This window comes from Vidua chalybeata, chromosome 3 (assembly GCF_026979565.1).
Source record: "Vidua chalybeata isolate OUT-0048 chromosome 3, bVidCha1 merged haplotype, whole genome shotgun sequence".
Taxonomy (NCBI): domain Eukaryota; kingdom Metazoa; phylum Chordata; class Aves; order Passeriformes; family Viduidae; genus Vidua; species Vidua chalybeata.
Window position 1 is genome coordinate 24,850,762 of NC_071532.1, and position 126,259 is coordinate 24,977,020.

General features: G+C 38.2%; 1 protein-coding gene across 1 annotated transcript; it reads right to left on the bottom strand.

The window, feature by feature from the left end:
• Positions 1–8,035: 8,035 nt before the first annotated feature.
• On the bottom strand, positions 8,036–85,009 carry KCNK2 (potassium two pore domain channel subfamily K member 2). The gene is made up of 7 exons (XM_053939638.1): positions 84,709–85,009; positions 82,690–83,000; positions 69,101–69,218; positions 35,371–35,531; positions 32,771–32,957; positions 24,333–24,472; positions 8,036–10,207 (listed from the first exon to the last, which is right to left on the bottom strand). Coding segments are annotated over exons 1-7 (1,236 nt in total). The 5' UTR covers positions 84,710–85,009; the 3' UTR covers positions 8,036–9,889.
• Positions 85,010–126,259: the final 41,250 nt, after the last annotated feature.

Here is a 126,259-nt window from a genome sequence, read left to right on the forward strand (position 1 = left end):
CATTGTGTTCCTATTTTTTGCCCAATCCTTCAGTTCCTTTGGGAACCACCCTGTTTTACCCCATTCCAGGAGGAGACTGGGGGACAAAATTAGTCAAAGAAGTATAGAGATGAGACTGTAGCCTCATATTCTGCCCAGATGGAAAGACATCAATTTAAATAACTACTTCCAGTAAGAAGGCTCACCTGTTGCCTTTAGTGACAGCTTATTTGACATGAAAAACAGGACTCTGCCTCCTGGGCTTTTGATTCTTGGAGGCAATGCTCAAAGCAAGACTCTCCTTTTATATTTTCTCTGGTATATTTTTTTATTTCATGTACCTGCCAATGGACTCAGATTTTTCACCCCTGAAGCACTCCACCAATCTGGCTACCTCATGTATCAAAGCAGATTCATGTCCAGCATTTAACTGAAATTTGGCAGCATAGCTTTTAGTAAATTAATAATTGCTGTCATCTTCCATGAAAGGGAATATGGAGGTAACCATTTCTCCAGCCTAAAGCATGAATCCACAGACTAGTCCCCTTCATGCACTTTTCAGGAGTCTGTACTCAAAGGTTTGCCTATTCTGAAGAAAAATTAGGATATTTAACAAGTGCTGGTTTCCAGCCTAGCACTAGGAAGTTGCAGTGAACAAGCAGTTCTGCTCGGGGGAAAAGTCCAAACCCCAAGTGCTGGTTTTAATTTTACATGCCTGTCATAACGATGACTAGACAGATGTTTAGAGTGCTCTCAAATAAACCTTACAAACAAAATTTACATATTTATCTGTGATTCCCATACTTGTGACTACTATTTATTTATTACATAGGCACAAATCATTCCCAGTAAACTGCATTAGTTAAGAAAAATAGCATCATCCTAATTCCATGAACACACAGCAATTATTTTTAATCCTCATTCAAAAAGATTTTTCTATAAGCAACAATTTTCCTTTTTTTGGTCACTCTGCACTTCACTAGATGTCCAAGGTAATAAACAAATCAAGGAATCAATGGAATATGAGAAGTTCCTGGGAGTCTGCATGATGGGGATATTCAAGATGACTCATTTGCCTTGCCACAAGAGAGAAATGAGACACTTTAGTATCTAAGCCAGTGAAAAGATAACAGCTGTATGATCACATCATGAATCTGTATTTCTACAATATGAACCAGCCATGAATGAAGAACCTCTTTGGGCAGGACAGAGAATAGAGCAGAAAGCAAAGAGGTGACTCTTGTCTCCAAATCCCAGGACAAGAAAAGGATACAGAGGAATATGGAATATCTCAGCAAAATAGAAACAAAATGAGTGCTGGCATGCCAGCAGCCATAAAGGACTCTGTCTTTTTAGCACTGTAAAAGGGATTTCTTTTGAGATTGAAGAAAAGGGAATAAAATACTTGTAGAGAGTTTCTCCCAAGCACAAAGGGAAGAATGTGCTGGAACTCAGACCCTGATATCAGCTCAGTTGGTTAGACCATGCTGCTAATAGCACACACAGTAGTGGGGTCAATCCCCAGATGAACACCCACTTAGGAGATGGCCTTGATGATCCTTTGTGGGTCTCTTCCAACTCAGAATATTCTGTCATTCTATAATGTGCAACAATAAAAAGAAAACAAAAAAGCAAATCCAGAATGCTTTCCATGTTAGGTTTTTTGTTTGGTTGGTTGGTTTTGGTTTTGTTTTTTTTTTAAAGAGACATCCCAATGCAATTGTCACCTATGCTAAAGAAGTTAATCTTTCTGCTCCCTGAGTAAGCCTCAAACTGATATAGAGTACACAAACCTAACTCTCAAACTCCTTTCTGACTGCTCAACAACACAAAAAATGTAAGATAAAATGGGAAAAATGGAAAGATGGAAAAAGTCCATTATGGTGAGGGATATGGCTGGAAAATACTGAGGAAAGAATGAATTTGCTGAACTGTTGGACTGTTTTGCTTTGGGGTTTTGTTGTTCAGGGATTTTTGTAAGGAATTTTCAATTCTGGTTTTTATCATTACCTGTAAGATGTCAAAGGAATATAAAGTCAGGTGTAAAGGACCTGACTTCAGAGTACCCTGACTTTTCATGCCAATTTGTAATAATCCCTTACATCAGGTATAGTTCAAATACAGACAGACCATCAAAAGCCCCCAACATAACAACTGTCTCCAAAAACATTGCTATTTCTTTGAAATCATTTTTAGTTTCTTTATTTCTCAGTTAGTGGAGGTTTACAGACTGTTTCAGACCCAAGCTATATGTCTGCAGAGATGAGACAGCACTTCAATTGTCAAGGTATGTCTCTCACACAGCTCCCAAATAGCACAGGTGGAGAAAAGGATACTTGAGAACTTGATATCATCACCACAGCTGTCCCCATTGTTCAGGTTAGTATCCCCTGTCTCCCTCTTCTTCTAACTGGCTTCAAAAAAGGGTTTTTTTGCTGCTAAATTACCAAACTGACAGGCAGACAAGCTGGAAGAGGTAGGAAGGCAGTGTTATGCTTGCTGCATGCAATTCCAAGAGCTTCCTTGGGTACTGCAAGGCATGGCAGCCCCATGCTGATCTGCACACGATCGTGTCCTCTTCAAGCATCATGTCATGCCATGGTCTCCACAACAACATACCTTTTTTTCAAAATTTCTGGCATATTAATTGGGAAAACACTAGTCAGTTTCTTATTCCTTCTTAACCATTTCTCACACATGTTTTTCACAAATAGCCCTTTTTCACCTACACTGGAAAGTGTTTTTTAACTTCTAATAGGACCAAAATGTGCAAACCAGAGGCAAACAGCATATAAATTTGCTTCAATGAGTTACATTTAATATGCAAGATGCCCCATTAAAATGTATGAAGTCTTTTAACTCTAGCCCACAGACATAAACAGAAACAACAAGAAAAAAGAATGAAAGGAAAATATCCTGATTTATCTTTATAGCTAGTGGTGCATTTCTGCTTTTTCTGTGTAGGAAACTGTCTTTGGATTTGTAACAGAAAGGAAGAAAGGTTTATGGTGTGCTCTGTAGTTAAGGGCTTTACATGTTCTCCATTGTAATCCTTTACTCTTGGAGCAGGCAGCTCTGCTAAAGGACAGTAAGTATGGAGCAATGTGCAAATACAGCCCTTCTATCTGACAATAAAAGTTTCTTTTCTAAACCTGATTCTATGATCACCAACCAGCAACTTGAATTTGGAGGAATGTTTTAATTTCTAACTCTCAAGGAATGGTTTTCTTGTCATTTCTGCCTACACAAGCAGAAACCACTTTCAGTGTTAATGCTGTGCTACTCTTGCTCATTTAGAGACAAGCCAAGCTCAAAGGAGGCATGCAGCTGCAGGGATAAAACAAAACTGCAGCCTCTGCTCTGATCTTGGTAGAGCAAATAGGAATCCATTTTTCCAAAAACATTTCTCTACATAAAACAGTTTTAAGGACTTCATATTAGCCAAAGTGAAATTGGTCCAGCATTCAGTTGTGTCCTGCCTCTTTCCAAAGGACAAGAAGTTATTCCGACAACAGCCCAACCCATCTCTTCTTACTCCACCTGTGCTATATGAGCAAGAGAAAGTGAACGCCTGTGAAGCTACCCCACCACTACCAGCCAAGTGGCACTCAGGAAGGTACAGTGCCTCTACAGCTGGGGCACGTTCAGAGCTTGCAAAAGAGTAAGAGCACAATGATATAATGCAGGTTACACTCTTGACTCTCTCCTGACAGTCCCTGAGGACACTGAGAAATGAAAAGGTCTTTGTGTCTGTACCACCTCCACTTTATGAAGTACAATGGTACATGACATGTTACTCCCACTTCTCACAGCAGAGCCTAAATTTTAACCTTCTTTTTGCTACAAGCCACTGTGGTATTCTCTATTAAAAAAGCATTCAGACTTTGTGACTTATCAGTCTGCAGTTTAGAAGGGCCCAGCCTGCAACTCTTGGACTATTATTCTGTCCAAATGTGCAATGTGATGCCTTCAAATCTGTAAATTCCTTCTTTTCTGTTACAGAACAAGCAAGGTGACAAATGATCCTGAATGCCAATACATTACAGAGAAGGGCATCCTAACTACAGCTGGGATAGTTAAAACAAAACCTCTATCACATTTCATACCATATCTAGTGGGCTTTGCATGCTTGAGTACATGAATACTGTATACTGTAATTTTGCAGAAAAAGCAAAATCCACATGAAGCAGAAGCAGACCTGTCACTGTATAAAAGTCAAAATCAGCAGTACAGTGATGTATTCTCTCATGTTCCCATAAGAAAGTTTTCAACATATATGTTCACTTTTCTAGTCATTCAGCAAGGTTAGTCTCAGTATCCCCTGAGCCAAACAAGACTAAAATAGATCTTTCACAGCAAGTGTATTGCTTCAGCAAAACTTCTCAGAACACCCCGTTTAATTTGAAGGATCAAATTAATAATGAAAGGAAAAGAAATGGAGTTAACACTAAACTGCTGTTTAAGGAGTCATTTCAGGCTGTTGATTATCTTCTGAAGAATATTGTTATTTAGCTAAAGACAAATAGTACATTCCCATGAGGATCTCTATTATACATGTGTTATATGCCTTTCTCTGGAGGATGAAGATCTGGCTGCATATAATTAGTATTGAGAATTAGCTATTATTAACAATTGAATTAGCACAGTGAATCCTTCTAAAGGAGTTTCTCACTAAGTACATTTGTTTGCCAAAGTCAAACTAAAGATGTCTATATAAACACTCTTGTGACATTCCCAGAAAAATCAGTGCACCCGGAGAATTTAATGAATGCTGCTACTAATAATTGGTAACAGTGCGGGCAGAACAGAATACCTTCGTTTTAACCACTAAGAATTCTAATACCAGCAGCCCAGTCATAGTGTGTTGATCACAAACCCTAGAGAGGAGTTGCTTTCTTCATAATTATCTGTCTCCAGCAACTATGGTAGGAAAACCGCTAATATTCAGAAATAATTAAACCAGCAATCCATAAGATATTTTTTATTTCATCACCAGTGCTGATAGATTGTTATAATTCATAAAAAGTTGTGAAGTTTATTGATTTTTTAAGATACTGATTTAAAATTGAGCTATATTTTCAAATCATTGAGTTTACATGAAACTATAGTCATTATACCAAAGTGGGTTTTTTAGACAATTTAAGATGCAACAATGTCAATACCTATTAAAGGAACAAATATATCTGGTCCAGAACATAAAGCTGTATATGCTACTATATCAGTTGTTATGCATGAAGGGGACTTATTGTTCTACAATAAGTAATGTACTTGTTTACAAGCCTATTCAATATATTCCTCTGAAAGTTAATAAAACATGATAAACAATGGCCTAAAATTGAAAAACTCAAGTTTTCCAAGTGTAATAAAACTATAGCTATTGATTCTCACAAAAGCTTTTTACAATTGTAACAATAATTTGGCAAAGCAGAAAATGTTTGCTCAAATGAAAAAGCTGACATTTTTAATTTCCATGTAGCTCAACGGCTTGTTATTTCCAATAACAGCAAATTAGCATCTTGTCTACTTTTCCCAAAAGGGACACTTTATTCACTATAAGATTACGTTGTTCATTTAAATCTGCAGGGCAACAGAAACAAAAAAAAAAAATTAAGTGATGAAATAATTAACTCTGGAAGTCATTGAAAATGCATATTTCTCCATATGTATAAAATCCTTTCAAACAGTACTGCAGGGTAGGAAAGAAAAGTTAATTATCACATAACTGTATGACAGGAATTTATTAGAAGCATTACTGCTGTATTTTAACACTGTAGGTAGTTTCCCTGACAAGAAAATCTTCCCATGAATTAGTTAGAAATGTACATCCACTTTTGATGTGCATGTAGATTTGACTTTGATTTTGAAAGTAGTGCAGCCTCCTTTCTTCTTCTGTAGGGTGTGTTGTGTTTCTCTTTAGAGGTCATTGGTGTAGGAATAATGCTGGAGGAGCAAGAACTCCAAACAGATGTGCAGATCTCCCATCTGCCATCATGGTCTCACAGTGTGACCTAAGGAAGGTCTGTTTCAGGTCAAGGGTGGAAACTTTAGAGGTTTAGCTTTTCTGTGGGTTTCTGTTACCCTCAAGCTTTCCTTCTATGGAGTCAGGAAGAGGTAGAGAGAGAGAGACATGTCTGGGATGCTCACAGGATTCAGCAAGCTTCTGGGTTTGATCCTTCCATGCTTTTCACTATTCTGACAGTAGCACCTCAAGGCTCCCAAAATATTACAAAAAAGGGGAGAGGCAGCTTGGGGCTACCAAGCACATGGAGGGGATGCCAAAGATCTTGCCTGGTACTCAAGCAAGAATGGGGCATGGTACAAATTCTCTGTAACTTGGTCTCCCTGACTCTCATGCAGGGCTACCCAAAAATTGAAGGTTTCATCAACATAGACACTTTATCAGGTACAGTACACCAAAGAATACAAAGAAAAAAAAAACAAGACAAGATTACCACAGCCAACAGTAAACAATATAGACCACCTCTAGCTACCCCTTCAAGAGATTTCAAATTGTTTTTTTTAATGAAGTGTTTACTGTAATACTGAGAAATAAATTGTTCTGTTAGGTGCATGTGTCTTTATAGATTCTTGTATGCTACAATTTGTCTCTCATCCAGAAGGCATCTTTCCAATGCCTTTTTTTGTTTTTTTCAGTATAAAAGAAAACAGCCTGTTATGATTTTCACAGGCTTGCTTAAGTACCAAGCATATTAGCAGTCTGAAATGCATCCATGTATGGGTGAGAGAAAAGAAGGTACAAATGGATCCTAATTCATGCTTAGGTAGCTCCATGTTTGGAAGGGAAAATGAGCTATGCAAAATTTCCTGAGGCAAGAAAGATGGGGTTTTTTAATATAAAAGTATGCTCTTATAGGAATAAAGAGAAAAACCTTTGAGTTCATCAAGTATTATAAACTAACTGAGGCATCCTCAGACTTTGTGGTCTATCACTGTATGTGGAAAGGGAAGAAAAAAATTTCCAGTAACTTTAATGACACTGGACATGTTTGGATCATGATAACTCTACCTATCTATACCATCTGAACTGTGGCATCTTTTCTCCTTCAATTATTAAACTTCCAAATAAAGGATTATTTTTTATTTATTTATGCTTTGTTCCCTACAGGTAAATCTATTTTGATAAGGGAGGATAATTTAGATCTGTCACAAAAGTGAAAAAAGAAACATATATAAATTAACAGGGATTTTTTTTTTCCCAGAGATCATATTCAAAAGTCAAAGCAAATAAAAACTGAATGGGTTTAAGTATCCATACTTGTATCTCAAACATTGCCACAGGACCTCCAAAAAATATGCTCTTTTCAGCAGGTCCTGAGACTTTAAAATTAAAGAAACCACAAAGCCCAGCACTTCTGTAGGCTGGTAACAGGAAACAAGGCTTTAACCTAAGATACCTCAGGGAATCAAGGACAAACTTTGAACATTACCCGTCCCTTTATGAAACACCAGATCCAAAAGGCACTAAAACACTCCCCACACACATAAGATTGAAACAATACAAAAACCCCAGTCTTCCTCACTTACCACCAGGCTGGTGTGGGCTCTCATTCCCTTGGCCAAGACCTAATTAAAGAGGCTGATGTAAAATATTCACTGTAGAAAAAACTGCTGCAGTATGAAAGGTGCTGTCCTTAGAGGTGCTTGTTCACACACTCTGCAGAAAGGTACCAGCAACCACAGGAGTACCAGCAGCACAGAGGGGCAAGAGCCCCCTGCACCTCCCCCAGGGCAAGGATGGAGCAACTGCCAGCAGCTCTGTAGCATATGATGGAAGAAACGGAATCCTGATGAGTTTTTGAAACAAAATAGCAAGAAACACAATTTAAGGTATAGCAATCAAAGAGCATAGTTTTTAATATCAAGGAAAAAAAATAGTAATTTCTGTGCTGGGTAAGTCAAGCCTTTATTGCTAAACCAGCTTAAATTAAAGCAGGTGGCAAGCTTCTATACTCTGTAACCAGTGAAAGCATAAAAATCAATTTCACAAATTATTCCTTAGCATTCCAGTTGTAGCAAGCAGGAGATTCAGGAAAACTTATTTTAATTAAAAACTTTATTTTTCATTACAATTCACAGTTTATACATGGCAAGAAGGACCCTTGCCATGTGGACATTCAGAACACTGTGCTGGGGAGACAAGGGTCTTTGTTATAAGAGCATTGCTCGGTGCTGTGTAATGGAACTTTTAGTTTTAAAAGCGTAATCTTTGTAAATGTTAATTGACTGATATTTACACTGAATGTACATATTAACTTATATTTATTAGAAAACAAGCTAAGCATCCAAAAAACATGAACATTCATATCTTGCATGTTATCTAATGGTCAGAGATGCTGTAAGATTTGCCACTTGAATCATGCCCAATCAGCAAAGTCCCATTCTTTTTTATTTTACAGAGCCTAAATTTTTCTTTAAGGCCTGTTCTATTCATTTTATGTACAGCCAGGTTACAACAGACTAACATAAGGAAAAAAAATGCAAAATTATCCATTCCATCCTGCATTTCTTCTGAATCTCATGTATACCTATAAGCAAAACAAAAGGTACAAAATTAATGTGTTTTCTTAAAACCAATAAAGAAAACCCAAAGTCTGGTTTAGATCTGCTTCTTGTCAGCCTATCCTGTCTGAACAATCATCGGTATTCAGATTGTGCTATTTATCAACTCTTCTTCATGCCTGCATTGCTATTCAGAGCCATCTCTATTTGAAATGTAGAAAGTCACAGTGATACCAGTTTCAATTGCATTCCCATGTTAGCCACAGCTCTGGCACAGGCAGCCTACGTGACATTCAGGAAAGCACTCCACCAGGATTCCTGGGTAAAATATCATGTAGCCTCTGGGGTGACTTGGCTTAAAAAGGAAATTAAGAATCCTTTTCATACCAAATATCTGGCAGAAGGTTTATGTTTATTAAAAATAGCTGAATTCTTCTGCATTGTTTTTTTGGATGTGATTATTACAACACAGCAATTTAAAGCCTCCCCCTGCCTCTCATCAAAACAGTAATTTTTACTTGCTCTTGTCATCTACCAAATAATTTAGTGATAGATAAGCTGCAGATTTTTTTGGTACATCTGATGCAGAAAAAAACAACTGCTGAACACTGCTTGGAAAACTAAGACCTGAAAAGGGTCTGCAAATCGTACAAGTCAGCATGAACAAGTATCAGCTGGACCTGAGTAAAACAAAATGTTTCTGGGGGACAGGTTTGCAACTTTTGAAACTGCAGTGCCTTTAAATTTGGAGCTAACAACATCAATTGATGATTGTTGAGTTTTGGCATTCATTCATGCTGGTTGGTATCTTTACAACAGACACCTTTGAAACACCACCATTTCAAGAAGAAAGAAAGGCTTAAATGAAATACACTTCTCATGCAAAAAACCCAAACAAACAAAAGTTGTACAGGAACTGTAGAGGTTCTGGTTCTTCAAAAGATAAGGCACTGACCAAAATTTCTTAGGTAAAAGGCTGCATAAGAATTTCTTGCCATTTACAAATGTGTTGTAGTCCAGAAATGGTCCATTCCTAGGCTCAGTAAGGTAGACCCTGAAATTTTAAGGACTGATCCCTCAAAGCTACATTGTTACCATAAACAAGTGAGATTCATTCGTGAGGCCATATGGCACATTAGAAGTGAAAAACAGTCTGGGCAGATAAAGGCAGAAAACATTGCTTGTTCCAGCATCTTTCGGAAACAGCAGTGCCATTCATCTACGTGTCTCTGAAGAGATGCGATGGTAACTCGGGACTGTAGGTTTTCTGTGGTATTCATGCACACATATAAAATGCTGCTAGCACTGGTCATCGACAGGGTGGAAAAAAAAAAGGTGTATGGCTAGTTTAAGCCAAGAGCTTCCCAAAGGCTGGGATCCAAAGTCATGGCTACTTAATGTTCTCGATCACAGCTATCTCTTCTGCTGCACAGTGAGGCGTCAAACCATTCATGTAAATGCTGTCCGTCTTTGTCAGAGCTGGCAAGAGGTCCTTCTCGCTGGTCAGGTGGTTCACTGACAGTGTTCTCTTGCAGGGGGTCAGGTCTTGGTTGTGGTTGACAGCAAGTTCTGCAGAGAGCTTCCTTTTGATGGAGGTGGCCCGCTGGAACTTGTCGTAGATCTCCACGCTCAGGCGCCTTCGAGTCTCCTTGAACTCGGCGGTGACATTGGCTGTCCACTCTGCAGCGTGGGCTCTGAACTCCCCAACCTGCAGCAAAAATCAGGAATAAAAAGGAAGCATTATGGCACTAAGGACTTCAGACACTGTTTATCTTCAGGAGCATGGAGAGAGTGCAGGGCTGCCAAAGAGCTGCCGCTGCCACAGGCACAAATTTCTCATGCCAGACTCGCTCTTTTATTGGCAGTAGCTAAAGAAGAAATGTTGCACTACTAAGAGTTAACAACAATTCCAAAAACACAAAAATCTTTTCTGCTGATTTCTTTTTTTTATTGTTATCATAGGCAGTCAGCAATACAGGGAAGCTGCAGAGGCTTGACAGCTGCACAATACCCAGCTGGTCAGGGGATGCTGAAATCCCAACAATCCAGGCTGTGTTACGCATTGTTACTAGAGTGAGTGGTTATTTATGAGCACTTTCACTGTCTCTGGAAAGATCCTTGGGAGACTTGGCAAAGAATTTTGTAAATTTAGACAGAAAAGCTTTTTCAAAGGAAACCATCAGCTGTTTGCATCCTCATTCCTGTGCTTGCTCAAACATAGCACCAACATAGCAACAGTTAAAAGTCACCTCAGTGGTATGTCTGCTTCCCAGCCTCAATCCCAAATCATCCTTATTTTTCCTCAGATATGGCATAATGTATACTTAGCAGATCTAGTCTGAGGTAAACTGTGGCCTGTCATTTATTTGCTATTTATACTTTTGCACTTGTATTTCAGTCAAACCACTGTTATATTAAATAAGTTATGTAGGTAACTAAAGGAGGCACCTTTTGTTCATATTATCTCATTGTAACCCAAAAGGAAATCGATTGTTTCTCTCTAAATCTCTTCTCCCTCAACAGCTTAATATTGGGAAGGTACAGCACAGGGAATATAGACTACTCATAAATATAACTCCAAAGTGAAGCATTCCAGGAGAATTTAACCCACATAAATTAGCCTAATTGGTACTGTTCAGTCCAGAATTTCAATCACTGGCAAACAAACATTGACTTGGTAAGCAAAGAAATGAAAAAAGAATTTACAAAGAGAAATATAGGGGGCAAACCGTCAGAGAAAAAGCCACGAGCTAATTCATTCTTTGCAGTGCAGTAGAAAACGGGAATATAATGAAGGTAAAAATGAATCAGCTCATCCAGGAGTGACAGAGTTTCAGGAAAACTTTCCCCCCCTCCAGAAACAAAACAAGAAGATCTCTTTACCCAAGGGTCATTTTATTTTATTACATTTATCTCCATTTCAGTGAATTAAACAGATGACAAATGTGGACAAAGTTCTGTTTTCTAAAACAAGGGTAGTTATCGGCAATAAACAGAGGACTCACCTAGCTGAATGATTATTAGTATTTAATTTGCAGCTAGGATCAGACACATTAAACTTCAGATCTGAAAATAATAAAATCTGCTATGCTGAAATATCTCAGCTGCTCCAATAATTTACTTGTAGCAAACAAGTAATAAAAATACGATAAATAGTATCAGTACACACCCTGGGGCAGGTTTTTTCCTTTTCCTAAGCCTTACTAAAGGCAAGTTTCCCAGGTCCTGGAGAATGGTTCTGTCTAGGAGAGCAAAGAGCCAGTACACAGGTTTCTATTTTACTTTATATGTATATGTACCCCTCATCAGTTGTGTCAGCATTTAACAGACCAGGTATGTTGCCTGAGCATGTGGTCACATAAAAGGATTGTCTCAGCAACTTACTGAACTTACTGGAAGATACAACCACTTTGAACTGTCTCACCACAATACAATACTTCAATTCTTTTTTTTTTTTTTTTTTTTTTAGTTCTCATGTGATTTCATGTTTGTCCAGGAAAGAAAATGAACTGGCCCTCTAGGATAGGCTCAGACCTGTCTTGCACAAGGCAAACTGTTCTTGGGCATTCAAGTTTTTCAGGAGAATCTTAAAACTGTAGTTGTTGGGATATCTGATGTCTGAATTCTAATGAGATTTCTTTGGGGAAGCAAGTTTATGCAGCCAGCTGAAGAGCATCAATAAATGTGCCTTTGGAGATAGGCTCATTCCAATTAAGGTAGTGTGGAACACAATTCTACCTGCCCATACACCAAAGTTGTGATATTGATTTATATTAAAATCATAGGAGAAAAAATACAAATTGAAACATGCTGTTATTAATGCTATTGCCAAGTAGAATCAGGATGCATTAGTAGAAAAATAGAGGGAATTGGAACACATTACTAACCAGGAGTTCAGGGCTGTTTGAACTGTACGTGCCCCAAATCACCACTTTTGGCCCCTATTTTTCACGTGAACTGAAACGCATTCAAAAATGTTACCTCTTTGAAACAAAACTCTTAATTCCATAGCACTTACAGACTCAAGCAGGGTTGTAAGAAAAGGGTTATAAGAAAAGAAAAGTGACATTTTAACTACCAGTGCACATTAGTAACTTGTTTATATAATTTGATCCCTCCTTGATCCATAGGGACATATCTGTAACATGTTCAGGTTCTTTCTGTCCTTAGGTTATGACATTTGAACACACTGCATTACAGCTCCTCTTCATCTGGGTTCTGGCAACCAAAAACTGTCTCATGCAGAGCAACTGAAATGCCAGTTGCCTGTGCTGCTCAAAAGAGATTAAATTCTTGGCATACCTACCTACTGTAACAACAATTTACTTTTCTCCATATCTCTTGCTTCATTACAGCACAGCTTTGTAGACTCTGCAGCTGTCATAGTTGGGGGCAGTGTGACATGAGGACAAGGCCTCTTAGTCACAGAAATTATTGACAACTACATACTTAACATAAGGCTGAATGTCACAGAATATTTCAGAAGCAATAGGAAAAACATGTCACAGTGATAGCACCTGACTCAGCCATACAAGAAGCAGCACTAATTTGGTGATGCTTCTCACTTTAACCTTCAGGGAAAAGAAATGCTACTAGTAGCTACATGGTCCCTATCCCAGCTCCTGAATTGACTTCCTCCACATCAAAATCCAAATAAGACTGCAAGGTGTTAGACATATTTCACAAGGAGTATCAACATAGCTATGCTGAACATCAACAGCAAGTAACTGTATTATGTATTTAAGAAGCAGGAAGCAGCACCCTACTGCCTTATGATTTCAGGGAAGACAAGTCTCAATAACAAGTTCTCAAGAATTATGGTATATAGTAACACAACCAAGTATTCCACACAGCACACTTCACCATAAAATAAAAAAAAAAAAAAATAAAAAAAAAAAATAAAAAAAGAAGACACCAAAAACCCAAAACAGCCCCCAAAAACCAACACCCACAACTTTTCCAACAAATGAACAGCATTGACCCAATTCCTTGCCCAGCCCAGGTCACCTGGCCTCCAGCTACTACTGCCAGGGTATCCCATATGATCTGCACCATATCCAATAACCCTATGAGAGTGTCTCAAATACCACAGGCCATCTCCAGTAACACCTCCAAATGTCTCTGCCAATTTATGTGTCTACCTGTGGTGGAGATGTCACATTTACTCTTTCGGGGTATAATGAGAAACTGTCTCTGAACTATTTGTAGAGAGTGTTCTACTCATTCTTGTTAAAGTCACTATTGGGCTTTTTGGGTGGTTTTTGTAGTGAAAAACAAACAGACATCAATAAAGTACTGCATGAACTTCCTGATTGACCAAACAGTTCCCAGGCTGCCCACATACACAATCACCAATATAACTTCAAGACAGATATACTGAATTTGACAGAACTAGAAAAAAAAAATGTGGACATTAAACCACCATTCCTTCACCTACTCCTGCCAAAATCCATCTAAATGAATAATGTCCTAGAACTGGCTCTCAGTCAATATCTCTAGTAGGATCAAAAGTTCCTATGCAGTTTCATTGCTACTGTGTTTTAGCTTTCTGTCCAGCCGAGCTCCACACTTGGGTAAAGGCCAACAGCATAAACCAGAATGTAAGAATGTCCAAGGGGATGCCACTGTTGAAACTAAAAAACCATTTGAACATACTGAAGCACCTGCTTCATCCTTCAGTACTCTAATTCCTTATACTTGTCAAGAGTTTGAGAAGCTTTCTGGACACTCACAAAATTATCCAAATACTAATGCATGGAAAACTTCCCGCCATTCAGGAAGACCACTCATCCTATTAAGTATCTGGAAAGCAAAAGCCATGTAGCCACACACAAGTAATCTGTATTTTCAATTAAGCCACAGCTGTGCTGTAGCAGGAAAACAAACAATCAAAAGCATAATTAAGGACATCCTTGAATAGACCAAGACAAATGCACTTGCCTAACTTTACCTTAGTTTTGCTCCTCTGTTGCAGGGATATTCTTGAAAAACCCCAACATCACAGTAAAATCAGTCAATCTACTTCTGCTTACAGAGGGGGAAGAAATATATCCTGCTTGGATGAAGCTCAGATATATGACATGAAAGCTATGATATACTCAGGAGGAGGTATATCAGTGAGTAGAAAATAAGAAAAAAATAGCATTATATATATATGTCATACAAGAAAATGAAAACATATATTTCTAAGTAATGTGTGCAGCTTTTTCTGTCATAGCTGAGCATTATGTTGTTTCCCTTTGGCATACAGGACTCATATATTTTATGATGAGCATGTTAGTGCAAGGCAAAAAAAAATTAATTTAAAAAGCAAGTAGATGAGATGGAGGTATCCATTTGACTTCATTTTAGGGTGAAAAAAAAAAAGGTGCCCTTCCTTACAAATATTCTTAACGGTATTGATGTTGCCCTGTATATAATTTCTTGCATTTATCCCTAATGCATTCTCCACATTTTCATAGCTTCATTTTTCCTCTTCAGTGTACTTTATCCTGCTACTTAAAAATAACACATCTAATTAACCTCTCTGATATGCTACTCAGACTAAACTGAAAGTGCATTACATGTCAAATTATGCAGGCAGGAGAATACAGAACATAACATTTTGTCTTAGCTCTCAGGAATTCAGCCAGTGTTCACAGAAATTGTTCACAAAGTTCCTTTAAAAAGAAAAAAATGTAGGTACAGAGAGGGGTGATGGGTTTAACAACTCAGTTGCTAGGTGGGTTTATCCCTGAGTGCATCAGAGGGGTTTCCTACCTACCATCTCACTTTCCTGCAGTTCTGGGCAAGCATATGCTGCCTTTTCCCATGCAAGTTGCTGCTGGACAAAAATTTCTATTCACCACCTCAGTTTCTATAAGCTAGAGAAGACCAGAGTGCAGAAAAGGAAAAAGAGAAGCTTCACAAAAATTTTTAGTGAAACCTGTGCACTTGCGGCACATGAAGGGAACCTCATTTATAGTCCACCTAAAATTCCCAACCCAGTGATCTGGCTTTCAGTATTTCTACTATTATAGTGTTATTAGTACATACCCAAAATACCTGTGGACAGGTGTTTAGAGAAGAGTGTGCTCTACTTGCCTTTAAACGCAAACAGCCACAAAATGCAAGAAATTAATGAGATACCTATGCTGAGCTTTCCCAGATCCACCATGTTCTATGATGAACCACCATCTTCTGTGCCTTCATCCTGTCAGGACCTCAGCTCTGTAGCAGGGAACTCTCTTTCACCATCTCTTTAAGGTGCTAGACTTTGATTTCAAGATGAATGGCACACACGAAGCAGTAAGTGATGCCTTTTTTGGTTCCACTCACTGGTATACACATCCCACTGTTTTTCAGATAACAGAGGGGAAAAGACCCTCTTTTGTGAAATTGTCATCTTCTGGGGTAAGGCTTCGATTACATAGACAATTGTATTTTTGTAGCCATGGCAGTCAGAAATTTTTGTGAACAATGGTCTCCTGATAGAAACTGGGTTGTTGAGTCCTGTAATAAGCAATGATTGTGAGTTCATTCTGGTGAGCAATGATTGTTTGGTTTCACCCACATAACTTCCATGAACACATCTGATGCCTTGGATGAAGTAAACCACATTCTCCAATGGGAATGCAGAGAGCCCATGAATTTTGATTATTTTATTTGTGGAGGAACATTTATAGTGGCAGCTGTGGGAATATGTTTTCTGGAGATGTAACAGATGGCAGATGCAAGAAATGGCCTTTTCCTCTATCATGGTTTGATTCAACAAAATAAAAACAGCCTACAAAAAATCATGCCTACAAAACAGAAGCAGATATTCTAAGAGTCAACACGGTTATTTTGTTTTACCTTTTGTTTTTTCCATAAATATGAAGACTGCTATGCTAGGCATTTCCTCAGAACTGTTATTGAATATTGCCCATCAGATATGTCATTTTATAGATCTGCATGTGTGTAGTCTCAGTAGTGTAGACAGGTTATGGGCCTGATTATCTCACTCTCTGTTGTTCCACTTTATTATTAACTTCCAATGATAAAGATAAAAAAAAAAAAAAAGATGTTGAAATTTTCCTTTCAAAATCAGTTCTATTTAGTGGTTTCAGCTGCCTCAGAGAGCCATCCAACCCCTCTTTCATCCTGGTGAGAGTGAATGACATGCACCTGTATTAGCCACAAGAAACTACTTAGGTTTGCACAAAGCTCTACTGGCTGAGCCTAAGGTGATTCAGGGGAACAGTGTGTATCCTCTGCCTGTGCTGTACAGCCAACAACTTGGCTGCAGACAGGAATAGCAAACATTTTAAGAACTATACTAGTAGCATAATGAAACCCAAGCCACAGGCAGTTGAAAGACTGCCTAAACTTTCTCCCAGAGGAAAGAGACAACAACTGTTTCATAAACTCACTGGACCTTTTTTAGCTTATAAAGATATGCTAAAAAAGAACAAAATAAAAAAGGACTTTTAATTTTTACTTGGTAGTAAGGAATGATTATAGTGACTACTTGGTCAAGTCCCAGAAAGAACTGTTTATTTCTTAACTTTCTAGTGTCAATATCTGGAGTGATATTTGTGTGAAATATTAAAGCTCCACTTTGGCTGTTCAACACTAGTATTACAACTGCACCTATCCCTTGTGAAAGGCAGTATTCTATAGCGTTTTTGGTCCCTTTTATTTGCAATTGCAAAGCATTTTCCTCAATGTCAACACACCTCCTTGCAAGGGCATTCTACTGAACTTGCTTTGTCTGGGGACTCATCCTCAAGACAGCTATCAGATTCATACACTCAGCATTAGTAACATGTTCTGGAGTCTTTTCCTAAGAATATCCAAGCACTGAGATTATCCTAAAAAAAAAAAAGTAAGGTTTTCAGGAATGTTAATCATGTCAGTGATATTTAGCCTGGAATATTTTCAGCCCACAATAAAGTAAACCACAGATATATTTATTGCTGTAGCAAAGGATCAATTGCATCTTTTCTCCAAAAATTAAGATTTCTCAATGTAGACCATCATAATATACATTCTGGGAATCTTCATGGGTAATTAACTCCAAGAAATGCCATTGCTATAACTGATCTCTCTTTAATCAATTTCTCTTATTATGAAGTATAAGTCTCTTGCTCTAGTTTTATTTTTGAAAATTCAATAGCTCTTGCCTTCGCAATCTTGCTGCATGCAGCCTTCACTGGAGTAATCTTTCCCTGAACACTGTGGGAGAGCAGGGCCAGGCACAGGGGCTGGCATGAGAGACACTGACAAGCCCTGGGCCATGCTGCTCCTCATGGAAGTGTCCTTGGCAGCACATCTCTTGTAATCAGCACCCCAGCAGGACATGGTACTCAATATGCAGTAACAAAACAGCAGTCTCTAAATGCCTGGTATGCCCAGCTAAGAGGCATGATACATATATAAATATAACCACAGCAAAACTGTAGAGATGTTATCTGTATGTGTGCTGAATCTGAAGTGAAGCAAGCATCACATGTCCAAAGTACACAAAACTACAAGGAAAGATCTTAAAAAAGTGTCAAAAGCCATCAGCTGTTAGTTTTCCTGGAATTCTCAGAACAAGATGTTCTTTCCTATTCATTATTGCACACATTGCCACGGCAGACTTTTAAAAGACTGATCAATATAGAAACTCAGTACTACAGACTGTTGCTAGGGCAGATTCAAGAATATCACCAGGATAACCTAAACTCATAGAAAGGAAGAGAACAAATTGCATTTAGAACCAGGTCAGTCATTTCCATCTCCTCTTTACACCAAAACTACTCTTCATACATCCCTGAGACCTTGGGCTGCTCTAGAGAGACTGTACTCCCACCTTTTATTTTGGGTTTCTTTTGGTTGAATTTTTTGTCCTGTTGCTAGTCAAATTTGACTGGAGACATGCACTTGTTTTGACTGTAAAAATATTTTATATTTCTCCCCATCTCATAGAAATTACTAAAAACAATCACCTTTTCGAACATGGATGGATCTTCCCAAATAGACTTTTCTGCACATCTTGGATGTACTGGAAAAAAAAAACTCTTAATGCAAGACAGACTTCTCTTCAGATGCTTCCCTTGCCATTTCTGTAGCTCTCTGCATTCTTCCTGAAGTTTAGACCACAAATCTAGGGGCTGTTTTCCAGTAATATACCTTTTAACAACATCTGCAGCAGTAGCACCACTTTCCTACAGAAACTCAATGATTCCCTGCTTGCACATCTTAGAATTGTTACCCTTATTAATCACTGCCTTGCAAAATTAATTTGCATGCCACGGCTTTGACACTGTATTTGTCTCCCACAAATATTTCCAACTCCGTGCTTTCTAGGAACAGACTTCATCACATCAGCCTGACCAATTCAGTGAACTTGTGGATATAAAATTTGCAAAACTGATGCAGTTTTGTTTGGTTTTTTGGGTTTTGGTTGCTTAGGGTTTTAGGTTTTGGGTTTTTTGGCATTTGTTTTGGGGTATTTTGGTTTTTGCCTGTTTTTCTTTTATGTTTTGAATTGTTTGTCTGTTTTCTTTTGCCAGGAGGTGGGAGGGTTGGTTGGTTAGGGAGGGTAGATATAAGAAAGTTCCAAACAGTTGTTTTCTTCAACAGAAGCTGACCCATCTCACTTGAAACAATGAAAAATGGACCAGCAAGTGACTCTGATGACCAGGCTGAAGAGTTATTCTCTACCATCTTGATTTCTAAGTGAGCAGATTTTGTTTCTTGAAACAGGGAGAGCCATGTCAGGAGTTCATTGAACAACTGAACAACTTCTTCCTCCTCTTTGGTCATACACCCTCATTACACAGCCTCTGAAGACAATCTGTTTGCCTGGAGGGTGAAAACCCTTCAAAACTGTTTCTCACTCAGTCCACTAATTTTTCTCATTTTTTCATGCATACAAGCTGATATCTAGGGTCTCTCTTGGGGCTATGAGAAATGAGCTCAAGTTCTCTTTTTGCTGGGTCCTTTATGCTGGGTGAGCACCTTCAGCCTGAAGCTAATGAAAAGGCAACAAATAATATAGGGAGTTCAATAATCTCCACAGCATCATCATGACAAGTCTAATTCTGTTTTGACAGACTTGAGTGACAGCTCTGTCACTGGTGCCAAGAAGATCAAACTGAATGATGATTCAGATGAGTCAAATTTGTTGAATTTATTTATAAATATAAAATATAGCAGCTGCCTCTTGAATTTCCACAAGAAGTGAATGTTCTACTTCTCATGAAATTTTAGGCTTGGTCTTTAAAGCTGGGTGCATGTTGCTCAATTCAAAAACAGAGAGGCAGCATGAAAAAAATCAGTTGTCCAAACTGAGCTGATGTCTAACATAAGTCTGTCACCTGGACTCCTGATACACAGTGAAGAGAACAGGCTCCTTCAGGATCTATAGCCCAAATGCCTAAGAATGTTGGGTAGGCATTTTTTTGCTGAATATTCTGGAATTCAGAAGCTGCTACATACAGAATTAAAAGAAAAAAATATGACATGGAAACAATCCTGCTGAACATTTACCTTTCAAAGAGACTAAAATCAGAAGACTTTAAAAGTGCTCTGAGTAATCAGAGTGTAGAGAATAATGAAGAGGAGGGAGTTTAAGGCAAGCTAGTATAGCTGAGGCTGAACTTCAGAGACAGATCGCCTACTTAAGATTACAGCACACAACACGTTCCAGTGACTTTCTGACATTTCATCTATCTTACTGTATGAGCTGCTTCCAGATCTATCCTTCTAAAACTCCCACTTCTGTCTCTACTTGTCTTTCACTTCCCTCCCCATTTGATGCATTCAAAGTTCTCCAGAGTGTTTCAGGAGACAAAAGCCACCTGAGCAACTGACTGACATAATGGTTATCTGGATTTTAATATCAAAATACGGCAGTTCTTTGCATTAGTGTGTTTCTGATCAGATTTTTTTTTATCTCAGATCCACTTGCATATGCCAAACTTTCCTGGTAATATACTGAAAAGAATATAGATGTTTTATTTTGTTGAAACTGTGAAATGCATTATTACCTCAAAGTCTTATGCAAACTGCTTCTAATAACAACACCACTACATTAAAATATATGAATAGAACTACAGATTTTAGGTGGTACCCATTAACAGCATGGCTCCTCCCCGGAATGAGAAGGACTTCCCTTCACGCCCTAACTATGCTGATATTTATTGATACTTTTTACTTTATACTACAGGAAAAGACAAAAAAGAGATTATGTCTGCCTTCTAAAAGAGATATACCTCTGATGGTATATAGTCTTGGTTGTTGGGGGGAAGTAAAGAACAACTCTTGCAACCTCTCTGTCTCACTCTGGACTCAGGTAACATTCTCTAGATTTTGCTGCTTAGACTGCTGAAACCAGCACAATTGATCACTACTGAATGATCTGCTTCTGTATCTAAAGCATGTTGGACTTCTGTTTTCTTCATGGAAAGTAGGATACAAGTCCTGTACAAAACCTTGTTTATTTGTTGATACCCATAACAATCCCCATAATTTTCAGGAAGATTTTCAGCATCCTATTTCCTAGGATATATACTAAACTGCTTCAGTTTTCAGAGTGCATTGATCACAGTTCTGTAGATTTTTTCGTGGGCTCCCTATCTCAGTAGGTTTTAATATATAACATTGTTTCCCACTTCAAAGGCTGCTTTTAGGTATAAGGGGCTATTTCCCCAAGGACTGACAATGCTTCCCCAAGACAGTTTAAAAAATACACTCCATACTTGTAACTAGGTTTTTATATTGCACTCATGGATATTGAACTCTAGAGAAGTTCCTCTGCTATAATCTGCATCCACAGAACCTGGAACAGTCCACTATAAATTTAGATTTAACTGGAAAAAGACAAGAAATTCAGTCTCATCTGGCTTCTGCTGGCACAGAAGAGACTTGATAACTACATTTCCACTAAATTCCTTCAGCATCTTCACTCAGATTTTCCCCAAGAAGATAGCAAGAATCAGCTAAAAGCAGCGATTTTTATCATAAAATAAAACCTGTAGAAAAGTGAATATTTATAAAATTCTTATAGCCAATCTTATAACAAAATTCAATATATTTATATTACTTCCTACAAAGTTTCATCAGGCTAGAAGGCAGATTTTTTTTTGTATTTTCTAACTACCACACAAGGTATAGCTCATAATTAAATTCTCAAACTGGTCTCTGCCATCATTAAAACTATAGAATTTTAAACTGCTAAAGCATTTTATTCCTGCTATGAATTCTCACACATGCCTGAGCAATGGGTAAGAAGTAGGGAGGGAGATTTTTGACCATCAGAGATATGATTAATTGACCAAATGGCACCAATTATGTTATGTCTGTCTTTAATCTAACCTAACACACATGAAACTTGTATACAGCAAAATTCCCAATACCTGCTTCAGCCAAGAGAACTCTGATGTATCTGAAGAATGAAGTTTTCCTTGCTGTAGACAAAATGAATATGCTTGTTTAGGCTATAAAGGTGAGAAAGAATGAAAAGATGGACTAGGTTACACATTCCCAGTGCCTGAGAAAAAAAAAGCTCAGCACTGCACTGCATAACCTGGCAGAGAGTTTTCCCTGATAAAAATAGGAATGCTTTTGATGTGGTAGAGGTATTCTTGGGTTTCTTCAATTTATGTGTCTTTAAATCCTTTCCAGAGTTAGTCTATATTGAAATAGCTTCACAAAGAGCTACAAATGTCAAACATTCTTAATATATTATCATCATTATAAGATTAAAACCTCTGTGTTTTATATAGTCAACTATATAGTCAAGATGCTAAGATCTCTGGATAAGATGCTGTCTGGATAACAGAAAAGAATATGAGAAAACTGAGGTTAAAGATCAGATTAATTCTGGGAAGTAGTGTGAAGAACTGAAATGTGTCAACCATGTCTGAGAAAATACAGCAAAAACAAGCCTGGAGAATATTTTCGCATAGTCTGAAGTTTTAGTGCCTCAATCACATCATATTTTTTCCAAAACATCCAGACACAAGTAACTTAGGGAAACTAAAGACAATTTAGGAAATGCCCCAAGTTGAGAAGAGTTAGACACCAGGAGACTGCCCAGAGGAAGCACCACTCAGAATCATAAAATATCCTGAGTTGGAAGGGACTCACAAGGATAATTGAAATCCAACTCTTGGTCCTGTACAAAAATTCCAATGTGTGCCTGAGAGCATTATCCAAATGCTTTGTGAACTCTGGCAGGTTTAGTGCTGTGACTTCTTCCCTGAGGAGCCTGTGCCAGTCTTCTCCTACTTCTTCCTATTGCAGAGGGGAAAATGGGCCTGATTCTGAAGTTCAAAATAACCAAATACAAATACATGCAGGTTACTGGCATTTGAAGTGATGCACTGCTTTCCCTGCAGCCAGAGTAAGCCATGTAAGGCTGGCTGTTAAAGGCACCCTCAAGTGCTTTTCTAGAAAACAGAACTGGGATCCTGCCAGCTGTTGAACCTGCAAATGGAACACTCAGATGATACCTGCTGCTCCTATCTGTGGAGGCCACTAGTAAAGCTCATTGTGGAAAGGAAGTCATAAATACCCTTTCAAATTTACAGCACGTGGCAAAGGATGGCACTCTTGAACTGAAACTGTTTGAATAAATATTGTCCTCTGCATCAGGGCTAAGTGGTTATGAATTACCTGCTAAAAGTGCACTTAGAGCAGACCTGTCACAGTCCTGTCTCTAACCATGAGCACAGCAAGGGCAATGGAAAAGGGCTTCCCAACCCAACATTCCTTAAAATGTCAGCTTAATCCTGCCCAAGATTCCAGCTCCCACCCTCCTGGGGATGCCAGCAGCATCCCTGCTCCTGCTCAGAAGGTGGCGGGCACCCTGAGGGACTGCAGCCAGTGAAAGCACGTAGGGGTAAGCTACCCTTCAGAGCAAAGGCTTTGGGAACTTCAGGATTGCCAGGAATACATCTAGGCATTGATGCCATGCCCTACAGCTAGGAAAACTATTCAAAACAATGTAAGTAGCAGGCCACTGCACAGTAGCCAACATATTCATTCCATCAAAAACAAATTAGAGTTTTTATGTTTGAGTAGCATAAATCAACTGAAGCGTGCAAGAGAACTCAAGCTAAATTAGAGGGAAATAATATGTTACTTCAAACAAAATAAATTTCTCAGACTTCCAGTAAAACCTGAACTATGCACGCTACAATTGGAAATTTTATTTACCCTCAAACATTTTCAAAACCAGGACTTTTTCTTAAATGAGAAAACATAAAACTTTGTGTCATTCGGATAATAAATACAAGTGAAAGCAAGAGAAAACACGTGAAATTTACAAGTGAAAACATATTTCAATTGAAAGCAATATACTTGATTACAAGTACTGAATAATTATGTGGAAGATATTACAGTAAAATATACCCTGGGATAGTTAAACAATTCATTCCAATACCTTGCATGATATGAAAAGTTTATTTTCTTACCACTATAAAGTATGGTATTGCAAATATAACCACTTAAGTACTTTCTTTACATACCTGTATCACTTATAGAAACAAAACAATTATTTTTGCCTTAAAAATTAAGGCCTACATTTTACTACGTAGAACAGTAGTTTAGGATTTTTTTCCGCATAAATCAAGTGTAGCTATTCATATACACTTAATTTAATAATACATTTAATCTAATTTTCTATGCAGATGTGTGAAAATAAAACAATATGTTTGAACAGACTGCTACCAAGTTTCCTACAGTTTTTCCTGCAGCATTACAGTTCGCACAAAACAGCTTTGACCTATGTACCCTAAGAGCAAAAGCAGCTATAAGCTCACCTGGCTTCTATTCAAAGTTTTTAAAAAGGAATATTTCTTCCCTTTTCAAAATACTCTTACCTCTTCCTTTGTCTTTTTTGATATGACCCTTAGCCAGTCTCCAATCATGCTGAGGACAGCTGCAAAGTAAGCAAGGCCAACAAGGATCCAGAACCACACCACTGGCTTATAAAAATCTAGGTATTCAATATCTGATCCCCCTGAAAAACAAGACAGGAAAAATTAATTCACACTTAATATCTATAGGTGCAAAGATGTTTTTAAATTAATTTTCCTAGAAAAAAAATTAAGTTTCTTACACATTCTGTATTTTTACCTATGCAAAATATTTTTTTGAATTTGAACAAATTGTATAAATTAGTTCACTTTTAAAAGTAATGTCTGGAGTTGGCAAATTTTAGACAAAGATTGTTAAAAATTAATAGTAATTATTGAATGAACACAAACTGTTTCAACTTCTGATAGACTATCATTTAAGATAGAGGTCACTGAAGACAGCTTGAATGAAATGACTTGCCACCTGCTCCAAAAAATGATGCAGTACCAGAGTTTTAAGTATTGTTCCAAAGAATGCAATGTGTTCATATCCTGAGAAATCTGTTTTTGCAAGAAGCTTAAAACATCTCAATACTTATATAAAACCTTTAGCCTCAGTAAAGAAGTAGCACCTGCATTAATAAGTGCCCCTGGTGAGTAGGCAAACATTATCATCTCCATTGTGCAGAAGGAAACCAGAGTGCAAGGATTTGAGTTGAACTGATCATACCCTTGCCAAAAAAAAAAAAAAAAAAAAAAACGTGGATAAAAGAAGCCTGCTGAAAGCAAATTTTTGAAACCCATGGCCATAAGCACTAGTCACTTCTTTTCAGTGTTAAAGTATAAAAAAATATAAATTTCAGAGGTGCCAGTAATAGAGCTTTCAGGTATAATACACCTAATACAGGAACAGATGTCTTATTTCCACACAAAAATAAGTTATGTTCATCCAGAGCTCTTGACAACACCAAATTACTCACATTTCACATCTTGCCATGCAATAAAACAGAAGCCATAAACTTGTAATTCAGCTGTGTTACAAAAAATAAAACCAGACTTCTAGTTTGGGCTGCTGCAAGAAGTTTGATGTGTGTATCTGCCCATAATTGAAGAGACTCTACAGCAAAACCTTCTCGGGCACATTAAAGTAGCCTGTACAGGTACATAATACTTTGTTTTATGTATCTGCATCCTATACTGAAATAAATCAAAGGAAAATTGGCCCCAAAATATCAAGCACCTTGTTACAGTACTGAGATTGACTCTCATAGAGAATAATGTTTTTATTTAGCTTTATTATCAGTGAGATTGCATGCAAATAACAAAGAATTTTACTGATGGCTAGCTTTGTATGGAACTCCTCCCAGACAAATTTTATTTTCATGCCAACCACACCTTTTCATTAAAAAAAACAAAACAAAACAAAACAAAAAACATTGAGCTGCAATGGTTTGCTCAGCTATCCAAGCGATGAATCCACATTGTGAAAGTGGATATCCTTTGATGCCTTTGTAGTCCCAAGCAGAGGTAGAAGGCAGGTCTCTGTTTGGAACAGAAGACATTCAGCCACCAAAGGGGCTGTGTTTGTCACAGCACAAGACAAACAAAACACCAAATCATTTGTTAGCAACATCCATCTCATGTCAATCTAGTAAAATAGTATTTTAGGGATGATTCACCCAAAATTTGTTGTAATTCAAGAAATGGCTGATGACCTCTATGTCTTTGCTATAGTGATGGGCCACTCTTTGTGGTTCATCCCCTTCTTCAGGTATTCATAAAATGCACAAGGAAGTATCATAGAAAGCGTCCACATGGTTGGTTTTTAATTTTTGGCATATTATGTTTATAAACTGAAACTGGAACCTACCTCTACCAGTCTGCAGGAAGAACTTCCTTCACAGTTTATAATTATTTTATTTACAGCAAAGTTAATCACTGGGGCAGGAGTTGAACGTATTCATGTTCAACTAAGTTTTCTGTGCTGTCTGGCCAGGAGATGGCTCTATCTAACCATGCCCAAAGAAGCTCAGCTCTCCTGAAGCTAAAGGGACAACAGGTATCCAAAGAAATACTCTAGGATAAGACTTCAAAGCTAGAACCTTTATTAGTTGTTGAGCTTTTGAATTTCAAGGACTCCTTGGATCATTTTGCAATTTAATCAAATCTCAAGGGAGAGAGGGAGACACACCTGAGGATGTTTGTCCTGACATAACTCTCTCTTGTGATGCTCAAACTGCCATAATGAAATTACCTGGGAATGCCATTAAACAGGATTTCATAGAGAAATGTGATCACAACTGAACTGTACTGAATATAAACTACAAAAATTCATTAACGACCAAATTCACTTAAATGGGTATGAATGCATTTGGGTATGAGTATGCGCAGCTAAATGTACTTGTACTGAAGTATATGAGATAATCTAATGACTTTATGGGCAACATTGTAAAAAGCATATCAATATGAGACAGTGTCATGTTTCTTTTGCAAAGCAAATTGGATCATGCAGCCCTCTGGGAAGTAAAATGCTGAGAAGGCAGAAGATGAAGTTGGTTTCTTGTTTGGCAAACCCAGTTTTGTGAACTGAGGGACAAAGCTTTTCCCAGCTTTCTTCAGCCTCTACCCAAAATAGGTTAAAACCACAATGAAGAAGAAATCTAGCCGTCTCCCTGCCATAATCTGCTACCATGAGCAGCCACAGTTTATTGCCAAGATGTTTTCTGGTAAAATTTGATCTAAAGTTGCTTGAAGACTCTGAGAAATCAAAGTTTTCCCATCCATCATCATCACAGGCTATTGTATTGCTGCTGCCATCATTCTTACATCTGCCAAATAAATTTTATTTGGGATTTTCAACACTTTGGAAAACATAAGTTGTTGCATGGCCCAAACATATTAAGGTCAAGAACCGTTTCAGTGAAGAAAGGCATTAGTGAATATCTCAGGCATGCTTTAGGACAGATTCTGGTTCTCAGGCAAAAGATATGGCTTACAAATATATCTTTTTTACTTACTTATTTATGTAAAACAAGCCCTTTGAAAGTAAATAATTGTCTTCATTGTTGCCACTCTTTTTTCTCATTCTTTCTACAGTAACTGGCTCAAAATAGAAATATGTAATTATTTCTATAAAGTTGGTTGGCTTTGCATTTTTACTTCAAAATTAGAAGGAAAGAATAGAAAGTGCTGTCAACATTGAGTATCTTAATTCCATACCAGCAAAAATTTCTGGGTTATTCAAAAGTTGGCACTGCAAACAAGGAAATGTCTATAATTTTTCATCAGCAGTAAAAATTACTCTGGATATAGAAAAATTATATAATCCAGTTTTAATTGCAGAATAACAAGTAGCTGTCCACCATCCCTGTTGTGACAAACCTAACAAACACATTTAATCTAGAAATGCAATTCATCCCACTCCAAAGAAATATGGAGGATCAGCCCTGCAGCTTGAAAGCAATTACCTCTGAAGGACTGCAAAAAAAAAAAGGGGGGGACAGAGAAAGACTAGCTCATGTGGCAACGTGGAAATGCAGAATGCTGGGGCCAAGATAGTATTGCACTGTCAGAGATGGAATGTAAGTAGCCCAGAGAAGCTACTTGATGCCACTCAGTGGAAAATGGAAAGCTACTTCAGAAAACAAAGCACAGATCTAAAACAATCCTCACATGCTGTCCTGCACAGACATCAAGCAAGTCAGTGCTCCATCTTCAGCTTAAAGCACAGCTCACAGCAGAGAGCCCCTATTATGGACACTGAGTCCTGAGGGGGCAAAGAGCTCTTCCAAATATCATTAAAGGACTCAGAGTCTGTGGGGGGGCACAGAGCTCTCCTCCAGGATGCTGGACACACCTCTGTCTCAGCATGACAGCAATTTCTCTCTGCTGGTGCATGGTATCACACAGTGACAGCAGATCAACTGGGCTGCTATGACCACCAGTCAAGTGCCCCAGTTGGGTGACATTAAATGAGACTAAAATATCTCATTTCTCTACAAACTGGGTCTCAGGCCAAGCAAGACAGTGCAGAGCTAGGTATGTGTATCACAGTGAAGATATATCAGAGTTGATTACAGAATGAAATAGTGAAAAAGCATTAAGTTAAAAATCAGGGTTTAAACATGGAAAGTAAACCAACCCAAAAAAAAAAATTCCCACAAAAGTAACAAGAGTTAGAGTACATTTTTAAAGTAACACTTTCAGAATTCTGTGATCCAGTTTAGCAAAACAGTTGAGACAACCTTACATCATCATAATGCCCCACTGTGAAACAGACTACTGATATGCTATTTATATTATTGCCTTCTACTTCATTTAGTCAAGTTTTGGATGTGTCACCTTATTTAGGTTTGAAACCTGTTAGAGTAGTGCCATTAGAAATATTTGAATATACTTTCCAAACTGCACTGCAAGTTAAAGAATTTATCTGTACATGTGAACAATATATTTTCAATTAGACAGATACTTTCATGTGCCTCAGTGCTAGCCTTAGTACCCAGAAATATATTTCATTGTACTGAAATCATGACACATTCAACGTGAGATTTATTTTTCATAAGATATTAATAGTTTTGGTTGGGTTTTTGTCTGTCATGTTAAAGTCAATGTTTCCTCTTGAAAACAAGAAAAAGGATGTTTGACTATGTCCTGATATTCCTAAGGCTTTGCAGGCTGTAGCACAGTCTTCTTTTTTTGCAAAAAGCTACAATAATCTTTCTTCAAATTAAAAAAAAAAAATTCCCTCCCTCCAAAGAAAATTAAACCATTCCAAAAATTGGAAAAATCAAGTAATTTCATAAGACAGAGAAGCAGTTAATTTTTTTGGAATACTGTTCATATACTTTCTTGGATATGAATTACAAGGGCTTTTCAGCTTTTCCTTCCTTGCATCCACCAGGAGTGATCAGTCTATTATGTTTTCCTTAAGGCTTCTCTTGCTGATGGAAACCCTGGCTAAAATTTCCACAGGCTCCAAATAACACCTTAATCTCTGACTAACAAAGGGAACATTTTCTCACTCTCCTTTCTGCAAATAGAGTACATGGTCTGCAGGACAAAAAAGAAAGTTCTAAAAAAATCCTGGAGAACTAAAAGAATTTCTAATATGACAGCCTGCACTACATTCAATGATACCATTACATTCCTGAATCCCATGTTCAGCTATTGGCTCCCTTTTGGAATAGTATTGAGTAACACTGTTCTTTACCTCCTAAAGTTCTTCAGGGCTTCTTTACAGCTCTTACTTGCAGTGGCAGCAGAAAGCAGCAGGTTTTATGTTAGTGAAAAATGATGAGTATTTCAGAAATTTTTCCCTACACACCATCACATATGTTAACACAACCATGGGATTATGTGGGGCTTGTAAAATTACAGTTTTTTCTCTGAGATGGCAGTTCCCAGAAAAAAAGATCTGAAAGTTTTCAAATATATCGGGATTTGAGGGTTTTGAGGGAACTTTATGGGTCAAAACTGACACGCTTATTATCATGTGGGCCTCCGGAGTGCTAAAAGAATTACCAGTTTTACTTTTATTGCAAGAAGTACACTTTGATACAATTACAAATCAGAGCATCACTGCCCATTATTATGCTTTAAGTTTGAATATAATGCTAAGTGGAAGAAGGTAATTTTCACTGTAAGTATTATTTAAGGAAAGAAGTCAGAAAAATGAGTACATTAATGCCAGTGTGAGGAGTTTTTTCGAAATGTGCTGCATCTAGGCACCAAACAGACTGAAGCATCATTCTGTCTGCTGGTTTTTGCCTCACCATGGCAAACCAGAACCAAGACTAGCACACTCTAGAACCACAATATTCTATCATGACCACCTCTTTTACATTCTTATACAGAATTACAGGTCTTAACTCTTCATGTTTCTCCCTTGTTTGTGACACCCAGCTTTCCTAAACTGCAAGGAGAGTTCTCCAGACAAAGCCTACCACAAAAATGTCAGTGGCCCTTAGTGTCGGCTCTGTAGTTATGACTTACTTAAAAGAGAAACAAGCAATCAAAAAACTCATGAAGAAAAGGTCCTAATTTGTTGGGGTGCAAAAAATTCTGCATACTTCCTCAAAATTAATAAGGAAGCCTGGCTCTTAGGACAAATTCTATCAGCTCTATTGAGAATTGCAATGTCAGTTTCCTTCAAATAATTTTGTACCTACATACACACCAATGACTGAAAACTTCCACAATGCAAAGCTCAATCAATTAATACCTTACCTATTTTTCAAAATTTTTATTTAACCAGTCAATTATGTACTTCAAAGAAAACAAATGGACATTTTCGAAAAATCCTTCAAGTCACTGGCCAAAACGAGAGTATTTTAGTTCACCCAAAGATGATGATATTATCAACTTCATCCCTGTCAGAATATAGTCCCATGGGAATGTTAACCTCCCAGCTGTGATGGAGACAGCCATTTAACCCTGTTCTCTTGAGCATTGTCTCTGCAAGTACAAATCCCACTGCCCCTTTAAGTCAATAACATATTGCAGTTCAAATGCAAGTCTTATGCATGTTGCTCAAAGAAACTAGAAAACATCTCTGATGCTTTGAAATAATGGACGTACAGTAGGATTTTAAATTAAATAAGGAACATCTTTCAAGTGAAACATGAAAGGCCATCAGCTATAGAACAATATAATTCAAGGACATCCTGTAGAAAGAGAAAGTGTTTCCTGGTAGAATTAAAAAGCAGATGATGTAGGAAAAAAATCATGATATCAAATGGTCTACAAATAAAAAAGTCTATGGAAATTTATAATGGGAGTAATGATGAATGTACTCAGTGTTCTAGCTAGAGCCAAGTGGGCCATTTCACATAATGCTTTACAGTAAATATAACCAGGCCTTTATACACTATCATTTTTATTCCCTGTCATACCCTGCCACGTACCCTTCAGGAATGAAAGTCTAAAGCACCGAGATTCTTGACTTAGAAACAACATAATTTTTTTTTATTTTATGCTAGTTGTTATCTGACCAGAATCACAAATTCTGAAGACAAAATGAAAAAAAGGAAAAGAATACGGTAAAGAAAATGGAAAGGCAGAAGTTAAGACACATACAAAGATTTTTGGAAACATCACAAATAACTATGTAAAAGTCAAAAGAAATTTGATTTGCTATTTTACAGCTCAGCTCTACAATTTACAGGAATCTTTGGCAAGTTTGCAACTAAAATGAAGGCTGCCTGAGTAGCTTAGTATCTTCAACAACTAAATTTACCCCCATTTTACGCATATAATGTACAAATATGTCAAGCAGTTCTAACACTTTAGATATCCTTGTTGGACCTCACCAACCTGAAAAACTTCTGCCAGTGACAAGACCCTTTACTGCCATCAAGGCAAAACTTCAGACATATTTACAAGAGGAGTTACCCAACCTGAGAACCTCAGCTTGGCACACTTGGACTTACACAACAGCCATGGGCACACACAGGACACAGAAGGAGCCCAGAGCATGTGAGTGTCTACTAAAAACACTTCCCTCCAGCAGAGCCTCTCACTGAGATACACCGGCGCAAAAGGCCTTGTCAGCCACCTCTGCCTTGCACAGAGTTCAGAGGTGGGAGAGAGGCATTTCATCAGAGAGATGATGGTTTTGTACCAGCAGAAGCATCAGATCAGGCCAAGTCTCAGGTTTGGAGCACAAAGCTCTGAGTTCCTCATCCTCACCTCTATATATCATTGATTCAGATCAATGTGCTTTCTCAGCACAGACAGCATATACTTACTCAAATTAAGAAATGAACTAACACCCCTGATATCTTTTCAAGAAAAAAGTTGACACAGAGAACTGGCCCAGACTTTTTTTTTAGCTCAGTATATCAAAGTTATTTACAACTAATTCAGCCTAATGGAACCATAAAAATTGGACATGTTATCTACGGGTTGTGCTAAAACTTCTCCTGACATTGCAAAAAGCACATGGGCAAATGTGTACTGACAAAGAGTCACAGAATAGGATGCAGCAGATCCTACAGAATACAGACATTTCAATGGCAGAAAGAGAGCTCTGGAATATTTTGAAAGTAAAGGGATGCACACAAAACTTATATCACTTCATAGGGTGAGGCATTTTAAACAAGTCCAGCTGAAAAGATGTATTCAAAATAAAATCATCTATTAGTGTTTACACTTTGTCACTTGTAAGAAAAATAAAACAAGACCCTTACCTAAATGATAATCTACTTAATTTTTAATAGGATAAGAAGAGAAAAAAACAGTAGGCTCCATGGAGAAATGCTCCATGAATTTCACTGTCCCACCTCCTGTCTCTACACTGTCACATCAACCAAAATGAGGACAGCCCCATCACACAAATGATGAAAGATAAAACTGGGAGAAAGGCACCACAAGAGATACATCTGTCCCAAAATTAAGAAAAAAATGCAGAATAAATATCCCTGTGCAAAACATTATAAGACAAAGAGTTATGAAAAAAAGCTTACCTGCAACATAGTCACCAAATCCAATGGTAGTTAAAGTGATAACCACGAAGTAAATTGCATCTAATGTGTTCCAGCCTTCTATGTGCTTAAATATAACTGCAGGAAGAGCAACAAACAGCACGCAGCCAAACAGTATGAATATTATTGTTGAAATGATGCGAATCTTTGTCTGACTCACATTCCATTTCTGGAGAGGGAAGGGGAAAGAGAGGAAACCCATTGTTAATAAAACTGCACCAGTGCACATCAGCACCCATCACTCCCCAGTGTGCACTACACAGCTCTAGAGGACACTGCATTACAATTCTCAAACAAACAGGAAAATTCAAGCAGGATTTTATTCTGAAAAGGGTTTCAAAGCAAGCATGACTATCCTAGGAAACATTTGCCAGCAGTAAATGCAGAGCAGAGCTGGACTCTTTATGGGTGAGCAGGATGTATAGCATTCAGTAATACTAACAGCTGATGATGTAAAAGTTTTGAGGACTGTCTAGATATTCAAGTGAGTTACAAGTAGTGCATGCACCTGCAATTTCTCTTATTTTATACATCCACAAATAACCAACTAAATAAGGTGAATTTTAATCATGCAGTTCTCTGCAATCAAATAATCAGGTAAACCAAATCCTACAAAACAGAGCTGGAAGGGATGTAAGAGAGCCAAACCTGCCCAAGGACAAAACAAACCCACCTAAGCCACTGCAGATACATGACTGGCCAGGCAACATTTGGTCATGCTCTGGTCATCTGATAATTTTTCCTAATGCTTAATCTACATCTCAACTCCTTCTGTTTAAGTGTATTGTTTATGGTCTTAACCAAGACAAACACAGAAATTGTTAATTTTCTCTTTCCAGCAAACTTTCACAGGTGCTCTCTTTCATGTTACATGTTCTTTAAACCAAATAAATTTATTTCCTCCTCTTCCCCTTCCTATTTTTCTTGCAATCCCTTGGCACTAGCAGACTAGCCCATGTTTCATTAAGTTTGTACTCAAAAGTAGATATGAAAAAACAGCACAAAATGGAATGGAATGAGCCTTTCTTATGCTTTGCCTATTTTCCATGGCAGTATAACATTTAGCCATGTTAGCAGGTTAACTTCTAGAGTCCACAGAACATTTCCATAAAATTGCACCTAGACAGCTGTTTCCTGACATATAGCTGCATATTTTATTATTCCTTCATATATTACTTTGAATTTGTCCTGCTTAAATTTAATCCTATCTAGTCAGACTGCTTTTCAAAAAATTCAAGATCATTTTGATCCTCCAAGTTTTAATTGTCTCCCCAGCTTGAGACCATCTGCAGATCTAATGAACCATGTCATTTAGCTGTTGTGTATGCTATTAACATTTTTTCCTAAACTGCACTAAAGCTAGAACAGACCCCTGCAAAATTCCATTTTGCATGCCCAGCCAATTTGACATTTGCCATCCATCTAATGCATGTCGGTTCAACCTAAAAGAAGGGATTGTACAACAAATTTCCACAGAAAACGACTAAAAATGAAATCATGTTGTTCACAATAGATGTTTTCTTGTTTTTATGTTTCAGTGGGAACTGTGTTTACAGTCAGCATGACCAAGGTCATGCTTTTGTAACCCAAATCAGAGTAATAGCTCATGTTATGGCAACATAAAAATATCTGCTCCAGCCATCAGCATCTCCCAGTTCTTTAGGCAAGCTAATAAACAGAATTAGAGAGTGTTCCAGACTGTAGCATCTAGATCAGTGTTTTCACTCAGATATTGTCAAAAGAGGGGACGATACTGGTTTTTGTCTTGGGGTATTCTTCTTATAGTGATACATCCAGTATAAAAAAAAAGGAAAATTATTTCCTCTACAAGCAAAAGAGCGGCACAAATTGATCTCAGAACTTCTATACCTTTAAGAAAAAAAAATCAGCTATGAAAACCCAGAAATCATAATTATAAAATGTTCTTATGGAATGTTCTTGTCTTTTTCAGACAAATCTCAATGGAAATCTGTTATACACTAGTACGTTGTCTGGACATGAACTGATGCTTCAAAGCCAAAAATGCATGCCTTTTCTTAAAAAGCTTTCAAGCTTGTGTTTGCCTATTGCATAAGACTACTTAGCACAGGCCCAGTTTGCTTTGCATCAAAAACAAAGCCATGTCAGACCTTTTCTATAAAGAAAAGGTGTCCTGCATGCAAGGGTAAGGCTTGATGTGGAAAACCAGTCCTAACCCTTGCAGTGCTGATGCAAACAGCTAAGAAGTTGGTTACTAAGCATTCATTGCTTCAAAAATCTCAGTGAATATATTTCTTATCACAACCTATATAAAAACCTGTGAGGGTAAGTATCACAGCAAGCTCATGAGTAACAAGGACAGAGCAAAACCAAAATTCTTTGGGTCTTATTCCTCTTCCCAACCATAACCATGGTAGAGAATGTGTCTTCACCCAGTTCTTAGAGGTGTTCATTAGCAAGTTCAGACTGTGCCAAGTCCTTCCTACTGTTCCTGTACATCTGATTGCAACAATGAGCTATAGCTGCTTTTCAGGCTTGTCATTTCTCTTGTGAGATTCATAACAAGCAGCAAAAGAAACAAACGAGGCAGTCAGCATACTCACAACAAAGGTATCTTCTACTTTGGCAATTCCTTTTCCAAAGATTGTCCCTAGTTGATCTCCAACACCAGCCAACAGAAAACCAAACAGAGGAATTCCCAATAAGGCATAGATGATACAGAATATCTTTCCACCTTGTGTGCGTGGGGAGATGTTTCCAAAGCCTAAATTGCAAACAACTTGAGATGTTTAATAGGTTACACATAATACATTATAAGTTTTAAAAGAACTGCAGGAACAGAACAGTTAAAAACAGGCTAACCAGGTTAACCGTATGACACAGCAAACATTGTGAGAAATTAAATGAAAATGTAGGTCATACAACCCCCTTTGAGCTACTCTCTTATCATCGACTACGTGTAGTTAATAGCAATTGGTTGATCTATGCCTTAGCCTGCCAGTGTGTCACTGGGCATTTAACAGGCTGCAGCACCTGTAAACTACACAGGTGTAAACACAACACAGCACCTGTAAACGACACAATTTTCCTTCACATGGGCCAAATTTCAATGTGAAGCATTGAAAAAAACCAACCACTTGGATGAGCAAAACAGAGATTTCTACCATAAATGGGACTGCCTAGATTCTTCATTGTTAAAGGCTTTGGTTCCTTTGAACAAAGCTTAGAGATACAGTTCATGGCTCTGTCTATTTGAAAGTGGAAATCATTTTGTCTTCACAGACTTGTGTAAAAGAGCACCCCAAATTCCTCTGATGGCTCGATTGCTGCTCAGCACAATCCTCAGAACAGAGGAAGTGAAATACAAAGAGCACAGGGCCCAGCACCTGTCGAATGCCTTCAGTACATCTCCCAGGACGAGTATTTAATGATTTGGACAAGGTCACACACACAGAGATCTCTACAGACAAGTTTCATGAGCTTAACTCCTGAGTTTGAATTAAAACATTTTTCTCCTCCAAAGGATCAGTCATGTTTTGAGGGAGCAGTAGCAGTAACACCCCAGAATTTCTGACATTATTTCACTTTTTAGCAGAACAACATGCCCTTCAAAGGAGGCAAGAGGGAAAACTTGTCATAAAAAGGCTTATCTTTAGAAATTAGACAAAAGCTTCTTTTAACATTACCTTCTTGATAGAAAAATAACTTGCAAATAAAAAGCAAAGTGGTTTGGCATGTAGTTGAAAAATTTGTCTTAGTGTCTTAAATTTTTCATAAGAAAAACATCATATGCTCACAAATCTCCTAAAGAAAATCCATTTTTCTGGCAGCTCTCTGACAAATTTTATTTTTAAAGTAGCTTAACATTTTTTCACAACCTGACAAAATTCCTACAATATAGAGTGCAATTAATGAATGTCTTAGCTGTTTATCAGCATTTGTATTTAAACATTCTGAGCATGATGGTTTAACATGTAGATTTTCTTTATGAAACCTATTATCTTAATTTCTGGTTCTCCTCTCATGTAGGTAAGCTACACCAAAGCTCTGTTGCTAAAACTACTTTTCCTTTCAGAACACACAAGACAAAGCTGTCCCTTACTTAACTTGGAATGGATTGCTCAGAGAAGCTGTGGATGCCCCATCCCTGGAAATGTTAAAGGCCAGGTTGGATAGGCAATGTGATCTAGTGTAAAGTGTCCCTGTCCATGGCAGGGAAGTAAGAACTGGATGATCTTTAAGGTCCCTTCCAACACAGGCCATTCTATTATTCATTAAAATAAAAATAAATCACACTGGGAATATATTTTACTCCTAGATAATTCTCTCTGAAATCAGTTTTCAGATTGCACTTCTATGCACGTCTGTAAACAACAAATGCAATATTGATAGAATTCAGTCAGAGAAAACAAAGTTGATATTTAAATTTTCCCTAAATCTTGACTCACAAGCCTTGTCAAACAAAAAAAAAAAGAGGAACAAAATCACAGGAAATATCAATTACAGTTTGCAGATTCATTAAATTTTGTAAATGTTCCCTGCACTAATATATGAAAGAAAGCCTGACTCAGAAAACTGGGAAAAAGTCACAGCAACTTTACACCAACCCAAAATGCTTCCCTAAACCAGAGTCAGGGCTAAAGTTATAATTCAGGAAATTTCAGTTCCGCTGAGTTCGCTCTGTCCCTTTGTGCACCAAGGAGTAAAGTTTTAAAATAAAATTAGCACATCACCAATCAAAAAGGGACAAACAGATCCAAGCTACTCTGTTTTCATAAACATGCCTGTTTATGCATCAACAGAAGCTTGAATTGTTCCAGGTTATAATTCCTGGGAGGTCTTAATGCAATTCAGAATCAGGGGTCTGGATACACCAGATTTAGAAAACTCATGCTAGGGGATTTGGCAGTCACTTTTTATTTTCTTCTCTACAAAAGAAATGTCTCACAATGGTGACAAAACACCAGCCCAGTGGAGCACATGCCAAGCAGGCAGTTTTGCTTGGATGGCCCCATAAAACAAACAGGCACTCTGTGAGCATCCCAGAGCTCTTACAGAGGCTGTTGCTCTGCAGCAGGCTTCTCATCTGCTGCTAATTGGTATGAGGACACCAAGTTCACATTCAGCTCTGGGTGTTCTCCCTAAATCAGACTTATGTCTTCCTGGAAGGAAGGATGGTAGTTCACTTTTACACTCAAATTCTTGGTTTTCATCCTAAAAAAACTGTCAAATGCTTTCCTTCCATAAACACAGAAAAGGTATTGTGTGATAATTGTATGATTAAATCACACATTACTGGATAAAATAAGACTCCACCAGGTAGCAGTTTATTTCTGTCCAGATGCTCATTGAGCATAACACAGACCATGGGTAGGGTACATACTTTAGTGACCTGATCTACCAAGGGGTTTCCATCACACATTAATCACATTTCCTACTGTGTCGTGTTTTATAACAGTCTGCTGCTGTACACCACAGCCTACTTCGAGATTACACAAGTTGTCCTTAAATCCTACTCTCAGCTTCTCCAGTGAAAACCTAATCCATTATTTATACAACGGGAGAGAAAATGTATTTATATTTCATATGGTTGATGTAATTCCCAAGAGGTTTGTGTCAGAAAAGAATTCTTTCTTTCTTTAAATAATTATAAGAAAAAAAAAAAAAAGAATTCTGTTGTTAGGTAAAAACCTAAAAACCAAGGAAACCTTAATTTTGGGCACTGTGCTGGGAGAAGAGAACATGGTCATAGGAATTCCACTGCATATCCTTGTGTACCACAGAGCTTCTGCATGTGGAGAGCAGGAACATCTGCCCCAATGCAGTAGCTCCCTGGCATATTTTCATTTCAGAGTTCCCCTTTCCACTCAAGACGCAGCATAAAGTCTGGCTAGGACTGCCTTGCTCACAGAGAAACCTTGGGGAATCAGCCACATGGCAGCATGGTCTGCTGCCTTTTCCCTGCCTCAGAGCTCCTTGCTTGGATGGGATGGGGACAGGATGCGCACACTGCACCTGCACAGGCAGCCTCAGTGCCTTGCTTATTCGTCACATTTTCAGTCCAGTGCAGCTCAACCCTTCTCCTGTTTCTGAGGGGGAAATTCCTAGAAGTGGTCCATTCCTCACTTCTACCCAATATATTTGGGTTTGATTGTGGAAATTAACAAGTTACTTGATTTAAACATCTAAACACATTGGAAGCCTTCTCTCAAAGCTTTTGATGAATGCTATCTACTATGAACAGTACAGAGTACAAAATTCAACTTGCCAAATGGGATCTGTTTCATCCAAAATACTGTCAGTATCCTTTTCAGACTGTCCTTCCCTAATGAACCCTCCCCATTTCACTTTCATAACCAGGAGGATGATTTGCCTCTTAATGTCACCGAATTCCTTTCATGTTCTGCTAAATACTTAGTATGCTTTTAATGAACAAAGGACTTGTCTCTGACAAGCAGCTGTGGACAAGAAATGTAACCCTTCCAGTAACCCTTGAGTGAATTCTGATTCTTTGATTCTGTGTGAATTAAGAATAAAAGCCCATTGTAAGTTAGATTGTAACTAATTGCTCCACTCAAAAAAATAACATATTCCAGGGTTTCCACTCCAAACTCCTAGGAGTCTGAGATTAAGATCAGGTTCTAAGGGAATCTGTATCCCTTTGGTCAGCTATAGATGTGGAACCAGGGGTATGCAAAATAAGAAGGCTAAAAAAAACCCCAAAAACAACAAAAATATTTTATAGGATTCTTTACTTTCATATAGTCTTTTTTTTTACATATTTCTGGTAGAATGAAAACATTTGTAACTTTCCCATGAGAAGCAGTTTCGCTGTTAAGCAGATATGAGTAACTTTAATAACTATATATTACTAGATTATATTGCAAATACAAAAAAGCTTGAAATGCTATAAATTCTCATACAATTGACATGACACTTTTGTTTGGATTGTAAGCATCCTTGTATTCAAACCTTCTTAAAAAGGAAGATTGAAAACTAATTTTTTTTTTCTGTTTTAACTAGAGAGAGATTCTTTTGCTTTCTAGTTAACCAGTATATTCAGAAAACTCTTGTGGATACACATTTTCAAAGTGGAGTTAGAAATATAGAGACTCCAAATGAGCCTGTTTTTTACATAAAATTCCTAGACAAAGCAGGGCATCTACTGAAACTATCTACCTGCAATTAAGTATTTCTCATGTGAGAGATTATAGGTGCTTTTGAGAATTCTAAGACTAGATTTTACTTGCTAAATTGACTGGAAGAACGTGCTACCACCTATGATTCATTTATTTCAAGTACCTCAGATGGGATTAAAAGTTCTGGGGAAGTTCTGAAATATTTTCTTTCTATACAAAGAAATGTAAATTCAAATAAAAATAAATGCTTTCTCCATGTTTATGACAAACCTCAGATTAAACAAAGCATCATTCATGAGGTATCAAAAATAAATAAAGTTAGAATTATCCCAAGTTAATGCTGTATATTTGAGGTAGGAGAAACTCCTCTCAGCAGTAGGTTTGGATATGCTTGTTTGTATGGATATGTTTGGAAATTAAGAGGCAAATCATACTCCTGGTTATGAAAGTGAAGTGGGGAGGGTGCATTAGGGAAGGACAGTCTGATGCATTGATGGAACAGCTCAATACTGAGGGATAAATGATTTGGTGAACAGGCACATACTTAATTATACAAAATTGGATTGCAGAAAGTTGATACTGAGATTTCATAGAGTCAAAGAAAAGGCAGCACTCCTGGCTTCTGACTCCCAGGAGGCTGGAGTCACAGGAAGCAGCTGCCATGGCCTTGGCCTCAGCCACCAAACTCTGTGTGCCACTAACAGCGATGTTTCCATGGGTCCAGATCCACCCTGCTCAATTACAGTGATTGACCTTTTCAAAGGGCACATGTGGGTTTTGATACTGAATGTCAAATTGATTTTAAGAGATCAAAAGATGTTTTTTCCAGGCCCTGAGGAGGTATCTTGTAAAATCTTTATAAAAGGTACCTCATTGAATTTCTGGGAGGTAAAGTGCTTTTTTCCCTTTGGATCAGCACTTGGGCTCAGGAGATTAGTATTAAATACATCCCTGCCCAACAGTACCAAAGCAAAGATTACACACTTAATCACAGATGAATAAGATATTCCTTTTAGCATAAAAAATGGTCTAGACATAATCATTACACAAAAAGGGAATCTTTGTATCCATACCAACAATGGGGAAATCCCTGCATACACTGCAGAAATAGCAAGACTTCCATGTTTGTGCTCATTGTGTGGGAAAAAAAATCCACATTTTAACACTGATCCCTTTTCCTTTTCTTTTCTTGCCTCTTTCCTACATTTCCAGTTCAAAATGCTTGTGTATGCCTGTGTTACATGTTAGCATATTTATGAACACGTATTCCATGAGGTTTTATGGCTTTGGATAGTACAAGCATGAGGGCTTTTCCAGTTCTCCATGTGACTTTCCTCCCAGCATCACAAAGTAGGTAGAAAATTCCTATTCCCCTTTTTACAGGTAGGTAACTGAAGCACAGAAGGAAGGAAAGTCCAAAATTCTCTATATCATTTAGGTCCATAACTTACACCAAACCAGTGGCTGAGCACTATGCATTATACTGACACTTAATTAGTGAAAGTTTATCATCTGAAGCCCTCAAAGACCCTCAAGCTTGCTCAAGTTAGAGATACACAGATATAGATGTTGCCAATATCCAAAAATTCTGGACTCCCCTCCCCCTCCTGGCCAACATATGTGCATGCACATACATTCCTCAACATAAAGCAAGAGAATCTGAAGGTTGAACAGGTACAAGAATTACTTTAAAATATAAACCCCAAATGAATTGAACATAAATACTTTTGCTTTGAAAGTACAACATTTCTGTGCTATATATATACACATGAATTCTCTCACCCATGCACATACTATGTGTTACAGCCCTCACAAGCTTCTGCCTGTGGATCCCATCATGAGTATGCAGATGGTGCTCCTCCTTCAAGTCAATTCATCAATTGCATGTATAGAAAATAATTTAGCTTTTAAATTTAAGAAATTCCTGCATGAATCCTCCTGATGGAAGAGCCCTGTGCAGTAACAGAGATGAAGTTCTCTCTATTTGAGACCATGGTCTGCTAAGAAACCAAAAATCTTTGCTTTACAGAAGTTTGGCGTAATTTCTTCATAGAATTATTTAGGGTAGGGAAGACCTTTAAAGGCTGAGTCCAACCATTAACCTAACACTGCCAAGCCCACCATTAAACCATGTCCCTAGGTGCCACTTCTACACATCATTTATATGCCTCCGGGGGTGGTGACTCAACCACTTCACTCACCCACTCCAGCTTCTAGAAGCCAATTCTTACAGTTTTAGTCAGTGATTTGGGAACCATGTTGTCACAAATTGCTGCTGTTTATTGAGTGTTTGGTATTCTCTGGATCCCAAACTACAAGATTCTGATTTTTCGTGCTAGCCCATAATTCTGTGTCACAGAAGTGCAAATAGATTGTTTAGAGAGTTATGATGTTCTGTCTCAAAAATAAAATACATTAAAAATACTGATTTTTAATCTGTCTGAAAAAAAAGACGTTACCAAAACTTCTCTTATAACGAGGAATAATAACAAGGAAAGCCTAGACTGACGTTAATAAAGTGTGCAATATTCAAGAACTGACAAGACAGAGGTTGATCTCCTTTCAGTGGTTTCTTTTCATCTGTGTTCTGTGGGAGCACTAATCAAATCAATAAAACTTCTTGTAAAAGAACAGGCTATAAATATTCATAGAAAGTAAGTTTCCTTCAAGTCAAAGTGCTGTACTGGAGAGGTGAAGGAGTGTTCCAAGAAAGGTCTCTGTATGGATATGGCAGTATTCAATAGCTCACATTGAGTTGCTAAGGCAGTTTCTAAAGGAACTGGTTAATGATTGTTAAAATACTCGTAGAAGCTTAAACATCAAGTCAGATGGCTCTGCCTCCCAGCTCAGATTCTGCATTTCATTCAGCTGTCACTTGGCCCAGTAAAGAATATCCAGATCTCATTGGTAGTAGAACTTCTGTGCTTTTTTCAATTATTCCCTTTTTGTTGTTGTTGCTGTTATTGTTTGCATTAATTTTACCTCTAATTCTTATTCTAACATAATTGAATCAGATCCAAAAACCAGAAATTCCCACTTGCTTATTTCCTCTAAGTGAGATTGTTTCATGGGAATAAGATACCAGGCTAACACAGCTAGCAAAAACATGATGCACTTTAAAGTGAAAAGTTTATGTTCCATCAGTTCATGAAACTTTTACTAGCCACATATTCTTATCAAGTGTAAACACATATCAAATATGACAAAGCAACATTCATTCTCCAAAAAACTTCGTTAGCAATATACTGATGTGTAGATAAAATACATTGTTCCAGGTGATCCACAGAAAAACAAAAATGGTGAATTTTACATGTAGTGACAAAAACAACCTGATGCTACAACTTTAATAGAAATCTGAAATAACTTTTTTCTAGAGTTCAATGGCTTTCTTACAATCCTTTTGTTCCGTAAAAGCAATTGAAGAAACAAGTTTGCATTTTTGTTTACAAATAAATCAATTCTCAGTGAGTGCTGGGTAAAACAGGCTCTTGCTGGCCTCTCCATCCTAGGGGCAAGGCAATCCATATGCTTTCCTGCAGAACAGAAAACTACCCTGCCTGTACATGTTTCTGTCTTCCCTACAAAAAATAAAATGTGGTAGAAGTGCTCACAAATTGAGCTATGCCAGACTTAGAGCAACAAACTGTAAACACATCTTGGTGTCAGTGAAGTCACAGATTTAAAACAAGAACTGCAAATCCCACAATCCTGCACTCAGCAGACTTGGATCAGACCATGACAAGCTGATACAAGTGGTCAAAATGGCAGCAGGTACCCTGACCTGTTAGGTAAGCTACATCCTCTTTCTGGTTTTGAACTTTTTTTTCCACACACCCTGTTTCACTTCAAGAGGCCTTTCCCCAGGTCAGACCTCAAAAATGCAATTATTTTGCCTCATCAGTTTTTTCTTCCTGTATCTATTCTTCCTTGTAAGCTACATATATATAGCCATGTATCCATTGAAAAAATCCTGGCAAAAACAGCAGTCCAGGGGAGATGGGCAGCAACAATAGAAATACCTATACCAGGTATATCCTGGTACAGATATCTGTACCAGGATAGAAAAATTCCTCATTTGAACATATTTAAATACAGACTTACTTAATTGTGGAGTTGTGTTTTTTATTTGTAAGACAAATAATAAGAAGAAAGAGAATATATGTCCTCAAGAGAAAATATATACACACACATTATTTTGTGCATCATGTCAAATAGCTCAGTATTTTATTACTACTAGTAAAAATGCTTCTCTATGCAGTCCTACCAGCAAATCATAAAACAAAAAAGGTTAAGGTTAAAAAAGAAGGAATACTACCAAGTTGCTAAAATAAAAGGCTCTGAAGATTTTTAGTCATATTATTATTTTCTTGGAAAAGAACATTAATATTTTGCCAGTGAGGTTCACCAGGTGCACAAAGGTGTGAAGTAGTCTCTTATTTCTTGTTCTTCTCTCCTTTCCCCTCCAGTAATCTTTGGAATTATGACTAATACAGAATCTTACAAACAGAAAAAAATTAAGAACCACACGTAATAACTTCGACTGAATTTCCCCTTTTACTTCCGACTACTTACGTGTTACATGCCTGATTCAGCAAAGCAAGTAACATGTTTAACTTTTAAAATGTTTGAATTTATCTCTATTCAGGTAACATTTAAATAACTGAGCATGAGCATATTCATTCTTTCAGCATATACATCTGCAAAGATGAACAAACACCTACTTCGTCAAAGGAAATCCTTAGCAAATTTTCATCTGATTTTTCAATACTGCCATGATAGAAATCACACTGTCACCAGCTCTTTAATTTCACTGAATTCCACACCATGTAACAAAAGATATTTGATAAAATGTCATTATCCAAGCAATTCAAGAAAGTGCAATTACAAGACTGCAGAAATTTTCTGAGGAACAAGAATTAATTTCTGCTTCCACAGCTTTCAGTTTTTAGTGACTTTAAACTATGCAGGTGTGTGGGATTTTTCTCTGCAGTGAGAGAGTGCTTCAAAAGACAGTGGAGGATGAGCCCTCTGTGCCTCACCAGCATCCTAGCAATGCCTTTTTCACTGAGAGAAGGGTTTTGCCATGCGTGTTCCATGCCTTCATCCAAGACACTTAGTGAGCTGCCACTCTAGACATTCTCACTGATTCTTTGGCAAAGAGAGCAGTCTAAAGAGAGGGATCTACAGAAAAGAAGTTTCTTATAAAACTTTGTGATTCTAAAAAGAGGTTCCTAACAGAGAAACAATTGAATGTAAAAATATCTCTGTGCATGTTGCAAAGCCATTTAAATTATTATTGTCAGGCAGTGCAAAATAAATTCCAAACTTTTTGCTTTTAGTACACTGAAGTATTTTGTTCATATTCCCTGCTTGCTTTTGAAAAAAGCCAGTATGATTTACAGTAGATTTACAGGAATTTCAGCACATAGAAAACTTCTGAGCAATTATTACCTTCACACCTTTTTTTTAAGTATATAGACTGTGATTTTTCTTTCACAAAGCAAGTGGAATCTTTTAGAAGTCTCTAATCACCTCATCTGCACATATGAAAGTGGTTCAAATGGGGATAGAATGCTTCATGAGACAGAGAAGAAGGCTTTCAGCTAAAGATCTTATATTTATAAAATCTTGTATTCCAGCTTACGAGGGAAAGAAACACTAAAACAAAAATATATAAAAGTTGCCTACATGTAAAGATACTTCTCAAGCATTATTCCACTTCTTTTCCTACCCTCCAAAGCCCTGAGCCGGAAAACAAATAGCTAAGTTATTGTGGACTGATACCTGCCTCTACAAACACAGCTTTGGGGCTTGTTTGGACTATGGGATAGGCATTCACCCTCCTCTAGACAGGTGTGGAATATGGTCTCACACCAACCTAGAGAAAAAAAAAAAAATATTAAGGAAAGGGAAAATCAAAAGGAAAACAACTTGAGCATCTTACCTCAGGTCATCAGCTCACACATTTAATGTTTCTCACCCTCATGACTGTGAGGCACATGGTACAATCTGTCTCTTCCCTGGTCTTCCCAAAAGATCCCCAGGTATTACCCCCAACCCCAACTTTAGATCCCAGTGGAGACTATCAGCCTTCTGTCCTATTTAAATCTAAAGTCCTTGAGGGCATTTCATACTGTGCAGGGTCTGACAGCACACCTGAAAGCACATGATGACCCAGGGAAGATACCAGAAGCTAAAGAAGTCCTGGATTACATTACCACTGCCAAACAGTAGAGCAGAGGCAGAAAAGGAGAAGGAATGACCTTTGAGGAGAACATATTGATGTCATTCAGTATAAAAGTTTTAAGTTTAATGGATGAAGGTTTGATCTAGTTCCTACTTTGAATAAATAGTTCTGCCAATTTGAAATCACAAAAGCCTCCATTTACTTTTTTCTCTGTCTTTCCTTAAGTGTCAGTACATGTTCTGAAAGCCACAGCTCCCTTTTCATCAAAAGCACAATATCTCTTTGAACTGAAAGACAAGCTAAATGTTTTCCTGAACATAAAATAATATTGTTTCTCTTACCCTAAAACATGAAAGTACATATGGAGATACAAAGTACATACATGGAGATATGCACAGCACAGCAATTATTCAAGCGAAGGATAATAAAGCCTAATGACTTCTAAATAGAGTTGTCCCTGCACTGAGAAGGCACATTAATTAAAGCATATCCTGTGCTCTTTTTTCAGCCTTTTAAGGTGGACTTAAAAAGGGAGGTAAGAACAGTAATATTGATATATATATTCTAATAAGAAGAGTATTAATAGTATTTTCAGCAGATAGCATATACTGATGTTAATTTTTCTATTGTTATTATCACACTCTGAAATGTGTTTCAGAAAAATAACATCTGCCAATTAGACCCACTGAAGGTCACTATTACTCTATTACTACCAGAATAAGCAAATAGTAGATCAGGCTCCTCCTTAATTGGAGGGGAAGTTTCATCAACATTTTAACTGCTGTGAATTCCATATTAGGTCAGTTTGGAAAAGCAAATGAATAGAATTTAAAATTCCCCAGGATCTATTTCAGGGAAAAAATCTATATAGAAAAAGAAATCTGCACTCATTTTCTTTAAATGCATTTGTATTTTCACATAGAAGCTCTTTGCCAGAAAAAGAAAAAAAAAATTAGAAGTTATCTTCTCCCTCCAAAGATTTCCATTTTTTTTAGGAATATGTGATCCTGAAAATCACACCAACATAAGCAAGAATGTCTATTCTAAAGGGTTTCTAAGAAGTCAAATGCTGCAAATTAGTTTCTTCAATTTTTTTTTTTTTGGCAAATAGCAACAGCTGATTTTGCAGAAGCTTCCATAAAAACTGCAAACAGAGAAAAAAATGCAATATATACTTCCCCAATATTACTTGCTTTATACTCAGCTTGAATAAGAAAGTTAGAGTTACTAGCTAGTGTCCGGATATGAAAACAAAATTGTTTCCTATTTTAAATAGTACTCCTAAATGGAATTAGCATGGAAATATATTACTCAAAACATTTTGCAACTCCAGCTGCTTTTGCTTACAGGATCTCATTTTCCTCAAGCATCCAGAGCAGAACCTAACTGGTATAACTGGGTAAACAATTACTGTTTTAAAAATATCCCACCCAAATCCTACATTAATTTGTTTACACTTCAATTGTCTGATTCTATTGGAGACTATTAATCAAGAGAATAATCCTCAGATTATAAGAATTAATTTTCCAGCAAGGAATTAAGATATCAAACTGAAGCCTAACAATTTTTATCTTGCTTTAACCAGGGCTTTTTTGGGGGGCCCAGAAATATTCCTAAGAGCATTTTGTGTCAGTTAGGTATATCTTGCAGCTTAATCTGTCAACACAAAAACAGGGTGGGAAAAATGTTTGTTGCCATTTTGCTTTTACAGTATGGCTCTGTGACTCTTGGCAGGAAAAGAGCCATCAAATGAATTATTTATGTTTACACACCAACAGATGGAAGCTAAATGACCAAGCAATATGTGCTGGCAGCCTAGAAAGTCAACCATATCCTGGGCTGCATCAAAAGAAGTGACCAGCATCAGAGTTATCCTCTACTCTCTGATGAGACCTCACCTGGAGTGCTGCATCCAGCTCTGGGGTCTCCAAAAGGGGGATGTGAAAGTGCTGGTGCAAGTCTACAGGAAGTCACAATCAGAGGGCTGGAGCACCTCTCCAATGTAAACAGGCTGAGAGAACTGGAATTGTTCAGCCTGGAGAAAAGAAGGACTGAGGAGAATTTATAGCACCTTCTGATACCTAAAGGGGATTAAAAGAGAGCTGGAGAGGGACTTTTTACAAGAGCATGTAGGAACAGGACAAGAGAGAACGGGTTTAAGCTAATAGAGGGCAGGTTTAGATTGGGTATTAGGAAGATGATGTGGCTGCGAGGGTGGCGAGGTACTGGAACGGGTTGTCCAGAGAAGCTGTGGATGCCCCATCCCTGGCAGTGCTTAAGGCCAGGTTGGATGGGGCTTTGAGCAGCCTGGTCTAGTGGAATGTGTCCCTGCCCATGGTGGTGGTATTGGAAGGAATCAGATGATCTTTAAGGTCCTTTCCAACCCAGGCCATTCTATGAGTCTATAAATTATATGTCTCTTCATATTCTCAAAGTGGGATTCAACAGTGTAAATCTTCCAATTCCTTTCTTTAAGTGATCATGTACAAGCCTTATGGTATTTATCATCTCACATTTTGAACTTTTCCACACCAAAACCAAAATATCTTGATGGTTTCAGCTAGCTATCAAGACATTAATCAAAACCCTACTGCATCCCAGGTACTGAAGTTAAAAGAATTTAAGCAGAAAATTTTTCTCCCCAAAATAAGACCACAAAGTTACTGTTAGGTGTTTCTGTGGTCCAGCATATGCTACCCCAATCAAAAAGATGAATCCCTGGGACCTAAAGTTTTGCCATACTGTAGTTTCTAAAAACCAATCAAAAGTACTGGTTTTGTATTCAGAACATAATGAAAGAAAGAAAAAAAAGGAAGGGAACATCCCACACTATAAGAATTATAGGTGCATAAATGGCCATAACAGTTCTTCCAGAAGGGACTGCTGGTAATTTGGGTTCCTTGGTACCTGAAGCCTAGAGCACTATATTCATTAAAATTATGAACAACTAGACTAGAAATATTTTTTTTCTAAACAATTCTACTTTAATTTAATTTATACATAGTTATACAATTTAGAAGGATCAATATAGATAAAAAGTTTTGAACCTAAATAAATTCTTAATGAAATACCTACAAATGGAACCTATTCTCAAAAGAAATACTGTTCTCAAATTCATCCTTCAGTAGAATAAAATGGGTAAGGATGTCTTCTAGAGGAAGTCATATTCTTTTCATGTCTTCAATTATACTCATGTAGCATCCACACACAAAAATTAATTAGGTGCAACAGATGTGCCTCTCCTTCTTGTTACTTGTGTCAAGAAAATTGCTCCAGAAATTAGCTCAAGCTAAATCAAAGTGTTCCAGAAATACAGTAACAGTAGCTCTTATGAATCCATATTGCTGCATTTATTGACGCAAACAAGAAATGTCTTTCCAAAAACATAGTAACTTGAGCACTCTTGGCCTCAGTATTCACTTATACAGGTTACAAATACATGCACACTATAATGAAAACAGACCAAATCATGAGTCTCCATAAAAACAGTCAGTCCCCTATCTGTTGAAGTGAAAAAGAGTAATCAAATTTTAAAATCAGGATCTTCAACAGTATATAAAACCTCTCAAAAAACCACCAACATGTACTGGAAACAGTTCTGAAAGTGAAATTTCAGGTTGCCTGTGATGATGAGATGCCTCAGAAGTTTGACATCATGATATGTTGATGATTAAACACAAACCACCTTCCTTATCTTGAGAAGAGTTTTGCCAATTAAAATGCAAATCAACTACCAGGTTAATAGAACCATTTTCAACAAATATCTCTAGAAAAATAATCTGCCTTTGAAGTTAAATATATTTTCCGGTAAGTATTGACCAAAAAAAAAAGTTAGGATCATTTTAATTATATATTTATCTCTTTCTAAATAGGCAATGCTTCTTCCAATTCAAGCAAAGAACACAGTGACCTGAAAATAAGTGTATGCAATTCTAGAGAGGGAGTAACTGGCTCTATATACCAAAATTATTTCCCTGCATATCTTTAAAAAGGCTACTGGATATGACTAAGCCACTTGATGCTACCTCCTCTTTCCTGAACAATAGCCTCCAGATGCTCATTTTCATATATCAGTAGAACTGGAGGGAAAAAATATATATCATAACTGTGATGTCTGCAGTGGAGAAATACAGAGGCCAGAATCAAGCTTTCCATGCAGCCCTCTTCAGCTGAAAACTCTATGGTGTGCCTCAGCTGCACCGCTCAGCCCTGTGCTCATAAACCCTTGGTACACACTACAGAGTTCTAATAAACATCCAGTCTTCCCTGATGCTTCCCACTGTTAACCATCATTTTGGTCAACTGAGAATCTACAAACTACCACACAATTTAGATTAGGAAATGCAGGTTTCCACATAAAAATATCCCCAAACACAAAGTTTTCTCTAGTCAGTATCTAATCTTTGCACATGGCAGCATTTAGCCAACAAAAAATTAATTTCTTACTTGGCATTGATATTCTTGGATGCAGGCTTGCCTGTAACAATAGTGCAAGACTAGGAGAAACTTTGTTCTCAAACCAGCTCGAGACAGAAGGAATTTCAAAACAATTTTTTAGGATGGAACTAAAAGCTACACACTTCTTTAAGCAGCTAATGTTTCCCTTTTACTATCACTCATTTTAAATCCTACCACTCTCAAGCTGATTCAAGAGCAAATATCACCCTGCAAAGTTAATTTCATGCATGTGAAAAATACAGACTTTGAAACAGAATGGATATTCTGGCCTTTGGACTGCCATGTAATAAAATTAAGAGTATAAATTATAATGCAACTTCTTCCTGTAAGAGCTCCCTGAGGAATAAAATCAGCTATTCAAAATTTCTCCACATTCTTTGTGACAAAAAGTAAAGCCATACATGCTGCTAACTCAATTCTTCTTTTTCAAGGAAGCCACGAGCGATGTCCTTCTGCCCCACTACATTTTTAAACTGGTACAAAGGCTACATCTGCTCACTCACCATCATCAGATGTTATTCCCCACAACTGTTTCTGGCATCAGCTACCAGCTACCCCTGTGCTGCTTGTTATCTTCTATAAAATGGAGGAGCAATTGCAAATTTTATAGAAGTGACATGAGATGTCCCAGCTGAAGAGCCTTGAAACCTCAGAACATGATGAGCAGGAAAAAAAGGCAGAAAGTTCTTTTTCACCTACAGTTACCAAGTTAATTTTCTTTTATTTTCTCCTACACTTCTTTCGTAACACCCCCTGCAGAGAAGTCTGACAAACTCTTGAACCCCACAGAATTTAGCTCCAATAAAACCTCTCTGACCAAGACCAGGATCCAGGGCTCAGCCAGAGGCGTTGACCATGGTATGAATTTTCAGCAAAGTTTCTAAGACCTTATCTTCTAGATGATGAATATATTTAGTTTTTCTACCAGAGATTAGACTTACATAAACTAGATCCTTGCTAGGCCTCCCAAGACTCTTGAAAAATCCCTCAGAGACGTTGCATAACACTACGCTGTTCTCAAAGGGACCAATTACATGCATCCAAGATCAGTGCTGCTATCACTCAAAACTACAAATCAGAAACTCAAGCTTACCTGTCAGCCAAGAACTTCAGAAGGACAAAACTGCAGAGCATGAAGTGCTTTCACCCTCCCACCACTCAGGGAAGTATCAGGGCAAAGAGAAGACCAAAATGTCACCACATCAACACTACAAGTTACAGGTCAGCACTGGTGCAGCCATTTGGCTGTGAAAACATCTGTCACCCCAGTTCAGACTGGAACTTCAGGTACCAGAGGTTTCAAATCAGTGTCTACGTATATATACACCAGCTGAGGGGATCATTTTTGTCTTTGCATCCTGGAGACAAGTACATTCAATAGACCTTACACAGCAACTAGAAGGTGTATCAGGTGCATGTAAACACATAAATCATCCAGAACATGATCTTAGGCACAAAATACATATAAGAGAGCTCTGATTTTTCACAGCTGTTCAGCCTCCCTCCTGTTTGCAGGAAAGCAATCAACTTGAAGAGAAATTTCTGTATGAACAGAAGTCATTAACATACACCTATTTGTCTGGAGGTGGCAACAGTAAGTGACCATTAAAAGGTAAAGCCATATATTTCTAGTAGAGATGCCAACACACACGTATATTTGAAAGACCTTGATGCAAACACATGTGTGAAAACATATGGTTGTACCTGTAAATATACATTATTTGTGCTGTCAGGAAATAAAGAATTTTATTGTACACAGATTGTGTCATACTGTTCTTCCTATTGCGTGGCTGAGCCATGTTATTGTAGCCAAATACCAGAAGTCTTCATATTCTTACATACAAGACATTTTTCTGAAGGTCTTTCACTGTTCCAGTTAAGTTATTTTAATTCCCCATTAGCTCTGAGGAAGCTATTGGTTGGACTTGAAAAATCTCTCAGAGACATTGCATTGGACTTGAAATCTTTCTATATGAAGGACAGATTGTCAGAGAATACTTCAGCAGCATCAAAATAAAATAATGAAAATCTAAAGGATAAACAATAGAAAACTAGAATGGCATAGATTTGAAAAATTAAGAATATATATAGCCAAGAAACCTAAAAGTAGTTTCAGTAAAAGTACATTTAGTCTGGACCCTGGTCGTATTCTATTTTTTAATACTATTTTTTCCAGCATGTTTGAGTTAATTTATATTAATATTACCAGAGTGCCTCACAGCAAGAACAAAATGTCATGACTACAGAAAGCCTTGCGAAGCATATGTCTCTACCACAGATCAGAACAGGAGAGTGAAAAACTCTGGAGTTAGGGATCACTGAACTCATAAACACTGAATCCAGGTATACTTCCACGTACATGTTGTCTTCTAGCCTCAAAATCATCCCTTTTCGACAGGAGTCCTCCAAGGCTGTGACTCACAGAGAACTCCCTCATACCTCTCAAACCAGACATTCACACAGATATCTGTATGCTCAGGACACAGCATTTTAACTACACCACGTGTCACACAGGCATTATTTTTAAATTTCTATGGTTCGATATGATTCTATCTGACTCATGTATAGATTTACTAGCTGCATCTATGAATACTGTCAGATGTTAAATCTGCTTTTCTCTCTGGAATGTTTAGATTATAATTTCTCTAGAAATTTCTTTGTAATTTAGTATCTAGCTATATTTAATGATAGTGCCATATGCAATGTATTATGTGACAGATTTATTACTAGTCGCTCATCACTGGACCAGCCCAAAAAGTAAGTGATAAATAATAAAATGAAGCATCCCCAGATGGTGGCCCTGCTGTCTCCATGTCCCTTCCTCATTCAGATATAGGCTACAGCCTTTCCTGGTAAGGTGGTTCTGTTACTTCTGTGGTTATTTTTCCAGGTGAGTTCGGGGCAGGGGTGCAGATGGAAAAGGAGACAAGGTGGGTGTAGATGAACCAACACAAAAATTATGTTATCAAAAGATAACAAAAGACGGGGAGAGAAGGAAAGAGGCTCGAATAAGAAGCCAGCACAGGATGATGAACACCCACTTGGACTTCCAGATAACTCAGAGGAACATCCCAGTTTTGTATGTGTATCCTTCTTTACAATTTTTTCAGAAGCTGTATGCCAGACAGGCATAGCATCCCCAACTCACTTTGCACTACTCTGTGTCCAATAGTCCCTTGTCAATGAGGGACCATCCCAGCTGCTTTCTTGGCTTCCCTTGCTATGAATTTTTGGTGTTTGTTAATAAGCAAATCTCTGTGGGAACATTTTCACAGAGGGCTGCACTTGAAGTTTCCATCATCTCTCTGTGTGACTATTTAGCAACATGCTGCTCTAGCAGGCATCTGGCAATCTTTCACATCTTCCAACAGCTTTCAGTACTTCCTTCCTCTGGCCCATCATTAAACAGGTGCTTTAAGTAGATCACAAAAAATATCCTTTGGAAAACCTTGAACTCTCTGGATGAGGGTGAGAATGAAGCAGTTCAATCCTTGCTTCCAGTGAATGAACCATCTTAGAACCACAGGAGTTGTGAGAGACAGGAACGATGCTATGAAATATTTGTCACTCGTCTGAAACACAGCACAGCATGTGTCCTCAGCAAAGAGATGCTGCTCACTGCTGCAAGCACCTCTGTTGGCAGGGAACACACCATGCCTGAGACTGACAGGCCACTTCCATGGTGGATAACATTATATATTCATATCCATGCACACACATTCAGATGTCTGTCAAATGTAGGGTTTACAGAGCATCGCAGTGTAAAGCCTCCCACACCCACCAACTCACGAGGGGTTGGCTTCTCTAAAAGTCAGATCCAAAATTTCTCAATGCTAATGAGAGCTGAATATGTCTCTTATCCTGCCATCAACACCTAATTTCTAGTTCTAGGGAATGTCTCTGCATTTCTTTGGTTCCCACGTCTATTGCCCTCTCAAGGCAGCAGAGCACAGGACAGGACTTGTTCAGCCAGACGGAGCCTGGAGAGGGGATATCTCTAAAATGAAACCAAAGTACTACAAAATATGTTCATGATTGACAAGGAATTACGAATGCTTCATTACCTATCATGTCTCTAAATTAATTTATTCTTAATCTGATCTCTTATTTTTAGCAAATTACAGAAAGGATGATTGCTTTTAATTAGTCTCCATGAGTTACCACTCTGAGAAGTATTAGACAATTAATATATAAGGTTGGGGTGCTCTAAATATCAAATATAAAGCATGGTGGGAGAAAAAAAAGAGGAGCACAGATGGGTCTTTACACTTCCACTGTCAGTTCTGTACTTGCTATTTTTATGATGATGCAGTAGCATGCCATTATGGAAATCTGATTTTAAAAATTAAGTGAGAACAATACACATTTTAAAATGTTTTGTTGTGAGAGTGGAGGCACAAGCCTCTCAATATCTGCAAGATGATTCAAACAATTCATAGGGAGCCCTCTTATTATCAGGATGGCAGAAGAATATAAGTAGAATAAAATGACAGGAAAGCAAAGTGTCTTTGAGTAGAACATTGGATACAATTAGAAAAACAACAGTATTTTGTGTGAATTAGACCATCCTCAGCCAAGCCCAAAAAGCTTATCTTTTCTTCCAGCTGTTTTGAGTGGGTCTAGTAAAAGATAGTCCTTCTTTCCTAAAAATCATACCTCTGCGGACAAAATAATTACCTGTTAGTGAATTCAAGTCATATTACAGCCATTTTTCTCAATCATAATTTGCTATGGTTTTTATCAGTATGTAGCAAGACTTGCTCATAAAAAAACAAATCCCTAAAAACACATTCTTCCAAACTCTTAATAGAGTAATAGTGATCTTACCCTACTGCAATCTACTCCTGCATACAACCATTCCCATACTTATGAACTGCCTTCACTGGACTCGACTGAGAAGTCTTTTAATTTTAAAGATAATTTTAAAAATTAATTTTAAATTAATTTTAAATTAATTTTTTTTAAATTACCTATTTCTTTCCTGTCTATATCTCCTTTACTACTGTTGCCATTGATCTCCAATGTTGTTTAAAACTCTGTAAATCTCTCTACTGTACAGGATTGAATATTCTCCATATTAAATTATCATGTAGGTTCATCAAGCTCACTACCACTGGGGCAACTGCCAGGGCTGGTTAACCTGAAGGGTGGCAGAACACAACATAAAATACAGAGCACAATCCTTGGTCTTTGCAGCACACTGATGATCTTTCATACAAAAAAAATATCTTTCTGCACCAAGCTCCAGACAAACTGACAGTGTACATTGGACATAAAAGAAATTCAGCTTTCTCGCTACACCAGTGGGGTACTCTATGCAAACATTGCTCTCTCCTTAAATAATTCAAAGAAAATGAAAATAAAGAACAACAAGTTGGTATCTTATCCTGTGCACTAACCCAAAAATCAACAGGGATGCCAGCATTTTTTCCTATTTATACGAGACCTACCACTCTGCAGCTTCAGAGTTACCTCTGAATTCATGTATTAAACAAGACACCTAGCAATGAAATCTTTAATTCTTGCATTTCAGTATCTTCTCTCCCATCTGACACTATCTTGGTCTTAATATTCTACTTGCAGCAATTGCTCAGTTATAATGCATATGCATTTCTGATAGCACTGACTCATTTCTTCTCTAATTCCTGCTGCAGAACAACACTGGCTACTGCTCCTTTTACCCCAGTCATAGCTACAACACAGCTTGAAAATTGCAAGATAAAACCAAAGGCCAAAGAGTACCAAATAACAACTTCTCCAAGTCTTCACTGACTATAGTGGACAAAGGGTCTATGGGTTTACTTGAACAATCAAATCTACCTCTCATATTTGTCTGTAGATGTGAAAATGCTGAACAATTTAACAGCAATGACTAATTAGCAGTCAGAAGTTCAGACAAGAGCATGAAATGCTTGCAAGCACAGATTTGAAAGCTATTTACTATGGTGAAAAATATATTCATCATAAGTCATTACAAATTTATAGAAGTCTCTTCACACAGATGATCTACAAACCATCTCATAGCAAAATAAGGCATTTTAGGCAAGTGGAAACCTAAATTACATTTTTATGTAGCCTAAGAAAACATCACTTCAGGGCTCAGATGAAGCTCAATAAATCCCATAATGAGACACAAAAATTAAAAATTTCTCAGTCTGGATGGTCTATAATGGAGCAGTGAATCAGATAATGGATTCTTGTTCTGGTAAGAACATTTTATCTGGCTACTTTTCAACTAGACAGTAGACAGATATACGGTCAGAGAAGTTCTTTCTCAGGCTTTGAATTTCACTTTCCAATTGTACTGTCCAAAGCATGGAGCAAAGTTTACAGCCCCTAATACATGTCCTTTCATACCTACCATTCTTTCTTCCAATGGGGAAAAACCAGAGCAAGCCAGAGAGAAAAAGTTTCTGGGCCTTCACAAGACTCACTGGCATGACTCTTAGTGCCCTAACACATGCCAAATTCCAGGAAATGTATTTTCATACACCTATTTCTCCAAGCAGCAATCATGGTTGTTCAACAAGCTCAAATGCTGGGCTTTTTGCAAGTAATCTGTGTTTTTCTGACCAGAGGGAATTTATCAATAAATGCATGAATTGGTATCTGCAGGCCAGTCTGAAGAGAAGAAAAGTTTAAGCCAGCAATGATGCTGGCAGATTTCTAAAAGCATTTGATGATATCAGCATTTGATGATTTCAGCATATTCCAGTCAAGAACTGGAACAGGCCACCCAGGGGAATTACTGTCCCTGGAAGTGTTTAAAAAATATGTAAATGTGGCACTTGAGGACATGGTTTAGTTGGTTAACACTTGAACTACATTTTTTCCAACCTTAACTGTTCTATAATTATATGAATCTATATTTATGTCCAAATCTAAGACTATATTCAGACTGCCAACAGAACTTTAGAGTGGGTGCCAAAAATGTGTAATCAAAGACCTTTTTAAGCAATTAAAAGTAACAGAGTTCTTGCCTATAGAGGATGTTACCTACTTAAAATTGAAATGAGAAGGTTTAATAGCCCCTGGCATTACTTTATCTTATTTAACTAAAATACTATAGAGTAAGAATGAAAGATTTGCCACTACAGCGGAAAAAAAAAAAGTTCCAGTCTTTTTAAGTTAGTTTGTTGTGGAATTTTTACAATAGTATTCAAATATCACAAAAATAGATTATGTAAATTAAAAGTAGTACAGCTCCTTAATCTGAGAGAACTTTGAAGCCAAAATATTTTTTTGCAGAGCTAGGAGATAAAAATTAGCAGTTTTAACTGTAAAATACAAGATACCTCTCTAACATGTCATCAGTAAAACTGAGCAATACAGACACTTGGGATGCTTGGCTGTGTTGTTACCTTTACGACCCAAAATAATTGTTTCCAAGAGTTTGTTATCAAAATAAACAAGACAGAAAACAACAGCACAGAGACCAGCACAGCAGATGGCAATCACCATGCATCACACAGCAAGAAAACCTCAAGGACCTGCGAGCCAAAGTCATCCATCCCTCCATGTTTTCCCTAGTACCAGTTTGGTGCCACACTCTCCAAAGAATTCAGCTAAACTGAGCAATTCCCCACTACTACATGATCCAATAACATGACTTCAGAATCAAAGTCTACAAAATTCACAGGTGAATGAATAATACTCTAGCTAATGATGGTGGTTGAGAAGTTAAAAAAGACAACTAAAATATTCTGAATTTGGAAGAGTAGAAAAGAGGAACTTCCTTCCTATGCAGCCTCTTCAGACAGGACAAGTTTTCACACGTTGACAAAATGCTAACAAATACTAAAAGCAATGTGATCCTTCAAGTATCTGTCTTTACCAAAAAGAAAAATCCTTCCTGAACTAAAATAAGCTGCACAAATAATGCCAGTGACAGAAGAGTTTATTTAGTTAGGCCCACAAGTAGCAAGTGTTGTCAATCCATTCTGGAGAAGTATTGAATTCAGATTATAAGCCTGGAGAAAGGAAGTGAGATGAAAAATCTATACAGCAACACAGGATGACAAGGAAACAATTATTCAGGAGTCACAGTTGGAGCCTGCTATAAGAAACAAGGAAGAGCTAAGACAACATATCTAGTTCTTCCTTTTGCTTACAACCTGAGAAATTCTCATGACATTCTAGCAGGTACAAAATAACACCAGTGTTTTCAAATCAGATCATCTTTAACCAGATAAAGGTTTAAAACTGGATACTGGAACTTAAACCACACAATTTATAAAGAATACCAAGTTCTGTGGAATGGAAACAGTGTTTACATTCAAAGCATCAAAAGCCACCTCAGCATAGCTAGATTTTGTAAAGCATTTAAATTTTCAAGATTGCAGTTCTTTTTCCTGCTCACACTGCTAAATACTTTTGTTATTATCCCTCTAAATATTAGAGTGATACTCCCATACCCACAGTATCTGAGTATATTGAAATACTGATTTCAGATAGACAGCTGGTTTTGAGTAAGGATCCCTGCAGGTAAGGTAGACTAACTGAAAACATGAACAAATTTCTGTCCAGGGAGACTTGAATTCACACAGTTTGTGTTGTTGCTATGAAGCAACCACAGCAAAGATGTCCAAATGAAGTAGTGTCCTGTCTTTAATTACACTTGGCTTTCTCCATGCTCTGGTTACTGGTTCAGCAAAACTCATCAGAATCCCACACAAATGCAGGGAAGGGAGGAAATCACATCTCCAGTGATGCCACGAAGGAGAAATAATCTGCAGATTTGTCCCCACAGAACCAAAAGTTGAAATACTTCAGATACTAATTTCCTACAAACATCAAAGAGTATTTCTAACTGCTTTAAAAAACCCAACCAAACAAAACCAAAGTCCAACCAAACAAAACCCAAATTTAAAAAAATCAGAAACTGTCTCACCTAGAAGAAGATGATTTTCACGAAGTAAATTATCTAGCAAGACAAAGATGTTGTTCTCCCAGTCCTGCTGTGCAAGCCCAGACTAAAATTTTAAACAGTAATATTCAATATAAGACACTTTCAGCAAGACAGTAACACCTCATATGTTTTACAGACTAATAGCTGTACTACCACACAATTTATTTGCTTTTAGGTGGTATGTAGTAGACAATTATCCTCCCTTTAGCTTACACCACATTTTTTTCACACCTGGAAAAGCATCTATACATTGGTAAAACTCAGCATGACCAGAAGGTAGGTAAGCATATATATAGGACTTTTCTACATCATCACCTAAATTATGCACCTCTCAAGTCTTCCTTACTACTAGCTTACTTTTAATTTGCAATTAACATGCCTTTTGTAACCATTAACATGCCTTCTGTAACCTTCTGCCAAATGAAAAATTGGAGTCATCAGACTGTAATGTTGTACTAAACAAATATATTTGCACTAGCAGTTCAAATTAGATAAATCAAAATTTATCAGTTTTTATCCTCTTGATCTTGTGATTATCTGCATATGCAATGCTTATTTCTGTAGAAATTAACTTTTATTCTTGAGAAATATGAATTTTTAACACACACTGAGATGCAAACTACAACTTTGCTTGCAGTCATACCAACTCATACAGCTCTTGTAAAAGGATGACACCAGAGAGTGAGATTCTCCAAAGCACCAGAGGATTCAATACAGACAAAAATCACTAAAAAAAGTTAATGGATTTTGTTAATTTCCCCTTTGCCTGTATTTCTACCCAGCTTCCCTTCTGGTTTTCAGGGCTTTTTTTTAATGGAATCAAGCTGCTGGCAGTAATGAGAAATCTATAAAATATGGAGAAGTCTCATTGTCTAAAAAGGAAACACATTCATGTAATGCTAATGGATACTCCCATATGCTGTAGTGATACTTGAATGATATTTTACTCCATAATGCTGTTGGCACAAGGCAGCAGATTTTATACTAGTGGCACTTCACTTCAAGAAATCTTTAAGGTCTCTTACACTATCAGTACTACATCCTTTCTATATTCTTGGGGTGGGGGGGAAGTTATCTTTCTGAATCATTGAAATAGAATCAACTGGTAAACCTGACCAGCTGTTGGGAATGGTACAGCCAAGTCTGCACGAAAATATTTGGGTGAATATGGGTTAAAGGGTGTTCCTTAAGCAGATCTTAGCTCTCAATTCAGGGAATTCCACTGGAATATCCAGGCCCAGCCATTCCTCATGAGCACTAGTGCCTACCCTGCTCCGACCAGCCAGAATGCCAAGTGACATTCCTGGCACCTGGGAATTGTACAGGTGATGCGTATGTCAACCAAAGCCTCAATGCAACACAAGCAACCTTCTTCAGATCTTAATTCCCAGAGAGATAAACCACCTCATTTTACACTCAGATTAACACAATAGGCAAACAGAGTGTGATTTATATCAGGCACATCAATTCAGCCAGATCTGCAAAAACTGCTTAACATCCAGAATTCATGCTAGAAATATCTAAAAAGTGTCTACCTTCTATGGTGATCAGTAAGCAGAAATTCCAGCTGATAGTGAACTTTTCTTTCAAAAGAGCTTACATGTCCCCGTGCTAGTCTTATATCATGAGTCCCCACCCCCCCAAAAAAACAAAAACAAAAAAAAAACCCAAAAAAAACCAAAAAAAAACAACAAAAAAATTTAAAAAAAATTTAAAAAGCAAAAAAAACCCAAACAAATCTATGATGGATTACAGCTGCCTTTCCCTCTTTAAAAGCTGCTTCTGCTTAGCAGCTCAACTAAACAAACTGGAAACAGTTGTGAATGAAGTAGCACATAAAGATAAACAGCTTAACATGGTCAAAACTTACCAACAGACCAGCTGAGGGGGATACACACTGTGAACAGGTGCTTTTATTTTGGCTTCTAAACCTTACCCACTCAGTGATCCCAATGTAGAAGCAAAGTACAAAACATTTGCTTTTTTCAGTGTTTTCCAAAATCCTGTGCCGCTGTTTGCTGATAGGATTTGAGGTTCTCATGGTTGGTTGCACCACTCCTTATCCAGTTACAAAAAAGGAGCAGGAAATAATCCCATTCATCTTAGCATTCTGCACACAGTGTAACCCTACTTGGCAACTCTTCCTCGCATCCTTTCCTTTATTCATAGCAACAAGCTTTTGTAAACTGGGAATGGAAATGGACATGATCAGGAGGCTCAGAAACCCTTTTCTAATCAGCCAGTGATGAGAAATCTGAATAAAGAAAATAAAATTCAGTTTCATTAGCACACTGGAATTAACAGAGCAAGCTGTGAAAACTTCACTGCTCATTTGCAGTGTAAATTGGGGACTGTCACAACTGACAAATTGACATTTTCACTCCACAACATGACTTGAAGTTCTAAGCAGAACTGCTTTAAGCATAGCCTGTTGTTTAGGAAATTACAAAAAGGTAATGGAGTGATGAAAAGCTGCAAACCTGGCAATTTGTTTTAACACAACTATTTTCAGGTTTTGAAGAAAAAAAGAAAGATAAAAGCTCAAAAAGTGCAAGTACATCAAACTGCAAAAATGGTCCATCTTCCTTCTTTCTTGGCAAGACCCAGCAATAAATAGACACCATACCAAAACAAAATTGTCAGTGCTGCCTAGCAGGAAGCTTATCAAAGACATTTAAAAGGCTTCTTTTATGAAAACCTAATTTTAATGAAGTCACATCAGTGTAGAAGACCATTCCAGGTGGTCAGAAAAAATATTCCAGAAACTCAGTGTTGCAAGCAAAGAAAGTAGTTAGCAGAACTCTGAATCTAAATTCTAAAAGAATAAAAATGTGTAAAAAGAAAGATCAGGCTAAAAACTATACGAAATGTCACTGATGCCACCACCTTCCCTAAAGAGACAGCATCCCTTCATACCATCCAGTGCCAAATTTCTTGTCCAGAATTCAGAACTTACCAGATAAAAAAACTCCCTTGTACATTCACACAACTAAGAGGCTACATCACCTTAACCTATTCTACTATAACTGATAACTTAAAGTAACAAGATCACCAGAAATATCAGACCCTGAATATGGCCCACAGAATATGCAAGTGATTGCAATTTACCATGCAAGTGCTTGCACATCAAATTCCTGTGTATCAAACCAGAGCAGGTAGAAAAGAAGAAAAAAAAATTCACTTCTCTGCATAAGTAAAGCTGTGTATTATTCCATAAACTTGCACTTTTTCAATTTCAGGGCTACACTTGGCAATGTTGAGTATTTCCTTAGTCCCAATCATTTTGGTCAGTGAGGCTCAATTTGTTTTCTGTGATTTGCTCATTCAATTTAATTCAATTTTTCTGATATACAAGCCCTCAATGTCTCTAACTGAGCTCTTCATCTAATATAATTTCCTTTCAGCTCTTCAACTTCATCCTTTCTCCACCACTGTCCCAGGTTCCCTAGCTCTCAACAGTCTTATCCTAATTATTGCTCCTGTATCTTGTACTGTCCACGTATTATATCTTTGGCATTCAAGTCAGATAAGCCCTCTTTTCCACTGTCTGAGCAAATGCTGGAGAAAATTGAGGGCATAGTGGTATTACACTTTCAACTCACTCTTCCCGGGAGAAATAATTACCAAGGAAATTTTGTTTAGTCACTACTGCCCTGGGAGAGAGTATGCTGAGTTCAGATGAAATATTTGGAGGATTGTGTTGCCAAATCCTAACAGGTCTCTCCAGAGCACAATGGAAGCACTGTTTGTCAACAGCCAATCTGGGTCAAATTCAGACACTTATTCAAAAGTACAACAAAAGAAGCAAAGGAAATAAATTAGAATGGAGCAAAGAGAGACTAAAAACCTAATTTAGTTCCAACAACTATGAAGGACAGCAGCACAGGGATGGGAAGGCAAGCACAACACTAACCTGGAGGAAAGAATGAGTTCTGAAGAGATCTCACGGGGATTTTTTTTAAACCTAAAAATTCTTTCTGTTGATATCTTATCAGATGAGATATACATGTTTAACACACTTTGAGAGTCAATGTGACTCTCAGGAGAGCAGCCGGAGTTTTCAATGGAGTCCTCTGCAGAGCAAGAGATGGAAGGAGCGTTTCCACTTCATTCCCCAGTGACCTCTGTAGCATGTCTCTTACTACCACATTTTCACAGACCATAAATTTTAACCACTTTTTTTTCTGCACTGGTCTGCAGCTGGTCTTATCAGCTGGTTATACTCAGCCTTGCCACACACAGACTCCTGCAAGAAGCTCTATGAAGTCTGGACCTGTGCAGCCAGGCTATCAGTAGAGGCTGAGATCCTCGATCTTGCTTTGATGAAGATTATTTCTAGTAGAGGAGAGGAGCCCTGAAAGAAACAGGTCCTTGGAAGCCCTATACTCCAATGTCCACTGAGAGTTAAGTTCATTTAAGAAATGGACACAAATGCAGATTTAATTACTGATATGATGAAGAAAAGTCACATATCGGAATATTTTTCAGGCAAATGTATTTTATGGTTTTTTTTAATTTCAGGAGTTTTTCTCCAATCGCCTCCTCAATCACCTCAGCATTTGCACTTCACTTTCTTTTGCTTGCTTCTTCTCTCTTGCCTTACAAATACATAAACAGAAATTTAAGTATTTAAACTCTGATAAGCTGCAATCTTGTAAAATGAAGCTTTTATGCTCATCCTCAAAATCCTTGTTTCTCCTTTGGTGGCACAAACAAATAAAAAATAATATTTTCTAAGATAAGCATGTGATATTTCTTCCTTTTCTGAACTAGGAGAAGAAGTTTTTCAATGTCATTTGCACATTTTTAGCTTTATGATTATCTGACATAATAGGTAACACATCTCATTATGAACAATATTTGCCTTTTTGTAACGTCAAAAGTGTTTTGTATCTTTTAGTTGTCAGCACATTATTCTGTAACCTTGTATTTCAAAAATGCAGTGGAATGGTGCCAGAAGGGACAGTTTTAGCAGCAGGATTTTATTATTGTTTCAAATCAACAAGCAATGTAATAAGACTTTCTAAAATACCCTGACTTCACAAGCAAACCTTTTGTCCAGCCAGTGGGAAAATGACAGAAGGAATGATTCCTTAAAGTGAAATTTCATTAGAAACTAAATAGCTAAATGCAGCTTTAAAAATGACAAATTTCTTGTCAAAACCATAAATCTATTTTTCAGTATTTTAGCTGCTTGCTATTCACATCTGTTCCTTAAAATGCAAATATTTATACATTTTTCTTCTATTTTTCTATTTTTTGTGGGGTTTGTTTGTTTGTTTGTTTGTTTTTGCATTCACATTCCTCTGCACACTTTAATAACGGTTGCTACACCTTTGGACCCCAAAACACCAGATTCCCGAAACACCCCAGAACCCCAGATTCCCCATCTTCATGAACCTAAATTAAAGACATTAGTCATGAATAAACTTCTCAAGAGGTTCAGTTTCCATTGAACACCAGGTGTTGGGTTCAAAAATCAAGGGCTGGTGGCAACAAAAGTGAAAAAGGACAAGAAGAAATGATGTGTCTTTTACTTTTGTAAGTAAATTTGTGATTTACTTACTTAAAAGTAATTTGTGTCCATTACTTAAATGAACTTGGTGGACATTGAAGTATAGGGCTTCCGAGGACCTTTTTGGATTTGTTGGACCCAGTTTTTAGCAAGTGTTGGATTTGGACATCAATGGGGCTGTGTTGCATCCTCGAGTGCTAAGGCATTAAAGGAGCTCTGTTTGAAAGGACGCACTCCGACAAACCACAGCTACCAGTGAGGCTGCTGGCACTGCCACCATGCTCTCAACTGCCATCCAAGACACTCCATCTTCCAGGAGGCTGAATAAACTCTCTTCCCATATGTCTACCTTGCAGTGCTTGAAAAAATCATGACAGACTGTCTGGAGTAAGAGTGGAAATTCTTTTAGATGAAGATCCGAAGTAGGCTAGTAGAGGTTCTCGGGATGCGGTTTCGTGTATTAGAGAGGACACTACATTTTTTATGTGCTGAGACACCAGACATTTGGGAAAACAACTTGCTGAGCTCAAGGCCTTGGCGTGTCTTCTTTGTTTGTTCATTTTACTAGACACGGGTCTCAAGCTTCAAAATGACTGCTTTTTTTACCCTGCTGCCAATATAAAACTTTCCCCACCCCTAAAACATAAATCTGGGGGAAATTGGGGTGTGTACAGGTTGTATTTGTAAGCCCATTGTTGAGTTCAGCTACCTATTGAAGGAAATAAACCAGAGGTTACAAACCATGCACAGTGCCAGCAATGAACTCGCAGAATAAAAAGAGAGGGAAAAAAAAAAAAAAAAAAAAGGCATAAAGGTCATTTTCCCTTCTTCCTTAGCACTATCTCCAGCTTTATGATTAAGTTACCATTTTTCTTGCTTTTCTCCTCAACCTTCTTTTTAATTTTCTTTGGTCATGTGGTCTTGGAGCAGGACTGACTGGATAATGACATTTTCAGGTTCTTTTGAGGTTTGCAGGTTCTTTTGTAAAGAGGTTCTTTTGTACTTTGCAGCATGCATAGTATCCCAGGGAACAATGCAACAATATTTTTCATAGATAATTTCATATTCCCATTTCCCTCTGTTACCCTTTCCCCTCTAAGAGACTGTCTGAAACCATTCCATATGCACAGACTAATAATCATGCAATTTCACATCTCTTTGTTGAGACGAGGTATATTTGTTCTGGAAATATATTCACAAGCAAGAACACCTAACTAAGCCAGCCAAAGATATAACCCTTCCTGAAACGAGTTCTGTGCTGCAGCACAGTAGTAAATGCAAAGCTAAAACCAACAACCTGCTCTAAAGAAAGCCTTGTGAAACTGTTTGATTATGACTCTCAATTAAATCCACTTTTTAGAAAAGATCTAGTAGCAGTATCACATCATATTCTATTCCAACTGATTTTTCTAATTTTATATTAGGCACTGTAACATTTACTGAGTCGCATGAAGGATTATAACAGATTTCAAAAAATGTTACATAAATACTAAGCCACGTTTTCTGAAGTGCTGCCTCTGTTTCTGTGAGCTGGCTTTGGAACTCTATAGACATAATGCCACCAGAAGAGTGCCTTTCAGAAACCTACAGGAGATCCAGAAGATGCTTCTAGTCTGCTCCAGCAGCCACCAAAACAGATAGCCAATATTTTTCATGTCACTGTTACTACTGGGATACAACAAGAACAGTAACTGCAAAACAGTTATTTATTGCTTAGGCAGATGCTAAAGGCTTTATTTATTATCCTCTCCCCAGAAACCAAATATTTGTGGGATGCAAGTGCTACTGCCAGTAAGGAAAGGCTTTGCTTTCATTAAAGGAAGGTTTGAGAAATTCTATTAATAGACTACTGGTTCCAATTGAATGTCTTAGATTCTTACATATCATCAGGAAGAGTGTGGGCTAAGTGATATGGTAAAATTATAGTAATAAGTGGTTTGGAAAGCTACAAAATCTGCAGCAACACTGGAAAGCTATCATTGTCTCTAAATGTTAGTAATCCCTTTTCTCATCTGCAAATACTTCTTAAGGTATACAGACTAAAGGATGTAATATTTACAAATTTTATTCACATTTATTGAACCGCATTTACAAATTATTTCTGTAAAGTTATTCTATGAATTTACATAGTCCTGTCTTTGTCCATAGAGAATATCTGTAGTATTTGTCTGAAACCTACGGCAGCTCTCTGGAGATGCTCATAAACCACATTTTGACTCTCTTGAGAAATCAAGTTATTATTACTGTATGCCCTCTAGCTGGAAGGAATGCCTTCATCTTCAAAAAGTTACTCATATACTCATAGGTACTGTTCTGAACACAAAATCACTTGCTGGCACGTAATTACACAAAGATTAAGGGAAAGGACACCCAGCTGTTCTGCTCACCACCATTTTCCCAGGTACTTCACTTTTCCAAGTGCTTTTCACCACAGCACCACCTTCTGTCACACCACAAGCCCTGTGAGCCATGGTTCACAGCATTAAGACAATGCCAACCACACTACAGCTTTCATATAATCTTGCTTCCCTTGGATCCTGAGAAAAGCTGAGAAGTGCAACTGGCTGGGAGCTTCCCACCAGAAAGGGTCCATGATGAAAGAAACCTAGCCACTCCAAAGACAAAATATTTTATGGAAGACCTTTTTCCCCCATTTTTTTCTCAGGCTGCTATCACAAACCTTGAAACAAATATTTACTGCTGCCCAGTCTGACCTGCTTCTGACAACTCTGGTTTGCAGAAACAACCTGAAATATTAATTTTCAAATGTATTTCCTATTGAGTTATCTTGCCTCTTGGGAACAGTGGATCAGAGGCCTGGATGCCTTTGCAGATCCCTGCTCTCTGCTAAGCTGGACTTACACATGGCTTGGTAGAAGCAGGTCAGTAAATTAAATCAAAAAAACATTTTGATTTAGAAAAGTCTTAGTACTACTTTGAAAAAGAGACAGTGAGACAAAATGTTCCACTGCTTTAAAATAATTTTTGAAGTTTTAATTCCTTAAACACTTTTCATATGTTAACTTTTATCCTTATTAGGAAGTGAAACAACTATTATGCATTTTCTATAGGACCAGGGATGCTTACAACATAAAGTTTAGTGCTGCCCAAAGAGGATAACATAAGACTGATCACAACTCTGTCCTTTCAAAGGTCTTGCTTTTTTTGGTTATAATCTTTAATTTTAATTTGATTTTTCAATACTTTTTCAATACTTGGTTTTTATCACCATGAGGAGGTGTTACTATAAAATCAGTAAGTTTGCTGCAAATCAAGGAGGTAAGAATTTCTCTGTTTTCACCAAACCTCTGTTTCAGTTACTCTAGATGTAGAAAAATATCACATAGGCACAATATTCATATTCACAATATTAATAAATGTCAACATGTTTATACTTAAACACACAAAAAATATGGTACTTATGCATTTCTACATAAAGAAAAAAGGTCCAGACAACACTTGAAAAGAACATCCCCTTCCACCACATATGCATATAAATATTATGTAGTGATAATTATTGCAAATATGCTACAAATCCTTACATATTACTCTCATTTTTTTCTCATGATTTCATCTTCAAATTTCCATCTATCTTTGTGAATGCCCTTTTTGAGCTATGAGTTACATTGAATTTTTTAACTCCATACCATGTCTACAATATTGTAGTCAAAAGGAAGAAACTGAAATACCAAACACTGTTTCTTTTTACACTTGCTCAGAGGGACAGCGACTCTTTCAGAATTTAGATAAAATTACAATACTGGATGGGAGAACACAGGCTTTTAATTCCATACCTCTCAGTCATGGTTTAATGCACATGTGCTTTAAATCATGCCCTAGTTAACACTTGTGACTGTACAGCTGACCAAATTTTCCCCAGAAAATATTTCCACAACGTCTTCCATTTACTTGAGAGAAATGTACAGCAACATTTTTTTCCTACAGAAAAATCACTCAGGTAGGGCTCCTTTACAGACAGCTATTATTTCTGCCCCTGCAGCTAGAAAATAACTCTCTACTTAAAACAGAATATTTGGAAGATTTACCATTAACAAATATATGCACACACTGGAAATCAAGAGTTTCAGCTCATTGACTATAAAAAAGATAATAAGCTGTGTCCTACCTATGGTGGTAATAACAGTGCCAGCAAAGAAGAAGGAACTTCCCAAGTCCCAGTGACTGATCTGAGCAGATGTGTTTCCTAAAGGTATGATTCCTGCATTTATTGCTGCCACTACTTGCTGCAAGTTTAAAAAGATTTTGTCAATATTCATGAAACAATTGTATTCATATATGTCTATATTATACAGTAAATTGATTAATTCATTTGTTTGATCCAAGCACTAAACCAGAAAAGGATCTGTGTTGCTTTGCTCGAGCTTTATCATTCCATCAGGCTACAATTTATTCTTCAGCAACCACTCCAGGCAATTCAGAAGAGCTGTAAAGTCCAGACCATTGGAGAAAATGCAAAATCTGTGATATTACTATCTTAGTTACAAGGCAAACACAATTATTTTTACTGCTGCAACTATTTGGTGAAGAAAAACATGCATTAGACAAAATTTATAATGAGAGTTTCCCACAATGTTCCTGTGTTGTGTTAGGCAAGCAAATGGACTTCTTAAAAACAGTCATTTTAGAACACCAAGAAAAAAAAAATGCCCATGCATTGTTCTGCATCAAATTAATTCCAAAGGAAGAAAACACTTCTTTAAAACAGACAGTTCAATAATTAAAGCAATTACACATACAGTTATAAAACTTTCACTATTGCAGCAAAAATTCAGTCAAATATCAAACATTAATCTCTATACAACTATATACTTTAGAAATGTTCTTGAAAAATTCAGTTCTATCAAATAAAACAACAAGCTTGCCACTAGTGACATCTTCATTGTCTCAAGAAATAGGAAACTTTTCTTCTTTCAGCAGTATCAACTACTGTAAATTCTTATTACAAAACATGTTACTGTTTTGTTATATCACAATTGTAGATATATACTAGCGTTTGAGTTAAAGAAAAAGTATTTTTAAGCTTGTGATAAATATTTTTTTAAATATAATTTTCATTTAATTCTCAAACTTTAAAACCGGATTTATTTCTAATTATGATACTTGTGATAATTGGTGTCTAACAAAAGAAAAACAGAGGAAGCCATACCATAAAGTGAAAATGAGCATTTCAACTGACTAGTAGGTCCTGCTTGGCCAGATGTACAACAATAATTAGGTACATAAATATATTCAGCAATAGGACAGACCAGAACCACCTTGCCTTTGGGCAGTCTGTTGCAGAGGAACAGTGTTGTACAGTAGTAATAATTTTTCAGTCCCAAAATACACTGATTATTTGTAAATTAAAACATTTCTGTCACTAAACTGTCCCCGCAGAAGTCACTTGATCTGTGCAGAGATTATGAAGTAACAATGCGGGATTAACTAGGACATCTATTTTTTTTATGGGACTTAAATCCAACATGAAATCCAGCTTAAATCCAACATTTCCAGTTTGCCATTTTCAAAGCTCAGATGCACAAAAGTTACCATTGTGAAGTCCACTGCTGCACCTCTGCAGCCACAGGGACCTTGCTGCCAAACCTAAACCATTTCCACCATCCAGGATCATCAACAAAAAGCCAGCTGGGGTATCTTTACACAAACTTTTAATTTATTTTTTTTTAATTTGGGTTTTTTAAAAAAAACAGAAAGGCAGACACCAAAAAAGTGGAATTTTCAATCCTACTGAGGAAGGAGAAAGGATGGGGAAAGTGAGGGGGAAGAGAGTTTAATTTTTCTTTGTGTTGGAAGGATAAACATTCTATATTAGTACATGATGTACAGCTTGGCAGGAGCAAATATAGCAGCACTGATACTGACAGGTGTTTCCATCCATGCAGGAAAGGACACACCATACTAAGAGGCTTGTGAAAACCATCCATTGAATTGATTTTATAATTTACACAGTACAGCTATTCCTTTGATTTACAAGGAAGTGTAAATCAGTGTGCTGTATTATACAGGGCCCACTGAGTGCTTTTACATTTCAGGGGACTAAAACTGCCATCACAAGTCTTGCTATCTGCACATGGGAACACACTCTCCAGTGAGGATGTTATATGATATAGCACTGGATCAATGTAATTTTTTGAACCATTCTTGTTTCATTACAGTTTTTTGCACTGGATGAAGGTGCTACCCAAAGCAATGCACCTGTTTAGACAGTCTAGCAAGACCAAGTTTTATACAAAATGGATTTGTAAAATCCAGGGCTTTTATCATCATTGCACATTTTTGAAGCCATATGTACCTCAAGGCCTTTTATACGAAAGGTGTTCCAACCTAAACTGCTCAACGATCCACTACAGCTATGCATTTCCTGACTTCATCTACCACACCTACATTTTTCCTGGAAGAAAAAAAAATACAGATTAACCCAAAACTGCCCAAGGCACAACAGATGGCTACAAAAGACAATTAGCCGCTATTATTATGTCTCTGATTTTATCCAACTGCTAAGCAGGAAAATAATCAGGGCTGCTTTCAGAGATGCTTCCTTTTTGTACAGCCTCCTAAGTTCTGACTACATACACTTTAAGGGACTTTCTGAGTAGGAGGCTGCATCTGCATCGTGGTGTTCAGATTGGCTTGGGTGAATTGCTTTGCCATTTATTTATCTAATTACTTTTGGAGCTCACTTGTATTTTGGGAGCCAAGTTGTTCTGTGGCAGTAAGATCTTCAAATTACTTGTGGATCATTTAAAGCATATTTCCCTTTTGAGAGTTTGTATGTAGTTCAAAATAATTTTTTAAGTTCTTATGTTATGAGGAACACTTGAATATCAATTTCTGATTTGTCTCCTTCAAGAAATTAATGATCTTACGGACCACTCAGCTTCCTCTTTCTTTCCAAACTGAAGACTCTTTCTTATTAAATAATATATTCACCTATATAAACAAATCTGTTGTATTGCACATATAAGTGTTTTTTAAATAAGTTGGTTGGGGGTTTTTTTGGTGTGGTTTTTTTTTTTGTGTGGTTTTTTTTTTTTTTGTTTGTTTTGGTTTTTTTTGTTTTTTTTTTTTTTTTTTGTTTTTTTTTACTGCCAGTATTTCTCATTGATTTTCTTTGTACATTTACTGATTCACATTTGTAAATTTGTTGACTGTTTTAAGCAGTTTTAGTCATAAAGGGCCAGATGATGCCATCATCATCACTGGGCTGTTGTTTCCAAACACACAATGTTATGCTTTCTTCTGGGCTGTGAACATGTCTGGGAGAAGCTAGACTAGATAAAGCTGCTGCATTTCATTCCTTCAGAGTCATCTGTAAGAGTCTTCCTGACTAACAAGGGTGACAGGTGGGTAAGGTTACTGGTTTACTGAGGTCAACTGTCTCATAAAATCTTTGAATGTTGCCTGCAGATTTTTCTGGAAGGATGACTGCATTTTCAATTCTTTGGATCAGAGGATGACTTTTCTTCTTAGTCTGGTCAGCAATCATAAGAAGATCATCATCTAAAACTATTCCCAAGAAAAATTTAAGAAGAAAATAATATATTGCATAACTCCTTGTACATTTCAGGGCAATAATTTCAGGGTATTATCTTTGTGACATGTCCACCACACAAACTTACATGGAGGATGGGATGTTAACACTTCTCTAGCCCTGAATAAAAACCCAGGCTCCACTAACTTCACTAAGGGCCAGGATCTCAGCCTTAGCCTTCAAATAACAGGCTTATTACTTGCTGTCAGAGCTGTCTGCCACCTTAATTCATGGTCTTTCAGCCTATTTTTGACTGATGCCTTACTACTACTAACTACTACTGCAAACTTCATTTGTCATGAGTTTGACTTCCTTCCTTCCGCAACTTCCGCAACTTCCTTCCTCAACTTCCTTCCTCCCTCCCTCCCTCCCTTCCTCCATCCCTCCCTTCCTCCATCCCTCCCTCCCCTCCCTCCCTAAGTTCTTCCTGTCACTTGAGACCTTTGATTTATCCTAACTCAAACAATAGTGACAGTAACTGTGCATTTTTAATCTAAAAGCAGAATAATGAAAACTCTATAATCTGTACAGTCATCCTACGCTGCAGCCTTTAAACACTTTGTGTGATTTTAACATGGGAACTTCCTGATTTATAAAAATTATTTTCCATTATAAAAGTTAACTGACTTCATCAGTGGCAATTTTTCTAGTATTTTATTCCATATACAAAAGAAATTGTTTTAAAAATCAGTTTTGTTTCAACACTACAGAATCTGTCAGCATTAGAACAGGGATGTGGACAGATTAAATTTTTAAATTATGCAGACTATTTCACTGGCCTTACTTTATTCCAGAGTCTTTGTCTAGTACTTGTTTCAAATGAGATGACTGAGGACTGAGCAGAGGGTGGGTCACCCAGCACATGGTACCCAATCAAGGCCTCTACGCAGAATGATTTTAAAAATAATAATATATAAGTTACACTTACAGTAATATGTTTTTCTTCTTTAATTATCTTTATAATAGTGAAAAAACAGGCCTTTTTTTGATAGTGAAGATAATTGAGATAAAATTTTGGCACATTTAAAAATTTTAGAAAATTCCCATTTAGGCTGCCTCTGTACTGTATCTTAGGATAAGCATGAAGTGTGTCTGATATCAAGTCCTCACTTGCACTATACCTACACATCCCAACTAGTTGGCTTTGCAGCCACATTTGGGAACAAGCTTTAGTAGAGCATCAGAGAAAAGAGGCAGAGATAATTGAGGCCAGAGTGGACAGGCCAGGCATGACCAGTGCTCCAAAAGCACATAAGCATTGCTTTCACACCACACAATTTTTTGCTTGAAATCAGAACGCTGGGAAAAGGAGCATTAGAACATAAATCACATTTTAATTCAATGTCAGTATTTCATTTCCTATATAATTTAGAAACCATTTCTGGTAAATACATTGTGCAGTTTTGTGTTATTCCTGTGTTCATGCAGGCATTCCTCTGTAGAGGCCATGCTGAACTTTGCTTTGCAGATTAAGACATAGGATACTGTGACTTTTCTTCTGTAAAAACAAGAGATAAAACAGTCTTTTGAACAGCACAGTCATTTTATGAGAACAGAAGACAATTCTAGGTCAGGGATTTCATCTTCTGGTGCTCTGACCCTTCAAGGAGTCAATGGCATTGACTGACAAAAGGCAGCCTGCTGGCCAGAGAGCTACATCCACTAAGTGGGTCTGCAGGGACACAGGAAAATAAGGAGAGTTTATAAAGTATGAAGGCTGGCCTCTGGTAGTCAGCTGTTGTCTCACGTGGAAATCAGGCAGAAATAAGTATGTGTCAAACCAGTCACTCCAATGCTCATCTCCTTGTTCCACACCAGGCTCTGAATACATGTTTTTCTACCATCTTCCAGTCACTTCACTTCTATGAAATGATGTAACACAACAGTTCATTATTCTCAGCGCTTCTACTGAAAGATTAAAATAGAAGCACCTCAAATTATGCTTCTGGTAAGATCCAGACCGTGCTTTCTTTCGTTACCTAGCTTGTCAGGAGTTAGTTTGTGCTCCCTAGCAGTCACTTGGCAAGTGATGTCAAAAAGTTAGATGTGCCTCAAAGTTTCTGAATCCAGGCTGTTTCTCAGCCTGGATTTCTTCCTACACTTCTATAGTTCTGCTGCCATTTGACAAGGGCACTCTCCCTTTACAGTATAAAGATACATCTCCTATGGCCCAGCTACTGCACAAGTCCTGTGTTTTTATTTCAGCTTTGGTTTACAGGGAATGGAAATCCTAGTTCTCAGTTCAAAGGCACACCAGGATGCTTTTAACACTTAACAAACAACTCTCCAGCCTCAAAACACATGGGTTTGGGCCTTGATGTTGAAAGAGATTGCAATAATATTTGTATTATAATTCTGTGACTCCTTGTTTTTCTTTTTAGTTTGTATAACATATGAGTGTGTTCTACACTGGAGACTAGTACCCCACATGCTGAAGAACTGGAGGATTCTTTTCACCCTTTTACAGCTACTTAAACTAAAAACATGCAGAAACATAACAACATTTCTATTTCTAAATATGTATTACAAGCCCCATGGGTTTCTATGTGTATAAATTCTCTGTGTATACATACACATATATATGCATGTATATACACATGCACTTTCAGGGAAGAAGGCTTTTCTTTGCTCCTTGAGGTTACAGACTGGAAAAATTATGCAAACAGCTGTTCTGCAGAACTGACTTACTAATGAGTCATATCTGCCACCCTTTCTAAGACAAAAGCTGGCATTCAGATGCAATCAGGCTAAGTTCTACGTCCATAAAACTGTTCATCTGAAGGAAATGTAATCTTTACAGGACTCAACACCGGAAGCAGCAATAAAAGTTTGAAACCAATCTGTTTGAATAGAGAAGTGACAAGGTCAGTTAGAATTTATTTGTCATTCTCCCCCCAAATAATGTTCATGAGGGATAAATACTTATTTTAAAAATCCTTTTGGTTTAACCACTGTGTAGAAAATGACTACAGAAATGGGAACTGTCCTGTCCCTGGAGGAAATGCTCCCAGGCAAGAGAAAGTTTGGCAAAAAAATCCCTCCTTCCAGGAGCTGAGTACAAAACCAGAAGAGGGAGAACAGCAGGAGCCCACACAGTCCAGGGGCTGCTGCAACCCACCCACACCCAACCACAGCAGGTGGGTGTCTGTGTGAAGCACAACTGTGGGTGAGGGTGTGGTCAAAGGTCTTTCACAGAGATCTTTAATAAATATTTCTCTGATCTGGAGATTCAGGTAGAACTGGAGGGGGGCAGGTTGTGGAAGGAGATAACAGCATTTGAACATTTTTTTTTTTTCTGACAGAGTGAAGCAGAAAGGAGACACAGACACAGCAAGAGAAAAAGAGACAAGGGATGTTACTGTACAAGTGAAGACTGCCAGGACACTTAGAGCTAAGAGTACATGAAGCCCAGGTGCTCTGATTGATGGGCAGGCATCTTACCAAGGACAGACACATGCACAGGCCAACAACTCAAACTACAGCTCCTGTGCTTTGTGTTTCAACTGCTTTGAAAGTCCTTCTTTCATTTCTTCTTTCATTGCTTTGAAAACATCAACAGGCAGCTCTACTACTGATATTTGACTGATATTTGACTGGTATTTACAATTTGTCATAAGCTTCATAACTGAAATGCAGATGGCACATTAAAACAACTGATGCAATCGTGTTTTGGATCCTCAGATAAATAAAATAGAATACGGCCTCAATTTCTTCTATGCTGGTCTATCAGTCTTTTCAAGGCTTTAAGTTTTACAAAGCATAAATACTGCTCTCAGGCTAGGATCCTGACATGGCATAGTTTCTGCTTTCTTTTGGAGTCTGGAAGGAATTGCAAAAGGAGAGACTAAGAATATTTAGGGTTTAAACTGGTACATTCAAACTACCTCAAAAATCCTGCTTCAAGTACCTGTAAGCTACAGCTCACAGGCCTGAAAATGTCTACAAATGCTGTGATTCAAAGAATTAATAAAATTTGTTTAAGCTTAATAGGTTTAGTTAATAAATTTTAAGCTTGTCTAAATAAATGTTGTATTTGTCTGAAAACAAGATCTTTGCATCTCTGTGTTTTCCTATCTTAAAAAATATACAGCATACTAAAATATTTTATAATCTCTTGGAGGGAAAGGATTTACACTTTTTTATTTTAACAGTTTTCTACATAATCGGTGCTCAAGCAGCTTATCTGATTGAAATTAAATATATTCCTAAAAAACTGCTTTCAGGCAAAAATAATTTTCTTGTGGCTACAATGCAAATTGTAAAGAAGCCTGTGAAAGAGACAAAATCAGTTACTGATGGAGGTGCAACTTAATGTAGTTACCTACCTTCAACTATAAAAATGAAAACACAGCAAATGCATACTTTAAAGTAAAATATTTTTACAAGAAATTAATCACAGCAGAAGCCATGATGACTTTCTGGTGATGCCAGTTTGAAGAAAGAAACACTGCTCCCATGTCATTCATAATTATGTCAGGCTTCCCTCAAGAGAGAGATAAAGAGGGAAAAAAAGCATTTATCCTCAAGGGAAATTAAAAAAAAAAATCTCCATTTTGGTCTCATTCATAATCTAAGCAATGAATGGAAAGAAAAGGGGCAATGCAGCTGACACAAATGTGAGATGAAAACAGGAATGGCACACAACTCTGGATCCCTGCACGGAGAGCTGCTCTCCCTACATTAGCCAAAAAGCCTGCACAGAACCCAAGGAGATCAACTTGTGGGATCCACGTCAGTTCAGCTAATCCTAGTGGCTCATTAATTCTTTTGGTTTGTTCCTTTACTTTAAATGCGAGCACATTTTTGTGGGCATTCAGTTTTCAGAAGAAGCCACATACCGTGAAAGGGGGCTGGATTTAAATCTACAAAAGTATTACTGCTGAGACACCTTGGTGTAGCACCCAGCAAACTTGTTCAGATTTCAAAATGAAGGCTTCATAAGACAAGAATTACCACACATAACACTTGGAACACATTAAAAGATTGTGCTTTTTAGTGTAAGACTATTTTTTTCCACTTGTTAGGGTTTCAGAATAAATATATTTGAAGGATCTTTCTAAAGGAACAGGAAATTAACTATGTTCTATTATTAACTTATGTTCCATTGTATCTTTACTTGAAAACACTTTATTAATTTTCAGAATTAACTCACTAAAATAACTATAATAATTCACACCAGCTTGCTGGGATATTTTAGATATTTAAAATAATATAAGTAAATTTTTTCTTATATCTCTTTTTTGTATGCAAAAATAATCCATTGAACAACTTGCTTGGATATTAAAAGGAATTTTTTTTTCCATTTTGGTTTAAAAAGGTCAACATGAACAAACAACTGCTGAGCAATATATAATTAGGTGGTATTTAAATAAAAAGTTCCTCTCTTTTTTTTTTTCTAATCATCTTTTTCCTTGGCAGGGAGGCAAACAGTTGCTTCTAATTGCCAAGACATCCCACAACACAAAATATTGGCCACGTCCCTACATCTTAGGAACAGCATGAGTTCTGGGCAAGGAGAAAGCAAATTCACTGTTTCTTCATGCACCTCATTTCCTCCATAGGATCTTTGGGATCCTCTAGAGGTAATGAGGTGTATAAAACAACAGTAATGACAATTTCATGACATTGCTGGATATCAAATTCAGCCAGGTTCACCTGTTCCCAGAGACAACCCCAGGAGATGCCATGAAGGAAGACACAAGTATCTTGTGGCTGCACAGCACTGCATGAGGACATGAGTGCCACCTGAAACATCAGCAGTGTAACCTAAGGTCTCTTTACATTTGCTACCATTCACAGGTGCATAAATGTAGCAGGAAATTTTTCCAAGTTCTTGGCAATACATTTTGTGCATCTGAGTTTGGAGGATGTCTCTAACATTTTAAATGCTTAGTGGCAAGCTTGCTATAGGAAACAGTCAACAAACTAAAAAAAAAAATAGAATTAGATTGAAATAATTAGATACAAGAGCTCCAGTTAGAGAATTATTTCATTCTTTAATTCTTATTGTTATTTGTGTGTATAGCTGGATTACTCCCAGGTTTCTATCAGCTTCTACCAACAAAAAGCTCAGTGGAGAGAGAAAAATTGTTGGACGCAAGACATTAAAAAATTCTTAGTGTAAATGAAGATCAGGTTTATATACTTCGTCACACATTCATTAAATCCACACAGTCTGAACTACATTTACTCTTTTATTCTGTCACCTGACAATTATTTTACATTGCATGGCAGGGCCAAGTTGAGAGCAGGCACAGACAGAGTGTATGATGAATTGTATGGTGTTCTTCTCCAAAAGAAGGAATACTAGGAAAGAACCTGGTCACATTCCTTTCTGCAGCTTTATAATGTATTAGATATCACAAATAACCTTTACCTAATCAATGTTTTCTCATCTATTACCAAATGAGATCCTTGCAAGACCTTCCAACTGAAACTTTTTAAAAGTAAAGTTTAACATCAGACCATGCACAGCTTGCTGCTCTGTTGTATTCTCATTACTCACCCAGGTAGTGTTTGTATTTTTACAAGCCTCCCTCCTGGGGTATTTCTCTAGTTGCAAATTTAGATATACCACCACTGAGTGCTGTGCACGGCCCACCTCAGCACCACTGGGGACAGCATCCAGTGATCCACTTAATGCTGTTGTTAATGCTGGCTTCAGGCAACAGCAAAAGGAGTTGAAATTGCCTGGAAAAACTGGTCTCTTGGGTGTACAGATATGCTCTGCATGACTTGTGCACATTTTTAATATGGTACTAAATGGAAGTGCTCACAAAATATCAAATTATGTACCTGGATATACCTCTCAGGGTCATGCACTGCTGTTGTTCATTTCAGATATATTCTGTGACAGTGAGGCAACAAGTAACTGATGTGCTTTAGACTGAAAGATTTGCAATACTGGACCATGGAAGTCAGAGACAGAAGAAGTCATGAAGACCATGTCTTTTTTTTTGTCAGCATAGCAACAATGCTGCTGGACTGGGCTGAAAAGTTAAGAGGAAAACACAGGTCCTTTTTCTGAGGCAGCTGAATTTACCTCACTGCCATCCTCAAATCACTCTGTTCCATTACCTTTGCACATTTTCTAGGCTTCATAGCAGCTCTCTGTTGCCCCATATTTTACATCTATATAAAATATAAGATGTCTGTAAAAGTATAATTCTCACCTAGTACACCCAGAGGAGCCACGCAATCAATGTGACAATACAAAGTTTCAGTAATTCAAAACCCAAGGAATAAACCTGTGCCTGCTCAAGAGTTGGCAACAGTATATATTGTTGTACCAGGACAGGTTCTGGGGATTGGTGAGATAAAATAAGGACAGAGAAGACAGGAAGGGAAAAATCCCTATCCTGTATGTATCTATAGAAACACACAACACTGTTATAAACAGCTTTGTGACAAAAGGAAGGTTTTAGCCAAGGTGCTGGAAACTCCATGGCTCCTGGGTGCTGGAAACTGGAGTGTCATTCCACTTCTGCTTTTTTTTTTTTCAGCTGAATTTGTTCTCTCCAACTAGTCTCTCTGATGTGCTCACCTGAATAAGCTACCACATATTGTACTGCCTGTGGACAGTCTTCAGGTAGTCAAGCCTGCTTCAGGGTAAGGATCAAACTACAGAGCAGAAGTTTGTGAAGACTGGAAAAGACTGGTATGGCAAGCACCTTGAGCAATGACTAGCATGAAAGAGCCAAAACAGTATCTGGATTCCCAGAACATGAAGTTCAAAAAGAAAATTACAATGAATTTTATTATAGTTTGACTCAAGGTAAACACTTGAGTAAAGAAGACCTTACATTCTGTAAGCTCTGTAATTTTCTTCACACAAACTAATCATTCCAGCTCCTTTCTACTCTAGTACATATTAATTTTCGGTTTTATAGCTTTCAGTGAATTCTTAAATAACATTTACTTTTTCCTTGCACGCACTATTTATTTTTATTCACACAGACATCCAACAAAAACTGAAGAAATTCTGCATTATATTGTAATAGCAGTCAGACATAATCCCAGGAAGACAAAATTTAGTTTTTGTGGCAAAGTGGCAACGAGGGAAAAAATATGACCCCAGTGAGTAAGATAGTAGCCTAGACCTGAAAAAATGAATTTGAGACTCTCTTTTACCATTGCTTTTCCATTTTCCTTTGGGAAAGCAGAATTTCCCAACCCTTAATGTCATTGACTTGATGTCATTGACTAACACTTACTCTGCATAAAGCAAGGCACCCAAACAGGCTCCCTGTGCCCCAGCTCTGCTCCTGTGAAAGGAGTGCAACGGTACATTCCTACCTCTACATTGTGGTGCTCATTACAGAGAAGCAGAAGGGATCAAGGGCAAATTAAGATTTCCATTTACCCCAACAGCAAGCAGAGCTTTCCACAATTCTCTCTCAGTCATCTGCTGTGGGAGACTGTGTCACCTCCCCATGCTTCACACGCCTGTGTTTTTCTGGTTGTGGCAAGATCATTAGTGGAGATGGAAGCTAATGCTGATATGGTTATCTGTTCTCTGATGCTTGTACTGAAACTCATTTATTTTACACAAAACATCAAATGGGCGTTGAATGCTGATGAAGTGGTTTTTTATTATTAATCTGTGCTTCTGGGCAGAGAATCATAAATGCTAAAACATCTAAGTACTCTGAGCAAACTTCAACAGTTTTTGCCTTAAGGTCCATCTCACAGATGATGTAAGATAATATTGCTTCAAAATTTCTTTTTTTATCTTCACAAGTACAGTATCTGACCTAAAAATTTCATAGGAGGATATTTATAGTAGCTACAAGAGTTATTTTTCATCAGAATGTGCTTGTATATTTCTCTGAAAGATTATCTCACATTTTGCTGGTCAAACCACTGGAACACAGTTATTACACAGCATCTAAATCACTATCGGCAGCATCTCCTCAGGCATGCCTGCCTGGACTCGTGGAGAGAGGAACTGTCTGACAGGCATTTTAAGGGTAGCAGTTTTGGAATATGTTTTAGCAACAAGGCAGGGGAGAAATCACAAAATACAAGACATTTTCCCAGCTTACCTTTAAAATTCAGAAGTAGTGTACCATAAAAATAACTCAGCACATCAGAACTCTATATTTAAAACTGAAAAAAGAAAACATATCCATGCTGATGCTCAAGGCAGATAGGTCTAGAGAGGTAAAATCACCTTCTAAATTCCCAGCCATATTTGCTGACTAAAAACACTTCCAGATTTTTTTTTCTGCCCATGCATCTGGCATGCTCCAGAGTTCCTTCTTGCCATAGTCTGGGTACCCAACACCCTCTCCTGCTCTCCCTGTCCCATCTTAGGCTCTGTAGACTGAGATAGCCCCATGGCCACTGTTAAGGAAGGAGTCAATCCTTGCCAACTCTTGACTGTTCACTCGAGTCTCCCATTTCATTGTCCCATGCCCAGAACTGAAGTGACTTGGCAACCCTCTGCTATTCCCTCCAGTGCCACCGGATATTCATAAGGACATGGGATTTAAGTTGGAAGGGGATTTATAAGGCTCCGGATCTAGTTCTGTGCTACTGCAAATAAATATCTCCCATGGTTCTGAGGCAGGTGACCTGCAAGGGTAAAGTCATGTTAGTAGGAACACACCAATGTAATCATTTGTGGATGTGCCTTTAAGAAGCAGAGAAAATTGAGATTTAAGATCAAAGTAGGAAGTCCACAGTGCTTTCCTGTACTTAAAGCAAAATCAATATAAAGAAACATACAGCTGGAAGGAACGCTAGCTTGATAAAATCACAGTAAATTAGGAGTCCTTTAAGGCAATGGATGGTGTAGCTTCTTCCTCAGAATTAGGCACTTCAAATATTGACGGAACTTATAAAGCACAATCAATATACCAATTCCTTTGTGAACTATTAATTATATATATTGCTGATGAATAATCATTTAATTAGCATAATGGGAGGCTTCAGTGAAAAGGCCATCTACCAAGCATACTGGACCTAAAAATAGCAATAGCTTTTCAACCATGACGCTTTGCATGAAAATGCAAATGATCAGCTTCTGGTCTTAACACTTGTTACATCGCTCAGCCATTACAGAGCTCTGCTTATAAAGGTTTTGCCCCTTATCACTGCAGTGCTGCCATATATCATTTGTTCCTCTAAGGCAAGGTGATGAGGGGTTTGGTATGGATTACCTGAATCAGTTCATCAAGCTCTGATGCATTCACACAGGAATGCTGAGATACAAACGTCTGCTTCTGAATCACAATAGTGGTTCTCTGGGAGGTCTCATGAGGCTGCTCCAGGGCTTTAAATACTGTTGCTCCAATTATTAAATACACGACTACCACCAGAAAAATTGTTGAGACTGTCTTCCATTTCATAACATTAATGGCCGAATCACTTTCCTCCCTTGAAGCAAGCACGGTAGGCTTGGTGGAAAATGATAATCTTGGTTTGGAGTTCTGAGTGGCCGATTTGGGATCCAGCAAGTCAGGTGCCGCCACTGGCAAAAATAGAAAAAGAAAGTTAATGTTTACAGTGCCACTCAGATTTTGCTAATTAAACTTCTTGCCAAGAGATTACATGAATTATGTTGCTTCTAAATGGAATTCCTAAACTGCTTAATCTTTCTCTTAATCCAATGACACCTTACAACATATCTGTTGCTCTGAGTAGTAGTGTCCATGCATAAGCACATTTGCAATGTTTTCTGTGTCTGTCCCCATATGATATTGAATCATTTCCAAAAGCAGATTTCCCCTACATCCTTGCATTTCATTAAATTACTCTAAGCTAGTATTTTGCTGCAGAGATTCTTTATGTCTGCTGTTCTCTCAAGCACTTCTAAGCAGCTTTTCAGCTGTGTTCTACCTCAGCATTACAGAAGTATCAGGAAAATACAAAACCTCATCTCTTTCACCTATTTTGTCCTATGCTCCAACAAATGCTCTCGGAGAACAGTTATGTGATCATTCCTAAACTCCCCAGACACAACCATAAAAATAAGACATTGCTCATCATACTGGTCTTAACAGGCTAATTGTTTATTGATTACACCTTTCAGAAAACAGTGGTACAACACATGTGTGCTTACTGGAAGAGTCATGCATTTGTTAGAGCAGGTATTTCTATTTACAGCTACAAAAACCCCACCGGGTTAGGAAAAGTGGCTGGGTGTGTTAATCAAGTACTTGGATAACTCATGTGACTACCAGTAACTACATGGGCACTAAAAAAAATCCTCCACATCAAGTGCAGATAAAGGTCTCCTGCGGGAAGATGGTCATGGCAGTGACCACACAAGCTATATTTAAATTGTTTTGAATAACCAGTACGTTTTAAATGGCCAAGACAGCTCTTCCAGCTGCTGGTGGGAAAAGCTCAGATCTAAATGCAGAGGAAAGTCTCCCACAGGACGGCAGAGATGGGATGTGTCCCTGCAGGGAAGGCGGTGGTACTTGGCAGTCACCGCCTGGGAACCCGCCGGGCTCCGGCACACGCCGCTGCTCCGGGAGAAGGGGTCGGGGGAAGAGTGGCAGCCCCAGCCCGGGCTGAGCGAGACCCGGGGCACCTCTTACAGCCCGCGGGGTGGGCGCCGGGCACTCCACGCGCGCCGCGGTCACGCCTCCCACAGCTCCGGCCCCCGCCCCACGGACACCGGCGGGTCTGGGACAGCCCCCCCGTCCCGCACCTTGGCGAGGGGGGATCCCCTTTCCCGCCGCCGCCTTCTCTCCCGTGGCAGCCCCCGAGTCCTTCCGATCCCCCAGGGCCGGTGCCGGGAACCGCTCTCAGCGCGGCCGGGGCCGCCGAGCCCGCCCGGAGCAGCGCCGACCCGCCGTGGCCGCCGGCGGCGAACAAAGGAGCGGGCACCGGGCACCGCCGCTCCGCCGCCGCCCCCTCCCCACGGCCGGTGCAGTGCACCGGGGGACGCCCGCCGCCCCCGCGAGGTGCAGCCCCGGTAGCCCCCGGGAAGCTGCCGCCAGCTGGGATGCTCCGCCGCGGGGAGCGGCGCGGGGGCGAGGCGGCCGGCGGCGGAGCCGGGGCGCGGCGCGAGCGGGACCGGGAAGGGAGGGGAAAGGAGCCAGGCAGGGTACAAAGGAGCCCCGGGCCGCCGTGGCGAGCATCCCGGTGTCCCGTGAGGGGGAAGCAGGGGCGCATGCAGCATCCGCAGGGCTGGGAGCGGGGAGGCACGCCATTGTGCTCGTACTCACTTCTTATTTACCGACCCGGTGCCCTCTCCTCGCTCCACGGGCAGGCATTTTTCTATGCTTGGATAGATACAGTTAGAGCAAATTTAAAAAAAAAAAAAATTGAAAAAAAAAAAAAAAAAAAAAGAGGAAAAGAAAAGAAAGGCAGGAGCAGACGGAGAGGAAGAGGCTGATGGATGGGTCTGGAGGAGAGGGAGCGGCAGGGGCGGGCGGGCTGGCAGCGCGGATCCCGCTGGCTCTCCCCGGCCCCGCGGCGTGCGAGGTGCCTCACGTCGCGCATCGCGCATCGCACATCGCGGCGCTCCCGTGTGTGTGAGTGCGTGCGAGTGTGTGTCCGTGTGTGTGTGAGTGCCCGTGTGTGTGTGTGTGTGCGTGTCCGTGCGCGCTCCGCTGCGGAGCAGCCCGAGCCCGGCGGTGCCTTTTGTGGGGCGGCGAGCAGCCGCACCGCTGCTTGCCCCCCCCGCCCTTCCGCGCCCCCTTCCGCGCCCCCCGCCGGCGGGGGGGCAGCCGCTCTGCGCCGCTCCCGGCCCGCCGGCGGTGCGCGCCCCTCCGCGCAGGCTGCCCGGCTGGGTGGCCGGCAGATGCTGCAAGGGCGCCGGGGGGAAGATGGAAGGGGAGCCGGGGGGAGGCAGAGCGGTACCTGCGGAGAGCAAGGTCTCGCCTGGAAACAAGCGAGGAGAGTGGAGGGAGAGAGGGAGGAGGAGGAGGCACCGGCCAACCCCGCCGGCGAGGGTGGACCTGCCGGCGGTCCCCGCTCCGGCCCCACACCCTGCCGCCTTGCCAGAGTCTCTCCGTGAACTTTTGAACTGTCCAAAATGTCACCGAATTACCAGGAGAGAGGGGACAAGAAGGGACACCTCGGCCCTCGCCGGAGAACGGCGCGGGGCTGGCTATAGGGCCAGGCAGTTCCGTCCTTCCCGGCTCGGCCTGATTTTAACCCGGTGCTTGGCAGCTCTGGTGTGTTGCTGCAAGGAGTTAACTAGGTGGGATCTGGGAGTCAGGGATGGTAGCTGCTCTCCTATCGCACGCGCCGCCTGCGCACCGCCTTCTTCCATTTCTGTCTGATAGATACATCAGAAATGCTGCTTCAACTGCACTTTCTGCCACTAAAAAGCCTGAAATTATTCTTGCTATCTTTGCCGTGGGCTAACTGTCACCTGTGACACTATCCATGGGTCAGTTGTTCACACTGAGGTGAAGAGCATGATGATAAATCCTAGAAGAGGATTTACCAAGAGAAACCAAAAACTGCTCCCACAGACACTCTCTAAAAAGTCTAAAAAATTACTCACTGCAACAAATGGGTATAAGTCTCAAGCATTTAAAGCCAGAGGCTGTATCTGTAAAATGGCCAAAGACAGTCATACATTGGGTGTTTAATGGGCTATAATCCCACTTAAATCAGCAGCACCATCAGCAAACACTTTAGAAGTCACTTATTTTAACGCTTCTCCATATCAATGTGACATAATACAAATGAGTATAATATTGAGTTCCTTAGGACTCCAATTTCAGCAACATCAATCACACCACTCTCCCCCTGTGCATCCACAAGTCTCCACAAGATGCAGCACAGGGCAGGAAGCTGTGTCCCTGCTATTTCAGAGTGAGCTGTAGCTCATTGCTGCCCATCCCTGGGAACCAACAGAGCACAGTCGAGTAATGAGAGCCTCTGGGCCCAATCCAGCCACCCCTTTGCAAGCAGTCACAGGGTTGCCGTCATCAACACAGACTCAATATTCAAACACAAGAGAAATGTCTGCTTCTGACTACTGATACTCCCTCATTCAAGGAATTCTCAAAGATGTAAGATTCTCATACTTGAATATTTTTAATATTACATACTCTCCCAAAAAAACCCATCATATTTTCTCCTTTCTTTCCAGCAGATTTCTTAATTATTAGCCTATGTAAACACTGGCTGTTTCTATCTCATGGAAAATACTAATTTTGCAGGATTTCTTTGAACATCCTATGGAAAAACAGGCGTGAACATTTTCCTCCATGCTGACCTGTGTCTCCATAAAATACTGTGGAAAATACTACATGCCTTTCTTTAGCAATCTAAATATTTGGAATAAGAATTTGTTTTTCTTTGAGTGAAGGAATTATTATTAAAAGTTTAAAAAGGCTCATATTTATTGCTTACAAATTGAAATCCATGGGAAGCCTTCCAATAGCTTCAGGAGGGTTTGGAGCAGGCCTTAAATTTAGGGATTCCACCCAATGGGAAGAAACCATTTTGAGATCTGCTCCAGGAATTACTGCATTGGTGCCTTAACCTTAAGACCTGAAGAGCTATCTCTGGGAAAGCAGTTATTTCCATTAACTACCTAGTAAATATCTCCAATGTCTACTTTCAGTTGGCTGCTATTTTCCACCTATTGTGGTCCCAGATGCAATCCTCAGCTGGATCCTCATCTTACCACTTACTTTGAGTGGATTTGAGCTGCACATTCTCATTTCTAACAGGGATATAAACACTCCACATAAAGCATTGATCTTCAAATTCAGCAAGAAAACCAGTAATTCTTTTTGTAGTCTACAATAAAAACTATTGTGTACAGCAACTCCTATTTTCTGGAGGCCTTTTACAGCACTAGCCTTTACTCTATGGAGTCGTGCCCATCAGTATTTTTCTTTTTTGCAATGTACACCGCACAGTTTGAATATTGCGTGTGACCATTTTGCCCTCAAATTTGGAACTGACATTCGACCAGCTTGACGCATCAGGCCTGAGCTTTGCTAAACAAACACACTTAAATACAGTGCTGACAAAACTTCCCACTAACCAATACAGACAAAATTAAGTGTTAAAGGGGCTAAAACACAGAGCTCCAGCCTTGCAAGCAAATGGATTTGCTGCTGAGCCAAGGAGATTTATCTGAACAAACTGTAAAAAACTTTTTCTAAGATTAAGTATTAGCAGGTTTGTGTATTTCATGCTAGCATGAGAAAAACTCACAAAGTACAGGACTGTCAAATTCTGTCTAAAAATGTATTGGCATGAGTTTGGGATGACCACAATACTCACAGACTGTGGGTGCTGGATGCTGCTCAACTCTTTGAAATGTTAAAAGTAAGCTCAGCCAAGAGAGACAGGCATGCAGCATGTAGAGGAAGTCAAAGTTGCATGATAAACACAGCAATCCCATATTCATGGAAATAACAGCTGCAGATAATCTAAACGTAGCTTTGATAGGACAGGAGGTCACTTGCAGTGAAATAGTTATTCCAGAGAAGTATTACCCTATGAGGACCAATTTAAAATCTCAAGTAAAAAGTACTCTTACCTGTCACTAACACTTTCTTTTCCTCTTCCTAATTCAGTAGCCATCCCCTCCCTGGGAGACCATTAAGAACACTTGCTTTTTGCCCAGAACAAGAGGCTTCTGCTAGCCCCCACCTCTGTGAGCAATAAGTGCTCTTCTCCTTTAACCCACTGTGTAATGGGAGGCACCACAGGTTCCAGTCTTCTTCAATCTTATTTAGCTGCTGAGAACTTCTACATTCCCAAGGGACCACTATGACAAGGGTTCCAGTGATGGCATTTGCCTCGCTGACTTCAACATCCGTTTATTCACATGGGCACCTGTTTAATTGACCACAGGGAACCTGTGCCTCTTATCAAACAGCGTATTGCTATAGGCTTTAGGACCTCCTGAACACAGCATCCCCTCTTTCTCACCACATAACAGCAGGAAACCTCTGCCTCTCTTCAGAATTTGGCCAAACTATACACCCAGTTAAAGTCAAGGATAAACCCCTGCTACTGCTAGATTTTATTGCCAGAAAGCTTTACAGAAACACTACCGAACTTACATAGTAAGTCAATTTTAAGGTTAATTTTACTTATTCAGCAGGACTTACAAATTACTTGTCTCTTGACTCCTTTGGAGACATTAAAAGATCTCTGTCAGTTCTTTATGGATAATTATGACATTAAGGCCATGCCATGCCACTGTATTTCACCATAAACCATTAGTTGTATCCTGCTATGGGAATTTAAACTAAAAGAGGGACTAATGGCACACAGCCTGCTTCTCTTTGGAGCAAAGGAGAAGGCAGACCATGTTGTTCATAGGCACCAAGGATGCCAAGCTGCTCTGAGTGACTGTGCTGAAAACACACCCTCCCAGCACTGGGGAGAAGGCAATAGGCAGGAAACACTTGCAGCTGAGTGGTACTCAGCCCTCCTCTTCCTCTGAAATTGGTAAAACCCTAAAATAGACCCATTGAAAAACATGTGATCTCATCTAATTCACATTTTGAAATTAGTTAAGCATACATAGGGCAACTAGAATATGTACTGCAGAACCACAGAATCATGGAATGCTAAGGGTTGGCAGCAACCCTAAAGACCATCTGGTCCCAACCCACCTGCCATAAGCAGGGACACCTTCTACTAGACCAGGTTGCTCAAAGCTGTATCCAACCTGGCCTTGAACAGCTCCAGGGTTTGGGCATCCATAACCTCTCTGGGCCACCTGTTCCAGTGCCTCACCACCCCCACAGTAAAGGATTTCTTTCTAATATCTAAATTAAAATTCCCCTCTTTCTGTTACACCCATTCTCTCTTGTCCTATCACTGCAATTCCTGACAAAGAGTCCCTCTCCTGCTTCCCTGTAGGGCCCCTTCAGATACTGGAAGGTTGCTATGAGTTCTCCATGCAGCCTTCTCTTTGAACTGAACTGCCCCAGATTTTTCAGCCTGCCTTTGGAAGGCAGGTTCTCCAGTCCTGTTATCAACTTCATCACCTCTCTGGATTTGCTCCAACAGTTCCATGTCCTTCTTATGTTGGGGTCCCCAGATCTGGATGCAGCACTGCAGGTGAGGACTCACCAGAGCAGAGTAGGGGGGGAGAATCACCTCCTTTGACCTGCTGGTCATGTTCCTTTGGATGCAGCCCAGGATTTGGTTTGCTTTCTGGGCTGTGAGTGCACATTGCCAGCTCATGTTGAGTGACACCTCCCAAGCATGTCAAGGACCCTCTGGATGGTATCCCTTCCCTCCAGCATGTTGACACACAATATTGTGCGCCGCACAATATTAATGAGTTCTACCTCACTAGCAAGTTATTACACCTACCAGGAGCATCTGTCCTACAGCGTGACAAATTATTTATTCAGCAGAAAAACTATTGTTTCTCACCTCATCAATTACTGGAAAAAATGTTTACATGTGCTCATCTATTTTTATACAGCTCTGTTGTCAGTCTTAATTATGTTCTAATTCTTTCCATTGCTAGCAAGCCTTATCTATTTATCCACTTGCAGCAAGAGGGAAGTTGTTTCAGAACCTGTAAAGCACTGACTGTTGTAATTAATATTGTGAATGTGTATTTTTCTTTACTGACTTGCAAATCTCCCAGTGGGTTTCCTCCCTGCCTGTGTCGTACAATCAAACCTAATGGGATTTATTTATCACATGTTCTGCCACTGTTTTTTTTCATATTTGTTTCCACGAATCTATTATGCTTGGAGAGCTTCAGAAGCAATGATTATAACTAACTTTCAGTGCCATTCTCATCAATGATAAATGTGAATTGCCGTATGTCACCATTATTATGGATTATTTATGCACAGAAAAAACTTACGACTACTTTGAATTACTGATGTCCTTGATGGACAGCTAGTAGTGCTTTGGGATGATTACAAAATGCTTTTCTGTAATCACCAAAATGTTCTTCAAAATTGCTGGTTTGTAATTTGTTTTCCATTTTTGCCATTGTGGTCTCTTCAAAACAGGAGGCTGACAATGAGAATATCTAGATTTCATATCTGTCTGTCCACACCCAATAGTACCAACCTTGCAACTGATTTTCATGGTGCTACTGGATGACATGAGATGGAAACCTAATCTCCTTATTGTCTTTGCAGACTGGAAAAGAGCAGGGAATATTTTGAAAAAAAAAACCATACGTATGACTGCACACCTCAAGCCTGATGAGAATTACCAAAGTTTGTGCTGACTCTAAAGGGAGTTTTCCTTGAGTCAGTAAGCTTACTTTCAAACCATGTCTTGAGGAGCTGAGGACTTTTTGTATTTGTGAAGTACTATATCCACATTTTAGGGAATTCTGGAATTAGTGACACAGACCTATGACACAGCAATCTGAAAATAAAATAAAATACAGACAGAGGACACTGGACATCACCTAAAATAGCATTAGTGCTTTTCTCTTTAAGTGATCCACAAATCAGATTTGGAAGATGCAAAACAAAACAGACAAAGAGAAAAGAAGAGAAAATAGCCTTGGCGATACTAAATAAGTATCATGCACGGCTAATGAAAGAACTTGCTAGCAGAAATAAAGAATACAAATGAGGTGATGAAAAAGGAGAACATTAAGTATCATCTATGTTTTAAAACCACCAGGTTCTACTCTACGTGGCTTTAGCCATAGAAGTGTAATGAAAACTATGAATTATTATCAAATATGCACAAGCAAGTTTTCTGGCAAACTCTATGTTCAGCTACATAGAGATATGTCTGGAAAGGATGTTACAGATTTTTTAAAGAAATATAGCATTTGGTAGTCTTTTTTTTTTTTTTTAATTCAGTAGATTGTTCCAGTGCTTGTTCTTTCTGATATCTGACAAAGATACCACTAACACCATGCAGGCAGAAAGCTGGGTGAGCAGAGCCCAGTTTTCATAAGGTATTTGGGCAGCAAGAAACAAATTCCTGCCATTCAGATGCATCTTGCATTGGCATTAATCAGCACTTCCATCCTTGAAGGCACTTCCTTCTATTTTCTTTAAAGTGTGATCTTGAAATTCTGGGCTTGGTGGTTTAATCTTTGACTGGCAGTTATGGACTGTGTTGGCAGGAGAACAGGCTACTCATACTCATCTCTTCAGCTTTGAAGTGGCTTTTAATCTATATACTTTTGCTGGAAGAAAGATCTTTCTGTTGTGTCCTGCCACTGATGTTAAGCATGCAAGGAAACTCAGCCATGGGCTTGTACACTTTTATGTTTTATTTTCTCTTGGTAGAGGGAACATTAAAAGCTGGACTCCGGCTCCAAGGAAAATATAGGTAGAAAATACAGGGCAAGATTGGCCCATATTTTCCTCTTTGCACAGCAAATATAAATATACCCCAGATGTAATACCCCAGGCACCAAATAGAACCAGATGCGCTTAGAGCTGTGACTGGTGAGAAAGTTACTTTGTATGATCCCTTCACATAAAACAGCTAAAATTAATATTATGAAATTTCCATTACATTTTAGGAGCCTGGATATAAAAGCTGTTCTATTTCTAAAATTCTCAGCAGATTAATATTTTTGTAATCATTTGCCCAAAAAGATTAATTGCCCCATCACAAAAAAAAGGGTGAGTAAAATTATAAAAAAATCATTATGCTAGTGTAAAAGGTACTCTTCAATAAAAATAATTATTTTTCTAAATTATTTATATTGGCAACAAATATAGCATAAGTGACTCCCTATAATAATTTATTTAAACTTTCTGTGATTTTGTGTGTGTTGTGTGTTAAAAAGGGGAGTATACCAAATTAATGAGCATGATTGCCAGGAAAAAGTTAATAGAAAATCCATAAAGAAACCAATTTCTGAAATTATTGCTTTCTTAGCTTTTCATGTTCTCTCTCATAACAACTTCAGATATTAAGCGGATTACGACTCGAAAAATTTACCTAAGGCTTTATCCAGTAAGAGTATCTCAATGAAAGACATACAACAAAAGCAATGAGTAAAGAAGCCTCAGGCTGAATATTTGCACCAGATTCTTGGGGACTTATTGGCAATTTCTTTATTTTAGAGAGAAGATCTGGTGATTTTACTAACTCATAAAAATTGCCTAGAATATTTTGAAAAGTCAGATCTGATTACAATATTATAACTAGTAAAGTAGATTTGAGGGGGAAAAAAATCCCTTATTCCTAACTTACAGGGTCACAGGGAGCGGATCTTTCATCCTGCTAGCAAATCCACAAAAATATATGCAATTCAGATGTGATGGATTTCAGATATCTTGGATATATCTGCTGTACATCACAGCAGAACCCCACACGAGGAGCTGTGTGGGAATTCAGAGGCAGCTGCTGCATGCAAAGGATTGTGCAGCATAGCAAAAAAGTATTTCCAGCTTCTGAAGGCAGGGCAGGTATGATCTTCCCAGCAGCACACTCCAACTGGGAACCCTGACCCCTCAGCATGGCAAACTTCCTTAATTATGGTACTTCCATGGCATGTAAGTGTTGCCTCCAGTTCTGGAGTTACCTTTTTGTCAGCTACTTTGGGAGGTTTTATATCATTTTGCAGGTGAAAGATGTAACATCTGACATGGACAGAGGTGTCTAGAAGCAAAATAGTCATCCCCAAAAAGAGCAATTTATTTTAATTTCTGTGCAGCTCCATTTTCACCACTGGTGTTCTTGAATAAGCTTTCTGCTTCTGGACACAAACATGCTTCCCACCATGCTGCTCAGCATTATGCCCAATTCTTATGCCCAATTGATCCAGAAAATAGCCCTTCACTTGGCTTGTTTGGAAGGCTAGCAGAACAAACTTTATACAAACAGTAGATATGGTTACTGCTTTCTTTGAAAACATAAACAGAAGAAAAACCTCCAGATTTTACATAATAATGCAATGATTGCAAGACTTTCTCAGGATAAGCAAAAAGGACTCTAATTATTTCTTCTGCATAAAGGCATTTAAATCCACATCTTTAACCTTCCTGGAGAGAGCCTATCACTCCAGTGTTCAAGTAAGCCCGGTTCAAGCAAGTCACACTCAGAGATCACTTATCCTAGCACTTTACTGGACTCCAGGGCACTGCCCTGGGATTTTATCTGTTCTCTAGGAAATATTACTGAGCTATATTTGTTGCTCTCACTTACATGTTTGTGCACAAGAGGTTTTACACCTGAGTTTTATAAATAGCAATACACTCACATGGGTGCTTAGCAAGTTCACCTCCCTTGCCATTAGCATAAAGACTTTTACTGAAAACAGGTAAATGACCTGTTTACCCCCAGAGCAAGTACTGAGCTTGTCAGGAAGTTTTGCCTTCCTATTGCATAAAGGGTTTCTTCAGAGTCAATTAGCTGCTGACTTCCAGCTGAGCTACAGTGTCACAGAAGGGCACTCGAAAGGCATCTTTATAACGCAGAGATTAACCTGTATCAGGCAGGATGCAGGAGAACTGGATCCCAGCACCAGAGAGCTGTGGTAAGTATTTTGGAAATTATTCTGGCTCAAGCCCCTACTAGCTACATGGGAAAGAAAAACCAGTTTGAAGCTTAGCTAGACTAAGATGTACCTACAACATGTTTTATTGTTTCATTTCTCATACCTCTTTCCAGAAATACTCACTGATAAAAATTTTAGTAATAACATTTTAGCACAATAAATTAGTTTTCTTTTTAACTGAAAGCAAGATTGAGCAAAGACAGATTTCAGGATAGCTCACAAACCTGAAGCAGCATGTCCTCGCTATGTGGCAAATCCTTCAGTGTATGTCAGTCTATTTGTACATTCCCTAGCACTCGAAATATCTCCTCTAGCTCATAAGATTCAGTTTGCTAACCAGAAAAAAACAGATTCCAGGTAGGAGGTTAGTCCTGCACTATTGATGTTAATCTGAACCTTCCCAGCAGGCATCAGGAATGAGGAGATGACATAAAACTTGGGGGAACACCTAGGTTTACGACAATCTCATAGTCCAGCAGGTGTTAAAGAACTCTAATGGAATCCCAGTTCTTCCTACAGAATTAAAGATTCATGAGGTACGAAATGGACAGAGGGAGAAAGAGAGAAAATATCCCTGCCTTAGTGATTATGCATTTCCTTGGTACAAGAATTCATGAGTTCCTGCCCCAAGGACTGTTTATGTATTTTAAACAATGACAGTTTCAGTAAAAAATCAAAGTACAGAAACAAATTACATCTGATCATTTCTACAGATATTTATTACTGATAGACATTATCAGTCTAAGTCAGCAAACATTAGGTTGACATCATCTGCTTTCACATTCTTTACCAAGTTTTCTTGTTTGGCATGCAAGAAGGCAAACCATCAAGGATGCTGCAACACGCAGAAAATTCCTGCTAACTCAGTTCAAACAGAGTAATTAACAGAATTAATCAATTTCAATTGAATGAGATCAAAGAAATCTCCTATCAGTTGACTGTTTAGAATAACTCAAAGAAGATTAATTTCTATCCTAGTGTTCTCTTGATCCCAATAGGTTGTTGATGACAGGAGAGTAGAAAGTAAGCTTTTTATCATCAATCACTTTCGTTATTACTTGGCTACCTGCTGTGTACAAGGATCCACACATTCTTCTACTTTTAAACAAGAAAGCAACCTGTCAATAAGTGCTGAACCACTTGCCATTCAAAATGACCACTTAGGGAAGAACCTAACCATAGTGGCTGCTGTGTAGAATATTTAACAGGAAGCTATATATGGAAAACCACAACTCATACTTCAAGTGTTCCAGCCAGCCATGTTTCTCTCAAAGTAAGTAACATTGAAGCTGATTACTGATGTCTTAACTGCAATGTATGCTCAATATACCACTTGCACATACCAGACATCTGTTTTATCTACATACAACTGCACTTACACCCCAGCTATAAGCTCTAGTTATTTCTTATACAGAATGTATAATATCAGGCTGGAGGGTCACCAGCTTGTGAAAGGAATTACATGGTGTAGTTGCCTTCAATAAGAGAGGACAAGGGTAACTGACCCTGTCTTTCTTCCAGTCCAGATTCACATCTCATCAGTTACTGTGCATTGATGCAGCACATTTTATTTACATCACTAAAATAAAATCAGCCATCATATCTGTGTTATGGTCATTATCTCTTGTGATTTCACTTCAGCTCTTCTGGGCTTCGGGCTCTGCACTGATGCTCTGCACTGATGTGTTTAGTTTTAGTTAAACACAGCAGATGCAGACTAAAGTTCCTGAGTTCCTGTGTTCCCTGTGTGGGGAAAGTCAGTCACCCACGAGAGGAGCTCACAGTGGTCTTCCAGGAACTGCTAGCAGCTAGGCACTGAGCAACACCAAGGAAAGGAAGTGTACTAAACCCCATCAGGCTCTGGGATTTAAACCTCTCAAGGGAGGAAGTGTCCACACTTCAGATTTCAGGTGTTGTTTTGGTGGGCTTTTTTTAAGTGCTTAATGAGGACAGAGTAAAAAATGGGAAAAAAAATGGAGGGAAAAGGGAGAGAAAAAAGCTACCACTTAGTGCAAGCCAGTGGCTGAAACATCCACTCAGGAGACAGGAGAGGAGATCTACGCTCACATCTTCTGTCTCCCTGTGAATGTTCTAACCAGCAAGCCGTTGGGTGGAGTATTCTTAAGCTCCAAATATTTAGCAATCTGCTTATGATTTCAGCAATGAAGCATTTTCTATTGACACCCATGTCCTAACAGGCAAAAACTGAACACTTCTATTCCATTTTCATGTGTACCTTACTCAGGCGAGTTCCCATCGACTTCAAAGGAAGCCTGGAAACTTGGAGCAGTCAGTTCTCACATTCTGTGTGTCAGTCACTCCCCTGCATGCCTTGGCACGCCCCAGGGTCCTGCTGCACGGATCCTGCAGACCAACGCCCGGCTGCAGCGTGATGTGGCTCATCTTCCAGCTGGGCCTGGGCTTCCCTTGCCATGGGAACTGGGTCTGCAGGATTCAGGATTGGTGCACACCTGGGTCTTGCCCCAGTACAGCAGTGATAGTCAGGCTGCACCTGCTTCTGAGCACCAAGAAACAGGAAGCACTTGCACATACCATGGCACAGGAGTAGCCTGCCCACTTAAGAAGTTGCCATGGGTGTTCAGCAGAGCGCAGGTCTTAGAAAGTACTCGCTGCAGGAAAGGACAAAAGGCAAATACTAATACAAACTGTGCCTGAAAAAAGTGTACGCGTCTTGGGTTTGGATACAGCAGTACTATGATAGAAACCACTTACCCTTCATATTTAAAAACAGTGTATGAATCAAGCCAAAACACAGTCACAAGTATGTGAATGCATACTTGTTTAGAATGCCAATTATTGAAATTGAGTTAGTCGTTCATTCAAAGTGAGTTATTCATTTCTTCCTTAACATAAATTTTCTCTAGTACAGACTACCAAGTTTAGGTAGTAAGATGGCCTCTTTACAATAGCATATATATGCTAAACGTTGTGAAGTGCTCTCTGTTTCAGTAATTCTTTGAGGTGAAAAAGTACTGTTATGTCAATTTTTATCAAGAGGATCTAGAAAAGAGTGACTTGAGGACACCATATAAGGAATTTCCTTTGACAGGTTGGGGTTTATCTCCTTGTGTGGTAAATGTGCAGTGAGAGAACTGGGCCATTTTTTTCCTTTGTTACAGACATTTGTTTCTAAAATCTCCAAAACATATAAAGGATATCATGATCATGGATAGAAAGTTTCTTTCATCATGGACATCTTTAAATATTTGTGATTTCCATTCTACATTTTTGTCAGTGTTCTTTCGCAACCATAATGACAATTTTAATTTTCTTTTTTGTGTGTGTGTACGTGAAATTTCCCTCCTATTTTTTCCTTTGCTGCCTATATCTTAATTTAATTTGGAGTTTTCTAATTCTATCTCCAGATTTCTCTAGCCTTCTAGCTTATACATTCTCCCAAGGAGAAGAAGCACCACACATATTTCCAGCTTCTATCTTTCTCAATAATAAGTAAAATTCTGTTTTCAAGGCCTTGAAATTACATTTAGTTTGTATATAGCTGTTATTAAACTGACTTTGTCACTGTGCAACCTGGGCTTTTTTCTCTGTATCCAAATTGATTTAAAGTTTCATATTGATCTGAGTATCAATATCCAGTTTGTAAGCAACAATACCACTCATGTTCAAGGGCACATTTCAGTCATCTCAAATAGGGGTCAATCTGAGCAATCACCATGGAAAAAGCTTCTTTGCTGTGCAGAATACTTTTACTTATTTTCCTTTTAGGTACGGCTTCCTATAGATAGCTTTGTTTCTTGCAAAATAGTAGCTCGATCAAAGGCCAGGCATTGCCTTGTTCCCATTTGTTCTGACAAGTTGAAACTTTCACATTACTTCTTATAAATCTGCTCCACATGAGAAGTTAATCGTTGAAGGGGTTTTTAATTATTTTGTCAACCCTTTTTTTTACTAGGATTTGTTTGTCAGCCCAATCTTCTGTAGCATCACCTCTTTTCTTTCTAAAACTTGCACTCTCATGCAAACGTGTTCTCCAGACTGGCACACTAACACAGCTGCTTCTAAATGTGAGTCAGAATCTCATTCCATATTTCTCTCTCAATTTTGATCTCTCTACTGCAATCTGATCTCAAAATTAGGATCCCATAAACAGCAAAATTCAGGGTTTTTTTGCAATATTAAATAAATTTCTCTTTGGAGTATTTCATTTGCAATTAATCCTCTCAGAATTTCATTCTTTCAAAGAGTGTGATTATCCTGACATTTTTTTTTTATCATAAACGGGTAATTAGACTGCTCTTCTTTAATTGTAGGTTATTAAATTACATCCACTGCCTCTGGTCTGAGGTTAATGGAAAAAGAAGAGTAGCTTGCTTTTGCCCACCTCACTCTTTAGAACCTTTTCTTTTTGAAGGGAAAAAAACCACTTCTTTAAGCTCTGTGTCTAATCAATTTCATAAGAAGCCCAGATGCAGTATCTGCAGTCCTTACCTGTTATTCCAACTCCTTTATCCCCCACATTTTCTTTTGCTGTTCTGACACCAAATGTATGTTATTTTTCCTCCTTCTTCTTCAGATACTATAGAATGCTCTTAGTAGTAATTAGTGTAAGTGCCTGGGTTGGATCTTATAACCCTGATGAATCTTTCTAATTGCTAACAGGTAAACTAACAAATATTTAGCAGGGATATTTAACACTGGAGCTTGGAAGAAATGGAAGCTGATGCTTCTCTTCTTCCTCTTGGTGTTGATCTGTTCCGGGTCAAAGCAACACATCGCACAGGACATGTTACACTTCTGACTTAGATTATTCAGGGTCCAGCTGAGCTTAAATCCTTGCTTCAGCCTGAGTCTAAGATAATCTTTGTGGCCACAGGTGACAGGAAAGAAATTTTTACAAGCAGTAAGTCTCCATCCAATAAGTGGATGGGGAGACTTAATACATTATGAATAGAACCCAAAGTGGCCACCAAACATCACACATTTGTGGTACTGATCCTTTCAGATGACCTAAAATAGCACTACCCATGTGGGCCACTGTGTCCTGGTTCCTGATCCTCGTGTTGCCACTGTATAAAGATATGCCACATAATAATCTCAGCCCTTGTAGTCTGATTTAACCAAATTTATTAGAGGTTCTGTTAAATCCACCATTTTGCTCATACTGATTATTTTTGTTCATATCAGCAGTACATAGGAGGTGAGGTTTGGCAAGCAAATGCCATCAGAGTGCTGTGTGCCAACCCTAGTGAAGTGTCAGAGGGAAAAGTGCACTTAGTTCTAATCATCGGTGATCCACAAAACTCAATCCAAAGAGCAACAGTAAAGATTTCTAGATGAATCGTGTCAAAAGAAACTGGAAGAGCTCAACTCACTTAGTCTGGCAAAATGAACGCTGAGAAGACTCTGACTGCTGTGTGTAGATCAATCAAAGAGTCTTTTTTGAGCTAAGGAACCATGTTGGCAACAAAATCAGAATTTATTCTGTGAATAAATTTTGGCTGGGAATCACAAAAAAGCAAGAGAAGAGCCAAGTTTTGGAGCAATCTTTCAATAAGGAGGATTAGAACGAAAACTTAACATTGTAAAATAGAGGGTGGCCAATTTATAGAAAAAGTATCTGATGTGCTGCCTGCAAAAATAGGAGTTTGGTCTCAGAGGCTCAGAGGAAATATGGTCAACTTTCTTGAACCCATAAATCACATTCCCCAGTCATCACAGAGCCACACAGACGTCAGAGAGCTGTGGGGAGAGTAGATAGCTCAACAAGCCCCAGATCTTTTAGTGTTCCCTGGTGGGTTTGGGCTGGACGGCCCCTGTTCCCCAGCAGCTTCCAAACCAATGCAGCCCAGTGCCACACGAGCACTGTAACCCCAGCAAGGGAGTTCATCTGGCACACAGCTCAAAAAACGCCCCAAGTCCTTCATCCCAAACCCTGCCAGCCACACATGGAGATGTAACATTCTTCCAATCCACAGCTCTCAGGTACCAGACTGTCTCTTCTCCAGACTGAGAAGAAAAATCATTGGGAAGAATATTTTTCAGAGTAAGATTTTTTTATAAGTACTTATTCTCTTATCTCCTGCAATTTTAGCAACAGTAGCATTAAGAACTACAGTGAAAACTGAACATTTTTATGCTAAATTATTATCATCAGGGTTAAATGCTGTACTGATAATTTAAGATTTGAGATTTAAGATGCAATAACAGTGTCCTGAACTGCATGTTCTACCAAAGCCGAAACACTCACAGCAAGTAAGTGTCAAAGCCAAGGGTATGTGCCATTTATTAATAGAAGATGAAGCTATTGCTGAGTTAAGAAGTAGCCTCAGGTTACTAGTATAATTAAAAACTGTGATTAAATATTAAGATGAATGAAATAATTTAAATTGTGAGCTGTCAAAGTGCCAAGTAAATAATTTAAAGACAGATTTAAAAAGCAGTGGGAACACCCTTTTTTTGCTTTTGCTACTTCTTCATATTACTCAACCATTTTTACCCTTTCTAATCTAATCCTCACATTCCTCTCCGCTATTTGCATATGTTAGCAAGGTTACTTTCTGCTACAATATATTTCTGTTTATAGTATGTGCTTGTAAACTGCAGAAGAGGTTGTGCATTGTCCTATGTGAAAATGAAAAAAAATAACATTGGGAATAGGAGGACAAACCTTTCTGGGGCAGTCACAGGGGAAAAAAATAGATGTTTATGGATAGAGCAAGGAAAATTAATCAGGAAAGTGGGTATGGGCTGACTGTAAGTTGCATGGTTATCTAAATATTTTCTTTTCAGGACTTTTCCATCTCCATTTTCTCTGCTGTTAAGAGTTATTTTTCTCACTTTGGATAAATAATACCCTTTTCTTCTCTCATCAAAGGGCATCAGAGGCCAATGCTGATGAAGAGGTAAAAAAACAAAAGCAACTGCTGGCATTAAAGTAAAAAGGAAGTGTGTGCACTGACTGCACGGGTAGTCTGGTGGTCAGAAAATGGATTAGTGCAGGTCAGGGCCCTCACCTGGAATACTGAACAGTCAAGAGACAATTTTGCTCTGCTTGATCCAGCACCTTAGCTAGCCTGGCAGTATCAAGTCATTGCCATTTTATCTCCATGGTGGAGCTGAAATGCAGGTTCCCATGGGAAGCTTCAGTTAGACCAATGCTTTTCTGTGAGCAGTTTTTTTCTTGAAGAACTGGCTTCTGTCATCAAAGATATTTTAATACACCTCAAAAAAATTCTCACCATCTTCAACTCATGGCAGCAAAGAATAGAAACAGAGCCTTGTTCCCACTATGCCAGATGTGCATTCCTGATGCCTTGCTCTGTCTGCCACCAGCCTGGTTGAGGGCATTAGTCTTTCATGAGTGTCTAAAATCCCTAGGTGCTCTCTCTGCAAAGATGCAAATAGACACCCATAGCTAAAGTACAGGGTATAATTACACCCATGCAGAAACTTGTGCATGGGTAAGGCACTCTGAAAGGTTGAATAAGCTCAGTAAAAGCAAAGCTCCCATCCCATCATTTTTCCCACAGATTATAGGAAAGATATTTCTGATGCCCATTTTAATGTTAGCTTAAAAGTGCACAGTGCCCAACAGATCAGTAAATACATTTTTGAGAAGCCAAAACAGAGGTTTTCAGATAAAAGCCTACCTAGCTGTAGTATTTTGAAAGATTGCTTGAAAATTAAGTAAAGAAAACAATAGACTTTTCCCCATTCTTAACTTGTGTGAGGAAGGTTAAATTCTTCTCTGCTGAAGAGCTGGTGATTTTTTGCCAAGAGATCTGTCATAGGGGCTGCTTTACAACACACTCTCCAGTCATACAGCTGAAGGCATCCACAGTTTTGCCTGCCTATACCTTTGAATACACTTGAGTTTTTATGGAGAAGTTGTTTTCCACCCACACCTAAACCCAGGATTTCTGGAGAGTTTTTACTAGGAATCCCAAATACTTTAGCAAAGCTTGTTGGTAAGAATGTTTCCCAGATATAGAAGGATTTTTCTTTCCTGTCATTATATCTCTATTGAGAGACATTTTACATCCACCTGTTTTAAATGATCTTTTAAGCCACCCTACTCCATCCCTTTACACTTGTGAAGAGAATGTTCTCATCCTTGCACAAGGGCTCAGATTTCTGTGGAAGCACCAGCATCTGTAACTTATACAAGGACTTCTAGACAGGACTTCATTCCTCATCTTTTACCACACAATAGCAGTCTGGGTGAGCTTTTCATGGAGCTGTCCCCTTCTGCTGGATACTTTCCTCAGTTGAATAGAAATCTGAATTAGATTCTTGAATACAAGTATCCCAGCCTCCTTACAGGCTGCATAAAGGCAAGATTAATGGAATACAGTACATAAAAGACCAAAGATGTGTATTTTGCAAGGTGGGTAACATATGGTTTCTTCTCACTGAGGATTTTACTTATGCTAAAACAGTTTTTTCTTCTCATTCATATAAAGAATAGGATTTTCTGATGCTTTTTTTTGTATCTTGTGTATTGTTGATGAATAGCAGAAATATACCATTTGCTACAAATTCCTTTTTCATTAAATTAATCTTTTATTTCCTTTGGCAAAAAGGCAGAGGTTATATATCACCTTCTTTTGGATTTTTAATATCAGGCTGTATTCATTCAGCAAAAGGACCAATGCTTTTGCAGCAGTTGTAAGCAAGATTTCCAGAACACTTGCTGTACAGGCAAGTGGCATCACAGCTCATGTGCAGGGCCCAGGACTGTCTTGTTAAACACCTGCAGTGAAATACTGGTTTCGCTAAGCTTCAGCACTGATCTCAATTGAGTTTTACAATTAATTTTACTTTTGTATCATACACTTTGGTAAAGGCAATATTCTGCCCCACCTTAAAAAGGATAAGTACTGTCACTTTCTCCTTTGGTTTTGTGGCCTTTATTTCACAGGCTGAGAGTGGCCCTTTCTCAGTAACTCACAGAACCACTGTAAAGCCACAGCTGTCCCTTCAGGTAGCAATTGTAACTGGTTCAAAAAGGACTCAACTATAATAAGCACATACAAAGAACAAGGAAAGCAGTAGCATGTGGTATCTCCTGAGTGCTTTGCCCTTGTTTGCTGATGGTATGAAGACACCCGATGGTGGCAACATTTGAAAGTAGTCCATGTCTTATCTGAAGCACCAGAGCATCCTACAAAAGGCCTCAGGAAAAGTTTAGTAGTAGTAGATATCACTTCATAGAATCCTAGAATGATTTGCATTGGAAAGAAACATAGACCACATAGTTCCAACACCCCTGCCATGGGCAGGAAGACCTCCCACTAGACCAGGCTGCTCAGAGCTCCATCCAGCCTGGCCTTGAACACTTCCAGGGATGAGGCATCCGCAGCTTCTCTGGTCAACCTGTGCCAGTGCCTCACCACTCTCACAGTAAAGAACTTCTTCCAATTGTCTAATCTTAACCTACTCTTTCTCAGTTTGAAGCCATTCCTCCTTCTCCTGTCTCTACATGCCCCTGGTAAAGAGACTCTGTCCATCTTTCTTGTGGGTTCCCTTCAGGTGCAGGTTGTAATCAGGCCACTCCAAAGCCTTTTACAGGCTGAACAAACCAATTTCTCTCAGACTTTCATGCAGGACAGGTGCCCCATTCCTCTTATCACCTTGGTGGCCTCCTCTGGACTTGCTCCAACAGGTCCATGTCCTTCCTGTGCTGGGAACCCCAGAGCTGGGTGCAACACTCCAGGTGGGGTCTCAGCTGAGAGTAGTAGAGGGACAGAATCACTCCTCTAAATCTGCAAATTCTATTTTGTTCTTTGCAATAGCCAAGGTTACTCTGGAAGTACATCTTTACAAAATGTTTGTAAAATGAGTTAATAGTGATTTTCAAAATATTGCACTCAGCTCCAGTGTTTAATTTCTGCCTGCCTAGACTTCTTCAGAAGCAAATACTTATTCTGGGAGAGATCAGACTGGGTACAGAAGGCTCAGCCAGTAACATGCATTTTACAGATGGACCCTGCTGATCTGTCTGCTTTTCTTCTGGAGAGCTGGCCAGAGGCAGTTTGGGCAGCTGTGGTGTTGCAATAACCAAATATAATCTCATACAAATATGTAACCACAAGTTCAAGGCTCTGGCTTGTTCACATGAGAGGGACACTGGAGTGAAGGCAGATCTGTTCTGCCCTATGGATGGGTTCACAGGTACGACAAGCAGCTGCCACTGCCTCATTGACTCACACCATGAGAGCTCTCCCAAAAGGGGGTGAAGATTCAACCCTCAGAGTTATTGAGGCTGCACACCCTCAAGCCAGGTGTTTATGGTTGGGGATGTGATCTGAGCTCTTGTCTTCTGTGTGACAAAGATCAACCTGCACAACCTCTGGTACAGCCCCTGCATCCCTCCTGCCAGTTCAGGGATGGCTCTAATATCCCTGAAGGTATCCTTGTCAACCAAGGAATGGGAACAAAACAAGATTTTGAAGGGATCCTGCAGCAGACTCCAGAGAGCTCTTTAGAGGTAGAGTTACAAGCCTGAGGAAACAAAGCGTGGTGCCAACACTTTACCATTCTACCAACTTTCCCATGTGTGCTCACAATATGATAAGTTGTTTTGTGAGCAAATATAAAGCAAATGGGAGGTGGGAAAATTGAAAGATCTATTTGAGGTAATAATGGCAATATTAGCAAGATGAAATAATTATGTAGGCATGTCTCCCAGTGAGGAGTTTTTGTTTTGTACATATATTTTTGTTAAGAGTGGGAACAAATAAAGGAGATATTAGACAGAATGCAGAAAATCCAAGCAGACATCCTTAACTCAACCAATCAAGAATCCAGCACACATCTAAAGCCAAATCAGTGGGAATTCTGCCTTATTCGTGAATGCTACAGTCTGAAGCACCCTTAATGATAACATTCTTCATTTTATAAATCATACTACAACCCATATGTTCTTTATCTCTGGTCATGCAATGTGATTTTTATTTAAATTTAAGTTACTAATTTCACCAGTTTGCAAGAGATTTGACCTTTCGCTTGCCTTTCTCTATTACCTACCAACATACCTTTTAGACAGTGATACATTTCTGGTTTGGAACATGATGAAAATGAAAAGAGAACAACACAACAGCAAGCATTTTTCAGTGACAAAGGATAATAAAACTGGAGATTCTGTGATTACTGTGCAACTCAATGAATTTTCAAGTGAACAGTTCAGCTAGCAACACTCCATTATTCAAATGATTGTTAAGAAACATTTTTTTTTTTTCTGGTATTAACAGACACTCAGTTTATAATATGGTACACCATATATTACTCCAAATCTGTGAGGGAGAGAATGAGACAAAATAATATTTCTCTTTAATAACCTACACATACCATTTTTTAGTACAAACATACAAGATTAACATATGAGCTTCCCTAAGTTGTTTTCCAGCTGATCTATTTCTGTCCAATACATTGTCCCAGTACAACAAAAACAACTAAAACTACCAATTCATTTTGTGGAAAAAATGTTCTTCTCTGGGCTCCTCACCACATACTGTCAGTAAAAAACATTATATTTTAATCTGAATTCTGATTCCAAAATAAATAAAATAGTTTTCTAGTTTAGCCATCAAGCTTTTAAATAAGTGACTGTTTTAACTTGTGAAGAGCCCAAGACTAAGACAAAATCTTAATCAAGATGCAAAGAGATGTTAAGATATATCTGGGGCTTTTAAATTGCTTCATATCCATGCTCAAAATTAAAGGGAAATAATGGGGGTTTTGTTACATGTAACCAGCAATAGGCATTCTTCATCTAACAGAGTCGGTTAATGTTTAAACAAGTAGTATGGGATCTACCAATCTCCCAGAAAATCCCTTTACCAAGGATACTCCAAGTGATGGTAATAGCCTTTAATTTGATCCCAAACCAATAAATTTTGATAACATTTTACTAACATATATCTAATTTCCAGGGATCAAAATTCTTTTGGGTGTTGTTTCAAAGAGCAAATACCCTATAGCAATGAAACCAACCTTTGATTATTTGTGACAAATTTTAACACATTTCAAAGGAGTTCCCATTCAGTAGGAAAGTGATGTTTGTGGGTCTATAAAGGCATTATATAATTTGTTTAAAATCAAAACTTTAAATATCCTATTTTTTCCTGAAAACAGGCAAAGCATATGAACCAGCTTTACATGGACACACTTTTGCTATTTACACTCTCTGGCACTAGAGATTTACCAGCCCTGTGGCCTCACATTTAAACACAGCCCTACATAGACAGCACACTTCTAGAGCACAGCCATACATAGACAACACATTTCCAGAGCACAGTTTCCTGCCTGCTGGAAGCAGACTTCAAAACAGACTTTTGCCATTGTCACTTGTTTGTAAATCCATTTCCTAAACCAGAATTGAAGATGTGACTCCTCACTTAAAACAAGAAAGCCGCTTCAAGTGTGACTTTGTGGCCCCTGGCCACAAAATGTGAAGTTGTCTGCTCCTGACTATTCTTTCAGGAAAATAAAGAAGCTCTGCAGTCTTAGCATTAATTCAAGGAAAAAAATAGGTACTCCATGTACCTTGGAATTTATTATGTATGCTAGGTAGGGGTAAAAACACCTTCCTTTTAACTTTAACATTAGTTAAAGCATTTTTAGAAGTTGTGGAGCAAAGGAGTGATGTTCTTTTTCTTTTTAAAAACATATTGGGGATTTTTTTTCAACTTATTTTAACTTGAAATTTACAAAATGTGATGCTTCAAGCTCACTAGTTGGCAATTTAATGTTTTTTTCTGTTTCATGCATCCTGAATTTTCTTTTTAGTTTCATATTTCTCCTGAAGTAAATGTAATCGTGAAAATGGATTTCTGTTTGAAATGTTATTGACTGACAAAGGAATTTTGCTTTTATGCCTAAGAACAACCTGTCTTTATTGTTCTGAGTCCAGATTCCGGCAGGATATCTGTTAAAGCATATTTTAGACTGCAATTATTAAAACCTCTTTCAGTGGTTTTAACATAGAACACATGAAAAAAAGGTGCTTGATTTTCTTTAATAAAATAAAAACCATTGATTACTTAGATTGCACTGTCCCTGCAATGCAATGGATTTATTTCAAGAATTAAAATACAGGCTTCCTTTTGGAATGCTGTTTTAAAAAAACAGAAACCTTAATAAAGAAAAGGAAATCTTAATAAAGAAAATAATAATAAAAACCTTAATCAAGAAAAAAAGCTTACTGTTAATGATGCTCTGTAAATTATCAATATTTCAGCAAAAAAGATTAAAGGAAAAAGCCAGAAAAATACTAAAGTAAAAAATCCAGACTTTTTCCGCCACAATTTTCTCTTATTTTACTGAAGTGGAGTTGCTTTACTTTAAGCACAGAAAGCATACAGGAGGCAAAAGTTAGAGAGTTTTACAAAGGTCAGTTTGGTGTAGTTTGACAGAGGCAGGAGTTTAAAAGTTCCCTGCAGAAAGTTCTGTCTCTTTTTGACAACCCAGATTAGCTTGCCTAGATAAGTACTCGGTTCTTCTCTCTTTTTCCCCAGACCATTAAATGTCACAGCCTTGTCACCACTGGTTCTGGGCCACTCACCTTGTGGAAAGAACCAGAAATAAGTGTGTTTTGGGTCAAACCTTCTGACTGTTGTGGCAGGTAAGATGTAATGGAAGGAGGGGGTCCCACAGAGGTGGTGTAACCCTGCCCTGAGACTGCTCATCTTGAGACCCTCTCTCAGTCCACCTCCCTCAACTCCCTTCCTGGAGGAGGGCTCTAAGGGCTGGCTTTGTACAGGTAAATAAAATGCATGAATTATCTAGTTTGTATACAAGGTGTGCAAAAGAAAGGGGATTGGGCCCCCTCACTGTCTTTCTCTTTTACTCCTGCCTTGCAACCCCAGCTCTGGACCATTCACATAGCAGGATCAATACTGGATCTAAGGACTGATGATAGTCTTTGTTCTTTCTCCCTTTTCTGTCTTTATTTCTCTCCTCCTTTGCTTTGCCTGGGCCACACATGGCTGTCATTCTACCCCATGCTCCATACTAAAGTTTGTTGTGGGAGTGGAGAGATTGTGGCAGTGTGTTGTGGCTTGCTGTGGAACATTGAAGTGTACTGTACAAAATCCAAGGGCTTGTGGAAGTCTACTGTAGAATTTAAGAACTAGTGATGCAACATCTTTTGTGTCTAAACAGCGGGCTGGGTGCTAGAGTTATGGCAACTGCACAACAAGGTACAAGAGTTCCCAGATACACGTTCCAGTGTCTTTGTTCTGCCTGATGAGAATTTATAAGGAACATCACAGCCACTGCTGGTGCATTGGGACACCTTGCTCCCACCACCAGAACCCCTTGCTTTGACACTGTATCCTCACACACCTACAGCGCTTTGTCTGTCACAGTTACAGTAATTTACAGAGAACAGAGCATCCACTTACTCCACTCAGTCCTGCTTATGCCATTTCAAACAATAAACAGTGACCAAATAAAGCCAAACTCCATCTCCTTCCAAAGCACTGGACCTGAAGCTGAACAGTGAATGTAGGCTGGCGTCCTGCAACTGTTACTACTGATTTTGGTTTAGGAGAGTGCTAATGCAGCAATGCTTTTGAAGGCCAAAACTCAAAAGTCACAAGCAATTTTTACTCAGTACTTATTCTGAAAAATCACACTGGACAATTTTGCCCAAAGATTTTGGGTTGTTTATATCAACAGGAAACAGATCCTGCCCAAACTTTTTGGGTTTTATTAGTCAACATGAGCCAGCAGAACAGTTAAGAAAAGAATTCTTAGCTCCTGGCCTAAATTCCTTGTGCTATGAAAGAGGAAGCAGAAAAAAAAAAAAAAAAACAAAAAACAAGCAAAATTCTACTGTGGAAACCTGGACTACAGTTTATTACATTGCACTGTGAACCTGCATTTTATCTTTACAGGAAATACTGCAGCAATAAAAATACCCCTCTCCCAGCTCACTCTGACCTCCCTTTAGAAAGACAGGTTCTCTTTGAGTAAGTCAGAAAATTATAGATGGACAACTCTATGCATTTACTGTAATGTTTCATGTAGAAAGCATTGTCTCAAACTTGAAACTGTTTAAAAGTGGTCATAACTACTTTAAATTATCTACTTCTTTATCCTCTCCACCAGTGAAAAATAAAGAAGGATGTAATAAATAAAACAGTGGAAGGAAGCCAAAAAGGTATTTATCTTCATGTTATTTTGTGGCTTACCACATCATACTGAAGATTTCAGCATTATACGGTGTTGAATGTTATGTCAGTTTGCCTACCAGCAGAGTGGTTCCTTTCTCTTCCAAAAGTGGATGTAGGAAGTAAATCCATTCTTTTAATTGCAGATTAGTTTAGATGGGAAGCAGTTATACAAACGAGAAAGTTAAACTACCATCTATTTTATCTATGTCAATCAATCATATTAAAATAAAAGTGTGAAAAGTCTGCTTAATCTCAACATGATGCCTCTCAAATCCTCAAACATGCTTTGTCAGTAGTACAGATCTTTTTGACTTCATACTTGACAGGTATTGGGAATTAATTTCCATCTGGGCTTTTGCTCAATCTTTTCCAAACCCTTACACATTATCTTCCAGACATTTTTCAGCTTTCCCCTGTTCCTGCACTTGGTATACTTCCTAATTCAAGATCTTGACCAAGTGGAATTCTCACCAAGGCCCAGGAGAAACATCAAACACACATACTAAGCACACATAATCTTTGAAAACTAAGTACAGCTGTAGGGTGCTGACAAATGCATGGCTATATGCATTGATGCAGCTCTTTAACTAATCTAGAAAACTAGAAAGGTTGAAGACAAATGAAGCAGAGGCTACAGGAACAAAACATCATTCATTTGGGAGCATGATCTAGGAAGTTCTAAAAAATATTTGCAAGGTGAACAATTAGGATGACTGCCAGTTCTGGGGCAGTCTTTTGCTCTTTCTCCTCCACTTTCCAACATAATACTTATTTCTAAGGCATTTAGAAGTGCCAGAAATATTTTTTATTTCCATTCTCCTAAAAGACTTTTACCTCAGCTTCTCCAGCATCCTTAAAGAAAGATGTTGAGTTGCAGTTTGCGCTATTGGACTGTTTATGATTTTTCCTTATTTCTATTCTTGGTTCACCTTTCTCATTTTATAATATGTCTTTTCTGGAAACAACTGTCATGTAAATACCAAAATAGCATCAATAACCCTAAGAATGTACATATTAAATCTTCACTACACACAACCTTCAAATCCCATCTGATCTTGTTGGCTTGTTTGCATTATGTTTTGTTTTTTGTATTTAAAGGGTTTTATGGTATTTACCCCCACATTCTTATGGTGCAGTAACTTTCTTTTCAGATGTTTTCCAATAGATTTAGTGCCACAGACAAGATACAGAAAAGGCCTATATTCTACTAATCCAAGCTCCTATATGACACTTCCATTTCAGAGAAGAGAGAGTTGCTACTTCCTTTTCTTTACTTTTGAAAAATACTTTTTGGTTTTGAACATTAAGTAGGTGCAATTTCTCCAATAGGTAGCAAATAACTGAATTTATATTCATACATTCTATAAAATGCAGATTGCATAATAGAGCATGATGGCTCTATTCTATTATACTTCATTACTAGGTTGGAAATTACTCACACAGTATGTTTTTCTCTTTAGTACTCTATCAACCTAAATTATGTCTGCACTGTAGGTTACTCTACCTAGTAAATAAATACCATTCCTGCCTGGCACCCTACTAACAGTGTGCAGCACTTTCCTTCCCAGCTGTTCCTGGGGCCTTACTTGAATTCTAGCTATGTTATTACATTCAACCTGCCTAAGGTCTCCTTCAGACTTCGCAAATGTATTCTTCATTTGTCATGATTTTATAGTGGTGCCTCAAGCAGTGGAGCAGCTACACTTGGATGCTACAGCAATCTTGGTACCTCATTATAACTTACCTCTGCTGTTTTCCATACTTTCAAGAATCATGGGAAAAAGCCTGATTGAAAACAACTTGGTGATGGTGTTGCTTTCAGTATTTAAAAATGCATGACTGAGTACATTATCTTCCTAAAGAAGTAAAACTGATCATTCTTCAGCTTTAATGCTCATGATTGACATGTTATCTAAAGCCTCTGACATTGCTTGAGAAAGCAGTGTTGAACTAAATCTAGAGAAAAGTATGTAATCAATGATAACTCAAAGATAAAAGAGCAGGAAAGGAAGTATAACAAGGAGAAATCAACAGCAAGCTTGGACTTTTTAAATTAGTAACTCCAAACTGAACATCCATCTCTGCGGTACACACCTTAAAGCAGTAAAATTAGTCTAAGATTACAGTTCTAGTCTTTCAAGGAGAAGTGACCCTTCAGTTAAGAGGTTAAGTATTTTGGAAGGCATCACTTCAGCATGATTAAATGCCTAAAAGAAAGACAAATTCTATTTCACTTTCAGAAATTTTGAACACCAGACAGTGATGCAAAAGAAGACACAAAACTCTGCAATCAACAGAACTGCATCAGAGAATAGAGCTCTGTTTCACAGCACTAAAGGTTCCGCTGTGAAGGTAGCAAGCTCTTTATGCCCAATCCAACACTATTTATTACTCAAGATTTTGTTTACCCTTATGCTCTGTGAGAACTGAAGACAAAAAAGCAGGAGGAGAAAATCCCTGCTTATAAACAAAAACCACATACATAACACTGGAAGAAGCAGACATTTTCTAAATTTCTAGGGAGGAAAAAAGGCAAAAAAAAAATCTCAGAAAAGGGAAATATTCTGAACCCACCTCCTTCTTCTAGTAGCGCATTAGACTCATCTCTAATTCAGAAACTACAGCACAAGTTACTTTCCCTTGTCTGATAGAAACCTGCAAACAGGTTTTCCTGTTTCATGTGGTCTAAGCACTGAAGCATTCATTTTTTTCTTTCTAAGATTTTGACTGAGATTTCCTCAGGGCCTGAGTAAACTTTACAGTCCAAACTTACATACCTGCTGATAACTCCTGCACAAAACCACAAAGACTTGCAATATCTGACTGCGATAGCAACTATTCACATTAAGGTGTTTAAATGAAAGCATTGTTTAAAGTGCCATTTTCTAGAAAAAGATCACTCTATTCATCAGTTTCTTAATTTCCAAGCTCCAAATTTATCATCACACTGCTACATGTAACATATGCACAGTATAAAAGTGATATTTCTGATCAGGGTAAAGTTACAGATCTCTCCAGCTTCCCAGATAAACATTCTCAAGAACAATATACTGGATAACTGGTCTAATTTTCCTAAATACCATGCAGATATAGGAAACCTAAAATATATATACAAGAGTTGTGATGAAAAAGACCTTCCTACAAAATTGACATTTCAAAGGAAACCCATCAACAAACAAAGGATATGTGTATTTAAAATGGATAAGTACGTCTTTCCAGCATTTCCTAAAATTTAATTCTTAATCGACTATCTAATGCTGCATTCTAGTTCACCAACTGAAGATGCTTCAACATCTACTCAATTACTGAGATGAAATTGAGCGTAGGGAAATAGCCAAAAAAATGCCAAAATTCTTCTACATGAAGCCCTTAAAATCATGGAAGAAAAGCAAACAGAGACAGAAGGGAAACAGAACAAATATTAAAAAAAACAAACAGACATGACGTTAAAACAAGAAAAGCCAAAGGGATGACATGAAGGCCAAGGATATGTACCAAAGCTTGACCAATTAATCCTCACTGAAATCTTGAAATCAGAGACAGAGTTGAACAAACACTCCAAAAAGGACATAGTGTCATTCAAAAAGGAAATTGAAAAATCCAGAAAATTTGAAACAGAGTGACTGCAACCAATAGTAGAGGGATGAAATGTGGTGCAGTGAGAAGGACCAACACTTGCCAAAATTAATACAACTGAAATCCCTAAACTATGGGAAGGAAGGGAAACAAAGAGACAGATGTGAAACAGAAGAGTTGAAATTAAAAAAAAAAACAAACACAACAGATAAACAGGAAAAGCCAATGGGATGACCTGAAGTACAGGAATGTAGACCAAAGCTTGCCCAATTGATCCTCATTGAAACCATAAGAAGGAAGGAAGAATTTCCTTTCAGGAAAGGGATTTAAATCCTGAAATCAAAACACAGAGTTGAACAAACACTCCAGAAAAGAGATACGGTCATTCAAATATGAAATTGAAAAATCCTAAAAATATATGGTCATTAAAAAAATAAAGGTGAAATATCCAGAAAATCTGTAATGGAGACTAATTAAAACCATTAAAGCTTAACTAAACAATGTATTTGTCTTTAGTAGCAGTACTTACAGTAAAAGTTATGTCTTGCTTGTGGGTTCCTCATTTGGTGATACAATATTCTGATGTCACCATGCTTTTGTTCTAAGATAAAGCATTTTCTTTACTGCTGTATTTAAGAAGGTTTCTAAGCAAGTCATCTCTTCATAACATATTCTCTTTTGAAGCACAGTTATTTTCACTCTCCGTATTTCCTGTCCAAAATAGTAAATGTACAAATAAAGGTAAAGTGGTAAGTTAATAATTAGGACACATGGCATTTATATAACGGTGTAAATTTTCATAGTTACTTTACAGATGGTCACTGATACAACATGTTAAGAAGTGCCTACAGACCTGAACCAAAACTACTTGAGTCTCTTAAATGATTGAATAATTGTTCCTGAAATGTTCCAGAAGGTTTAAAAGAATATACCTGCTTTAAATTAGCAAATCAAAACTAGCATTCCCATTAATTCTTTTCTTAAATGCCATTCACATGAACCATATGCAGCACGCAGTCTAATTGTTGCTAAAGATCCCCAGGATGTCAGGCGCACCTCCAAGTAGAAAATTTGTTCCACTGTTTATAGGAGGAAGATCAGAATTGCTACAATTCCTTTTCTTATTTATGATTTTCCTAAGGAGCAGTCATGAAATAGGCTGTTAAACATCTTTTCTCAACTCTATCAATAGTTACTGATCAGGATGCTGATGAGGAGCTAGTGGTTTTAAGGAGGGAATAGCAATCTTTAGAATTTCAGGGGGGGTTCTTCTGTAAGTTTTTTTTAAACTTTTCTTTCTCATCCCTTCCCATGTGCTGCAATATTATGAATATGTCAGACACATTTTGAAAAAGGATCCTGATTCATTTAGGTCCTTACCTTCAGTTGTCCACAGACTTGCCAAGTTCAGATGTCATTAATTTGAGGCATATTTCTTATATTTTCATTGAAGTCCTTAAAAGAAAATACTGTGTTGCAATTATTCCATAATCTAGAAAATCATATCACAGAGCAATCTTACATAGAAAATCTAGTCTGCTAGTTACAATATTTGTGAAAATGTAATTGCCACTACAGTAACATAAAGTAGAGAAAGAATAGCATTTTAAGTAACGTGGTAATATAGCAGTCATATAGCCTTATTCTTAAACTTCTGACACATCATTTTAAATACTTGAAGATGTCCTAGAGATTATGATAATTACTATAATTATCTTTCCCTCTCTCTCAAATATTCTATATAATCCTTTTGTAAATATAAGCAGGCACAAAGGAATATCTTCATCAGCAAAAGAAAGTCCAGCTTGACTTCTAGGATTTTAAAACATAGCCAAACAACTATGCATGCTTCATTTTCAAGTCACTATTTAACATCCAAGTCTTTTTGGCCAAGAGAAACTCAAAATAATACAATCAAAAAAAAAAAAAAACCAGCATCTGTTTCTGAAGGCTGGGTCTCAGAGAACTCATTTCCACTTCTATTCAATGACAAATGAACTTTTTCTCATGAATTTCACAGGTTGCTAATCTGGACTCAGACTCCAGAAACAGAACCACAAGTGATAGAATTAAAACATAATGCTCACATACAGTCATATGATATCATTTCTTAAGATTCTCATAGAACTTCTCAGCAAGGACAAGTGCTATATGTGAGTCCCTGTGATAGGTACTTTAATAGTTTCACACACCTCGATGTCACAACTTTCCACCAGGAGCTCTAATATTTTGCTTAAAGCCCTGAAGTGAGAGAAACATTGTAGACCAGCACAGTTTTGGTTTTTATCTTTGATTGTTAGTCCTTTTTTTGCAGTTAAAAGCTGGAAGTATGACTTATAGTTGAAAAAGACCAAACAAAACAGGAACACAATAGTATTTTTACTGACTTTGAAAGTTTGTTCTTACCAAGAGCCAGATAGCTATGGTGGGGATGGACATGCAAAGTCAAGGAAAATCTGCTTTGCAGCAAGACTTATCTGTGTATTGTTACTAATCACTAGTGTAAGAAGTTCTTTAAATTAGAGAATATTTTCTACTTTTTCACATTTATAGTACAGGGTCCCAACTATTCTGTAAGTAACTCAACTGTTCTGATAGACAATGCTCCTCTGCTCCCATTTAATTTGAAGTGATAGAGATCTTTTGATCCACCCTTCTGTCTCTCTGTGAAAATAAACCTGTACATGCTACCACCTAAGAACCAACTGAAATAAGCGCCACAGAAAACCAAGTCCCAGGAATTTTGGATAAAAAAGAAATATGAAGTCTTAGAACTGCAAGAATGACCAAAGTTGGTCAAAGCAAGCCTGAAAGCATAAATGATCATTAGAGATTTTCCACATAGCATGTGTTTCTGCTCTAATTCTGTTTTGATTGCTTGTCTTTTTTTTTTCTACAGGCAAACTCATTTGCCTGGTGTGCATGTTTATGAAAATGCTTTCAGATGATCGAGTCTCTTTACTATTCTCAATCATTTGGTTCTTACAGAAGCACTCAAATTGCATGGCTACATTTCTGTTAAATTGTCTAACCCAGTTTTGTGAGCAACTGCCACAACTCCCTGTAAATCTTGTGTGCCTGCACCTGGATACTGACAATAACTAGGGAAGTATGAATTGTGCTCCCTTCATATGAGACAGTTAATGAAAATCTTAATGTGTAAATCCAGAGTAGAAGAGTTAGACTCCATGAATAAGAGACTAAATGACAAGTTTTCTTGGAATTCCTAAGGGACTGGGATCTCTGCTGAGTTTTCCACTGAGAATTAGGGCAGATGAAATTATCTTTTCTTTGATGAAATAATGCAAATCTCATTCATAGTCTAAGACTATGCAGCCATAACTCTGATATCAAGTCTCCTCATTATCTTCAATTTTAGTAATTTGCATTTTCTAGAAATTGGAAAAAAAATATTACAGCAAGCAATATATCCTATATTAATTTCAATCTTGTCCTTACTGTCTGTTTCCTCCTTTTATTTTTCCTATGCTTTTCTCTCCAACCCTGTCAACAAAAACCTCTTTAGTCTCATCTGTAGAATGCACTTCGATGGTCCAGAAGATTTTCACCTCAGATAGAGAAAATTATGCTTAGAAAAAGCCCAAAAATAAGTTTCATATGTTTATCTGCTTTATGAAAAGGTTTTGGCTTTTTTTCCCTTTAGCCTGTATTTTTGTCCATTTATCTATATTTTCTACCTGTGCTGATTGCAATTTGCAGCTGTGAATATATTCCCCCAAAAGTCCAAATTATGCATTTCAGTAGAGTTCAAGAATATTCTTAACCCTTCAAAATTGCTTTACCTGTCTCTCCTTTTGCATCAAAAACCCCATGAATGAATTCCAAGTTCCTCTTGGCAGATTTTTAGCACATGCAAACACAGTCAATTTTGACTGCTGTGCCACAACTACACACACTGCATACACACAGTAATCTAGGCTTTGGAGCACAGCAGCAAAATACACCTAACTGTCACAGCATATGCTACAGTTGAGACACAGCACATCATCATACAATTTCAGAAAGTGCCAACCCATGCAACAAAATACCACACCACAAGGTGCCAAGCATCCACCCTTCTGGCTCTTTAGCCCAACCTTTTATACCCCTCATGTTCATGCAATGCACCTGTGTGCCCTCTGTTCCCTTTGGTGATTGGTCAGTGCACCTGGGCACTCAGTGTCTCTTTGCTTTCAATGCTGTTCACCTGCTTTTCACAGCTGTAGCCCATTAGGGATGAGGTTTGGCCACAGCCCCACTCCCAATTACCACAAACTGAGTGCCTACACCCAACCTCGGAACTGACCCCAGAACCATTTTCTCGAATGTACCAGAGAAATTTTTACTGTGCTCTATCAGCTAATAGAAGACAGAAAGCATTCAAAGTTTCTACCTTCTACCACGAGGAATAAACCTGTTGACATATTGTAACAAATAAAACCAATTACTCGAATTGCCCTTATCCGAAGAAGGTAATAAAAGACTTTACTGCTGACAAAGTTCAGCAAAGTTCAGATGCTTTCCTCACACCTAAGACATGGAAGACTACTCAAAAAGACAGAAGAAACACTTGGATGTCCCACAAGACAAATCACACTAGCCAGTTACTAAAAGTACTAGGCTAAAGACATCCACTTACTTCATCATCTGGAGTAACTGGCCTCAATGCCTAGTATTTTAGAAAATGGGCCAATTCCAAACATAGCCCAGGTTCAAAGCCAGTGTACAGAGACACCTGAGCACACGGAAAAGTTGCTCCCTCAAAGTTTTATCCCATGACTGCACTTAGTCCTTGTCAAGGGGATAAAAACACAATAATCAGACCTGAACATCTTCCTAAACATCAACATCTTTCTCTCTCTCTCTTGTATCTGAAGTTATGTCATTTTCCTCTTGACCAAAACCAACTGAGTTTCAGGAATTGCAGGTGTTGATCTTAACCAAATTCACAGTTTGTGGGACTCACATGCTGCCTTACAGTGAATCTGTAAGATTGTGAACAGTGAAGCTGTTAGTGAGTTGTTGTTTGCTGCCTCTTATCTTCTAGCTATTACTTCTCATATCAGCCACAATGCCTGAAAATTGTCCCACAGGCAGGCTGTAAATCTGCTAACCCTCGAAATGGGCAAATTTAGCATTTCAGCAAGCAAGCCCTAAATGAGAGAGGGTAAATAAACCAGGAGTGCACTCTTTTATTGAATCTGTGACTGTCTTCGTGGAAATGACAAATGCTTTCCTTATTTAAATAAAGACATCAGCTATATTGCCCTATGAAGTGCAATACACTTCCTAAAAGTGTATTGTTTCATATATTCATACCAGATATGCCATTTATAGGGATAAACTGCACCACTGAAAGAGTGACATTATTATGTCATAAATAAAATATTCAAAGCAAGTATTTTTCTTATCAAATCTTATCAGATGAATTTAATTCCTTTAGAAATCAATGACAAAGAGCACTTCAGAAAATTCACACATAAAACTCTTTAGAGTTAGAAATGCAAACTAATTTTCTAAATAAAAAATTGTCCTCTCTCAAAGACATATACATCCTAAATAACCAATCCTCTATATACAGGTTCTCTAATAATGCTTCTAGATTTAATCTCATTTTACTGAGGCAAAATTGACTGTAGTCTATTGTAATTAATTTGTCCAAATCCTTGGACAAAATAAGGTACTTTGACTGTGGCAGAACTGTAGAATTAGGATTAAAACTGCTCCTGCATAATTCTTCAGTCCCTCAATTACACTGGAATTACAGAAAAGTCATGCAATCCCTACAAAATTCTGATCTACTGAAGCTGTTGGAGGGTAAGGGTTTGAACCTATGCACCTTCAAATAGCACAACAGGTAAAACTGTAGTATCGGCACCATTGATTTCAGGTACAGTTAACATATGTGCAATGATGATTTTTTTTTATCTAAGGAAGAAGAAACAGATCCACAAGAACCAAATTGTGAATTGTAGATGCAAAATCATATTTTTAAAGGCATAGACATCTATATGCACCTGTTGGCACAAAAAGTATTATTAAACAATAGGAACATTTTTTGTATTTTCATATTACATATTATACTGACACAAAACCACAGCTGCAGTGAAAGTAAAAGGTGATGAACCCAAAACTAAACAGAAATTTCTTTTCATTCAGTGTGACAATAATTTAAAAGATCCAAATGACTACAAGTATTCATGTGATTATTTTTTATGAAGAAGAATATCCAAAATTACGTATTTGTCATGAAAGGTGCAGAAGAAATGAATATCATCTTAATAAAATTTCTCTTTCTTAATTTAAATATTTATGAATATTTAAGCTTATAAATCATGTAAAAAGTGTAAGAAAGACACAAAGGATGGATATGGAAAAAAAGCACAAGAATGAATATGAGGGAATAGCACTAGAATACAATAACAGAATCAGAAAGACTAACAAGCAAAATTAGTTTTAAAAGCAATGATTAATAAAAAAAAAAGGCAACCAAGGGGAGGTTCAATTAATACTTCAAAATTCAGTGAAAAACAAAGGAAAATACAGACTCATTAGTTCACAAGGGAAAAAGGAAACAACAGATGACTCAGAAATGTTGAAGTCTAACGAAATAAGGAAGACTGTACAATTAACATCATCCTACTCACCTTACTAAGCTGGAGTTCCCCCCAAGAATAAGACACCCCCATGTCTCCGTGGAAAAATCTCTGTAACTGTGAGGTAAGTTAATGGCAGTTACCAGGTTGCTGTTAAATTAATATTTATGCTTTGGCCATTAAGGTCTGGGAAGGAAAAATGAACTATTTCAGCCATTTTACATGGAACAGTGTGGCATGAGAGTGTATTTGGCTTTTAGGGGAAAGGATAGGAGTATGACAACTTGTGTTTCTAAGAAAAGCACTCTCATTATGAATGATATTGCAGCAGCCTTAGATATGGCCTCTTAGCAAACAGTTAGGGGAAGGAATGAGTGCTCATGAAAAGGCTGCCAATTTAGAGGAGAGAATGAAGTACAAAAACAGAAATTTGGTAACCAACAATCCAATTCTGTCCTGTTTTAATTTGGCACAGCTTTCAACTATTTACTGCATTCTTTTTTTTTTCTCTTGTAAGATCATCCTCCTCCAAAGAAGAGAGAAACAGCCCTTCCTGAAGCAGATGATCTCTTCATACATGCTCACGAACTCTCAATTTCAGCTCAGCCAAGGATGGATTTTGAAAGCTGGATTCTGTTCCTGCTGGATGAACAGAATCAGATGGATGCTGTCTGCAGCTAGATCTGCAGTAACTTGCTATGCCCAACAGATCTGTAGAGCCAGGATTAATTTGAAGACTGTGAGACTGTACCACTAGAAAGAGACAGCATAAACCCATATCCCCAGCATGAAAATGGAGTTATTTATTGTCATTTTTCAGAAACTGACTAAAACTTTTTTTCAATTATACAAGAGTACATTTCAGTTATACAAAAAATGGGTGATTTTGTATATTTGAGGCAGATGGATGGTTGCTCTGTCTTAGAAAAACAGAACTGCATGTTAGAAAAACAATACCCCATAAGATAATATTTAAATATTTATACATAAAATAGGTGATGCCAGACACTCATACATTTCACACATGTCGTTTGCATTCAATTAAGCTGTTGTGTTGGATGATGGCAATGTAACATTAGGAAATTGTAATGAGCCTTTCTGATGAGTCTGACTGCCATCCAAGTAGCATCTCTGGAGCAAGACTGGCTTCCTAAGTTGTTCACATCCCCACCACCCACTCAGAATTTCTGGTATAAGTCTCAAATCTACATTGCTATATTAGGGAGGTGAAAAATCTTACCCAAGAAGCATCAACACATAAAGGGGTTGAACGAAGAGCCTGTCTAATAGCTATATTTCTCTTTCAGTGCTGCTGGGTAGTGTATTCCAGATGGTGGGGGTGCTGTGAACACCCTTTCACCTGAAGGAAGGCAAAAGCTCCATGGTCCTTTGAAAAGGTCAGTATTAGTAATTCTCTCGGTAACAGCGTTAAGAAAATCCAAGCCTGCAGGTTGCCTATTATTAAATACAATAATTATATTAATGGACATCCATTACAGATGTACCTCATCCTTTCTAATGATTTCATAACCACGAGGAACAAAATTATTTCTATTTCCCATGGAGTACATATGTCAGATTTAATGGTCTGAAAGATGAATAAGTACCAAGCTGCTAAATCCAAACTAGCATCCGTGAAAATCAGTGTTCTCCGTTGCACTGAAACAAAGGGCATTAGATATTTTCAGGTCATGATCTGAAACATAATATAATCTTCTGGCCAGCAGGCAAAAGGAGCAAACAGAAATATTTCCAGCCATTTCTATACAAAGTATAGAGAATTACTGCAAAAATGTGAATCAGTTTAAATCTGTACCCAAACTATTTCAAAGGACAAGGGACTCCAAAGTTGCTGTACTCCATAATAAGAAACTGTATTGTTCTTCCATGGACTTATGGATATTTGGGTTCTATAAATAGCTAGTTGAAAGTATGCATTTCCTCCTACAGCAATACAGGGAGATGCTGCTAACTGATGAGCTTGAGGAAGGGAATTTACTCTCCACCAATTCACCAGGTGAGGGAAGAGTCATGCCAAAAATGGATCATGTTCCTACTTCCTCCTGCAGTGTTAGTTCCATAGTCAAGAAAAAGTTTTACAGAGATACAGAGGTGTTCTCCCACTCCTGTGACAAATAAATTTACATTTCAAGGCCAGCTACAATCATACTAGATGGGGGAAAAAAATACAAGCTAGGATGAATACAGAGAGGACTCCATCTTTACTGTGTGGACTGTAACAACTTGGAAAAGCAAGTCAAAGACAAGAACAGGAAAACTGCAGAAGCTTTCACACCTTTTGTTCCTCCCAAATCCTTTATAAGCTAAGGTGGTTTCAACTGTCCCAGAGAAAGCTGAGGAATAACAGTCAACAGGGCAGTGTAAGTAACAAAAGTCAATTTCCTTGCCACCACTTATAATCATGACAAGGAGCAGTTAACCCAATTCCAGTCTTAGCTTCAACCATTAACTTTTGCAACAGAAATAAATTTTCCTTCCCACATTGCTGGAAATCTTTGCAGCAGCTCTGTCACAACACAAGCAGCAAGAGAAAAACTGTTTGACAACCTTGTTTGGCCTATATCTTTCCCGTGATGTGGGAATTTTATCTCTCTGACCTTCCTTCTCACCAACCTGTCATTTTACATTTTGTTTCTGCATTTAATCTGAATGTTGCTAGTTACCAGAAGAAAAAAACAAATCATCACACATATCCCTAAATCCAGCTGAAGGCACTAAATGTAACAGTGCGATAAAATGATACCAATTACATTACATTAAAAATCCAAGCACCTAAAAGCATGAAAATGAATAATTAAGAACATCAATCTGTTACCCATGATATCACCACATTATGCCTATTTCAACATAACACCATTAACTGTCACACCTTGATTGTTTTAAAAATGTATAATTTTGTTTTCTTGATGTCAGTAGCTAAAAGTGTTCACTGAAAAGAGTGGGTTCTGGCTGGAATGTACCTAGAAACAGGAAAAAGGAAACATTACTTAGCTGTTAGAAATAAGTTGCATTGAGTACTACACCTTGGCTTCTACTAATGGGGAATGAAAAACATGAAGTACATCAACTCAAACAGATAATGCTGTGGAGGTTTAGCAGAGCCAGAAGCCCAAAATACAAAGACAATCAGATGCAGGATGGTCATTTAGTCAGGCACAGGACTGCTATAGAACAGCTTCTCCAGCAAAGACATTCTAAACTTGCAAATGACTATCCCCACCCCTGAATCTCAGTATTTTCCACCAAGTTTATATTGCATCTACAAAGTCAGGCCATGCTTTTGGAAGGGGGAATGAATCATCTGTTATTATTTTACACCAGGTCATTCAAAATAGAAAACTTAATCTGACCTCTTTAATGTAAGAATGTCAAATTTGAATCATGCCAACCTGAATTTTTCTGCATAAAACCTATATAAAGGAGTTTGAATAAGCATTTGTACAAATTTTTACAATTCAAGAATTGCAGTTATCTTTGTATTTTCTTTCTTTAAACCAACAAAAGATATTCCATAGAGCTGAACATGGAAAACACATTTCAAACTGTTCACAACTCTGAATTTCACATTCTCACATGCAGGAACTGGGACCTAATCTGAAACCAGTCTCTTTTACAAGTCCATGGGAACTGTGCCATTCACTTCACCCATGTTAGAATATCACCTATGTTCCCATTTAACTCAGAGACTAAAACATCAGGGCTGAATTTTGCAGGTTTGCTCTTGCACAATATTTTTTATTTCTTGCTGTTTAGCAGAACTCCTTGCAGTACTTGAGAGACTGCTCATGTTATTTGAACCATTATCCTAAAGGGAGACAAGAACAGCTTTTAAAGGATTCAGGTAGTATCTGGAAAAAGACATGAGAGATGAAACCTGAAGATGGATTTCACTAGCTGAAAGAGAATAGATCTTACTGAATTATTCATCCAGCTCCAAACATTGATTAAATCTATAGCTGGTGGCTGAGGGCTCAAGCCAGCACAGATTTACAACTGAATAAAATTTAGTACCAGAAATAGTTCCATCAGTAGTGTTGCAGAGCAAGCTGCAGTTTCTCCTTCTCTCATTTTTGAGATACAGTCAGTTAAGATCTTATTATCATGCTTATATAAGAGAGGGGGAGAAGAGGACTTACATTTTTCTAACTTGGAGTTCAAAGACAATAGATGCCGCTTTGCTTTATAAAAAGAGACTCTTCTATAACATTATAGTATATAAACATTATATACTATAAGTTCAGGCAGTATGTGGAGCTGGCTTTAAAACAATGTTAGCTATTGATTAAGGAATATGGATAATTAGTTTAAATTCTTGAAGCTGTGACAGGAGCAGACAGAAGTTACTTTCTGTCTTTAAACTGGCAACATCTGAGTAGTTGCTATTTGCAAGTGTAAAGTATTAGGTCAAGGCCATGTAGAAAGCAGAATATCTGATCTGATCAATCAATAGTCAAAAATTATTCAGAAAGTCATATGTCCCTACATCCTCTAAAACTCATAGAAATGTGAGTGTTGCACAAGGAGGCTTGATAAAATCAGACTACTGTCATGGTCTGCTCTGAATGCACAAGGCAGACCACCGCTGGTGTACCAAGCAGAAATTCAGTCATATCAGATGGTTCTCAAGATGTACAGCTTGTTGTTTGTGTTCTGCCTATGGAGCATTTTGTTAAGGGAAGCCAAATACTGATGAAATGCTATGGCTTTGCAGGCTCCCTTTTTCCTGATGACTATTTATTCTGAAGTTTAATCTGTCAAACTGGAGGAGTGGGAGGCAGAAGAATACCCTACAAAGTGCCATGATTTCTGTACCAGTAGAGTACATGCATATTTCATACTGAAATTACATTTGTCCTCCACACTTTCCTGTGTTGTTTAGGGCACAAAAGTCAACAAAGACGAGTAATTTTTGTTTTGATTTTTTTTCAAGAGAGTAATTAGAAAATGTCAGAGTTGACTTCTGCATAACACTTTCAAAGGATTCTCTAAGTCAGTTCTCCTCCTATTTAATTTGGTTTTCTATTGGCAGAATTATATTTGCTTGAATGGAATCACTCTTGATCTAGTCAAGTGTGAGAACAAAACAATCTAATTCTTTTGTCTTTTCCAAATCAGCATTGTTGGGATACTCCCAGTTCTTTCAACACCTCTATGATCTTCAAAATATATCATGGTACAAAAGCTAGTCTTCTTTAATCTGCTCTATCTTGGTCAAATTCCAAGCTTCGTGTCATTTTTGTTGCTAATATTACCTCATTTCAAAATAAGTCTTTGTACATTTTTTCAGCTCAAAACTTTCCTTAATATAATTGCTATAATTGTACTTTAACTGAAGCACTTGAATGGTTGAGAAAAACATCTTATTAAATCTATAATAAAGTAGGGACTGAACAATTATATGCTGAAAGGGGAAAAAAAACCACCAGCAACTATACATGGCAAAGGTTGCAAAGTGCCTTGGTGATCTGACTGTGGCTCTCTGATTGATGAACAGCAGTAGATATGCATGAAAGAGTGTGGGTGCCTCGAGCATGTCTCTGCCTTCAGAGAAACCGGGGAAAAGGAAAAACAAAGTGCTTTGCAGAAACCCACTCTCTTGCCTGGACTGATATGCATACAAAATAAAGGATATGCATTAAACATGAGTGAGTGGAATGCAGGAAATATATGTCCTCATATATACTCTGTTTCATCATATTCATCCAAATTAATCTCCTGTGCTATTTCTGTGCAGCCATTTAACACAGAACAAATGTGGTTTGCTCTTGACTTGTGCTCTGACATGAAGCAAAACAGTGACAATAACTGTGAAAAACTAGGAGATCCAGTCCCTTAATCACCTGAGAAGTGGCAGTGTCAGGTGAAAGTGTATCCAGCCACTCTGCCAGAACTGAGCAGGAAGTTCACCACAAATAGCAGAAAACACACAGTGCCAATGGCAGAAGGCACCAACCACTTATCTGCAACTCTGTGGCATTGCTGAGGCAAGTACTCCACCTTTTTCTAGACTCCATTGGACAGACAGACATCAATGCCACACAACTTCAGCTGCCACAAATGTGGGAAAAAATTAATAAGAATTCAGCAGGAAAGGAGAGCTTTGAGAATCTGCAGAACATAAGAACCACAGTAAAACACTTCTCTCTCTTTGTATTATCTGTATACACCAATGTCTACACTGGAAAACACTTTCAAAGAGCATTCTCCAGGAACAACATTAGTATCTGCACTTCCTAGAAGAGTAGCCCAGTCTTTGCAGCTGGTGTTTTTTTAAGGGCTGCATGGCAAATACGAACACAAATTTTGATCAGTATAAGAAGGGGATGTGAAAAACAACAGCACACAATTTCTTAAGGTTCAAGGAAATAAAATATTACAGAATTATGGAGGGGGGTGGGAGGGCAGGGTTTTGTTTGTTTGTTTGTTTGTTTGCCTTGGTAACTAGTAAAATCAGATGATGGAGAATTTACATTTGAACTCTTTTATGCTAAACTTTTAAAGAAAGTACCCACTGACTTTTTACCTACATTCTGCTGTTTCATAGAAATCCCATCACAATGCAATTCTTCTGTAGAGGACTTCATTTTACCCTCCGTTACAGTGATAATTCTCCCAGTTTTCTCTCCTGCAAAAATTCCTAGAAGCAATCATAATTTTCAGACATGTAATTGTTTTCTACAGTTACAACTATGGGTCACACTAACTACATGATGCATTAATGACAAAAGTCCACTGGCTGAAATAAAATTCACTGGACAAAAATCCACCTTTGTGTTGGTAAAAAATAACTACATCCAGTGTCTGTAGCTAAATCAATACTAATCCTTGCTACTATATTACACAGAAATGTCTACAAGTAATTCCTGTGTCTTAAAATGTAAACTTTATGGTGACTCAAGGAAATTGAGGATCAGTTTTCACAACTGTTATATGTCAGCAATCCAAGACCTATTTTTGCCAGTTTTTTGATCAATAT

What these genes read in the sequence shown, in the direction of transcription:
- KCNK2 (XM_053939638.1), bottom strand. An exon ending in CACTGTTATTACCACCATAG is followed by an intron (nt 35,532 to 69,100) that starts GTAGGACACAGC and finishes TTTGCAATTTAG; the next exon opens with GCTTTGGAAACATCTCCCCA. An exon ending in CAAAAAAGACAAAGGAAGAG is followed by an intron (nt 10,208 to 24,332) that starts GTAAGAGTATTT and finishes TTTTTGCTGCAG; the next exon opens with GTTGGGGAGTTCAGAGCCCA.